Here is a 107,403-nt window from a genome sequence, read left to right on the forward strand (position 1 = left end):
TTAGAAATAAGGGTACTCCTTATTTTCCAACTGCAAAAACTAACTCAAAATGAATCAAGGACTTAAATGTAAGACCTAAACTTATAAAACTCTAAAAATAAAACCAAGGACAAATCTTCATGACATTGGGTTTAACAATGATTTCTTGGTTATAACAAAGGCATAGGTAACAAAAAAGAAGACAGACAAATTGGACTTCATAAAAATTAAAAAATTTTCTGTTTCAAAAGGCAATATCAACAGTAAAAGGCAACCTAAAGAATGGGAGAAAATGGGCAGCCTGGGTGGCTCAGCAGTTTAGCACCGCCTTCAGCTCTGGCTGTGATCCTGGAGTCCCAGGATCAAGTCCCGCATCAGGGTCCCTACGTGTAGCCTGCTTCTCCCTCTTCCTGTGTCTCTGCCTCTGTGTGTGTGTGTGTGTGTGTGTCTCATGAGTAAATAAATAAAATCTTTAAAAAAGATTATAAAAAAAAAAGAATGGGAGAAAATATTTTCAAATCATATATCTGATAAAGGATTAATATATAAAGAAACTCAGTAACAAAAACCAAACAACATGATTCAAAAATGAGTATAGGGGATCCCTGGGTGGCGCAGCGGTTTGGCGCCTGCCTTTGGCCCAGGGCGCGATCCTGGAGACCCGGGATCAAATCCCACGTCGGGCTCCCGGTGCGTGGAGCCTGCTTCTCCCTCTGCCTGTGTCTCTGCCTCATTCTCTCTCTCTGTGACTATCACAAATAAATAAAAATTAAAAATAAATAAATATTAAAAAAAAAAAAAAAAAAAAAAAAAAACAAAAATGAGTATAGGACTTAAATAGATATTTTTCCAAAGAAGACATACAGGTGGATGATAAGCACATGAAAAGATGCTCGGCCTCACTAATTTTTAGGGAAATGACTACAATGAGATACCAATTCATACTCATTACTACGGCTACTATCAAAAAGACAAATGTTGTTATTTGTTATAACAAATGTTGGTGAGGATGTGGAGAAATTGGAACCCTTCCTTGTGCACTGTTGGTGAAAATCTAAAATAGTATAGTTCCTATAGATAATAATATGGTGGTTCCTCAAAAAACTTAAAAAATAGAATTATATGATTTAGCAATTCTACTTCTGAGTATATACCTCCCAAAATTGAAAACAGTTTTGAAGAGACATCCGTTTACCTTGTTCATAGCAGCATTATTCATAATTGGTAAAACATGGAAGTAAATTGAGTGCTTATTGATAAGCTAAATGTGATATATACATACAATGGAATATTATTCAGCCTTGAAAAGGAAGAAAAATTTCACATATTCTACAACGTGAATGAACCTTGCAGACCCTATGCATGTGAGATAAGCCAGTCATGAAAAGACAAATGCTGTCGGGCAGCCGGGGTGGCTCAGCGGTTTAGCGCCGCCTTCTGCCCAGCGCCTGATCCTGGGGACCTGGGATCGAGTCCCGGGCGTGTGGGGCTCCCTGCGTGGAGCCTGCTTCTCCCTCTGCTTGTGTCTCTGCCTCTCTCTCTCTCTCTTTCTGTGTGTGTCTCTTGTGAATAAATAAATTAAAAAAAAAAAAGACAAATACTGTATGATTCCACTTATATGAGGTAGTTAGAGGAGTCAAAATCATGAGATAGAAAACAGGGTTGCCAATGGCTGGGAGGAGGAGAGAATGGAAAGTTATTTTTTAATGGGTAGAGTTTCAGTTTTACAAGACGGAAAGAGTTATGGAGATAGATGGTGATGATTCGTATAACATTATAAATGTATTTAAAATCACTAAGTTGTACACTTAAAATCATTAAGATGATACATTTATGTTATTTATATTTTCCACAATAAAAAAATTGGGAAAAAGAAGTTCACAGATATTCATGCCCTCTAAGGATTGAAACTATTAGATTTAGATCTTGTCATATAGAGTTACAAGGCTGCACATGAATGACTCAAGTAAGTTGAAATAAAGCAGAAACTGATGTGTGGCTTACAATGCACTGACAACATGTTAGAAGGATTGAGAGGAGGAAAATAGTACTTTCTGTTTGAGAAGTCAGGGCAAAGTCCATAGAGGAGTACAGGAGCATGAATCTGGAATTCGAACTCAAGAGACCTGGTTTCCTTGCACCTCCACCACTTATTATGACATGGAACACTGATTAAGCCTCATAATTGTTAAGGCCCATTTTTTCATACATAAATGAGAAGGACTCCCATCTATGCCACAGGATTATCATCAAGATCTTAAACAATGAAGAGATATAAAACATGCACATAGAGTACTGTTTTGGAAATTTCTTTTTATCCACAGAAAAGAGTGTTAATATCTTTCTATGTCAGTATGCGTAAGGCAATTTCATTCTTTGTAATAGCAGCGTGGTTTTCATTTTATGAATGTTCCATCATTTATTTAACTAGTTCCCTATTGATGGGCATTTGTATTATTTCCATCACAAATAATGCTGGAATGAGTATTCTTTTTTTTTTTTTTAATTTTTATTTATTTATGATAGTCACAGAGAGAGAGAGAGAGAGAGGCAGAGACACAGGCAGAGGGAGAAGCAGGCTCCATGCACCGGGAGCCTGACGTGGGATTCGATCCCGGGTCTCCAGGATCGCGCCCTGGGCCAAAGGCAGGCGCCAAACCGCTGCGCCACCCAGGGATCCCTCTTTTTTTTTTTTAAATAATACATTTATTTTTTATTTGTGTTCAATTTGCCAACATACAGAATAACACCCAGTGCTCATCCTGTCAAGTGCCCCCCTCAGTGCCTGTCACCCATTCACCCCCACCCCCCGCCCTCCTCCCCTTCCACCACCCCTAGTTCGTTTCCCAGAGTTAGCAGTCTTTACGTTCTGTCTCCCTTTCTGATATTTCCCACACATTTCTTCTCCCTTCCCTTATATTCCCTTTCACTATTATTTATATTCCCCAAATGAATGAGAACATATAATGTTTGTCCTTCTCCGATTGACTTACTTCACTCAGCATAATACCCTCCAGTTCCATCCACGTTGAAGCAAGTGGTGGGTATTTGTCATTTCTAATGGTTGATTAATATTCTTATACACATACCTGTGTGTCCTGTGTGAATATGTCTTATAAAATTCCTAGAACCAAACAAAAGGTTTTACATTTCAATAGATAATGTTAAACTGGTGTCTTAATAGAATGAATAGTTTATACTCCCAATAATAGAGTATGAAACTTCCTCTTTTCCTATGTGGTCATCAACCCCAGATATTATCAAGCAAATTTATTTAAGTCAAATCTAGATAAAAAATTGTTGATTCCATTTACATTAAATTTTTTTAAGACTTTATTTTGAGAGAGAGAAAGTGAGTGAGACAGAAGGAGCAGGGAGATGAATAGAAGAAGAGGGAAAAGCAAGCTCCCCTCTGAGCAGGGAGCTTGGCTCAGGGCTTGATTCCAGAACCCTGGGATCATAATCTGAGCCAAAGGCAGACACTTAAACTGACTGAACCACCCAAACACCCCCTACATAAAAATTATTAATAAAGTTAATATAAAATGTATAAATAATCTTATTATAAAGTAGGAATACAGTTCAGATCTTTCTTTTTTATATATAATTTTATTTATTTATTTGACAGAGAGGGAGCACAAGCAGGGGGAGCAGCAGGCAGAGGGAGAGGGAGAAGTAGGCTGCGGGGCTCATCCTAGGACTGTGGGATGATGACCTGAGCCAAAGACAGATGCTTAACCAACTGAGCCACTCAAGCACCTCAAAGTTCAGATCTTTCTATATGCTTATTTCCATTTACATATTTTAGGTAGGGGTGCCTGGGTGACTCAGTTGGTTAAGCATCTGCCTTTGGCTCAGGTCATGATCTTGGAGTCCTGAGATAGGGTACCCCAGTGGGCTCCCTGCTCAGCGAAGAGTCAACTTCTCCCTCTGACCCTCACTCCACTCGTGCTCTCTTTCCACTCGTGCTCTCTTTCAAATAAATAAATAAAATCTTTTAAAAAATTCATATGCTCTTGGGTAAATTAACTTTTCATATTCTTTACTTACATTAAGAAATTATCCTTTTAGGAGCAATGTAGCTGGCTCATTTGGAAGAGTTTTCAACTCTTGATCTCAGGGTTGTGAGTTTGAGCCATATGTTGGGTGTTGAGGTTACTTAAAAATAAAAAAAGAAACTTAAAAAAAAGAAATTATCCTTTTATTTTGCAAGACCTTTTCAGTTTGAAAAAAAAAGATCTTTTCAGTTTGGCTTTTTTTCTTTGATTATATGGTATTTTTCCTAATGTACACATTTTAAATTTTATGTAGCTAAATTTATTAATCTTTTAAGTCATTTGAGTTCCCTCACTCCAGGACTAAAAAAATTATTTGATATAAATTTTTAATTCCATTTTTAATTGCAAAATTCTTTTTAAGTAATATTTATGACATGCCAAAAAGAGGAAAACATTTATAAATCATCTTTTGATTATATCAGTTACTGTAAAAGTTAATAGGAATAGTTGTGATGAGACCTGAGTGTGTTATGTAAGTGATGAATCACAAAATTCTACTACTGAAATTAATATTACACTACATGTTAATTCACTGGAATTTAAATAAAAAACTAAAAAAAAAAGAGTTCATAGGAATATGTTTTGTTTATAATTCAGTTTTCCAAATCAGGAATTTGGACAAAAAAATAATTACTTAGTGTCTGAAATTCATTCCAGCATGACTGGCAATTGTTCCGATTTGAAGAAATGAGAGACAATATAATTTTAAAGAAAGCATCTTTTCAGAAATATTTTTTTAAAAGATTTTATGTATTATTCATGAGAGACACAGAGACAGAGGCAGAGGGAGAGCAGCCTCCATGCTGGGAGCCCGATGTGGGACTCGAACCCAGTACTCTAGGATCACACCCTGAGCCGAAGGCAGATGCTCAACCAGTGAGCCACCCAGGCGTCCCTATTTTTTTTTTTTTTTTTAAAGTGGGCTCCCTCAACACTGGGCTTGAACTTACAACCTTGAGGAATGCCTGGATGGCTCAGCGGTTGAGCGCCTGCCTTTGGCTCAGGGCATATCCAGTGGTCCCAGAATCGAGTTCCACATCAGGCTCCCTGAAGAGCCTGCTTCTCCCTCTGCTTATGTCTCTCCTTCTCTCTGTGTCTCTTATGAATAAAATAAATAACATCTTAAAAAAAACAAACTCTCAACCATGAGATCAAGACCTGGACTGGGATTAAGAGTAGTACACTTAGGGACACTGGGTGGCTCAGCGGTTTAGTGCCTGTCTTCAGCCTAGGGCATAGTCTTGGAGTCTGGGATTGAATTCCACATCAGGGTTCCCTGCCTGGAGCCTGCTTCTCCCTCTGCCTGTGTCTCTGCCTCTCTTTCTCTCTCTGTGTCTCTCATGAATAAATAAAATCTTACAAAAAAAAAAAAAAAAGAGTTGTACACTTAACTGACTGAGCCATCCAGATGCCCTATAAAGATTATGGAATCCTCTATATTCTTCCACAAAATCTTATTTTATAAATTATTGGTTAAAATTTTTTAAAAAATTAATTCATGGCAGACACAGAGACAGGCAGAAACATAGGCAGAGAGAGAAGCAGGCTCCCCTTGGGAAGCCTGATGCAGGACTCAACCCTAAAATTTCAGGATCAGGACCTGAGCCGAAGGCAGAAGCTCAACCACTGAGCCACCCAGGCATCCCAAATTATTAAGTTTAAATTTTATTATTGGCATTACATTAGCATTTTAGTTAACAAACCGAGTGGCAATATCCTTCCCTATTTGCAACAAATCCGAGGCTGTTTCCTAATTCTATTCCTGTAAAAAAATTTAAATTATATTCATATACTAAATTTTGCCTGCTAAGAAGATAGTATGCAATATGTTTTACCCTCTGATGATACCATCTTCTTTAATCACTGCCATAAATGCGGTATGGTACATTAATTACCTCTGTTTCATCTGCTTTATGTTGTATTTCCATTTCTGGAACACTGCAACATTGCTTAATTAACAATATATCTAGATAAACTATTTTTTAAGTTTTTTTTTTTTTTTTTTTTTTTTTTGTAGTTTCTATACCGGGGGATCCCTGGGTGGCTCAGTGGTTTTGTGCCCAGGACATGGTCCTGAAGTCCCGGGATCGAGTCCCACGTCGGGCTCCCTGCATGGAGCCTGCATCTCCCTCTGACTGTGTCTCTGCCTCTCTCTCTCTGTCTCTCATGAATAAATGAATAAAATCTTTAAAAAAATTAAAAAAAAAATCTATACCCAACATGGGGCTCAAACAACCCTGAGATCAAGAGTCACATGCTCTCCACACTAAGCTAACCAGGAGCTTCTAGATAAATTATTAATGTTTGTAACATCTGGGATGCCTGGGTGGCTCAGCGGTTGAGTGTCTGCCTTTGGCTCAGGCAGTGATCCTGGGGTTCTGGGATCGAGTCCCACTTCAGGCTCCTTGCATGGAGCTTGCTTCTCCCTCTGCCTGTGTTTCTGCCTCTCTTTCTGTGTCTCTCGTGAATAAATAAATAAAAATATTTTAAAAATTAATATATAAGAATTCAAATTCTTAAAAATATATATAAAAAAGTTTTATTTTATTTTTAAAGATTTTATTTATTTTTTCACGAGAGACACACACACACACACAGAGAGAGAGAGAGAGAGAGAGAGAGAGAGAGAGAGAGGCAGAGACACAGGCAGAGGGAGAAAAGCAGGCTCCACACAGGGAGCCCGATGTGGGAACCGATCCGAGTTTCCAGGATCACATCCCGGGCTGTAGGCAGCGCTAAACCGCTGCGCCACCGGGGCTGCCTTACTAAAAAGTTTTAAAATTGGGTATAGAAATATTAAATTCTCCTAGATTCCTAGATATTTTATTCCCAAAGCTATTAGAAATGGCAACCCAGAATGTTTGACTTTCTGCACCCGTGTCTGCTTGTTCACTTGTTTATCTGCTGATGATGTGGCATGCTTACATTCAGTAATGATTTGAATAATAGAGCAGGGGTTCTTCTGGGAAGTGGACTGATCAATTTCTTATTGACATTTAGAAAAATACGTTTTCATAGAAGAGAAACATATTGATGAAACTAATTGTAATCCAATCATATAGGTTTGTCTCTGGAATGCTTTTGACTCGTTAACTACTTCTGATTCAATGTAGGTACTTCTGAATGCATAGGGTTTAAATCCTGATTTCTCTTGGTCTCTAACACCTAAAACCTACTTTTCCCTCAAACAGAATTCATGTAATGACTTTTATTCAATCAAAAACACGAGTCTTCTCCTAGTCATGTATTTCCCACCACCCCAACTACCGTGTCTAAGAACTTGTTCTTGATGTTGCCACCCCAATTCACCATCTTAATCCTGATAGTAGTTCAACTTAACTTCCTCAAAGATACTTTTTCTTCCTTCTAGTTTAGGTCCGATTCCCTTGGCATACATGATTAGGCTCACAGTACTTTTTTTTCTTTAATTTCTCACAGTTCATCATTATATTTGGGTGGTTATCTGGAATGGCTGTGTCCCACATTCCATGAGAGACCATTTCTGCATTTATCATTTTATTGTCAGAGACTGGAAATTAGTAGAAACTCAGTATTTGTTGAATCTATGAATGAATGAATGAATGAATGAATGGAGTTCAAATCCCATCCTTTCCCAAAACACATTCCTTTTTTTTTTTTTTTTTTTTTTAAAGATTTTATTTACTTACTCATGAGACACACAGAAAGAGAGGGGCAGAGACATAGGCAGAGGGAGAGGGAGGAGCAGGCTCCATGCAGGGAGTCTGATGTGGGACTCAACCCTAGGACTCCAGAATCATGCCCTGAGCCGAAGACAGACACACCCAACCACTGAGCCACCCAGGCGTCCCCAAAAGACATTCCTAACTTCTTCAGCCCCAGTGATAAATCCCTCTCCTGAACGTGAGGCACTTATTGGTGGTACCACTCGTTTATCCCGTGGAATCGTAGATCCATATAATTCTATAGGAGTTTAGTGGCAGCAAGCTCTATATTGTACATAACGTATGTAATTCATTGAAATAAAATTTTTGCTTTTTTTTTTTTTTTTTGAATACCTTGTTGGTAATGAGTTGACCTATGAAGTATTTTGAACAATCTCTGGACTATTTGTGTGTATCAAGATTTTTCTGAAGTTTAGCACAAATCTATATTCTTGTGATTTTCAGAACAAATTTGGTTCTTAGGCATAAAAGAACGAACCCATTCGTTCTTCTAATGATGGTCCTTCAGATAGCCAGAGATTGCTCTCTTGCACAATCAAAACACAGCCCCTCCTTCAATTACTGCTTTTATGCTGTGGTTTTCAGCTCTTTCATCACCCTGATTTATTTTCCTGTGAACTCATTCTAGTTTGTCAATGTCCTTCTTAAAATAAAATTACTTTGTTACCAGTAATTATAGGATATATCGATATATATATCGATATATATTAGTGGAAACAAAACAATTTTATTTTTTTAAAGTATGCTATTCAAATGTCATTAAGATAGTAGTGTAAGACTTAAAATTTCTATAAATTTAGAAGTTCCCCTAAGACTAAATTTGTGACAAATCCGTAAGTCTTTAAGTGCAAAAATTTGAAAAGGTAACTTTAATTAAGTAACAGATATCTTTTTTTTTTCCGCAGCTGTCAAACCGTTGTTGGAGGATTGCTTAGATCACATAACCAATTCTATTCCTTATAGCTTAAAATTACCTGACTTGCTCTGACCACTTGCTAGCTGAACTTCAAAAGGATTTAAACAAATAAGTAACAAAATACTGTGCTTGTTTTGGTGTGAGGAAAAAGTTTAGTCCTATGGCTGTTACCAGCTAAGGAACCAAACCCAATGTTTAATAATAATAATCAGCTCTTTCCTGAGCTCAACAAAATGTTTTGATGTGGTTGGTACCAGCCTCTGATGAGGGTATTAGCCTTCATTTAAAAACGATCATTAGTTTGAGTTGGCATTACAAACATTACTAAATTGCTGATAATATCCTTCATTACCAGGCAAGAATTGTCCTTTTCAGTTCTCTACGTATAATTTATCATCCATGCCGAGAATATTATAAGAAATTGTAAAGTTAAAAAAAAAAAGAAATTGTAAAGTTGCTTAATAGTTAAGTCTCAAAAGAAGGCAATGAATGCTGCAGAAGAAAAAAATAGCAAATAAAACAGAATTATATAGAAATAAGTTAGAAGAGGTAAGGAGGACTTGAGCTCCCCTACTTCTGAAATGGTTTTATTATCTGGCACATAGTTATGATTATTAGATGTTTGCTAAATGAATAAAAATGTTCAAGCAGTAGAGATAATTCTACAGTGGAGACAACATATTAATCGAAATATATTGTACCTTATTTTCAATTTCAATTTTTACTGTATTTTTAATTTGACTATTTTTGAGAACTCAGTATAAGTTCAACATAGCACTATAGTCATTAAAAATACTCAAATATTTTTAACATTGTGTAATTCAATCTCCTAATATCCAAATTTATGTATTATAAACTACTTTTATTTTTTTCTCTTTCTTCCTTCCTCCCTTCTTTCCTTCCTGCCTTCCTTTTCTTCCTTCTTGGTAAAAAATTCACTTAGGATATTTAGGTAATAGTATTTTGAAGCAGCCCATAAATGAGCTATTGGCTCTGGATAGAGACAGCCATAACAACATGTTCAAGCAACAAAATGAACAAAAGAACCTTTGGAATGCATCTGGTTTTTCAAAAATAGCAGATTCTTTTTTTTTTTTTTTTAAAGACTCTAAGAAACTCGAATTCCTCTTTAAGGATTTTGTTGCTACCTTTCCTACAAAAATTACCCAGATTATTTTTTGAACTCTACTTTGAGAGCACAGGAAGACTTGCTGTACAATATTAGATAACTCAGTAGCTCTGAAGCTTACAGGTACTTTTTTAATTTGAACAGTATCTCCTAAATACTGTGTGTAATTCCTGCATTGCTTGCACATTTGAGCCTATTCCATCCCTGGAATACAGGATATATTCTTACATAAACTTTCAACAGAGAAGGCATTCAAATTTTTATATTTTATATACATAGATAATATATATCAATATATCCTGTAAGAAATAATGGACATTTGAAAAATATTCTCACACTTGCAACTTCATACTTGCAAAAGCATATACTAATTTGAAATTATTTTTGGAAGATCTGTTATCAACCAAATAAGTACGTGAGACACCCCAGGACAACTTATAAAAATTTTCTTCAAAAATAAGTTAGGTGTTTATGCTCAGGGTCCAATTTGTTGTCAGTGAAAGCCCAGAAAGAGTGGGTAAGCCTACTCCACTTTATTTATTATGATAAGAACAGTTCCAGCATCATAGGCATCATATTAATCAAGGTGAACTTCCAAGCTCATTTTATTTTTTAAAAGATTTTATTTCAAAAAAAAAAAGATTTTATTTATTTGAGAGAGAAAGAAGGACAGAAGGAGTACAAGCGTGAGGGGGAGGAGGCGCAGAGGGAGAGAGAGAAGCAGACTCCCCACTGAGCAAAGAGCCCGATGTGGGGCTCCATCCCAGGACCCCAAGATCATGACCTGAGCAGAAGGCAGATGCTTAACCTACTGAGCCACCCAGGAGCCCCTCCAAACTAATTTTAGATTGAATACAAAAAATTTTACACCAAAGTAAAACTGTTTTGACTTGAGATAAATCTAATAAACAACTTTGAAAATGTCCATTAATTTACTGTATTACAAGCAATTATTCAGAGTCCATTATCTGTTAGGCACTGTTTTAGGCACTGAAGTACAAAAATGAATACAATATAAAATTCTTCCCCTAAAGGAGTTTACAGTTTAGTGAGAGGTGTCTTTTTTTCTCTCTCTCTTTTCTGCAGGTATTTAATATGTGGTTTTCACATACAGTTACAGAAACAGGACCCAAAGAAAAAGGGAAGCATTAGTTTTAAAAGATGTTGAAAGTGGGTTTGTCTTGACTGTACTAGGAATTGGTTGTTGAATTAAATTAGCGTTTCAGAAGTATCTATTTAAATCCATATTGTTGACATTACAGTGAAAGCAGTGAAACTTGTCAGCAGATGATTAAGTTTTATGGTTGATGTCCACACTTTTGTAGCTTGGGAACAATATCAAGTTTCTGGGAAAAACATCCTTTCTCTCTCCCCACTCGCCCTCTATCATTTCATCAGGGGCTCAGCCTTGTTGGTGTTAGGTGTGTTCTCCAAATAAAGGTGTATCACGATTATTCTTTTGCATTTTTCACTTAACATGAGAAGAGTTACTTCGATTTTTCTTTCTCTTTTTTTTTCCCCCCTTTCCTTCTGAGACAGGAAGCTTTTAAGTTGTTGGTTTATTATATATTCCATGAGGGAAAGTTTGCACTTGACTGGCTACTTTTTCCATTCCCAGGACCACCAGTTAGTGGTATTATTTCTGGGTGAGTGGAACACTCTTTACAAGCAGCTGGAGGGGGTATGCATGTTCCTAGATTACTGGCTTTCCACCGACTGGTCTTTTAGGAAAGCTACACTGTTCCCACGGAAATTAACAACCATTCAACTCGGACAGGCTTGAAATCCTAAGGCCAAAGTGGGGGTTGGTGGTGGTGGTGGTAAAAATTGGATCGTTACGGGTTGGGTTACTGCATGAGGAGGGCGGGGGTGGGGGGGGGGGTCAGTGACTGGATAGAGTGTCAAAATGGGACTTTATTAAACGACTCATTAAAACTGCACGAAAAACGAACCTCTCCTTGTCCCGGAGGACAAAAAAAAAAAAAAAAAAAGAAAAAAAAAAAGCTTCAAAACCCCAACTTTAAAATTTTAGAAACCTAAGAGGCGTAACTTCAGTGTGGGTGCTTGGACGACCACCTCCCCTGTCGCCTCAAGCCTGAAACCGGGCACAGGTGTGCCGCTCCGGCAAACCCAGCTTCCGAAACTATCCCCCAACGGGAAATGGTGCGCCCCGAGAAGTCCAGGATGGAAAGCACGTCACGCAGCCCCACGTCGTCCCTCCGCCGCTAACCTTTCCGCCTCGCCCGCCCCGCCACGCCCCCTCCGCCGCAGCCTCCAGCCAGGGGGCGTTTGTTTACGTGACGTCAGCCGTAGTAAGCAGTCCCCGCCCCGTTTCCCTCCGGCCGCCTCGTTTCCCGCGCCGCGGCGCTTCTCCCCTTAAAAGGACAATAGAGGCCCCGGGAGCGCGCGCGGCCGCCGGGCCTCCTCCCCTCCCAGCCCTCGACGCGCGCGCGCCCGTATGCAAATAAGTTCGATTCAGGAGAATTTTGTACCGGGAGACGCGCGTGCGCAGAGGGAAAGCGGAATCTACACCTTCCCGGCCAGCGGTAGCAACTGCAGAACTGCAGGAGACAATCTTTCTAGACAAGGCAGTTGAGGAGGAGGGAGCGATTGGAGGGGGGGTTGGCTTGGCGTGCACCGCGCACCTCGGGAACGTTATTGCGCGTGGAGCGGCTGCCTTGGGGAGGTGAGTGACTCTAACCATTACTCTGGTGCAAAACTGTCTCACGAGGCTTTGATTTCAGAGTGGGGTTTTTTTTTTTTTTCTTCTTCCCCTTCTCTCTTCACCTCCCCCACCTCCCCCAGTCCTTCCACACACACACGCACACACACGCGCACGCACAGGAAGTTTTGTCTTGGAGATGGCATTGCTGGGAGCGGTGTTCTCGTGATCTTCGCAAACCCCCGGGTTCTTTTGTACACACATGTGTAGCGTGTCTTTTTTAATTGGGGAGGGACCTGGAGGCAAACCGAAAGTCTCGGGGTGGGGGAAGTGAGTGGAGGCTGCAGACGTGTGAGGAGTCGCCGGAGTTGAGGGATCCACGTTGAAGGTGACAATGACTTTTCTCAGCCGCAGTGTTCTCGGGCGGAGAGGAGCTGGGTGGTTGGAAGGCCCGAGAGAAAAACGACTTGCTGGCAATTGCGGAGGGGCCCCCGGGGGCTGGTGCATCCGCGTGGGCGCGCGCCCCGGAGTGGCCGGGCGCCGCGGCTGAACCGCGTGGTTTAGTTTCGTTGCGGGCCGCCCCCCCCCCCCGCGCGCGTGTCGGAGGAGGGTGGACAATAAACGCCATCCGCTCTCGGAAACTTAAGTGGCCGTCCGCCTTGCGGGCTGGCGGGCGTGAGGGGGTTTACATCGGCCTCTGGCTCGGCGCCGGGGTGGCCGGAGCGCACGCGGCGTGGCGTTGTCTGCCGAACTCCGGAGGGATGCGGAGGCGACAATGAGAGCAACACGCGGCCGCTCGGAAGCCGCCGGGCTCCCCGACGCCGCTCCCCCGCCCCCCCCCCCGGACCGCGCCCAGGCGGCGCGGGGGGCCGAGGCGTCTGCGGAGCCTCAAGTTCTGCTCGCAATTTAGTCACCTGTGGCGTAGACGGGGGCGCCCCGGCGAGGGCTTTCCGGGGCGACCGTGTGCGGCGGAAGATGGCCAGTCAGAGCCAAGTTGACTCGGGGATGGAGGCGGCGGCGGCGGCGGCGCCGGGGGAGTGAGGGAACTCCGCGGGGCACCGCTTTTTTTGTGCGGAACATGACAGACCACGTGCTTGGGGCTGCGACCCCGGGGATCGCCGGAGGTCGGCGCGGGGCGCGGGGCGCGGGGCCGGCCGTGGGCTGCGGGTGCTGTCGGGGCCGCCGGCCGGCAGGACAATGTGGTTCGCTGATGATGGCGTCCTGCCAGTTTAAAAAGCAGAGTGAAAGTCGCCAACTCTCCGCCGGTGCGGGGCGGGCCGGGCCGGCGGGCGTTTCTCCTCAAGGACACTGGAAAACTTTGATTAAATGGGTTGGCTGCTGAGGGAAGGACGGCGGCGGGCGGGGGGGGGGGGCAGGCTCCGGGCGGTCGGGGCGCGGGCCCGGACCCTCCCCTCGGGTGATCGTCCGGCGTCTCGCCCCGGAGGAACCGTCCCGCGTCCCCGATGCTGCACGTAGGCAGCGCCCGGCTGGACAGAAAACAAAGAGCTGCATGTGCCCGTGCGGGCCCCGCCGGCGCTCGGGGGCGGCCGCCGGGCCGGGGGCCGTGCGGGCCGCCCCCCCCCCCCCCGCCCCGAACTTCGGGCGACTTTCGAGAGGGGCTTTTGTCCCTCGGCCCCTCGCGGGGAAACTTCGGCGGCGCCGCTCGTGTGAGGTGCCATGCTGGTGCGCGGCGGGGCGGCGGGCTCCGGGCGGCCGGCGGGGCGGCGGGCTCCGGGCCCCGGCGCTGAGGCGCTGAGGCGCTGAGGCGCTGAGGCGCGGGCGCCGGCGGCCGAGGGGCCGGGAGGAGCGTGGCCCCGAGTTCTTGGCCCGTTACCCGCGGCCCGGAGCCTGCGTCTGGGAGGTCTGTGGATTCGCCTTTGAAGTCGAACTGTTGCCATGTTTGAATTACGTCAGGGCAAAGCCATGAGGAGGAACAAGCCCCGGCAGCGCGGCGTGCGGGAGGCGCGGCCTGCGGGAGGCGCCGGGCGGGGCGGGCGGCGGGCGCGGGGGCCCGTTGTTCCGGCGCAGGTGAGGGAGGCGGCGGCGAGGGACGCGGGCCACCTCCTGCCGCCGTCGCCCGGGCGAGCAGCTTCCACAGGAACTTTCTGCCCGACCCAAGTTGTATTTACCAACAAACCCACCGGGGAGCGTTTCTATTTGCTGCCGCCCTGCCCCTCTCCCTCTCCCTCTCTCTCCCTCTCTCCCTCTCTCTCTGTCTCGCTCCCGGCCGTCACCGCGTGCCTGAGGGGAAAGCGCGTTTGAGGGATGGGGGTGGGGGCAGGGGTGGGGGCGGGGGGGGCGAGGACCCGGGAGCGTCTTGGCTGCTTTCGGGGAAGCCGGTGCGTGCGGCGAGCGCCCCCGGCCCGTGGCCCGCGCGTCCGGGGGACGCAGCCCCGACGACACCCGAAAAAAAAAAAAAAAAAAACAACCCACCGTGGGGAAGTTTCGGGGCTCCCCGTTGTCCTACAAAGGGAAGTGAGACTGTGGCTGAATCGTCGTGCCGCTGTTTTCTTTGTGTTTACGTGTGGGAGGGGGATCCGGGAGGGGCGAGGTTTGTTTTGGCTGCGGGTGGGGTTGGTTTCTTGGGGTGCCAGGGCGGTGCAGTTGGTTCGGGCAACTAGACCCAGTAGGGCTTCTTTGTTTTTATTTTCTCCGTCTTACCTGGGGTGACTTACTGGCGCTGGACGGACTCCGGAACGACTGATGAGACCAATAGGGACCCTGCGCGAGACGGTTTCACCCCGGCAACAGCCCCCACCCCTCACGTCGTCCTGAGGAAGGTTAAAACAAAAAGCAAAAAACAAAAAAAAACTTTTTTTCTTTCATTAATTAAAATTCTGAATTTGACCTTGTCATTAAAAGTACACTGCAAGCACCTGTTTTTTGAACTGGAGTTGGCCAGACTCGAAAAGCCTCTTAATAATGTATGTCGCAAAACCTTACACGTTTATTTAAGTTGGTCGACCTAAATTAAATTAAAGCCTGGGAGTTTGTTTCTGGTGGAGTTGGGAGAAAAGCCTGATGGCATTTAAAGTATTTATATAATGATTTGGGGAGGGGGGAAAATCTCTCTTAACCCTAAAGGTATGCCTGGCTCAGTGTTTGGTGATTGCTCACAGCGTTATCTTAGGATGACCTTGAAGAAGCTAGCACGCCGGGAGTTGGGCCTTTCTTGGAGATTTTATATGGGGGGTTGGGGAGGAAGCTGCTCAGGGGGAAGACACGGTAAAAGGCTGGCTATCTCTGCTAGCTTCTTCCTAGTTCCTGTGAACTAGGATTGACCTTCTGGTTACCCCTCTTAGATTTTCTTTTCAAGCCAATCCTTTTTTTTTTTTTTTTTTTTTTGTTATGTGGCCCCAGGCATAGCTCAAAAATTATGCTGGTTTGACACATGGATGCTTCTTTGGTATTTGGGGTTTGCCTGCAGTCTAGACAACCGATAAGCAGCACCGTCTCTGCTGCTTCTTTCCTGATTTCTGATGCATTTGGATCATGTTTTAGAATCTAAAAGTGATCATTACCAAAAAATAATATCCATAGGTGCCACACCCAAACAAAAAAACCTGTACAAATTATGCTTTTCATTGTTCTGTTATTAAAGACCTATTTCTCTCAAGTTTTGGCTGACCAAAGTACAAATACTTAAGGCAGCCAATACTAGTGACAGTACATTTCTGAAGTAGATAGAAGGAACATGTTAAGAAAATGAAATGAAAAACTTTGTTTTTTGAAAAACTAACTTTATGACTTTCTTTGGGCCAGGTATTTCTCTGAGTTACTATTTAAAATGTGTAAGAGATGCTTTGTTAAGTAAGTTAATTCTTTGATTTGTTTTTCTTAATTAGTATTTTATATCTGGGATACAGCTAGAATTTCAGTGTTCTGGGAAATTTCAAATACAATAGAGTTTAGTAGTTTCTGTTTTAAATATCACATAATATGTGCAATGGAGATTTGATTTATCAAGATGAATGAATCCAGAGTGGGAAAGCCCCACAAAGTCTGCTGCCTGCCTTTTTGCATTACTTTTTGCTGGAGTTTGGAGATGAAGGGTTCAACAGTTAGTGTATTCTAGAACCTTGGTGGGCAGCAGGCCTCAAGACTGCTATTGCACAGTGTTCTTTACTCTGTAGGTCTGGAACCTGGATGGTCAGTTTATTTTCTCAGTTGTAATCAGGCCCTGGAAAAACCTGGCTCATGGGGCTCAGACTCTCAGCAGATTTATGTAAGAAAAGCAATTTGAGAATGGTTTTCCATGTAAAATGAGTTTTTCACTGGAGAAAGCTTAAGCTTATTTGAACCAATTTCATAAGCGGTTATGAGTACAAATTATTTACCATGCTAACACATAGTAGGTTGCTTTAAAAACAACTTTTTCCCCCCCATTAAGGGGAATTTAATTGGCTGAGAAAGAAGGGGAGTCATTTGTTGAGGTACTAGGTTAGTTGTTTGGAAATCTCAGGTTAAAATGCCTAGGTTCTAAAGCTGTGATCATGTTAAATAAGTCACTCTGTGGTCCAGTTTTCTCCTCTGCGGAACCGCTGTAATAATACCTACCTCATAAGGTTGTAAATAAGCAAGCAAGTAATGTGCTTAGTAAATACTGGCTGTTCTCACAACTTTGGGAAATAGACATTTTACAGGAGACAAAACTGAGGCCTGGGGCCGGTTACATTCAGTAAATATTGAGTGGAAAGAATGAGTGTCTTTAGCCCACTCTCCCACCTCCAGAAACTGGTTCTGGGAAGACATTGTCTTCTACACCAGGTTGCCTATCCAATTCTGATTGAACCATTTTACATCAGACTCTTGTGGAAATTGAGAAAATGCTGTTTTCTTTGTTCCTCGTTTCTCTTGTCCGCAAGAGTCCTGGATTTCCCACACTTAGTTTTGACTCTGGGAGGTTACAAATTGAAAACATTTCATTGTCTTTTGGCTTTTCAGTTTCTCTTTTAATTGAGTCTGCAACTAAGGTTTTCTGTATTATGGAAATGATCTGGAAATGCATTTAGTCCAAAAGAAGGCACTTTGTTTTCAAGGAAGGTTTTCTTTTTGCACCAGAAGTATGAAAGTTGCAATTGAACTAAAATCAAAAAATTCATTTCTAGCTTTGTATTGAGTTGTTTCCACCTATTATAAGTTTGATTTGTCTTAATGTAATTTTAATTTGGTTCGTGTTAATGTATGCTGAGTTTAAATAGCTCTCATTTTGAAATGCTTTTGCCCCACACTATTCTAATCTTCCCTTCCCCATATGCCTGCTTCAAATAAGCAAGAAATATTTTTCTGCCGATTGTTATGAAAGCATTGAATTATTTACTATTAATTTTCTGTAATTAAAGTAATTCACTTGGTTTACATTTCCTGGAAATCTTTGAACCTCACAAATTTTTTTCCTACGAAAGTCTGTGTACTTACTGACTCTTAAAAATGACTCCAAAATACTCGTTTTTTTTTTTAATGCACTTTATTGTGAACACCATTTCCCATTTGGTGCCCTTAAATATACCCTTCAGATCTGTTTTGCCCATCCCACTCTTCAGGTATTAGCAAATTCTGCCTGTATCTGTGTACCATGTACAGACAACACCTGGTTGTAATATAAGACTTAGTTCCTGCCCTGCAACACCTTACCATTGAGAGGAAGGAGATAATATATCAAACAAATATGTGAAAATCCTGTTAGGTATTATACAGGTATTGACAGCTTTTGTTTAAAAAAGAAAAATCCTAATTTCTGAGTTAAGGGGATAGAGGTAAAACCATCCCAAACAGAGATAACTTGAGTAGAGATGTGGCTAGTTGTTAAAGTTGGTTTGACACTCCTGGGATATCAGGATTCCAAGTTGGGAGCAGCTGGTAGGCAGGACCAGATCCTGAAAAGCTTTGCATTTCTTGCCAGGGAGTTGAGATATTATTCTAAAACACTTATTGACACCTTGGAAGAGATGATTGATGTTTGAGCTTTAGGAAGGTACCACCTGTTTGAAGGTTCTGAGAATGTCAGTTATGAGGCTTCAGCACCGTGATTAGGGGACCAGTAGGCAATAGGGACAGAAGGGACATGAACCAGAGAAGTGAAGGAAGAGCAGAATCTTTAAGAACTTTATAGTGCACATGTTGGGGGCCCTGCAGAGGATGAGAAGGGAGAGAGACCAGTTGAATTCCAGATTTTTTTGTGTGACTGTATAGGTGACAACTAAGATAGGTGAACACTAGAAGAACATGTTTTGGAGAGAAGATTACGTAATTAATTTAGAGTATTTAAAGGTTAGGACTTGGCCAGTCCTTGTGTTGATGCCTTATAGGTACTATTCAGAAATGGAAGAATCAGAGTGCTTAAATTTTTCTGAGGTTTGGGTCAGACCGGGTACATGCTACCATATCTCCTTTCTTAACATTTTCAAGTTCGGAAACAGAATGGCTCCATACCTTAAAAACTCCCTGAAAAAAAAAAAACAAGTTTCCCTTTTCTCACAAATCTGGGCTTAAAAGAAAACCTTCAGTAATCAGGATTCCCTGGGAAAGATAGAGATTTTATTTCTATGATGTACAAGTCTTATAATTCAAGGAAATAAGTGGGATACAGATTCTGGTATTTTCATACTCTTGCTTCACAGCGTCCCTGGAAAGTAGAAGTGAGATTTCACCCTAATATTGCAGAGAGGGCAAATAAAATTAGAAGTGACTTCCTATTGAATTGTAAAGACGAAAGCAGAAATAGACTTCAGCTTGACTCATTACAATGCCTTTTTCACCAGACTCAACAGTAGTTACATTTCTTAATAATCATCCATTCAAAGTAAATAAATACTATCTTCCCAACCTTTACAGTTTTCTCATGCACTGGAATCACTTTTAATCTAGAATTGAGATATACCCAGTGTTTTTTTTTTTTTTTTCATTCTATTAAAAATGGGAAGACCTAGTATTTTATTTTATTTTTACACTGTCTAAAACTCAGAGACCTGGATTTTTTTTTTTAATATTTTATTTATTATTTATTTATTTAAGTCACAGAGAGAGAGAGAGAGAGGCAGAGACACAGGCAGAGAGAGAAGCAGGCTCCATGCACCAGGAGCCCGATGTGGGATTCGATCCCGGGTCTCCAGGATCGCGCCCTGGGCCAAAGGCAGGCGCCAAACCGCTGCGCCACCCAGGGATCCCGAGACCTGGATTTTTTATTTTTATTTTTAACCTATGCTATTTCAGTTGAAGTCTTTATTTCTGAGTTTGACCTCTTTCCTGTAGGATGAATTCTAGGTTCTTCTGAGTGTGGATTCCATAGGCAGCCATAATTAATACTTTACCATGTAATTTCTCAGAGACTGGGTGCATGTGTGGAGAGTCTTTGGCAAACAAGTGGGGTTGGTGTCCACAACCCTTTCTTAGTTTTTCTCCAGGCAGGTTAAAATTTGTTCCTTAAAAGTGAGCAAGTAAAGTAAATTCAGAAGTTTTGATGTTGGGATGTGGACTGGTCTGAAGGATGTAAGAGGGAATAATCATGTTCAGTTGCTTTGGCTTTCCTTAAGCTCTGATGAAACCGGTCTCATTATTGGGAACATTGCAGCCAAGTGGCCTAGCAGCATGAGAACACAAAAACAGTCGTCTTTGACTCCTTGTGAAGTGTTGCTCCAGTTACACTGTTAGCGTTTACTGGATCCTGTGCTTACAGGTAATTAAAGATAGCATACCTCTGACTAAAAATGGTGTCAAGGGTGACTTTAACAATCACAGCAACTAAAAGTTGCTCATAACTTTTGATCATGGGTGTTTTTCGATGCTTCTATCTCTTTTCGCATCATTTTGTTCTTTAAAGTTCAGCTCTAAAGAAATGCCATCTCTTTCACTTCAGAGTTGTCTTTGGTTGCTTGGTTCCTTTTGTCTTTGTTCACTGCTTCCTTCCCACTTTACAAATCTTTTGCATGTCTCTTCTCTGCAGCTTCCTTCCCATCATGCTCGATGTCCACTCTACTCTCTGCCGTGGAGTATATTTCCTAATGTGTATCTCTCCATCTGTATGTCTTTGAGGAAGTTTGTTTAAGCTCTCTGGGCTCTTTCAGATCCTTCTTTAGTTAAGTCAAGGTGTGCGATGGTAACTAAGGTTTTGGGGGCGTGGTGCTAGAAAGGAGGAAAGTGAAAGTAAACTTCCTTCATTCTTGCTCCCCTCAGAGGCAACCACTAGTTACTAGTTTTTAAAAACCTATTTTTAAAAAGCCAGTTTATGTATTTAAGGTCCCATTTTAAAAACACTATGAGATTGTACTGTATAGCTATTACTCGGGAGTAGAACAAGATATCTTGGATAGTTCCCACACTGTATATATGTCACAGATCTCTGCAATTAGGGGCTGAAACTGTATTCTCTAGTATGGAGGCATCATAATTTAACCAGCCTAAGAATTCATGGACATTTAGGATGCTTCCAGTATCTTGTGGGTTTGTTTGTTGGTTTGTTTTAAAGGTCTGTGTCAGTTGGTTTTTAGAAAAAGTGAGGATAAAAAAAAAAAAAAAAAAGAAAAGAAAAGAAAAAAAAAGAAAAAGTGAGGATTAGAAGCTGTGGGATTTTGATATATTGAAAATGACCAAAAAAAAAAAAAAAAAAAAGACCCACTTTCAGAATACTTTTTTGGGAGGTTACACTCTTACTTGTTATCAGAATTTCATTTCCCAAAGTGGCATGGATAAGTTGCAATACTAACTAAAGTTGATTTATCATCCTTGGCGTACATACTTCTCTTTCAGTTTTTTTCTATCCAGTCCATCAAGTGGCATTTTGAGTTTTTTGAAAGGTATTTTTGAAAATAAAAAAACCCCTTTGCTTCCTGAATGGAATCTAGAAAGTGGAATTGGGGAAGTTATATTTAGAAGGAACTATTGGTGTTCTTCAAAGTGCACCCAAAAAGGCGATCCTATTAGATTTTGAATTTATCATAGTAAGATAAATCTCTATTTTCCTAAATGTTAAATTAATACCCCCGTAAGATTTAAAAGACAAGAATACCCTGGAATTAGGTTCTTCACCTCACTGTCTCCAATCCCATATTAAAAGGGTACTAAAAGCTTTAGAGTTTGCATTTCACTGTTCTTCATACTGTTTCCTGATTAAAGTCAAGCTTAAAATGAATTTAGTATTGTTAAAAGACCCTCTTTAAGCCTAGAATTATTTAACAAAACTTATCTTAAATAGCATCCCTTCATATTAGCTATTGTTATGAAGATTCCTTTTCTTTCCCATTTATATTTTATTGCACTCAGTAAACTTAACCTTCTGCAAGTTGAATTAAGTGTAAAATAGATATCATTTCTGCTGTTCGGCTTCATAATCTCATTAGGTTAGATTAGAATTGGTCCTTTTGATGGGGTTCCTGACTTGCTTAGACAATTGGTAGAGCATTGGACTCTTGATCTCGGGGTTGTGAGTTTGAGCCCCACATAGGGCACAGAGATTACTTGATGAATAAATAAAGGATAGAATTGGTCCTTTTGTATCTTTGATATACAGCATTGACCCCACTGTTTCCTTGTGTTAACACTAAGGTTGCAGTCCCCGTCTATTCATTAATTTGATCATGAGGTTTATATGAAGTGTGCAGCTTTAAAGTGGGGGGGGGGGACCAATAAATTAATCAAATGTTTAGAATTAATTGTTGCAGTTTTTTAAAAATCACTTTTTGTTGTCTGTGTATGATATTTTGCTCATATAATCAGTTATTTCTTTTATGGTTTTTGCTGACTTAACTATTAATTTTAATCTTTTTAACTTTGGGAGATTGGATTAAGTTGGACAGAACAGTAAAAATTTGTGGCTATTTGGCTAATAGTGCCCAAAGAAATAATGTTAATGAGAGTGGCTTAAAACATGAGATGCTATATAAACAACTTTTTAAAAGATTTTATTTGACAGAGCACAAGCAAGGGGAACATGAGCTGGAGAGGGAGAAGCAGGCAGGGAGCCCTACGTGGGGCTCAGTCCCAGGACCCTGGGATCATGACCTGAGCTGAAAGCAGATGCTTAACCGACTGAGCCACCCAGGTGCCCATATAAACATAACTTTAAAAAAAAAAACCCAACTTGTTTAAAAGAGTTTAATCAGCACATTTATTGAGTACTTACTAAGTGATAGGGATTATTCTAGCTGCTGATGTTACAAAGATATATAAAGACAGGAGAATTCCTAACCTAGTCTATTTTCATTTTTAAAAACAAGCTTTTTGAATTCACACACCATAAAATTCACTCTTTTAAAGCGTACAATTCAGTGGTTTTTAGTATTTTTACAGAGTTTTGCAACCATCACCACTGTTCTAATTTTGGAAGTCAAATGGCACTTTTTAATGAGCATTTTAAGTCTTTCTGATTTTTTGGCTTTATCTCAAAGCTTAATTTTCTTTTGCTTTCCCCCACACACTTAAGAGCAAGATTGTATGGTGTCCACTCTCTTCTGTAATTATTCATCAATTAGGAAGCAGATGATATTAGCTTCCGTCTGTGAAAACAGTGCCGAATGATGTGATTACCTGTGAGAATAGATGCAAAAGTCACAAATAGTTTAAGAGCTTACGGTGTTACTTGAACAAATAAAATAAATTGTTCTGGAGGAATTGTTTAATATTCCACAAATGTGGAACTAGGAAAGAAGTATTCTAAAGAACCACCAGGTTTGTTGAAATACCAGAAATTCCAGGTTTAAAATCTAGTTGTGTCAAACCTACCTACCACCTTATCAAGTATAAAAAGTAAGCTGATTTCAGAGCCATGCTGTGACCTTAGTTTTCCTCTGGACAGTGGGTAGGTTTTTTAGGGTTGTTTTTGTTTTGTTTTGTTTTGTTTTGTTTTATTTTATTTTATTTTATTTTATTTTATTTTATTTTATTTATTTTATTTTATTTATTTTGTTTTGTTTTGTTTTGTTTTGTTTTGTTTTGTTTAAACATTAGCGAGTCTGTAGATTCTGTGAAAATAATTTCATTAATTTCTGGGCTCCCCAAAGCTCAAAATGGTTAAACACCAACAACTGGGTTGCTGTAAACAAAGCCCAAAATGAAACCCCTGTGTATTTGCTGCAGATTCCCAGGTGCCTCTCAAGTGCAGGAATAAGCTCAGAAAAGGTTTAATAGGTTTAAGTAATCATCCATTAAAAGGTTCATACACTACTTGTGTGTTGCGACAGAGCAAGTGCCTTGCATCTTACTCCCTGTAGCACTGCCTACAAGAGTGTGGACCCTGGGTTTAGACCCCTCTCAGACATTGCAGCAAAATTTTATCAGTATGAACATAAAATCTCAGAGCTGCGTAAAGGGTTGTTAATTAGAAGATATCAGGCTATTTTATTTTCCCTGATACTTAAAAAAGAATATTAATCTGAAGAATGGGATGTCTTGTGGGGACTGTTGGGTAAGTTTTGTGGAGATCCCCACCAACAAAAAAATCCTATTGAACACTTGATTCACAATAGCTGCTTATAAAAAGGAAGGCCTCAGCATTTAGCTATAACCCTAGCATTCCTTAAAAACTTACCAGTGTAATAGCTGGCACAACCTGTGTTTCTTGGTCAAATCCAGCCTCAGTGAAGGTAGTTCTGTCTTGGGAGATGATCCAAATGCTGTATGGTTTTGATGGCATGTTTATTTGCGGAGAGGGAAGGGGATTGTGAGGGGAGAGATAGGAATCTATCTGTTGTAATAGGATTTGGTCTGTGTATTAATGGAATGAACTGGCCTTTCTTGCTGTACTTCCTTTGTCCTTGCTGAGAAGGGAGGCTGAAGTTTCCTAGAGCTATTGATGAAGTTGGTGACTGTAAGAGGAAGTGTGGACTTTTGACCTTCTTGATGGTAATGGAGAATGTTAGGGGAGTTTGGAGAGCCCACAGGTTAGTTTCGAGGATAGAAAGAGCTGTAACATTTTTGCTTCAATGGGAATACACAATCATTTTCTTCAGGACATTTTCTTTTCATTTATCATTTGGATTTGTTTGGGGGAAAAAATCGATATCTCATTTCACAGGCCTTATCACACCTTTGAGTATCTTCTTTTCTTTTCCTCTCAAAAAAATCAAATTCCTAAATACTCCCATTTAACAAGAATAATCAACTAAGCATTTTGTTTTCATGTTTTAACAACTTCTATTCTTTTTTTTTAGATTTTATTTTTTTAAATTTTTATTTATTTATGATAGTCACACACACAGAGAGAGAGAGAGAGAGGCAGAGACACAGGCAGAGGGAGAAGCAGGCTCCATGCACCGGGAGCCCGACGTGGGATTCGATCCCGGGTCTCCAGGATCGCGCCCTGGGCCAAAGGCAGGCGCTAAACCGCTGCGCCACCCAGGGATCCCAACAACTTCTATTCTTGAAGTGATTGTTTAGACTTAATTATTGAAATGGTCAGTGGCCTTCTGCCCTGCCCTACCTCCCTTCTTTGCCTGCCTTCCTCACCTACAAAAACATTAAAGAACACTTGATAAACAATAGCCCCTTTAAAAGGAAAGCTTCAGTGTTTAGCTAATTGCTTGCTAATAAAATATTTTCTTAGAAATAAATAATAAATCCTTTGTCCATATTTCAGAATTCCTCAATCTCAGACCTACCCACACAGCCTGGATATTTGATTATTTCTGTGAATTGCTTTTGTAAATACTTGCTCTGGTATACTAACCAGAATTGAGATGGAATGGGATCAGATAGGTCATCCAAAGACATAACCAAACTTTTTGTTTTACTCATATATTTCAGTGTATTTCTAAAATAATTTCATTTAAAGATTGTATTAAAAAAATAAATATTTTATTTATTCTTGAGAGACGGCGGCGGGGGGGGGGGGGGGGTAGGCAGAGACATAGGCAGAGAGAGAAGAGGCTCCCTGCGTGAAGTCTGATGTGGGACTTAACCCCAGGACCCTGGGATCACGACCTGACCTGAAGGCAGATGCTCAACCACTGAGCCACCCAGGCGCGCCCTCTGAAAGAACTTTATTTATTTATTTTTAAAGACTTTATTTATTTATTCATGAGAGACACAGAGAGGCAGAGACACAGGCAGAGAGAGAAGTAGGCTCCATGCAAGGAGCCCGGTGTGGGACTCGATCCCAGGACTCCAGGATCATGCCTTGGGCCAAAGGCAGGCACTCAACCGCTGAGCCACCCAGGCGTCCCTCTAAAAGAACTTTAAAAGAGATAATGTTCTTGGTTATAACTCCTAAAACTATAGGTACTAATCTAATTGGTATTAATGATTTTTTCTTATTGATGCTGTATATGATACTTTTGCGGATTTGGGGGAAAAAACACACAAGTGTCCATTGGGGTTTGTTTATTTATTTTTAAAACTTTTTTTTAAGGGATTTTATTTATTTATTCATGAGAGACCGAGAGAGAGGCAGAGACACACAGGCAGAGGGAGAAACAGGTTCCATGCAGAGAGCCCCATGCGGGACTCGATTCTGATAATGGTGGGATCAGGCCCTGAGCCAAAGGCAGACGCTCAACTGCTGAGCCACCCAGGCGACCCTCCTTTGGGGTTTAGTTTCTATATTCATTGCCTTTTTACTCCCTCTCTTAGTCCAGATGTTCTCGTGAAACTGGCTGTTAGTTTGGAAACTAAATTTCTTCTATGGTGGGTGTTTACTGCCAGCTACATTTTTGCTACATCTAGCTCTAGAGCTGCTTCTTCATTTCTTGCTTGATGTTAAGGGGTTTTTTTTTTGGTCATGAGACTCACAATTTATCATACCTTGTATTTCTTGGACATCTGCTTCTCACTATTTATTACTGCTCGCAGGCACAGGACTCCATAGAAGAAGAGCTCCAAAAACTTCTATAAAACTGAATCAGACCAATGGTTAGGAAATATGAACTTGTTTTTTCTTTTTTTAAAGATTTTGAGGAAAAAAAAATAAAGATTTTGAGAGATAGTAAGGGGAGGGAGAGGGAGAAGCAGACTCTCCATGGAGCAGGTAGGAGCAGGTAGTCCCATGTGGGGCTCAATCCCAGAACCTCCTTGGGGTCATGACCTAAGCCAGAGGCAGCCGCTTACCCTATTGAGCCACCTATGTGCCCCATGAACTGGTTTTTAATTCATCTTAATGATGCATAAAAATTTTTTTTTTTTAATTTTATTCACTTATTCACGAGAGACACAGAGAGGCAGAGACACAGGCAGAGAGAGAAGCAGTCTCCATGAAGGAAGCCTGATAGCGGACTTGGGGGACTCGATCCTGGATCCCAGGATCACGCCCTGAGCCGAAGGCAAACAACCACTAAACCACCCAGGCGTCCCTAATGATGTATAAAATTGTTAAATTCTGACCTTGGATTTTTGTGAATTTTACATCCTCCTTTCAGTAGTAGAGTCAACTTGCCAGCTTTGAACTTTACATTATCACAGAAGAAATCCCCTCTAACTTCCCATAGGGCGAAGTATTATGGGTTGATGTATATTGAGCTAGTTATGTTCTTAGTATCAAATAGTGGCCATGATAAATGCTCAGAACTTCCCCAGTGGGGAGTCACATCAATACAAAGGTGCAAAATAGAAGGGGGGTGCCTTTCCTTAAATTTTAGGATGCATCCTTCATTGTGTATGATTGAAACATTTTATAGTGGGGAGAGTTTGTTAGATTTTCTACTTAAGTTGATTTTTAAAATATGCCTGCCTCCCCTCATTTTTGGAATGAGCGTTGCCAGAAGGGTAGAAGAAGGTGTGGTAGAGGCCTTTTTAAGTAACTGAGCTATTCTATATGTTTTATATACTTGCCATGCTAGTGCCAAGAATGGAGGTAGATATGGGAGGTCTTCCCCGGAGCCCTCCTGTCTGGCATGGTCATGTAATATCAAGTTACTGGGGGTGGGGTGGAACAGAGAATTCTCTTTTAATGGTTCCTTGTTACAACCCTCAACAAAGCTGTGTCACTTCCCTTGGCTTTACAGACTATTGCCCAGAAGAAAAGATGTTTGGTTTTCACAAGCCAAAGATGTACCGAAGTATAGAGGGCTGCTGTATTTGCAGAGCGAAGTCCTCCAGTTCTCGATTCACTGACAGTAAACGCTATGAAAAGGACTTCCAGAGCTGTTTTGGGTAAGATCATCTGATGTTTTTACCATCCTTAGAGTGAAAAACATCACAGCTTACGGAAATATTTCCAAGCAAGGCAGGCAATTGGAGTAATGTGCTAATAAATTAAAATCATTTACAGTCTCATCTAGGCTATTTTAAGGCTCTCGCTTTGAAAACGAATCAAACAATACTGACAACCTGCACTTTTCCAGATTATAAGGAACTACCAAATTTGGAAGCCTCTTAATTATCCCAAACAAACTCTTTGGTTTTTAACTTAAAGATATATAGAAACTTTAAAAAAAAATTACTCTTATTCTCTCTTAATAGTAGTTGTCCTCTGATAGTTGTCTATTTGCATTGTTTTTCCATATTATGGAAGTTTAACTCCCATCTCCTGAGGACAATAGCAAGACTTAATGTTCTGCCTCAAAATCTATCAGGGTACATGCATTTCATTTTATAATTTTGTTAATTAATTAATTAAAGATTTCTTTATTAAGGTGAGGGAGACAGGGGGAGGAAGAGAGAATCTCTCAAGCAGACTCCCTCCTGAGTGCAGGCCTTATGCTGGGCTCCATCCCAGAACCTTGAGATCATGATCTAGGCTGGACGCTTAACTGACTGTGCCATCCAGGTGCCCCTCACTTTATCTTTTGACAGTGAACCTCTGCTTAATAAAATGGATTTTACTTTCCAACAAATACTTGGATAAATATTTACTGTTGAACCATTTCCCGTGGTAGAAGTTATTTTTTACCACTTTGTTCTTTTTTGATAAAAATATTTGTTGATTATTTATTTGTTAGTCTTGGATTTTATAGTTGTCTTGAAGGTTGTCAGAGAGTTTCTTTTGACCTTGCCATTTCAAATTACATTTTTCTCTTAATGTTTCCAATGTGTTATACATGATAAAAGTTACCAGTATTTTTCTGTATGTATTTATAATACAGGAAAAATGTATCAAATGAAAGTTCTTCAAAGATATAATTTAAAAAGAGCTTGGTAGAGATTTTCCCCCTATGCAGATCCAGTCATGTAAAAAAAAATTACAGTGCCTCTCCAGTTATGTGTCTTATAAAACTAGAATATTATGATAACATTTTTGTTTTAAAGATTTTATTAAAAAATAATAATAAAAATAAAGATTTTATTTATTCATGAGAGGCAGAGGGAGAAACAGGGAGCGCAATGTGGGACTCAATCCCTGGACTCGGGATCACATCCTGAGCGGAAGGCAGACACTCAACCAACCACTGAGCCACCCAGGTGCCCCATGATAACATTTTTTTACTTAAAGGGTGGTATTTTGTTGCCTATGGAAGTATCTACATACTTCTGAAAGATTAATTGAACAACATTGTTTGAAACCATGGTGACCAGGATCTCCTCTAGGTGTTATATTTTACTATTATTTAATTTTAAAAACATTATTTTAGAATGACCACATTGCAGTACATAGAATTGGTTCATTGGATCGAGGAGTTTATTATATGTACAAAATGTACTACAGAAACCATGGAACTGGATCACCTAGGACAATTAGAAATAGCATCTATAATCAGGTATATTTTTTCTAAAAGAAATGTGCTTGCATGAACTCCTTTTTTTTTTTTAAACCTTTTTTTGAAAGATTTTATTTATTTATTCATGAGAGACACAGAGAAAGAGAAAGAGAAAGAGGCAGAGACACAGGCAGAGGGAGAAGCAGGCTCCATCAGGAAGCCCAATGTGGGGTTTGATCCCGGGACTCCCGGATCACTTCTGAGCCAAAGGCAGATGGTCAACCACTGAGCCACCCAGGCGTCCCCTAACATTTTGTTTTTAAGTAATCTCTACACCCAATGTGAACGTTAAACTTAAAACCCTCAGATCAAAAGTTGCATGGTCTACCAACTGAGCCAGCCAGGTGCTCCTGCATGAATTCTTTAATGTAAATGAGACTAATAAAGGTTTGGTTGTTTTCTTATCAGGTTGCATGAAACTCGTTCAGGAGACATCTGTAATGCCTGTGTCCTGCTTGTGAAAAGATGGAAGAAGTTGCCAGCAGGATCAAAAAAAAACTGGAATCATGTTAGTTCACCTTTTGTCTTTCTCAGTTATACCTCTATTACATTTAAAGTAACATTAGTTTCCCCCTAATTTAGAAGTAGTTGTCTCTCAGATGGAAAAGTGAAAGAATAAAGTAAAACACTGGTTACTGTTCATATATAATTACTAAACATTTTGGCATGTTTAGAAGCAAAATAGCTTGGTGTAGCGTTTCCCTAAGGCTGTATCCAATATCCTCATTTTGGAGATCCACAGTGTACATTCACATATTTTTAGATTTTTTTTTTTTTAGGATTTTATTTATTTATTCATGAGAGACACAGAGAGTGGCAGAGACATAGACAGAGGGAGAGGCAGTCTCCGTGCTGGAAGCCCAATGCGGGATTTGATCCCGGGACTCCGGAATCACTTCCTGAGCCAAAGGTAGATGCTCAACTGCTGAGCCACCCAAGTGTCCCTATTTTTAGATTTAACACAGAAAATCCTTGAGTTATTTAGACGTGGATCCTTTTTTCATCTCTAGGATAACATTTATCTTAACTCACGGTAGTACTATCATGAGCATGTAGGGTTTTAAATTAACTGAATTTGAATCCTGTCGTTACCACTTACTGGTTGTGAACTTTGGGCAATTTACATTTACTTACAAAGCACAAGGATGATAGCTATCTCACAGCTCTTTTAAGAACCGAATGAGATTATATGTGTTCAAGTCTAACACAGTGATCAAGTATATGGAAGCCATGCTTATTCTCTATTTAAATCTAGTTGCGGTCATACTGGTGTATGTAAATGTATGTTCTGTTTGCCATTGTCACTGATTTTCAATGACCAGAATAACACTATTAAGCCTTATTTAATTCTTTTGTATGTTAGCTTTTAGAAAATTTTTTGGCATTTATACAAAATATTTGTATTTAAGCAGGGAGAGATTTATTCCTAACACTAGCCTTTCAGTGTCCTTTGGTGACTATGTTACTTACGACTTCTAAAAAAAAGTCACAAAAAAGTGAATTTTCTTTAATAACTTAGCTGGAGAAGATCCAAATTGTGAATTTGAAGGTGAGGGCAACCTTTTTTAAGGATAGAAATCTGCAGATAATGAATGTGAAAGAATCGTGAGAAATGATACCATGCAGGCCTGGACCAATGGCAAAGCTAGATGTGAGAGATCATACCATTGTCATCATGTAAATGATCTCAGGGATTAAAATGTGTAGTGTAGAGAAAAGAGCATAAAGCATAGGTGTGAAAACCTTGATTTGAGTCTTGTACTCTTTTCTACCCATTCTTGCCCATTTACTAGCTTAGTGAAATAAGGCAAAAGATAATTTCTCTTGTTTTCCTTCATCCTAAATTGGAGTAACAAAAATAGTCCCCTTACTTAGTGAAGGTAAAATCAAAGTGTATGAAAGCTTTTTGTAAACCATACTGTCTTTTAGAAATGTTAGTTGTTGTTAGGCTTGATTTTCTTTAACCTCTTGGGCCAGTCTAAATCTAATTTTTTTGTTCAGCACACTGTTACTATTGCCTGCTTCAAAGAAAAAAAATAGTAGATGAACTGTTTAATAGTACTGTGTGATGATTAAAAGTACACATGTGCTCTCAAACACTCCTGAGTCGAAAACTGGTTCTCAGTTTTGGCTTCTTCAGATAGGCATTTGTCTGAACCAAAGGAATACAAGAGGTGTCATTTTTTAAATGGTATTAAATATTCAGTATTTTCTTCCAGGTGGTAGATGCAAGGGCAGGACCCAGTCTGAAGACTACTTTGAAACCAAAGAAAGTGAAAACTCTATCTGGAAACAGGATAAAAAGCAACCAGATCAGTAAACTACAGAAGGAATTTAAACGTCACAGTAAGTTTGATAGTGAAATATGAGTACTCAAGAATAGTTGTTTGGTCTTTATTTTTGTCTGGGGCTGGCATATGGTATGTATAGATTTTTAAAATTTCTTTTAAAAAGTGTACAAAGGTATTGTCGAGTTAGTAGAGATAGTTCTTTGGCGTCTTGAAATTAATTTTGATGTCATCAAAGTACTCTGATTAGCCATTTCTTTTTTTTTTAAGATTTTATTTATTTATTCATGGGAGACACACACAGAGAGAGGCAGAGACACAGGCTATCATCATCTTAAATTTTCTAGAAGATGTATGTGTCAGGCTTGTTTACTTGATTTTTATGCATAAGGAAATTGATGTCTGAGATATGCAGAAAAGGTATATAAATAATTAGTGGACAATCTGAGACCAAAGCCCAGGTTTTCTCGAAAGTAACTTTAGAAATAATAATTCACATGTTGCTGTAAAGCTAACCTCAGGACTTTCAGGTTTCTGGGGCAGTGTGTGTTGTGTGGAGTGATGGAATGGAAGAAGGAATGACAAATTAATATCGGGTTCATATACTCTTTTTTTTTTTTTTTTTTTTAAGAATTTATTTATTCGTGAGAGACACACAGAGAGAGGCAGAGAGAAGCAGGCTCCATGCAGAAGCCCAATGTGGGATTCGATTCTGAGACTCTGGGATCACGCCCTGAGCTAAAGGCAGATGCTCAACTGCTGAGCCACCCAGGCAGTCCAAGAGGGGAGGATTTCTAAGGCAGCACTACTGAATCAAACACATTAGTATTTCTGTAGCAAAAATTTAAGAGTATTAACATAGGTGGATAAATAAAACTTGTATGGGTTAGTCAGGTTCATTTACTCTAATTTTATAGTTCACATCAGGCCAGATTTTGTGGCTGAATGGGTTAGGAATAACCTTTCTGTTTTCAGGGTTTTTTCAAAATTATAGATATGAATTGTGGACCGGTAATGGAGTTTTCAGAATTAAAAAAACAATAACCACAACTCTGAAGTCTTTGCATATCTCCTGCTAACTTTCTACTCTTTTAAGGTGTTCCTAGTCTATAGTTATTCTGATGATACACTTAATCTTTTGCTAAAATATCGTGATATTTTATAGTAAAATATTTAGGTAACAAATATGTGTGTATTTTGATTATACAGGTTCTTTTTTATTTAAAGAAATGTATTTTTTTCAAGTTTTTATTTAAATTCAGTTAACGTACAGTGTAACTTTAGTTTCAGGAGAAGAATTTAGTGTTTCATCAGTTACATAAAACACCTAGTGCTCCTCACAAGTGCCCACCTTAATACCTATCACCCATTTAGCCCATTCTCCCCCTACCTCTTAATCCTTAGATCTCCATAGGTGAGTCTTTTCTGGTTTGCCTTTCTCTACCCCCTTCTATGTTCTTTTTTTTTTTTTTTCTCAAGTTCCACATGTGAGTGAAATCATACGATATTTGTCTTGCTGTGACTGAGTTTATTTTACTTAGCATACTTTCTAGCTCCATCCACATCAGTGCAAACCTTCTTTTTAAAATCTTGTTCTTGGGATCCCTGGGTGGCGCAGTGGTTTAGCGCCTGCCTTTGGCCCAGGGCGCGATCCTGGAGACCTGGGATCGAATCCCACGTCGGGCTCCCAGTGCATGGAGCCTGCTTCTCCCTCTGCCTATGTCTCTGCCTCTCTCTCTCTCTCTCTGTGTGACTATCATAAATAAATAAAAATTTAAAAAAATAAAATAAAATCTTGTTCTTATGAGAGACTCCTAACTCTGGGAAACGAACTAGGGGTAGGGGAAGGGGAGGTGGGTGGGGGTGACTGGGTGACGGGCACTGAGGGGGGCACTTGAGGGGATGAGCACTGGGTGTTCTATATGTTGGCAAATTGAACACCAATAAAAAATAAATTTACAATAAAATAAAATAAAATCTTGTTCTTGGGCTGCCTGGGTGGCTCAGTTGGTTAAGTGTCTGCCTTTGGCTTGATTTCTAGGTGCCTGGATCAAGCTCCAAATCAAGCTTCCTGCTCAGCAGGGAGTCTGCTTCTTTCTCTGTCTCCCCCTCTCCTCTTTCTCCCTCCCTCTCACCCCCCTCCCTCCTGCCCCTCCCCACCATGAATTGTCTCTCTCTCTCAAACAAATCTTTTTTTTTTTGTTCCAAACAAATAAATGTTAAAAAAAAAAATCATTCTTCTTTATGGCTGTATAGAATTCTTGCATATGTGTGTATGAACACACATGCACACCCCTCACCCCCCATCTTTATTCATTTATCTATATAGATGGACACTTGGCTTGCTTCCATATCTTGGCTATTGTAAATAGTGCTTTAATAAACATAGGGGGTGGGATGCCTGGGTGGCTCAGCGGTTGAGTGTCAGCCTTTGGCTCAAAACGTGATCCTGGAGTCCCAGAATTGAGTCCCACATTGAGCTCTGCATGGAGCCTGCTTCTTCGTCTGCCTGTGTCTCTGCCTCTCTCTCTCTCTCTCTCTCTCTGTGTCTCTCATGAATAAATAAATGAAATCTTTTTTTTTTTTTTTTTAAGATTTACTTATTCATGACAGACACACAGAAGCAGAGACACATACAGAGGGAGAAGGAGGCTCCATGCAGGGAGCCCAATGTGGGACTTGATCCTGGGTCTCCAGGATCACACCCTAGGCCGAACGGCTGAGCCACCTGGGCTGCCCGAAATCTTTAAATAATAATAATAATAAACATAAGGGTGCACACATCTTTTCAAGTTAGTGTTTTCATTTTCTTTGGGTAAATACTCAGTAGTGGAATTACTGGATTACATGATATTTCCCTTTTTAATTTTTTAAGGGACCTCCATACTGTTTTTTTTTTCCCCATACTGTTTTCTACAGTGGTTTGCAGCACTTTGCATTCCCAACAGTGCACAAGGATTCCTTTTTCTCCACATCTTTGCCAACACTTGTTATTTCTTGTCCTTTTTTTTTCTTTTTTTTGTAAGAATGTCTATTAAGTTCCTCTGCCCATTTTGTAACTGGATTATCTGTTTATACATGTTCCCTTCCTGATTAGCTATTACCAGGGGAAGAGAAAAAGAGGGCCCTACCCTTCATTCTTACCAAGTGTTTTAATGAACATTTGGGAAATAGTAATTTTCTTCTACTACTTGAAGGTTATAGGAATTGATTATTCATATGTATCTTCTTAGCTCCTCCCTTTAATTATGGGGAATGTGATACCTGACTCAGTTTTGCCTTACCTAAGGGAATATGTCCGGTGTAATTTTAGATTTTTATTATAAAGCTGTGTTGTGGAGGGAGGGACTGGAGAGTGAAAATAAGTCCTTTTGAAAAAGGTGTGTGGGCTTTGTAGGCTTAGGCTGAAATCGGGTTTTCCCACGTGCATTGTGAATTGCTAACACCTATGTGCATTGCAACAGTTCTGAGATGACTTGAATTTTTGTACCTCACCCACTAAATGGTGTCCTCACGTCTGATTATATATTTGCTTCCATGGGTCCTGTGTGTACCTACTTTTATTTCTGAGATATTCTTTCTTTTGTGTGGGGTACTGAAAAGGCATTAGACCTACAGCCTGAAGAACTGGATTTGAGTTAAAGTTCTTGAAACTCAACAAAATGTGGCCTTAGTGCCACTTAACATTGAACCATACTTTTTTTTTTTTTTTTAAAGATTGTTTATTTGAGGGATGCCTCAGTGGCTCAGTGGTTGAGTGTCTGCCTTCCATTCAGGACGTGATCCTGGAGTTCCAGGATCAAGTCCCACATCAGGCTCCCCGCAAGGAGCCTGCTACTCCCTCTGCCTATGTCTCTACCTCTTTTTGTGTCTCTCATGAATAAATAAATAAAATATTTTTAAAAAAAGATTGTTTATTTGAGAGAGAAAGCAAGCACAAGCTGGGGGAGAGGCAGAGGGAGAAGGGGAGGGACAGATCTGAGAAATGGGAATAATCAAGTAAAAAGGGTTTTGTAAAACAAAACAAATTCCTATATATATGTTAGTTATTCTTTTTGTAATCCTTCTTAAAAATCTACAGTGAATTCTGGTTGCTATGGAATAAAGTTGTAAATCCCTAGAGCGTCTTTTGGAAGTCCTATTTTAGGTAAAGAATATTTGGGCTGAGTCAGTTCCTTTCCTATGCATAGTGTGTTCTGCTTCCACTACTTTGCTCCTCATCCCCTATCTACCATGTACTAGCTAATTACTCCTTCATGCCTTTTCAAATCCCACAATATTTAGGATTTTAAAAACTGTAGTTCTTTGAAGAATTTCCAGGCCCACATTTCTAGAAGAGAATCTTCTTCCTAACTGCATTTTTATATGGTTTGTATTTAGTGTCCCAAGTGTTAGATTAAACCAGATGAAATTGCCATTTTATAAGTAGAAAATGGTCTAGTAAACTGTAGCTTCAAATATTTCTTGGATATTAAGCACTCTCTAGGATAGTGAGTTTTCTTCACCAGCATAGAGCTGATTACTGCTGCTACTAATTGTTGGGCAAGCCTTTTAAACATTCCAGTAGATTTATTTCATAAAGTCTGCTATTCTTGAGGATTTTGTGGGTAAACTTTTGTTAATACAAAGCACTATAAGCTCTATTCATAGGTTTTCTTTAGTGTCATGTAGGATATGACATATATATGTCCTTAATAAATATCCAGGGGCACCTGGATGGTGCAGTGGGTTATATGTTGGATTCCTGTTTTCCCCTTGGGTTGTGAGCTCAGGGTCAGGAGATGGAGTCCCCAGTTGGGCTCCATGCTCATTATAGAGTCTGCTTGAGACCCTTTCTCCCCTCTCCTGTGCTCCCCTCCCCCTACTCGAGAACTCTCAAATGAATGAATAAACTTTTTTTTTTTTTTTTTTAAGATTGTATTTATTCATGAGAGACACACAGAGAGAGAGAGAGAGGCAGAGACACAACACAGGCAGAGGGAGAAGCAGGCTCCATGCAGGGAGCCAGTTATGGGACTTGACCTTGGATCTCCAGGGTCACACCCTGGACTGAAGGCGGCGCTAAACTTCTGAGCCACACGGGCTGCCCCCCCCCCCTTTTTTTTTAAATAAATCTTTTAAAAATATACTTAATTGGTTCTTTGAATTGGAGGATTGCTATATCTGCGTATCCTGGGAGGGAGGAGTGTGGTAAGCTCAACCTCTATTTGTGATGTTGTCACCATAGAATAGCAGTAGGAAAGCCTTAGAGCATGGTGATCATCAACCAAAAGATTAATTTTCTGGCTTGTAAATTTGACTTGTCTTTTAAGGGCAAAAATACTAAGTCACGTTTAACTTGTATCTGATGGGGCAGCCCCAGTGGCACAGCGGTTTGGCTCCGCCTGTAGCCTGGGCCGTGATCCTGGAGACCCGGGGTTGAGTCCCACGTCGGGCTCCCTGCATGGAGCCTACTTCTCCTCTGCCTGTGTCTCTGCCTTTCGCTCTCGCTCTGTGTCTCTCATGAATAAATAAAATAAAATCTTAAAAAAAAAAACAAAAAAACACTTGTATCTGATGAATTGCCTTTAATCCTTTTTAAGTCTGGATCTATTTTCCCTTTATAGGTAAAGTATTGTTTTTATTTGGTTGCTTTTAAGGCTTTTCCCCCCTGTCTTTAGTTTTAAGAATTTAATTAATGATAATGGTAATGATTTCTTTTGAGTATATCCTGTTTGGGGTTTGCTCAGCTTGTTGAGTCTATAGGTTTATGTCTCTTGCCAATTTTGACAAGTTTTCAGTCATTATATTTCTTTGAGTACATTTTCATCTCCACCCTCTCCCTCTTTCCAGGACTGCAGTGACACAAATGCAGATTTTTGTTACAGTCCCAGAGGTTTCTTAAGTCTCTATTCAATTGTTTTCTTTGTGTTGTTCAGGTTGGGCAATTTCTCTTATTCTTTCTTCCAGTTCATTGATTGTCTCCTCTGTCCCCTCCATTCTGCTTTTAAGCACATGCATGAGCTTTTTATTTCATTTTTTTTTTCCAGTTCAAATTTCAGTTACACTTGGTTGTTTTTGTTTTTTTTTTCCCACTTGGGTTTTTTTTTTTTTTTTAAGGTTTTATTTATTTATTCATGACAGACACAGAGGGAGAAGCAGGCCTCCTGCAGGGAGGCCAATGCAGGGACCCTATCCTAGGACCCTGGGACCACACTCCAAACCGAAGGCAGCTGCTCAGCTGCTGAGCCACCCATACATCCCTCACTTGGTTCTTCTTTATAGCTTTTAGTTATTTATTAAACTGAGATCTGGGGATCCCTGGGTGGCTCAGCAGTTGAGCGTCTGCCTTCGGCTCAGGATGTGATCCCAGAGTTCCAGGATCAAGTCCCACATTGGGCTCCTGCATGGAGCCTGCTTCTCTTCCCTCTGCCTGTGTCTCTGCCTCTCTGTGTATCTCTCATGAATAAATAAATAAAATCTTAACAAAAAATAAAAATAAGGGATCCCTGGGTGGCGCAGCGGTTTAGCGCCTGCCTTTGGCCCAGGGCGCGATCCTGGAGACCCGGGATCGAATCCCACGTCAGGCTCCCGGTGCATGGAGCCTGCTTCTCCCTCTGCCTGTGTCTCTGCCTCTTTCTCTGTGTGTGACTATCATAAATAAATAAAAAAAAATTAAAAAACAAACAAACAAAAAAATAAAAATAAATAAATGACCTGAGATCTATCCATGGAGATTCTTTTTATTTGTTTTAGTCATGTTCATGATGGGTCACCAAAGCATTTTTGTCATGCTTATGTTAAAGTCTTGGCCAGATTATTTTAACATCTGTCATCTTAATGTCTACTTACCATTTCATAAACTCTACCCTGGGTGTGGGACTCAAACTCATGACCTCAAGATCAAGAGTCAAACACTCTACCAACTGAGCTCTACCATAGGCAGCCCATGAGGGATTTTTTTAAAAAAGGATTTATTTATTTTAGAGAGAGCACAAGCAGGCAAAGGGTACAGGGAAGGGGAGGGGAGAAAAATCCTCAAGCAGACCCCCTGCTGAGCAAAGAGCCCCAACATGGGGCTGCGATCATGACCTGAGCTGACATCAAGAGTTAGATGCTTAACTGACTGAGCCACCCTGGTACCCCTCTTTTTTTTTTTTTAAATAAGTAGGCTCCATACCCACCGTGGAACTGAAATCAAGAGTTGGGAGCTTAACCAGCAGAGCCACCCAAGTGCCTATGAGGCATTTTTAAAAATTGGAACCTGTGGAATTTAAGAAATAACATACAATTTAGGGGAAGGGGAGGAAAAATAAAATAAGATGAATATAGAGAGGGAGGCAAACCATGAGACTTTTTTTTTTTTAAGATTTATTTATTTGGTGGGGATCCCTGGGTGGCTCAGCGGTTTAGTGCCTGCCTTTGGCCCAGGGTGTGATCCTGGAGGCCCCAGGATCAAGTCCCACGGCAGGCTCCCGGCATGGAGCCTGCTTCTCCCTCCTCCTGTGTCTCTGCTTCTCTCTCTCTCTCTCTCTCTGTCTAAAATAAATTAAATAAATAAATAATAAATCTTAAAAAAAAAAAGATTTATTTATTTGAGATAGAGAGAGGTGCGGACACATAGAGTCTGGAGAAGCAGGCTCCTTGCAAAGAGCCCGATGTGGGACTCCCTGGATGTGGGACTCCCTGAGCTGAAGGCAGCCACCCAACTGCTGAGCCACCCAGATGTCCCAAGAGACTCTTAACTATGGGAAACAAATCAAGGTTTATAGGAGGGGAGGTTGCTGGGGGGTGGGATAACTGGGTGATGGGCATTAAGGAGGATACTTGAAGTAATGAGCACTGGGTATTATGTGCAACTGATGAATCAGTTGGCTCTGAAATTAATAATACAATATATGTTAAGTGAAAAAAATATATGTTAAGTGGCTAAATTTATTTTTTTATTTTTATTTAAAAAAATTTTTTTTTATTTATTTATGATAGTCACACAGAGAGAGAGAGAGAGAGAGAGAGAGGCAGAGTCATAGGCAGAGGGAGAAGCAGGCTCCATGCACTGGGAGCCTGATGTGGGATTCGATCCCGGGTCTCCAGGATCGCACCCTGGGCCAAAGGCAGGCGCCAAACCGCTGTGCCACCCAGGGATCCCAAGTGGCTAAATTTAAATAAATAAATTGAAACCTGGATATTTAAAAATTGTGTTATGGATCTTATTTAAACCTTTGGGACAGCCCAGATGGCTGAGCGGTTTAGCGCCGCCTTCAGCCCAGGGTGTGATCAAGTCCCATGTTGGGCTCTCTGCATGGAGCCTGCTTCTCCCTCTGCCAGTGTCTCTGCCTCTCTTTCTCTCTCTCTGGTCTCTCATATATATATATATAAATGAATAAAATCTTTAAAAAAAATAAACCTTTGATTTTACTGTTTTAGTTACCTCTCTAGTAGAAATATTAAAAGTTAATGTCCAGTGGTGTTAAAAGTCAGGTGCCCTCCCCCATTCCCTAATATCCATTGCCTCTGATGGTGGGAGGAGCCTCCTCATTGCTGTGGGATGGGGATGGGTGTTAAAGCTCCCACAAGGTGGGACTATTCATTTCTAGTGGGCCATGGTGAAAGTCCCGACTCTTCAATAGCCTTTCTCTTGATACCCTGGTGGATTGTTGGGGGTTTCCTACCAATCTTAAGAGAATGGAAACCTTAGGCTCCCCATTTGACCTTTGCTGGAGTAGTGGTGTTGGGTCCTCTTTTTCCTCTGGTGTTTGAATAGAGTGATTATTGTCTAATAAAAAAAGTCTCCGGGCAGCCTGGGTGGCTCAGCAGTTTAGCACCGCCTTCAGCCCAGGGCAGGATCACGTGCCTGATCACGTGGGCTGAAGGCTTGATCCTGGAGACCTAGGACCGAGTCTTGCGTAGGGCGCTCCCTACATGGAGCCTGCTTTGCTTCTCTCTGCTTGTGTCTCTGCCTCTCTCTGTCTCTCATGAGTAAACAAATAAAAATCTTTTAAAAAAAAAGTTTCCTGTCTTGTTAGGCTGCCACTTTCCTCCTGGCCTTTTGTTTAGAGAGCAAGGTTCTTTTGGCTTGCCTTTTCTCTTCTTTTCTTTTTCTTTCTTTCGTTTATTTTTTGTCTATACCCATTGGCATTTCTGGGTTGCTGGCTTCTCTAGCTCCAAGACTAGGATTTATGAGAAAAAGAAAACCCATAAAAACTAGGGAACCCACTGTGTCTTTCTTTGGGTTGAGCTCTCTGGCTTTTGCCAACTTTCAGAGTCTTCAGATTTGTTTTATATGTGATAGCCAGGGTTTTTAGTTGTACTTATTTATTAGTAGGAGGAATGGGAAAAGGTATTTCCACTCTTACCTTCCTGAAAGCTTATGTCCTCATTTTCTTTTAGGAACAGTGGAGTACAAACGTCTTCAAATACTAGTAGTAAATAGAAAATACATTCTTTTTTCTTTTTACTAATTCATTCACAGTTTTTTTATGCTGAGCCTTAGTTGTATATAATGAAATTACACTTTTTTTTTTTCCTCTTTCTTGCAGATTCTGACGCTCATAGTACCACCTCAAGTGCCTCCCCAGCTCAATCTCCTTGTTATAGTAACCAGTCAGATGATGGCTCAGACACAGAGATGGCCTCTGGCTCTAACAGAACGCCGGTTTTTTCCTTTTTAGATCTCACATACTGGAAAAGGTAAAAGCAACAGAAAATCTCTCTCTAACCAGCAAACCTTCTTAATTACAGGCAATGGTTTCCCACTTCCTTAGCAACTAAATGGCATTTGGCAAACAGCTGGTAGCACACATGGTTGGAGGTGGATTAAGCAAGAATTGAGCTGAGAGTTGGGATTTTGTGTGCTTTTCCTATTAAAATTTGTTTAAAATAAAAATCATGTTAGGGAACCTAAATTTTCCTGTAACAGAATTATACTATTCTGACCAACTCTCGTGCTGAAAAAAAGTAAAAGCTAGAAATATGTATTTTTAAGTCTTAAAAAAATAGCATTGTTAAATCAGTGAGTAAATTAATAAGGAATAATCAGAGGCCAAAATGCTAAGTAAATATAGGATCCCAAAGTCAAAAAAGAGAATAGGCTAGCAAGGACAGTATTCAAAGAGAAAGTTGTTAAGGATCTTCTATTTGACAGACTTGGGAAGACTAACAAAAGCGAGATAATAAGCATTTATCTTATGGTAGAGAAAATTCACCCATAGATGACTCCTTATAGAATGAAACTGTGGAACATGAAAAACAACATAGATCTTTAAGCAGTGAGAAAATAAAGACAGTTTTTTCAAAGGAACAACAAACGTACAAAGCTGACTTCTCACCATGAACAAAGGAAGCCAAAGTACAATTGGTTAATATCTTCAGTGGGCCAAGAGATAATAACGTTCAACCTAGAATTATATATATGTAGCAGAAGTATCCTTTGTGTGGGGCCCCTGGCTGAATCAGTTGAAAGAGCATGTGACTCGATATTGAGGTTGTGAGTTTGAGCCCCATTTTGGGTGTAGAGATTATTTAAAATAAATAAACCTTTAAAAATTGTCTTTTATGAACAAGGGCATTTTGATGAGGAAAAATTTTGAGAATTTGTTGCCAACCTGACCCTAAATAACAAAGTTCTACAGGCAGAAAAAGAGATCCTACTTTAAAATTCTGAGAATAAAAAAAAAAAAAAAAAAAATTCTGAGAATAGATAAAGTAGCAAACATTTAGGTAAATTTAAACAAACACTGCTTGAGATAACAATAGTTGTGGGAGTAAAAGAATTAGAAGACAATAACATATAAGTCAAAGCAATAAAAGTGATAAGAGTTAAGATATCCTAGCATTCTTTGCATTAAGAATAAATAGACTGAGGGATCCCTGGGTGGCGCAGCGGTTTGGCGCCTGCCTTTGGCTCAGGGCGTGATCCTGGAGACCTGGGATTGAATCCCACATCGGGCTCCCAGTGCATGAAGCCTGCTTCTCCCTCTGCCTGTGTCTCTGCCTCTCTCTCTCTCTGTGTGACTATCATAAATTAAAAAAAAAAAAAAAAAGAATAAATAAATTGAATAACTTTTTTTTTTTTCTTTTTAAGATTTTATTTATTCATGAGAGACAGAGAGAGAAGCAGGCTCCATGCAGGGAGCCCGATGTGGAATTTGATCCTGGGACTCCAGGATCATGCCCTGGGCCCAAGGCAGGCACTCAACCACTGAGCCACCCAGGCATCCCTAGATAACTTTGGGTGGGACTTGATTAACTGTGTCACCACTAAAAGGATTAAAAAAGTGAAAAATCTCCAGAGTCAAGAAGAGGAGGGCAGAAAAAGTTTGAATATACCTAAATGTATCTAGCAAAACAAGATGAAAATAGAAAATCTCTATATATTTATAAATTAAGAAACCATGAGTCCAAGAAGAAAGTATACTATAAATGAGAAGATCTTTATAACTAACTGAAAAATACCACAAATCAAAACATACGGTCAAGGGGTGCCTGGATGGCTCAGTCATTTAAGCTTCTGCCTTTGGCCTGGGTCGTGATCTCAGAGTCCTGGGATCAAGCCCCATGTCAGGCTCCCAGCTCATGCTCTCTCTTGCTCGCTCACTCTCAAATAAATAAAAATAAAACCTTAGAAAAGAGAACATATGGTATGAAGTTTAAAAGAGTTGGAGGAAAGCCTTTAATGCTTAGAAAAGAAAGACTAAAAATAAATGAAGTGATATGTATCCAATTTAAAAATTAGTGAAGCTTAATACAAAGAAAAATAAAAGCAAGGAAATCTTAAGGATCTGAGTAGAAACAAATGGAGTAGAAAACCAGTATGCAAAAAAAAAAAAAAAAAAAGAAAACCAGTATGCAGTGAATAGGATCAGTAAAGATAAGAGTTGGATCTTGAAAAAGACCTGATCAAAAAGACTATTAGAGATGAAGCAGAAATCAAGAGATAGTACACATAAAATATCTCAGATAACAACAGAGAGATTTAGCTCTAAATAAATTTAAAAGACAGTAGTAGTACATTATAAACAACCATATACCAACAGATCTGAACCTATAGGTGGAATGGATACATTAGTAGAAAAAGATATTTTATCAAAACTGTCTCAAAAAAAAAAAAAACTGTCTCAAGAAAAAATAGAAAATCTGCATAGTCTTATAATAAGTTGATTCACTGGTCAGTCTTCCCTCTAAAAACCCATTTAGGCAAATTCTGCCAAACATTCCAGAAATAAATGATTCTGATCTTGCATTGGCTTTTTCAGATTTTGAGTAAAAGAGCAGAGGCCCCAAGCATTCTATGAGGCTAACATAACTTTGATACTAAAAGAGTATATCATGACCAGATTAGGTTTATTCTAGTGATGTAAGATTGGATTAAACTAATTAAAAATCAACTGATAATAAAGTTGCCATGTTGACAGTTTGTAAAGAAAGGGGGAAATACCTATTTTTTTTTTTTTTTTTAGGATTTAATTTTTATTTATTTGACACAGAAAGCACAAGCAGGAGGAGCAGCAGAGGGAGAGGGAGAAGTTAGGCTCCCCACTGAGCAGGGAACCCAATGTAGGACTTGATCCTAGGACCTTGGGATCCTGCCTATGAAGGCAGACACTTAACCTACTGAGCTACCCAGACGCCCCCAAATGCCTACTATCTTAGCAGTACTTTAAAGATGTTTGACAAATCTGAATGTTCATCAGGGTTTAAGATAAAACCCTTATTAGTTAATAGGAATAGAAAGGAACCACATTGATAAATAACTGGCATTTTTGGGTAAACACAAACATGTTTCCATTTTATATCCCAGCAACAGAACCTATAAAAAACCTTTAGGAAAAAAAAAAAAAAACCTTTAGGCATGCATTAACGTGTATGGCATGTTTATAATAGCAGTTGTCCCATCCAAAGGAGAGTGGATAAATAAATTATGGTATATTCACTTGATAGAATATGATACATAAAATGAAATAAAAGCCCTAACAATAGGTATGAACCTCAATTAATGTTGAGCAAAAAAAAATTGCAGGATAGAGTGTGACTCCATATATGTGTTGTTTTTTTAATTAATTGGACATAACCGAGCAATATATGTAGAGATGCAGACATGGTAAAACCATGAAGTGTAAAGAAAAAAGTAATGATAGGCTTAAAATTAAGAGGAGAGAATGAGATGGGGTGGGGTGGAATTGGAGAGGGGCATAGAGGGGAACTTCATAGGAAAAGGTTCTTTTTTTTCCCTTATATGTGGTCCATGGTGTTTTGTTGTACTCTCGTTTTTTTAAGCTGTGGTGTATATTTGATTATATATATTTGCCAGTTGTATCAGCCTGTTTATGATGGCTGGGTTTTTTTTCAAGAGTTACTGATTTTGGGCAGCCCCGGTGGCTCAGCGGTTTAGTGCCGCCTGCAGCTCAGGGCGTGATCCTGGGAACCCGGGATCGAGTCCCACGTCGGGCTCCCTGCATGGAGCCTGCTTCTCCCTCTGCCTGTGTCTCTGCCTGTCTCTCTCCTCTCTGTGTATTCTCATGAATAAATAAATAAAATCTTTAAAAAAAAAAAAAAAAAGAGTTACTGATTTTTAGAGGAAACAGTTTATAACTTTAGGAGCCGTTTCTGAAACTGTTATCTCAGAATGACCCCTGTCCCCTTTAATACTTGGTAAGATTCCAGTGTGGGATTTAAGGGACCTGGGTAATTCCTATAACTTAGCTAATTGGGGGCCTTTCTAGGAGCCTTCATTTGAAATGTGATGAGACCAGAGAAGTGAACCCTTTGATCATGTTGTATTGTTACAGTGTTATAGATTTCTCCCCCCTTTTTTTGTTTTCTTGTATTACTAGTTTTCTACCTTATTAATATATTTCTCCCCCACCCCCTTTTTTTTCTTTTAGACAGAAAATATGTTGTGGAATTATCTATAAAGGCCGTTTTGGGGAAGTCCTCATTGACACACATCTATTCAAGCCTTGCTGCAGCAACAAGAAAGCAGCTGCTGAGAAGCCGGAGGAGCAGGGGCCAGAGCCTCTGCCCATCTCCACTCAGGAGTGGTGACTGAGGTTTAGGTAGAAGGGGAACAAAAATGATTTAAATTTTGGAAAGAAAACAAAGCAACAAAACCCTCCTATTTTTAACTTGGATACATGCTATTCTGCCAAAAGACAATTTCTAGAATAGTTTTGAATGGGTTATTTCTTCTCCAGTTCCACAAACTCTGAAGCCAGTGTCTAGCTTACTGAAAGAAAAAAAGAAGTGTACATAATATTTAAGATGCTGAGTATTTCATAGGAAAGCTGAATGCTGCTGTAAAGTGCTCTTTAAGTCTTTTTTTTTTTTAATCCCCTTCTAATGAATGAAACTAGGGGAATTTCAGGGGACAGAGATGGGATTTGTTGTATGATAAACGTATGTAGTTTTAGTCTTTCTATATTGAGAAGCAGTGGTTGGGGCATTTTTTAAGACGGCTATCCTTGTTTTCCTTCACGATAATAAATTTGTCATAACTCAGTAACATGGACTTGCCCCTAGAGGTAGTTGTTAATAATTCTGAAAAAATAAGGTCTTGCCAAGGTTCTGATGATTCAAACCTGTACTACTGAATATGAAGCAGGACAGACTAAGCTCTGGCGCAAATACCTTGAAGGAGTAATCTCTAAATATACAGAGAGGTAACCTGACTGTATATGTTGCATCCTGTGTCACCTCCATATTGATATTTGATAAAAGATTTTTATCTATATTGAAACTTCTAAAGCAGAGTCAAATCTTTGGGGAAATGTCAAGTTTTAGGATGAGCAGTCCTAGATGAATAGTACCAAAGCATTACCACCTGGTAGAGATCACATTCTGTTAAAAAGGTTAAATTATCTTAAAAAAATGTGCAAGTCTTCAGGATGGCGCACACAAAAAAACAAAGGTTAATGCTTCTTGGGGCACATTTCTTAGAGGGCTTGCCTAGTGTGTAAATAATTGACTTTTGTTTGTGTTACATGACTGGTGACTTCATCGAAAATCTGCACAATTCAGTTTTAGCTCTGGATTACTTCAGTTGACCTTTGTGAAGGTTTTATCTGTGTAGAGTGGTTGTTTGACTTGTTTTAACCTATTAGGGTTTTGGGTGGTATTTTTTTTTTTTTTTTTCACATATTAAAGTAAAATTCTACTAAAAGAAAAGAGGTGTGTGTTAATGCTGAGTGGGTTGGCTTAGGTTTGGTTTCTTCTAGTCAGGCTTTGTGAACCTTGAGATATTAGACGATACATCCTGAACATGGAGCTCTTCAGTTCTAAAATCTTCATTTGAAAGCCTTTTACTTGAACCCAAACCAAAGTACTCTCATTGCCTCTTTTCTAAATGTTCAGAAAAAATGTATCACCAGATCATACTTTTCATAATAAGGGAGGATCATTTGCCTACCTTATATTAACATGACTCAGTGCTTATTTTTAAAACTGGATTTTTAAAATTGGATAGTATAAATAACAATAAGGAGTGAGCCACTTTTTATGGGCACCCTATAGTTTTATAGTTCTTAATCTAAACTTAAAATTTTATATTTCTTCCTTATGGCAAAAACTACAAGCCACCATATATGCACAGACTACACAGTGAGTTGGGTTGGCTCTCCCACAGCCGTTGAGGTGTGTTACAAGAGTCCCGGCCATGATCATCTTCCTCCTGTCATTTTGAAATGGTTTGTTTTTTTGTTTTTTTGCTTTTTGTTTTTGTACATTTTGGCTACAGTATTGGTGGTAGAATATACTATAATATGGATCATCTCTACTTCTGTATTTATTTATTTATTGCTAGACCTCAACCACAGTCTTCTTCATCCCCTTCCACCTCTTTGCCTGTAGGATGTACTGTATGTAGTCATGCACTTTGTATTAATATATTAGAAATCTACAAATCTGTTTTGTACTTTTTATACTGTTGGATACTTATAATCAAAACTTTTACTTAGGGTATTGAATAAATTTAGTCTTACTAGAAAATAAAAGAAGCTGTTCTGTGGCTTTGTTTAAAAGGTGTTCCTAGGTAAGAATGACTAATGTATTTGGCTTCACAGATACTCAGTTTAACGCCCTTAGTATTATAACAAGCCATGAAGGGAAAAAGTCCTCTTTATCAAGAGATGCTTTAAAATAAAGACATTTTGGGGATCCCTGGGTGGCTCAGCGGTTTAGTGTCTGCCTTCAGCTCCGGGTGTGATCCTGGAGTCCTGGGATTGAGTCCCACGTCAGGCTCCCTGCATGGAGCCTGCTTCTCCCTCTGCCGGTGTCTCCGCCTGTCTCTTTCTGTGTCTCTCATGAATGAAAAAAAAGATATTTTAACTGATAATACCCAGTAATTAACCTAGTAAATAACATGATTTTATTACTGAAGGACAAATTCTCGAGTAGTTGGTTGATTTCTTTTTTCTCTTCCTTTTTTCTTTTCTGTTCTGCTTTTTAAATTTTATTTTATTATTTAAAGTCTAGGGTTTTGGGCAGCCCTGGTGGCGCAGCGGTTTGGCACAGCTTGCAGCCTGGGGTGTGATCCTGGAGACCCAGGATCGAGTCCCACATCGGGCTCCTTGCATGGAGCCTGCTTCTCCCTCTGTCTGTGTCTCTGCCTCTCTCTCATTTTATTTATGAATAAATAAATAAAATCTTTAAAAAAAAATAAAGTCTAGGGTTTTAATGTCTCTGACACGGTTTTATTATTACTGTCTAGGCATAGTGGGAATCATAATTGAGACTCTAAAGAAATTATAAAAACTGGTTATAGGGACAGGTGGATTTCAGCATTGGAGTCACACATGGTCTCTGATATCTGGCTCTGATCCTTTATTAGCCATTTGAGTCACTTGGCCTTTGTGAGCCTCCAAACTTACGTAAAATGATATACTTTACCGAATTATTTACTTCTTAAAATTATGAGGAATCTATAAAGGGATGTAATCCGTATCAAAGTTTTTTTTTTTTTTTTTTTAATTAAGATTTTGAGAGAGGGATCCCTGGGTGGCTTAGCGGTTTAGCGCTGCCTTCAGCCCAGGGCGTGATCCTGGAGAACCGGGATCGAGGCCCACATCAGGCTCCCTGGATGGAGCCTGCTTGTGTCTCTGTCTCTCTGTGTCTCCCATGAATAAATAAATCTTAAAAAAAAAAAAGATTTTAATGGAGAAAAAAAGCAAGTAGGGGCAGAGGGAGAAGCAGAGATTCCCTATGAACAGGGATCCCACCATGGGACTGGATCCCAGGATCCTAAAGTCATGACCTGAGCTGAAGGCAGACATTTAACTGACTGAGCCACCCAGGTGCTCCTATATCAAAGTTTTTTGTTTGTTTTTAGGATTTTATTTAGTTGAGAGAGAGCGAGCAGGCGCAAGCAGGGAGGAGAGCGAGAAGGAGAAGCAAACTGAGGAGGGAGCCCAATGTGGGACACTGTCCCAGGACCCTGGGATCATGACCTGAGCCCAAGGCAGACTTAACAGAATAAACCACCCAGGTGCCCCCTCATATCAAAGTTTTAAAAACAGATGATTAGGTGGGAAAGGTGGATCCTGTAGGCCAAACTTTCTTTTTCTTCTTTTTTTTTCCATGGAGGCTTCATGCAGGGAGTCGACGTGAGACTTGATCCCAGGTCTCCAGGATCAGGCCCTGGACTGAAAGCGGTGCTAAACTGCTCAGTCACTGGGCTGCCCTAAGCCAGACTTTCTTAATGTTGGGTTTAAATTTGGTTTTGGTATAGTCCAGATGATTTGCAAACACCTAATCTAGTTACTGTGAAGTTATCAAGTTAATCTGAAGTTAAACTCAGGTTGTTGGCAGAACTCATTTCCTGTGGCTTTAGCACGGACACCCCAGATTCCTTAACTAGCTGTAGAGCCCCTGGGTTCCTTGCCACGTGGGTACTCCTGATGTGGCTGCCTCCTGCATCAAGCCAACAGGTCTCCAGAGCCAGTTTGTGAGGTAGGACTCTGAAGCTTCAAGTCCTGCCCACATTCAAATGGAGAGGATTATACAGTGAAAAAACCAAGAGGTGGGGTGTGGGGCTCATGAAGAACATCTTAGAGTGTTGTCTGCCATAGCATCTCATTTTTTCTGACTGAATCACTTGAAATTGGGCCTCTTTGCCCTACATTACAAGTGCTTTTGCTTTCTGTAGCAAGTAAAAAAAAAAAAAAAAAAAGTTACCCTACTGTGGGTCAGGCGCTTTTAAACATTGTTTAAACAACTTTGCAAAAAAAAGAAAAAAAAAATGTTCTCAGGTAAGTGGATGTGCAAGGAGGTCATTTGTAACTTTGAAATCAATTTTTCAAAAGTCTTTGCTCTTTGAATTGGCCCCTGTCCCTGCCATAGCAGTGGTGTTGTCTTCACCTGCATTTGGAGATGGTTACCTTGCTCTGTTTTGAAGGCTGAAAATGAGAGGCAAGTGTTAAAACCTTGCTGAGAGGTTGACTGTTACTTTGTCTAAATTAGTTATCAAGTTTTGTTTCTTAATTTAGATGTGCCTACTAATATACTGTCTTTTTTGTAGAAAACAGTCTTCAGGAGGGTTAGTGAAATAACTGGATATTCTAAAAATAGACAAAGGTAGCCAGACTCACTGAGCCAGACTCACTGCTCTGCAGTGAAGGATGGAAGATGCCCAGGGAGTCTCCTAATTCAGTGTCCCTGTAACAGTTTCCTAATGCTCCAGATTTAGCATTGTGGTACTCTGGCAACCATTCTTGTGTGATGTTCAGTGAACTGGGAAGCAGGGAAAAAGCCAAATTGGATCAAAGATAGTTTCACAGGCTTATGTTCTCAAAGAAAGGGATCTGAGGGTTCTAACAGTTTCTCGAGCTGTGGAGTTTGGTTACTCATTGTGATCATGAGAATGCTTTGGGTTTCAGATATCTTAACACCCTGGTTAGAAACTGCTCGTTATTGTATGTTGAGTTAGGGGGTCTTGGACATACTTAGTTTCAGGCTTCAGTGTAAAAGAGCTTAATCTTTCAGTTTAGAGAACTGAAAAGATTTTGGCAAAGCCTGTCCTTTCTGTGCTAGAAAGGGGGAAAAATAATTAGCTCTATTTTAAGACTTCAGTTCTCTATATTCAGCTTATATTAGCTTTAACATGGTCTGGGGTTTTTGGGTTTGGGTTTGTTTGTAATTATAGTAAAGAGTCATTGTTTTAAATCTCAACAATTAAGACTCCAAAATCTCAAGATTATTCAGTAAGTTATCAGGATTAAAATAGGAACTTGAATAATTATGTCCCCTCCCTCCCCCCAATACACACACATGTTTTTAAGATAACAAGTGTATTCTTTGCCTCCAGCCACCTTTACAGTCCATTCCAGTGTTGTTGATTTTGTCCCCACCACTCCAGGGATCACTGGTGGCTTTCTCATGGGGAATTCCAAAGCCCTCAGTTTTTTCATCCAGCCTTTCAACAGCACTTGATATAAATGGATAGTATCTTTCTTCAAGAATTTTTGTCTGATAACACTGCAGCTTCTAAGCTTCCTTCCTCAGATGCTCCCTGGCCAGAGTCATCTTCAGTCCTCTTTCTCAACCATCTCTGATTCCCACCAGCCCAGATACCACCTAAATTATGCTGGCATCTTTTGAGTCTACAGAGCTTTTTATCAAGGTGCTCAACTGTTTTCTACAAGGTGCTAGCAGGGAATAGATAACTGAAGATTATTTATTCATGAGAGAGAGAGAGGCAGAGACACAGAGGAAGAAGCAGGCTCCATGCAGGGAGCATGATGTGGGACTCGATACCGGGACTCCAGGATCACGCCCTGGGCCGAAGGCAGGCACTTAACCGCTGAGCCACCCGGGGATCCCCAGGGAAAGTTGATTAAAGGTATTTTACAAAGCTGTGCACAGGATGTAGGGAAACCCCAAAGAATGCACTTCTCAGGCCTGGTAACACTGGGACTAGTAACAGGATGCTGAGGGTTGATAGGGAGTGGTTAATGGAACCAGGAGACCAGCTCTGTAGAAAGGGTGGGAGACTGTGGGAAGCAGCAGGAAATACATACCTGTCACTTTCCAGATTGACCACCTCTATCATTAGTACCTTCACATGTACTCTTGGTCCCCTTTGACCCATTTCCCCACCATCTTCTAGCTAGACATCCCCTACTCACCCTTCAGGTTTCCTCTCAGGTACCACTTGGGGAAGCCTTCCAGAGCAGCCACCGTACCCCCCATTACACAATTACATGCTGAGTAGGTTCCATGAAAGCTGGAAATGTCTTTTCTCACCACTATGATGCCCAGAGTCTGGTACAGTGATTACTAATATGTGAATAGGAGCATAGTATATATTGATTATAATTTTGTATTTTCAGAAGTTCATAGAAGAGTTGAACTTATGCTAATGGTCTTGATGAATATCAAGAATTTAAAAGTTGAGGGATCCCTGGGTGGCGCAGCGGTTTGGTGCCTGCCTTTGGCCCGGGGCGCGATCCTGGAGACCTGGGATCGAATCCCACGTCGGGCTCCCTGCATGGAGTCTGCTTCTCCCTCTGCCTGTGTCTCTGCCTCTCTGTCTCTCTCTGTGTGACTATCATGAATAAATAAATAAAATCTTTAAAAAATAAATTAATTAATTAAAAAAAAAAGAATTTAAAAGTTGAAAAAAAAGTTGAAAGGAATATAAAAGTTTAAAGGGCAGTACAACAGTATAACTTCCTCTTAGATCCACCAACTGTTAACATTTTGCCACATGTACTGTATCTAATTGTTTTTGCTGAATCATTTGAAAGTAAGTTGTGACAAAATGGCACTTTGTCCCTGAAAAGCATTCATCTTGGAATAAGGATTTCCTACATAAAATCACAATGCCATTGCCATACCTGAGATAGTTAACAGCTAATATAATCTGTATGAAATAAATTGCCCCTATTATCCCAAAGGTCCTTTTAAAACCTTTTCCTTGTGGCTCAGTTGGTTAAGCGCTCTGGATTTCAGCTCAGGTCACAATCTCAGGGTTGGGCTCCGCTCACTGCAGAGTCTGCTTGAGATTTTCTCTCCTCCCTCTGCCTGCCACTGCCCATCTACTCAAATAAATAAGTAAAAATCTTTAAAACTTCCTCATTAGGGTTTTTGCATACATTTAGTCTGGAATAGCCCTCCCTGCCTTTCCCCCATGACATTGAACTTTTTGGTGTCTTAAGTCCATTGTACAATGTCCCATATCCTGGATTTTTTCTGGTTTTCTTAGTAGATTTTATACTTTTTGGTAAGAATGTAACAGGCTCTGTGGTTCATCTCTTACTGTATCACATCAAGCTGCACACCGTGTCAAGTTGTTCCACTGGAGATGCTAAGATTGATCATTTGGTTAAGATGGTGACTGCCAGACCTTTCCTTTTTTTTTTTTTTTTTTTTTTTTCATTTTAAAGTACACTTTTTTGTAAATGAACAACCTGTGGGATGGTAAGTACTGTGAGACTTCTTAAACTTTCAAGTATTCATTATCCAAGACCCTATTAAATGTCCTGAGTAGTCCTTTAGACTTGAGAAATCATGCCATCCCTAAGTCCTTTGAGGATCTTGGCTCACTTAGGGTGTTGTGCTTATTCTTGTTCTTATATTGCACTTGACTCCTACTTTTTTTATTTCTTTGTGGTTTTCATTCCGAAGTAAAGATGTGGTAGGGTGTAGGTATTATATTTAGCACACAAGCTTGTTAGTATCACCAGGGCATAGATGAATAAACAATGGATTTAGAATCAGAAGACATGAATTCAAATCTTGGTTTTGGTACTTTCTGGCTTTATGATCTCATTTCCTCCTCTGTAAATGGGAGGAAATATAGCAGAGCTATAGTAAGAATAAATTGAGAGACTGCATCATAAAGGGCCTGGCCTAAAAGGCACTGGAGTGCAGAATTTCAGGGGTGCTTTTGGCTCATGTGGCTTAAGACTCCGCTTCTTAAACTCTCCATTAGACAGATTTCAGATTTCTTTGTAATTTTTTTTTCTTTTCCAAATAAGCCAGTGATGAGGGGGGAGTGCAGTAGGCATATGTTTGTTTTTGAGCATCCTGGGGATGTCAGTCTATTAAAGAAATCTGTCAGTTAAAAATTACAATTTTAATTTTTTTTCTGAAGAATTAAAGCCATTTCATATATTCTCAGTAAACTAAATTATTGAGGAAGATGCCAGGAAGAATAAGGCCTTTACTGCTATTTTAACCATCAGCTTTTCTACCTTGGCCATGTAACTTACTTTATCATGTATTTCTAAATGAATGTCCACGAGGTGGTGCTAGTCCCACATGATACTCAGAAGATTTTAGGATCATCCAATTTAGCTCTGCTCCTTTTACAAATGAAGTTTACCTAGTGGTCACCTAGGTAGGTAGTTGTAGAACTAAAATTGGAGCTAATCCATTGCTTCATCCATAGCTAAGTAGTCATTTAGCTTAAATGTAAGCCTTAGAAATATTTAAAATGTTTGGGTGAATCTGTTTCTAGTTCCTTTTGAAAAAGACAATTTTACAGTGCACCTGAGTAGCTCAGTGGTTGAGCATCTGCCTTTAGCTCAGGTCATGATCCCAGAGCCCTGGGATCGAGTCCCGCATCAGGCTCCTCACAGGGAGCCTGATTCTCCCTCTGCCTTTCTCTGTGTCTCATGAACAATTAAATAAAAAGTTTTCAAAGATTTATTTATTTATTCATGAGAGAAAGAGAGAGAGAGAGAGAGAGAGAGAGGGAGAAGCAGGCTCCATGCAGGGAGCCTGACATGGGACTCGATCCCGAGACCCCAGGATCACACCCCAGACCGAAGGTGTCTAAACCGCTGAGCCACCAGGGCTGCCCTTAAATAAAATCTTTAAAAAAAAAAAAAAAAAAAAAAAGACAATTTTACTCTTTAATAAGAACTAAAAGCAGGGGCGCCTGAGTGGCTCAGTTAAGTGTCTGCCTTCAGCTCAGGTCATGATCCCAGGGTTTGGGGATCAAGCCACATCAGGCTCCCCACTCAGCATGAAGTCTGCTGCTCCCTCTGCCCCTCTCCCTGCTTATGCTTGTGCTCTCTCCCTCTTTCTCTGATATAAACAAAATCTTAAAAAAGAAAAACATCTGGGCAGCCTGGGTGGCTCAGCGGTTTAGCGCCGCCTTCAGCCCAGGGTGTGATCCTGGAGACCCCAGATCGAGTCCCGCGTGGGGTTGCCTGCATGGAGCCTGCTTCTGTCTCTGCCTCTCTGTCTCTCTCTCTCTCTCTCTGTTTCTCATGAATAAATAAATAAAATCTTTTTAAAGAAAGAAAGAAAGAAGAAAGAAGAAAGAAAGAAAGAAAGAAAGAAAGAAAGAAAGAAAGAAAGACAGCTAAAAGCTAGCCCTTAGTATTTTTTGCAATTAATTTGAAATTATTACAAAGGAGAAAGAAAATGTTCTTATCTAAATGTCCTTGTCCCACAAGACTGCTATTTCTATTTTTTTCATTCTTTTTTCTTTTTTTTCTTTTCTTTTTTTTTTTTTTAAATATTTAATTTATTTATTCGAGAGAGAGAGAGAGAGATCGGGTGCCCGATCAATACAGTGTCTTTTTTCTCTTTTTTTTTAATAGAGGTATAATTGACATGTGATGTATTAGTTTCAGGTGTACAACAAAGTGATTCGATACTTGTGTATATTGCAAAATGATCACCACAGTAACATCTCGGTAACATCTGTCACCATACATAGTTAAAAAAATTTTTTTTAAAGATTTCATTTATTTAGTCATGAGAGACAGAGAGAGGTAGAGTCATACGCAGAGGGAGAAGCAGGTTTCCTTCAGCGAGCTCGATGCAGGACTCCATCCCGGGACCCTGGGATCACAATCTGAGCTGAAGACAGACACTCAACCACTGAGCCACCCAATTGTCCTCCCCCCTATTTTTTCTTATGATAAATTTTAAGATCTATTTTTGTATCGTTTATGTTTTATATATAATAGCACAGTGCTATATGTGCATTAAGTATGTACTCGTTTTTTTACTAATGAAGAGATGAGAAAGGTTTGGAGAGTTGTGTACTTCTGTCTGTGTATTACATGCCAATAAGATGAAAAGCATTTGAAGGAAACTATAGAGCCATGGAAGGTTGGGGGTAAAGACTTTATTTTCAAGTCCAAGAGATAATTTTGATGGAAGCACCTAGAGTAGTGTGTTTTTCAGAATGGGATATCCTCCCTCAGGAATAAAGTTATTAAGCATACCATGTCATCAGTGGAAAGGAAACAAAAATCTGGCTTTACCTGGGGACTTCTAGTTTCTTTCTTTGCCTCTCATTTGATTGGATACCCACAATTAGTCCCAAATTATTTTTTCTTAATCATGTTAAAATGTAGAAATTAGTGCGAATGACCACACTGTTTTATTCATCAAAGATAGTCTCTACGGAAGCCTGAGTGGCTCAGTGGTTGAGCATCTGCCTTTGGCTCAGGGCATGATCCTGCAGTTCCGGGATCGAGTCCCACATCAGGCTCCCCACAGGCTCGTGAGCCTGCTTCTCCCTCTGCCTGTGTCTCTGCCTCTCTATATATTTGGGCCAGAGCAGAAGAAATTATTACTCGCAAGGCTTTTTAAAGAAATTTTGGAGGGTAGCAATGAAGTTATTTAGATTTAGCAGATCAAAATTCTGCTGCCCTAATATGACAGGTAATGAAGAATATGAGGGAATAGCAGGAAGAGGTTCTCTTGGAACAGAATCAAATCAGAATATTTTGGGATAAATTATTAGTGGAGGATAGAAACCAAGAAAACTTGTTTCAGAGAATATGAATGTGATTCCATGATTTAGCAATAAATAGATGTTGCAAAGTATCTGAAATGTATTTAATCATTTTATTTAATAAATACTGAATTCTATGCCAGATGCTAAACTAGGCTTTGGGAATATTGTATGCTACACACTATACCTGGCTCTCAAGGGCCTCACAGTCTTGGAAAATAGACACTAAGAAATGCTAAGACAGAGGTTAGTACAGGATGCTATATTAGCCACCCGGGAAGTCCCACTGGTTTAGAGAAAAGTATTAAGTTAACCATTGAACATTTTGTGCCAAGCACTGTGCTAAGCACTTTAAAAATCACACCGGCTTTTATTTACTTTTTAGAGTTTATCTTCTTTAATAATCTCTACATCCAACGTGCAGCTTGAATTCACAATCCTGAGATCAAGAATTGTATCCTCTTCTGAGTGAGCCAGCTAGGCACCCCTAAAAATCACCCTGGCTTTTAAATTCTACTATCCTCATTTTACAGGTAAGAAAACAGAGGTTCAGAAAGGCCAACTGGTAAGAAACAATTTTGATGCCAATACCAAAAATTCTGTAAGTAGAAATCCGAAAAACTAAAAAATAATTTGAAAAGTATTTGCAGATAAACATTTTAGCCACTAAAAATTTAGGTTTCCCTGGGTACATTTATTTTCAAACTTCATCAGAGTGAAATATGTATAAGGAAGGGCACTACTGGGGCACTTGGCTGGCTCAGTCTGTAGAGGATGTGACTCTTGATCTCAGAGTCATGAGTTCAAGCACCCCGTTGGGCATGGAGCCTACTTTAAAGAAAAGGGCACGGGCAGCCCCGATGGCCCAGCGGTTTGGTGCCGCCTTTGGCCCAGGGTATGATCCTGGAGACCCGGGATCAAGTTCCACATCAGGCTCCCTGCATGAGGCCTGTGTCTCCAGGATCAAGTTCCACATCAGGCTCCCTGCATGAGGCCTGCTTCTCCCTCTGCCTGTGTCTCTGCCTCTCTCTCTCTCTCTCTCTCTCTCTCTCTCTGTCGTGAATAAATAAATAAATCTTTAAAAAAAATAAAGGAAAAAAATAAAAATAAATAAAATAAATGAAAAAAAATAAAGGGCACTATCATAAATGTATATAGCTCAAGGACTTTTGCTAACCAAGCATACCCATGTAACTTGCATCCGGTTTAAGAAAGGAAACATGACCAGTTTCTTCAGAAACCCTCCCGCACCCTGCCCATGCTCCTTTCCAGTCACTACCTTCCCTTGACTTCTGACAATTAGATTAATTTTGCTTGTGTTTTTACTTTATAGAAATGGAATTGGATAGCACGTATTCTTTTCTATCTTAAACTTTAAGATTCATCTGTATTGTGTATAGTTTTAGATCACTCATTTTCCTTACAGTGTAATATTTCATCATTTGAATGAACCATAATTTTTTCATAGATACTTTGGTAACTTTGATGAACACTGTGGTACATGTCTTCTGGTGAACATATGGATGCATTTTTGTTGGGTATATAGTAGGAGTGGAATTATTGTACCCTAGGATATGCATATGTTCACTCTTCAGAGATATTGGCAAATGATTTTCCTAAGTGTTCGTACCATTTTGTACTCTACCAGCAGTGTATGAGAGTTCCATTTGTTCCATCTCCTTGCCAGCAATTGGTATTTAGCATCTTTTCATTTTAGTCATTCTGGTCACATTTTTGCTTTAATCCACATATCCTTGATGCTGATGTTGAGCACATTTTCAGATGTTTATTTGTCATTCATATATCCTTTTATGAAATATCTGCACTGCCTTTTGTCTTTTTCTATTTGACTTTTTCTTACTGATTTGTAAGAGTTTTTTTTTGTAAGAGTTTTAAACATTCTGGATATGAATCCTTTGAAGGATATATTTGTGTGTGTGTGTGTACATATATGTATTGCAAATACCTTCTCCCACACTGTAGGTTGCCTTTTAATTTTTTTTTTTATTTATTTATGATAGTCACAGAGAGAGAGAGAGAGAGAGAGAGGCAGAGACATAGGCAGAGGGAGAAGCAGGCTCCATGCACCGGGAGCCTGATGTGGGATTCGATCCCGGGTCTCCAGGATCGCGCCCTGGGCCAAAGGCAGGCGCCAAACCGCTGCGCCACCCAGGGATCCCTGTAGGTTGCCTTTTAGATCTCTTAATGGTTTCTTTCTAATGTTCTTAATTTAATTTAATTTGTGTAGGGAGGTGTGTCTGGTTTGGTCAATTCCAGGTTTGGAAGAACTAAGGCCGGAGAACTGTTTTTTATAGCAATTCCAAATACTTTCATTTTTTTAAATTTTTATTTATTTATGATAGTCATACAGAGAGAGAGAGAGAGGCAAAGACATAGGCAAAGGGAGAAGCAGGCTCCATGCACCGGGAGCCCTACGTGGGATTCGATCCCGGGTCTCCAGGATCGCGCCCTGGGCCAAAGGCAGGCGCCAAACCGCTGCTCCACCCAGGGATCCCTCCAAATACTTTCAAATAGATAACTAGAATGGGAATTATTGGGTTTTTTCCTCCAGCTTAATTGAGGTATAATTGACAAGTAACATTGTAATATCTTTAAAGTAAACAATGTTATTTTATATATGTATATACACACATATATATATAGTGAAAGTATTCCCTAATTGATTAACATGGATGCTCTTCATTTTATTATTTTTAAAATTATTTTTATTTTTAATGTATTTATTTGAGAGAGAGAGCACATGTGTGAGAGTAAGAGCAGGAGAGGGGCAGAGGGAGAGGGAGAAGCAGATTCCTGTTGAGTAAGGAGACTGATGCAGGGCTCCATCCCAGGACCCTGGGATTGTGACCTGAGCTGAAGGCAGATGCTCAACCCATTGAGCCAGCCGGGTGCCCCTGATGCTTTTTTTGTTTTGTTTTTTAAGATTTATTTATTCATGAGAGAGAGAGGCAGGCAGAGACATAAGCAAAAAGAGAAGTGGGCTCCTCTCAGGGAGCCTGATGTGGGACTTGATCCCCCGACCTGGGATCACACCCTGAGCCAAAGGCAGACACTCAACCAACGAGCGACCCAGGCATCCCTGATGTGGTCTTCATTTTACGGCAGACAAACTGATCACCTTTTTCTTTCATTGTTTTTTTTTTTTTTTTAAGATTTTATTTATTTATTTATGGGGGGGTGGGGAAGAGCAGAGGGAAAGGGACAAGCAGCAGAGCGCAGAGCCCAACATAGGGTTCAATCCCATGACTCAGAACATGAGACCAAATCAAGAGTTGGAAGCTTAACTGACTGAGCCACCCAGGTGCCCCCCTGGTTATGTTTTTATGTCTTCTTTAAGAAATCTTAGCTACAAGGTATCCTATGAAATGGATTTATATGTAATGGAAAAGGAGGCTTGCCATTGATAGGAAGTACAGGAAAAATATTATCATATGAAATGGTCTCTCCAATCAAAGGAGCTCAAAAAGCAGCATTACTTGGGATTTATAGGGTCTGAAGTGAAGCTGCAAAGTGTGCTCTCTACAGAAAATACTGCAAACTTGATCCCTATTGTGGTGCATATTCCCTGTATCAGCTGTGCCAGACAGCTTAGAGAACCAAGCTGCCTGATTTTTTACTCATATGAGGGAGAGAGCTTTTAGACCTTAAGTTTGTTTAAAGCCCACATTTTAGTTATTTATTTTTCCACACTGTGAGAGAACTCACTACTTGGTTGGGTATAGACTTTTTCTCTTATTGATTTAAAAATACATATGCAGGGGGCAGCCCCCGGTGGCTCAGTGGTTTAGCGCCGCCTTCAGCCCAGGGTGGGATCCTGGAGACCAGGGATCAAGTCCCACATCAGGCTCCCTGCATGGAGCCTGCTTCTGCCTGTGTCTGCCTCTCCCTATATATGTCTCTCATGCATAAATAAATAAAGTCTTAAAAATAAAAATACATATATAGGGACGCCTGAGTGGCTCAGTTGTTCAGCGTCTGCCTTCGGCTCAGAGCGTGATCCTAGGGTTTGAGATCGAGTCCTGCATCGGGCTCCTTGTAGGGAGCCTGCTTCTCCCTCTGCCTGTGTCTCTGCCTCTCTCTGTATCTCTCATGAATAAATAAATAAAATATTAAAAACTATATATATATATATATGTTTATATTAGGTGAATAAGTTCACATAGTTTTCCTTGGCTGCAGATGTTATCCTCATGTTATGTAGGGTGCAATGGGTACATTAAACATGACCTGCCTTGGACCAGAACAAATAACCATAGCCATGAAGCCAAGCTGTCTGGCTTTAAAAAAATGTATTCTCGTTGTTAAGATAATGGAATATTTTTAAGAACAAACTAAAAAAAAATCTCTTGTAAATCCAACTTTCCATTCCCAACCCTAGTGTACTAATAATAGCCTTGACTTTGTCCTTGGCTGTGGACCTCAGTGTCTTGTCCTACTCTTTTCCAGTGACTGTCCATGTGCCACTGCCACATAAGCACGTTTCCACTTTAGCATATGGCAGAAAAGTCATGGAGACTGTTCCCTAGTGGGTTTTTGTTTTTGTTTAAGATTTTATTTATTGGGGCAGCCCGGATGGCTCAGCAGTTTAGCGCCACCTTCAGCCCAGGATGTGATCCTGCAGACCCGGATCAAGTCCCACGTCCGGTTCCCTGCATGGAGCCTGCTTCTCACTCTGCCTGTGTCTCTGCCTCTCTGTGTCTCTCATGAATAAATAAATAAAATCTTTAAAAAAAAAAAGATTTTATCTATTTACTTGAGACAGAGAGTGATCAAGAGAGAGCAAAGCAGGGGAAGTGGGAAAAGCAGACTCCCCACTGAACAGGGAGCCCAATGAGGGGCTTAATCCCAGGACCCCTGGGATCATGACCCGAGGCAAAGGCAGATGCTTAACCAACTGGGCCACCCAGGCATCTCCGTTTCCCTAGTTTTATTGGCACAACCCAAATGTCAGCCAAATATTCAGCCATAAAAAGCAATGAAACACTGATTCCTATGGCACTAAAGGGCCACAACATGGATGAATCTTGAAACATGTTGCTAAGAAGCCAGACACAAAAGGCTACATGTAGTATAATCCTATTTATATGACATGTCCAGGATAGGTAAACCCATAGGACAGAAAATAGATTAGTGGTTGCCAGGGGATGGGGGAAGAGGGGTATTGAGAGTGTCATTGCTAAGAGTATAGGGATTCTTTTGGGGGTGATGGAAATGCTCTGGAACCAGATGGTTGGTGATGATTGCCCAATCTTGTGAACATACTAACAACCTCTGAATTGTACATTTTAACATTGTTAAATGTTAAATTTTGTTTGGAGAATTTTATCTCAAAAACTTTACCAAGAAATTTGGCTACAGGAATGTTCACTAATTTGTTTTTTGAAACATTTTTTTTTTTAATATTTTGTTTACTATTTATTTATTTTTTTTTAATTTTTTTTTTAAATTTTTATTTATTTATGATAGTCACAGAGAGAGAGAGAGGCGCAGAGACACAGGCAGAGGGAGAAGCAGGCTCCATGCACCGGGAGCCCGATGTGGGATTCGATCCCAGGTCTCCAGGATCGCGCCCTGGGCCAAAGGCAGGCGCCAAACCGCTGCGCCACCCAGGGATCCCCTTGAAACATTTTTTAAAAGATTTATTTACTTATTTTTAGAGAGAGAGAGTGCGTCCACATGCATGTGCAAGCATGCATGAGTGAAGGGAGGGGCAGGGAGAGAGGACCTTTCACATAGACTCCCTGCTGAATGAGGAGCCCAACGTGGAGCTGATTTCACAATCCTGAGATCATGACTGGAGCGGAAACCAAAAGTCAGACCCTTAATCCACTGAGCCACCCAGGTGCCCTTAAGTTGTCATTTTTAATATAAAAAAGGAATGAGGAAAAAAAATAAAAATAAAAAAGGAACGAGGGTTGCCTGGGTGGCTCAGCAGTTGAGCGTCTGCCTTTGGCTCAGGGCGTGATCCTGGGGTCCCAGGATCGAGTCCCACTTTGGGCTCCCTGCATGGAGCCTGCTTCTCCCTCTGTCTATGTCTCTGCTTCTCTCTGTCTCTCTCAGGAATAAATAAATAAAATCTTTAAAAAATAAAAATAAAAAAGGAACAAAAAAAATTTAAGTGTTCCCTAATGGGATATTCTTTGAATGTATTACAGATATATGTACAAATTTGTAGAAATTGATTTATTGACGTAAAAAGACATTCATGATACTGAATAAAGAAGAACTAGTTACAAAATAATAGTTAAGGAATAACAACAAATACACAGGAGTGAGAGACTGGAAAGGTATGCACTAACTGACATATCAGATAGCTCTGGGTGGTGGTTTCCTTTCCTCTCTGTCCCTCCCTTCTTCCTTCCTTCCTCCCTCCTTCCTCCTCCCTTCCTTCCCTTCTTTCCCTTCCTTCCCTCCTGTTTTCTGATTTTTCCACAATAAACTTAGACTGTGTTCTTTAAAAGTTATGTTAAAAGCAAAGCCAAAGAGCCAGAGGATTATTTTTCATACAAAGGCGATCCCAACTCCAGCTCCCCTTGGTTTCTTCTACCCTACTTCTTTCCCATGACAGATTATGATGAAAGAATTGGCAAGGATGGAGGAGTCTAGAATTCTGAAGGCCCCAGCCACCTGGGCTCTCCAGCTTGCCCAAAGCAGTGTTTTCCTCAGAGTCAGGAAAACATGACAATTAAAGGGGAAGGAGTAGGGTCTCTAGGTAATAAAGAAATCGATTTAGAAAATGTCATTAGGCAAATGATGCCTATAACCACTAGACTGCCTGCTGCTTGACTATTTCCTCTGGCCCTTCATACCTCCCTAGTGTAGGAGGTAAAAGAGACCAGTGTGTTGGCAATAAAATTGTTATAGCAGCACCTGGGAGTGCTACTGTAATTATGGGTCTCTGAGCACTTTCCTGCAATTCCAGTTTTCAGATGTTTAGAACTATGTTGTAAACTCTTCATCCACACTGAAACTTAGCACCTTTGACTGAGGCCCAGAGATTTAATTGTTAAAAACAACACCACCTTTTGGCTGGGGAGCAAAGAAAAATAGGACTAAACATCTTTAGAGCTTGGAATATATTATCTCACATCCTTTTTGCTTTTTTAAAATGAAAACTTTAACACAGTAGTCTTTTTTTTCTTTTTTGCATGATAGTCTTTTTGTATACTTAGCAATAAAACACTTAATATTTTTAAAAGGCATATTTAAATGACTTATTGATAAACATTGAACATTTCTAAAAACTCCAATAAATCATAAAATAGTTTTACTATCAACCACACAAGGAACAGAGGAGAGATTTATTAGCTCTTTGCTCGTTGTGTAACTTCAGGAAATTTACATAACCTCTATGCTTCATTTTACTTTCCGAAAATCGGATCATAATAAAACCTACCTCACTGTGGCAGCCCTGAGGTACACGGCTTAGATCTGCCTGCAGGAAGGAACTTGCTGTTCAGCTCTGAGGAGTGCTTTAGCTCTTAGAACCTTTTGGAGCTAACTCGGATTTTGAGGTAAGATCATGATCTTCCTGGGTAGCCACCCCCCAACACCCCGCACCAGTGACTGAGCTCTGTGGGGAAGGAGCATAGTCACTTCAGCCCAAGATGAGACTCTTCCAGTGGGCAAATGTTGCTCCAGAGTTCCTGATGGCCAAGGATTTCTCAGACTGCAGCGAGATCTCAGTGAGGCTCTCCCCATCCAGCCTGATGTTTAATAAATGTCAACTCTGCAGTGTGGTCTGAAGACTGCCTGCCCAGTTCTACTTTTTCCACCTTTTCTCTTTCACAGGCGTTCCCCCAGTAAAGCTCCATCTGCTTCCCAGAGGTTCCAGCTGACACAATTCGAATGGTTGTAAGCCTCAAGTGGGATTGTGCATGACAAATGGTAGATGATGCCTGGCACACAGTAAGCCATCTCAGTAAATGTTTGATATTTCTGGCACTATGTTACTGATTTTTAAAAAGTTTTTATTTTGGTCACCACTGTTTTCTCATTCCCAATTTGGTTTTCACCATCCTTTTCTACTGGCACATAAAAATGATTGCATTATACACTGATATTTTTCTAAGATTTTATTTATTTATTTATTCATGAGAGACACAGAGAGAAAGAGGCAGAGACATGGGCAGAGGGAGAACCAGGCTCCCCACGGGGAGCCCAATGTGGGACTCGATCCCAGGACCCCTGGATCATGACCTGAGCCGAAGGCAGATGCTCAACCACTGAGCCACCTAGGTGTCCTAGATTTTTTTTTTTAATATCAATTTTACTGTGGTTCCCTTCTGTGAAGGAAAAAATTTAAATAATGGCCAGCATTTGACAAAGAAGTTATAGACAATAGAACAAAAAGAGGAGAATAAATTGTGCATGAAGTGAACATATTAGATTCTGTGAGGGTAGAACATTTTATTTAATATTTTTAAAATGTTATATGTTATATTCTCTTAACCACTCACCTGGCTTCCTCTGCTCTCCATAAGAATTATTCTTTGTCAGCATTTAAAAGTTCTGCTTTTGGGGATCCCTGGGTGGCTCAGCGGTTTGGCGCCTGCCTTTGGCCCAGGGCACAATCCTGGAGTTCCGGGATCGAGTCCCACGTCGGGCTCCCAGCATGGAGCCTGCTTCTCCCTCCTCCTGTGTCTCTGCCTCTCTCTCTCTCTGTCTATCATAAATAAATAAATCTTTAAAAAAAAAAAATAAAAGTTCTGCTTTTAAAAAGATTCTTGGGTTTGAGCAAGGCTTTTGATAAGCTAGGCATTTTTATTTCCCAAGAGATTTTCCAGAACTATTGCCTTCATTAGTTTGTCCAATTCAAATTCAGGCTTCCTCAGCTTTTATTCTTTTCTAGTAGATTAGATTGGTTAGATTTTTCTATGTCATTCCCAACCTTATTGACCATTTATTTGAAATCATTTTTATTTTTTATTTTATTTTTTAAAAAGATTTTATTTATTTATTTATTCATGAGAGACACAGAGAGAGAGAGTCAGGAATACAGGCAGAGCAAGAAGCAGGCTCCATACAGGGAGCCCAATGTAGGACTCGATCCTGGACTCCAGGATCACGATCTGAGCTGAAGGCAGGTGCCCCACCGCTGAGCCACACAGGCGTCCCTGAAGTCAATTTGAGGATATCTTCTGTGACATAATTTCCATTATTTTCCATATTGGAAGCCGCTACTAGATACTGATGAATGGAGCTAGTCATCAGAAATTTTAGAAATATTGTGTACTTTTTGGTAAATCCAACATGCAAATCTAACATCTAAACAAGGCAAAATACCCACTGCTTGTTTGCCATGAATGTGTGCATCAGAGTAGTACATACTTTATGAATAAGATCTACCACAGAAGTTGGTAGAAGTTGGTTAGGCAGGTTTTTGCCCTGAACATCCTTGGTGATTAGTTGGAACGTCAGAAATGTACCTTTGTTAGAAATACTGCCTCCAAAAATATAACTGAAAAGACCATCAGATACAATTTTGGCTCCTTGAATCTTTGTGACCAATACTAGACATGGCTGGCATTCTCACATTATTGGTCAATCTAAACAGTGTTGACTGTTTTATTCTTGGCTCTTTTTTGTTTGTTTTTTCTATAAGATGCTGTTTCTTCCTCACCATGTTTACTGGTCAGAAAGGCAATGTCAGTTTTCTTCTTAGTCGAACAGGGCAGAGTGAAAGTTACTATGAGTCTATAGGAAAGGCCCAGCACTCTGAGTTTAAATGTAAGCGAGTTGGCGAGCCTGGGTGGCTCAGTGATTGAGCCTCTGCCTTGCACGCAGAGCGTGATACTGGAGTCCGGGGATCAAGTCCCACATTGGGCTCCCAGCGGGGAGTCTACTTCTCCCTCTGCCTGTGTCTCTGCCTATCTCTCTCTCTGTGTCTCTCATGAATAAATAAAATCTTTAAAAAAAATAAAAGTAAGGTAATTGTTGTATGTCTAATTGTATTTCCCGTGATTCTTAGCATTAGTGACATATACATTAGATTCCTATTTTATTTTATTTGTTTCTTCATCAGACCCAGAGAAAGGCAGAGACATAGAGGGAGAAAGAAGCAGGCTCCCTGCGAGGAGCCTAATGTGGGACTCGATCCCAGGATCGCAAGATCATGACCTGAGCTGAAGGCAGATGGTCAACCGCTGAGCCACACAGGTGCCCTGCACAATAGATTTCTGAAAACAAATTTAGGGAGTGTGTTAAGATATATGTGCGTTTGTAAATTGTGGAGTGAGCCATAGTAGCTTATTAACTTGTATGTGTTTATTATAAGGTTAAACAAAATGTATACACCCACAAAATGTGAATTTGTTGAAGATTTATTTATTTGAGAGTGTGTACATGCGAGCATGAGGGAGAAAGAAAGAATCTCAAGGAGATTCCCCACGGAGCACGGAGCACGGAGCTTGGTGCAAGGCTCGATCCCATGACCCTGAGATTACCACCTGAGCCAAAATCAAGAGTTGGGCGCTCAGCTGACTTGAGCAACCCAGGCACCCCTCCATGATCTTAGACATGGTAAACTCTTGGCTCTTTTGGTATTATGTGGTTCATAATTTTCATGAAATCTCCAGCCTTGTTAACCAAGTGTTTTCCAAGCTATTAGAACGTTGCCTTTGGCAACTAGCATCATTAAAGATGGCACCATTTATTTTGCAGAGAAGTGAGCACCTGGTCCCTGGGGATACTAAGAGGCTGGTCAGGGGTATGACAGTAGGAATAGATGATCGCTCAGTAAACTGTATTATAGGGAACACATTTGCTATCCTCGCAGCATTTAAGCCAAAACCAATCGACCATTTAACAGAATCCTGAAGAGTTAATTTGTATATGAGAATAGGACCAGAGGAAAAGACTGCTAAGATCCCTTCTGTATTCAAAAGAACTGTACTTGGGGATCCCTGGGTAGCGCAGCGGTATGGCGCCTGCCTTTGGCCCAGGGCGCGATCCTGGAGACCCGGGATCGAATCCCATGTCGGGCTTCCGGTGCATGGAGCCTGCTTCTCCCTCTGCCTGTGTCTCTGCCTCTCTCTCTCTCTGTGACTATCATAAATAAATTAAAAAAAAAAAAAAAAGAGAGAGACAAAAGAACTGTACTTGAGAATTGGATTCATAAAATTAATAATGTATAATGCTTCATCAAGGGCATTCTTTTTTTTAATTTTTTAAAAAGATTTTATTTATTCATAGAGAGAGAGAGAGGCAGAGGGAGAAGCAGGCTCCATGCAGGGAGCCCGACGTGGGACTCTATCCCATGTCTCCAAGATCACACCCCAGGCTGCAGGCGGCGCTAAACTGCTGCACCACGGGGGCTGCCCATCAAGGGCATTCTTAAGTGAGATGGACTTTTTGTTCTGGCGAGTGCCTGGCAGTGAAGAGCACAACGGCTATTAGTAAATACAGTTTGGTGTTACTGCCTTGACTTGGGCTAAGGTGCCAGCCGTTTTTCCACCACTGTGTTTCCACCAACAGCGCAAGTGTCAACAGAGTGAAAAAGGCAGTTAATGTCTTACTTTTATTATAAAAACAGAATCATTTTTTAATCCAGTCTGACAACCATTCTTAGTCTGTTTACAATTTATGTAATTACTAATATAGTTAGACTTAAAAATATCTTACAGTTTGTTTTCTATTTTATTCAATGTGTTCTGTGTTCCTCTTTCCCTCACATCTTGCTTTCTTTTGCAGTCATTATCTTTTATTATTCTATTCTCTCATTCCTTTCCCATTAATTTGTTATTTTTTTTACTTTGTTTTGGTGGTTACCTAAGACATTATAACATGAAATCCTTGATTGATTAAATCTTAACTAATTATTTTTTAAAATTTATTTAGTTATTTTAGAGAGAAAGAGAGAGAGAACACAGAGGGAGAGGGAGAAGCAGACTCCCCACTGAGCAGAGCCCGACATAGGGCTCAATCTCAGAACCCTGAGATCATGACCTGAGTCATAGGCAGACACTGAACCAACTGACCCACACGGGCACCGCTAATTATTTATTTTTTTAAAAGATTTTATTTATTTATTTGAGAGGGACAGAGAAAGAGCATACGTGTGCGTGTGAGTAAGGGGAAGAGCAGAGAGGGAGGGAGAAATCTCTAGTAGACTCTGTACTGAGCACAGAGCCCAATGCAGAGCTTGATCTCATGACCCTGAGATTATGACCTGAGCTGAAACCAAGAGTTGGACACTTAACTGACTGAGCCACCCAGGTGCCCCTAAAACTTTAAGGTAAATATGTGCTTTTACCACTTCTAGTGCAGTGTGAGGATTTTGAATACTTTTACTTTACTCACCTTCCTCCTGCCTTTACAAAAATTTTTGATGCTGAAAAAATTTTACACCTTCAAAAAGTTCCAGTAACAGTGCAATTAACTTCACATAGATTCAACAAATGTTGCCATTTCTCTCCCTCTCTTATCTGTCTTTCTCTTTGCTCTTAAGGCCTTTCACCTAATTGTATGAAGCCCACCCAGATTCTCAGGATAATCTCTTTAACTTAAAATCAACTAACTGGGGACACCTGGGTGACTCAGTGGTTGGGCATCTGCCTTTGGCTCAGGGCATGATCCTGGGGTGCCGGGATGGAGTCCCTTAGTGGGCAGCCCTGGTGGCTCAGAGGTTTAGCACTGCCTTCAGCCCAGGGTATGATCCTGGAGTCCTGGGATCAAGTCCCAAGCAGGCTCCCTGCTTGGAGCCTGCTTCTCCCTCTGCCTATGTCTCTGCCTCTCTCTCTCTCTCTCTCTGTCTCTCATGAATAGATAAATAAAATCTTAAAAAAATAAAAATAAATTCTAGTTAGTTAACATACAGTGCAACATTGGCTTCAGGAGTATAGTTCAGTGATTCAGCACTCACAATACCCATTGCTCATTAATACAAGTGCCTCCTTAATACCCATCACCCATTTAGCTCATCCCCTACCCACCTCCCTCCATCAACTCTCAGTTTGTCAAGAACTATATCTTGAGCACCAGCCATTTACCAGACACTGTGATGATGCATGGATATATATTCTAAGGTTCAGATAACTGATTTATAAATGACTCTTAGAATACAACCTATTTTTTAGTTAGGACCCTATTGTATATTTTTAGGGCTATTGCCTTATAAAACCAACATTTAGGTTAAATCAATGGTTTCACCAAAATGATTGAACTCAATGGTTATTGAAGAAGAGGAGCACCTGGATGGCACAATTGAGGGGCTGAGTGTTGGACTCTTGGTCAGCTCAGACTGTGACCTCAAGGTCCTGGGATCAAGCCCTGCCTAGGGCTTCAGTGCTCAGTGCAGAGTCTGCTTAAGACTCTCTCTCCTCCCTCTGCCTCTCCCCTATGTGTGCGCACATGCTCATACTTTCTGTCTCTCTCAAGTGAATAAATCTTAAAAGAGAGAGAGAGAGAGAAAGAGACAGAAAGAGAAATTTTGGCCCAATTTAGCAGCTTACTTCCAAAACCAGAAAGGACCAGCCTCATTGCATAAATGCTATTCAAGCCACTTCTTGCATCAGAGTTGCTAATGTCTCATCATTGCCCAACTCTAAGGCCAGTCCAATTTCAAGAGGTGGGGAAATGGAATCAACATATTTTTAGAAGTTGCTGCAGAGAATTTGTAGTTATTTTTGTTTTTTTCTCATATACTACAAAGTTTTGAACATAATGTGCAGCATATAACAGTTTGCAGCCAGTCAGCAGATCACACCAGTGGAAACCAACTGGACATATTCCGGTTATATGGGCTTTCCTTGACATTCTATGATACCTGGTCATTTTTTAACATAAAGGGAGGGGGAGCCCTGGTGGCGCAGTGGTTTAGTGCCACCTGCAGCCCAGGGCGTGATCTTGGAGACCCTGGATCGAGTCCCACGTCAGGCTCTCTGCATGGTGCCTGCTTCTGTCTCTGCCTCTCTGTCTCTCTCTGCATCTCTATAATAAAATCTTTTAAAAAGACATAAAGGGAAAAGCTGGTGATTATGTAGTTAAATCAGACAAACCGACTAATTCAAGTAAAAAAAAATCTTTGAAACCGGAATTATTGGTTTTCCCATTACATTAACCAGACACCTTGTCAACTGTGCCCTTGTTTTGAGATCTTAGATCTACAATTTAAATACTGCCTCTTCCTTTATCCCTATGCATGTAACTATTCCATTAACTGTTGGAAAAATACCCAAATTTCCTTCTTTTCTTTGATTATACACCCTCAAAAAAATTGCTTTATCATTTAGATTCAGAGTAAACATTCTACTCACCTGGCACTACCTTTTTATGTTTTCTTATATAAGTAAACTGAAAGATATATAATATGTGCTACAGTAGTCCCCCCCCCCACACACACACACACACACTGCCCCATGGAGAATTACTTAGTTTCTGCAATAAAACATGCCATGCGGGGCAGCCCCAGTGGTGCAGTGGTTTAGCGCCGCCTGCAGCCTAGGGCGGGATCCTGGAGACCCAGGATCGAGTCCCACGTCAGACTCCCTTCATGGAGCCTACTTCTCCCTCTGCCTGTGTCTCTGCCTCTCTCTCTCTCTCTCTCTGTCTCTATGAATAAATAAATAAAAAATCTTAAAAAAACAAAACATGCCATGCTTTAAAATTTGGCATGAAATAATGAAAATATACCTTTCAACAAAGTTCCGCTGGGGACACCTGAGTAGTAGTAGTTGGGGACACCTGAGTAGTAGTAGTTAAGATTCTTAGCTAGGCAAATTCAGCCATAAACTTTCTGATTCAACTGTGCACTAATGATCAGGATCTTGCAATGTGACCCTATTGACCTGAAAGAATGAATGCATCTTTTTTTTTTTTCAAGATTTTATTTATTTATGAGAGACACACAGAGAGAGAGAGAGAGAGAGGAAGAGACACAGCCAGAGAGAGGGAGAAGCAGGCTTCACGCAGGAAGCCCGACATGGGACTCGATCCCAGGTCTCCAGGATCAGGCCTTGGGCTGAAGGCAGTCCTAAACCGCTGAGCCACCCAGGCTGCCCTGTGACTTCAAATTGTTACTATTATCAATATTATTTTGATGAATATCTTGATGTCTAAAGTCTTTTCTGCATTTTAGATTATTTGACTAAAGTCGATTAAGTAGATTTCTATAAGTAGACTAGCCTCCAGTATGGTCCCCAACAATCCCCTTCTGGTATTCTTGCCCTTGTCTAAATCTTCCCCACCTCCAACCCCATACTAAATAGAGGTGTTTTTTTTTTATTTGTTTGTTTAAGCAATAGGATACTGTAAACACAGTGAAAGATAACTTCTGAGGCTTAGTCACAAAAATCACTGTGGATTCTTTTTTCTTTCTCTATGGGATCACTCACTGGAAGCAGAAAGCTGACATGTGAAAATGCTTTAGCATCTCCATGGAGAGGTCCATGTGGTAAGGAATTGAGGCACTTGCCAACTGCTATGTGAATGAAGCGTCCTGGGGGCAGATTTTTCGGCCTCAGTCAAGCCTTCAGGTAACTGAAGCCTTGACCAACAGCTTGGAAAATCCTCAGCCAGAACCATCTAGCCCAAGTTACTCCCAGATTCCTGACCTGCAGAAACTATGTAAGATAAACGTTATTGTCTATAGTGAATATAGATAGCAATACTATGTTAGAATCCTCAAACCTGCTAAGAGACTAGAATTTAGTTATCACAACCACTAAAAAGAAATGATAATTATGGAACGTGATACAGGTGCTAATTATTACTACAATGGTAATCACATTACAATGTATAAATGTATCAAATTTACATGTTGTACATCTTAAATTTATGCAATATTATATGTCAAATATATCTCAATAAAAATGTGCTATAAGATGCTAAATTTGGGGGTACTTTGTTATTCAGCAGTGATATAATGACATATATCATTCAGCAGTGATATATAGACATATATATATTCAGCAGTAATATATAGACAAACTGGATTAAAAGGTAGAACATTAAAAAAAAAAAGGTAGAACATTTAAACATGCTTAATAGTGTTAAATGGCTTTCCAGAAATGTTATATTGATTAATTCCCATCAGGACTATGAGAGGAAAAAAAAAAAAAAGAACTATGTAAGGGTGCTTGTATTATTATACCTTCATCACCATTGACTGTTCAATTTTGTAATCTTTGTAATTTCAGAGGAAAAAGTGGGCATTTTGCCACTTAAAGTTTTTGCTTTTATTTGATCTCTAGTGAGGTTAATATTTTTTTCTTATAGTCTTTCTTTGGCCTATTTTTTGCAGCAGTTTTAGGTTCACAGCAAAACAGAGGGAGATAGAGATCCCCACAAATACACAGCTTCCCCCACTATCAGCATCTCTCAACAGAGTGGTACATTTTTTACAACTGGTGAATCTACATTGATAAATCATGATCACTCAAAGTCTATAGTTTACATTAGAATTCACTCTTGGTGGTGTGCTATGTTAATTTTTCATATTTCTTTTCCACTTGTATTTTCTGGGAATCCTCTTTAATATATAATTTGTTTAATCTCTTATTGGGATCTTAATGTTTTTCTTAGTAATTTGTATGAACTCTTTATATATAAAGGGTATTAATCATTTTTTAAAAGATTTTATTTATTTATTCACAAGAGACAGAGAGAGAGAGAGAGAGAGAGGCAGAGAGACACAGGCAGAGGGAGAAGCAGGCTCCATCCAAGGAACCTGATACAGGACTTGATCCCAGGACTCTGGGATCACATCCTGAGTCGAAGGCAGATACTTAACTGCTGAGCCACTCAAGCATCCCAGGACATTAATCATTTAAATTGTTACATTTTTCAACTGTTGCTCTTTGGTTTTATTTTTATTTAAAAATATTTTATTTATTTGTTCATGAGAGACACAGAGAGAAAGGCAGAGACACAGGCAGAGGGAGAAGCAGGCTCCATGCAGGGAGCCTGAAATGGGACTCGATCCCGGGTCTCCAGGATCACACCCTGGGCTAAAGTTGGCACTAAACCGCTGAGCCACCCAGGCTGCCCTGCTCTTTGGTTTTATATTAAATGATCCACAGATGTTTAAAATTATTATGCAGTCAAACGGAATGTGATATTTTTTTTGTGTGTTTAAGTTTAGAAAGTCCTTTCCTATTCAAAGTAAAGAGTAAAAGAGTTCATGTTATAGTTTTGGTTTTTTTTTAAGATTTAATTTATTTATTCATGAGAGACACACAGAGAGAGAGAGAGAGAGAGAGGCAGAGACACAGGCAGAGGGAGAAGGAGGCCTTATGGGGGACTCAATCCCGGATCCCGGGATCTAGACCTGAGCCAAGGGCAGACGATCAACCGCTGAGCCATCCAGGCATCCCGAGTTTTTGTTTTTTTTATACTTGGATCTTCAATTCGTTGAAGTTTATAATTTTGTATCAAAGTCTAGTGCCTGTTTCTGTACTATTTTGTTTAAGTGAAAAACTCTTCTGGGATCCCTGGGTGGCGCAGCGGTTTAGCGCCTGCCTTTGACCCAGAATCGAGTCCCACATCGGGCTCCCGGTGCATGGAGCCTGCTTCTCCCTCTGCCTGTGTCTCTGCCTCTCTCTCTCTCTCTCTCTCTCTCTCTCTCTCTCTCTCTCTCTCTGTGTGACTATCATAAATAAATAAAAATTTTAAAAAATGTTTAAAAAAAAAAAAAAAAACTCTTCTTGTCTTGAGGATATCTGGGTGGCTCACCGGTTGAGCACCTCCCTTCAGCCCGGGCGTGAAACTGGAGTCCCTGCATGGAGCCTGCTTCTCTCTGCCTGTGTCTCTGCCTCTCTTTCTCATGAATAAATAAATAAAATCTTAAAAAAAAAAAATGTTGAAGAGTTGGGTGGCCCCTCACCTGAGAGAATGAAAGAAGGCAAAATTTCATAAAGATCAGAAGTCTGTGGAGCTGGCCAGAAAAAACATTTTAACGTTCTAAGAGTAACAGAAATGAAAAGTGCAATCAAGTGTTTTAGCAGCCTGGTTAAGCGTCCCAGACTTCCATGAGTAAATGGAAGAAAGGGGTCATGATATGATTCAAACCTAGGGATGTAAATGACTTCTGCTGCATAAACAAAGTTTGGCCAGTAAATTAGCTTTCATATTTTTGTGCCAGTTTGTCAAACTATGGAAAGTAAAATACCACTGCAAAACTAACTGAGCTTGGAAAGCTCCTATTGCCATTCCTCGGATAACTTAAATAATATCTCAGTTATGTTTCAGGTTGTCAACTTTTGAGTCAATTCTGGCTGTTGCAATTTTTCTATTAATCATTCCATCAGTATTCAATCAATACTGAGATTGATGTTTATCTGCATATACTGATGTTCATTATTTCGTAATTAAATATTTCTAGTATATTGCTCATTTATTAATTTATTTATGTTTTTCTCTCCTTTGTGTGTGCATATTGAATTTGGCAGGAAATGTTTATTTTGTTTGTTTTCTTTCTCCCCCAAAACCTATTGGATATGTCAATTTTACTGGTTTTATTTTCTTTATTTTTTTAAAGATTTATTTATTCATTTATGATAGAGAGAGAGAGAGAGAGAGAGAGAGGGAGAGAGAGGCAGAGACACAGGAGGAGGGAGAAGGAGGCTCCACGCCGGGAGCCCGACCTGCGACTCGATCCCGGGACTCCAGGATCGCCCCCTGGGCCAAAGGCAGGCGCTAAACTGCTGAGCCATCCCAGAATTAGGGATCCCCTAATTCTGTTTTCTTTACATTAACTACTCTAATTTTAGGAGTTGAATACATTTTTTTTAAAGAAAGAAAGCATTTCAAGTTTAAGGTCATTTACCACTGAGGATAGCTCAGTTACAACTCCTAAACTAAGTTTTCTAGGTATTATTCTCACTTTTATTATTTTGCAAATAGCTTAATATTATATTTATCCTTTTCTTTGACTCAATATTATTTTACTTAAAAAAAATGAAGTCCCGCTGAGTGCAGTAAGTCAATCGGAGAAGGACAAACATTATATGTTCTCATTCATTTGGGGAATATAAATAATAGTGAAAGGGAATATAAGGGAAGGGAGAAGAAATGTGTGGGAAATATCAGAAAGGGAGACAGAACGTAAAGACTGCTAACTCTGGGAAACGAACTAGGGGTGGTAGAAGGGGAGGAGGGCGGGGGGTGGGAGTGAATGGGTGACGGGCACTGGGGGTTATTCTGTATGTTAGTAAATTGAACACCAATAAAAATAAATTAAAAAAAAAATGAAGTCCCAACTAAGCAAATCACTTCTCTTTTCACTTTTAAAAAGTGGCACAGCTCTTTTTGTTCTATTCCTCTCTAAAAGATAGTTTCAAAATTATGCCAGAGAAGAATTTTGGGAAAACCAATAGAAGGCATTGTTTTTGAGTCATTTAGTTCACATATTTGATGCTACTTCCGTATGTCCCAGACTAAACCAAATGATTTTGAGGTATCTGTTTTATGTTATTTAACACTGGGCAGGGCAGCCCAGGTGGCTAAGCCGTTTAGCGCCACCTTTGGTCCGGGGTATGGTCCTGGGAATCCGGGATAGAGTCCCGCGTCGGGCTCTCTGGCATGGAGCCAGCCTGCTTCTCCGTCTGCCTGTGTCTCTGCCTCTCTCTGTGTGTGTCTCTCATGAATAAATAAATAAAATTAAAAAAAAAATAACATTGCGGAAAAGTGTAAAGTGAAAGATTCAGGAAAGGGTATCTTTGACATCAGCTAATTTGTGCCACAGCTAATATCTTGGATCTGTGACTCAAAGGCAGAAATGTAACTGAAACAGCAGTTTCATTTATCCAGGGCACACAAATGATAGAAAGATACAGGTGGGAAGGAGGAGCCAGATGATTATCATCATCTGGGAGAAAAGCAGCTGTGACCCCAGTTGCTGAGCCCTCAGGCCTTCACAGTGGCCATCCTGGATGATGAACATCCAGGGCTTATTGCTGCTCTGGGCTTTTCTTCTTGATCCACTGCAGCCAGTTACTGTAGCAACCTGTGAAGTGGGGGGTGGGGGGACGAGGGAGGAATCACAGGAACTGTGGGCTCCTTGAGATTAAGGCCACAGCCTAGGGCATTAATCTGTGCTCTGCTTCTTTTTCTATAAGGCTGAATCATGGTTTTAGGACTGGGAAAGATTACTGTTCTACTGAGGGAAAAGCTAGCAAAATCGACAAAATAGCTCAACCTTTACATGCTTAGTTCCTGTATCCTGTCCCCTGAGTCCTATCCTGACCCCACTGAGTCTTTCATGTAAATCCAAAGGGGGATGAGCCCCAAAGAAATCACCATGGAAAAAAGAGTGATGGGCTAGCCTCATTCACAAGCGGGAGAGTGTGTCTAACTTCTTTGCAGTCTCGAGGGAAAAGTCCCACCTCTTCTGGTGGTCCGTGTATTCCTGAGCCCCAGCCTACCCCCTCTTAGTAGAGGTTTGGGTCACGGACTTGGAGCCCCCGACAGAGCAATGAAACCAGGAGTGAGGACCTTGGATCTATCACTGGCTGTCTCGTGGACAGATGATTGTGAGAACTTTTTTTTTTTTTTTTTTAAACAAGCTCTGGTCAATTTATTAAAAAGTTTTGTGAGATTTACTTTTCACCGGTCTGTTCTGGCATGCTTCTAATGAGATCAGAATCACCTGGATCCTTAATAGTCAGTGTGCATCCTCTGTAGTGCTTCCCACATGCTGTGCCCAATTCAATATTATTGCCACTGTAGTGTGGACACCAGTCTTGGCCAACATGGGCAATTGTTGGTAAGGAGGACCTGTTTCACTTTGCCATGTCTGGTCATTTTCAGAGTCTACTTGTACCCCAGCAAGTACTTTCCACTTCTCATAATGAGTTAGAGGCTAGGGTCAATTGGCTTTTTCTACAAAGCAAACATTTAACATGGACCTGAAGGCCTTGTTGTTAACCATCTCAAAACAGGATCCAGGGGATCCCAATGTGCTCAATGTGAGCATGTTTTTAAAATTCAAAGATTAGGGAATCCCCAGGTGGCTCAGCAGTTTAGTGCCTGCCTTTGGCCCAGGGTGTTATCCTGGAGTACTGGGATCGAGTCCCATGTCGGGCTCCCTGCATGGAGCCTGCTTCTCCCTCTGTCTGTGTCTCTGCTTCTCTCACTCTCTCTCTCTCTCTCTCTCTCTCTATCATGGATAAAGAAATAAAAATTAAAATACACACACACACACACACACACACACAAAACCAGGATCCAGCTTTCTGGAAGCCAAACACTCTAATAAAACGTCAGAAGTCTAGGGTCCCAGGTCATTGAGAGGACCTCTTGGTTTCCTCTAGGGCTTCTCCATACCAGTGGACATGCTGTCTCTTCTATTGTGAGAGCTTTTGAAAGCCACCTGGCCTGTCTGGTCCTGGTTTTCATACCCTCCACCTCCCAAAAAAGAGAGAGCATTGAGTTTGATGATCTCTGAGGTACTTTTCTTCATCCCAAATCCCTGGCTTGATTTTGGATGAGTTTGATGGAAGAACAAAATTCAGAGTTTGGTGGAGGAACACAGCCTAGAATCCTGTCATGCCTACCCCTCTGTAATTCTCACTCTCACAATAGCCAAAATGTACCAAAGGCTTTTCACTTGTGAGGCGCTATGTTGACTGCTGAACACATTCACATGCACTGAAGGCTTGCAAGAATCTAATGCTGTCTCCATTTTACAGAGGAGAACCAGGAAGCTTCCAGAGGTTAGGGAATTTACTCAGCTCATCCAGCTAACAACCAGCGTAACTGAGTTCAGATTCTGGTTGACCTGACTTTAGAGCCAAAATCTTCTTCTTTGCAACATATTGCAATGGACTCTATTTCCTGCTTGCTTCTGGGTTATTTTGTCCTAGTCTTTACATGTCAAAAACTAAAGTGAGAAAGAGTAGCAAGTGGTCAGATTTTAGAAGTCAATGAAGTTCTTAAAAAGGAGGAGGAGGAGAAGGAGGACAAGAAAAGCAACAGATATAACTCTGAGATAGTTCAGAAAAACAGCAATAATTGAGAGTTCCACATGGCAAATTTTGGGAATTAGTTGTCTCCACCCCATGCACTCATTCCCAGTTCCTTTTTTGAAAGCAAGGGCTTTCTGTAACTAATGATACTTTAGAGGGCACTAAATCAATGGGATTAATCCTGTTTAAACATGGTGTTGAGGGCAGCCCCGGTGGCACAGCGGTTTAGCGCCGCCTGCAGCCCAGGGTGTGATCCTGGAGACCTGGGATCGAGTCCCGCATCGGGCTCCTTGTATGGAGCCTGCTTCTCCCTCTGCCTGTGTCTCTGCCCGCCTCCCCCCCCCCTCTGTGTTTCTCATGAATAAATAAATAATTCTTAACAAAAAAAAGTTAAAAAAAAAAACATGGTGTTGAGAAAGTGTCTCCTATCCTCAAGTTGTTGCCTTGTTTTTTATATTATTATTATTACTTATTTATTCACGAGAGACAGACAGAGAGAGAGAGAGAGAGAGAGGGAGAGAGAGGCAGAAACAAAGGCTGAGGCAGAAGCAGGCTCTTTGTGGGGAACCTGATGTGGGACTTGATCCCAGGACCCTGGGATCACGACCTGAGCTGAAGGCAGATGCCCAACCACTGAGCCACCCAGGTGCCCGTTGCCTTGCTTTAATAAATGAAATCAAATCAAGACATGATAAATTTCTTATAGTGCATTGTGCTGTGTAGCTCCATTCATTACAAAAGCATTTAAAAGTAACTCTAAACTAGTATACTTGTAAATATTGCCTATATAAATCATGCTTCTATACTTCATATACCAAACTTGACCACTTTACAGGTCACAGAAAGTTAAAGTTGGAGGGAAAAAAAAAAGTTGGAGGGAAACTTATAGATCATAGAGCTAATTTTCTCTTCCTAAATACTAATGTGACATCATATCTGTGAATACTCAAGAGCTACTGCACACATATTTCAATTGTTCTAAAATGTGTGAGCATACCTGGCTGGCTTAGTTGGAAGAGTGTACGGTTCTTGATCTTGGGGTTGTGAGTTCTAGTTCCATGTTGGGTGTGGAGATTACTTAAATAAATGTTTTTTAAAAAATAAAATGTTAGGGGGATCAGAGTTGGGCACCTGCCTTCAGCCCAGGGTGTGATCCTGGAGTACTGGGATCCAGTCCCACATCAGGCTCCCTGCATGGAGCCTGCATCTCCCTCTGCCTGTGTCTCTGCCTCTGTCTTTCACAAATAAATAAAAGTTTTAAAAAATAATAATAAATAAAATAAAATATTAAGAAAGAAGTAAAAAGTAAAAGATCTGTTAAGTTCAGTTGAGAATTTTGTGTAGGTCTAATCTATCTTCAATTGAAATAATCTTTGAATTTTAAAAACATGCTCACATTGAGCAAATTTAGTGTATGCATGTCTAAAATTAGGATACACATGTCCTAAATATGTTTAAGGTCAGAAATTGAGGCGATGTGTGAAAGTATTTATTTGTAACTAGCTCCCTCTAGTGAGAATTATTTAAAATTGAATGGTTCGTTTCTGAATCTTCTTCGAAATGTTTGTTTATTTATTTATAAGATTTTATCTATTTATTCATGAGAGACAGAGAGAGAGAGAGAGAGAGAGGCAGAGACACAGGCAGAGGGAGAGGCAGGCTCCATGCAGGGAGCTCAATGTGGGATTCGATCCTGGGACTCCAGGATCACTCCCTGAGCCAAAGGCAGAGGGTAAGTTAAAAACTGGTAAGTTTTTAAAGAGTAGTTTTCAATTTTTAAGAACTACAAATTCTTGAATTTTATTCTTTACAGAGACGCAGATAGTAGACTAATAAATTTTTTCTTATTATAGGACCTATTTTGGAAGTAATTTACAGTGAAAAACAATCTAAAGACACATGTAATAAATTAGCTATATGTCAACACCATAACTGCACCTTTTTAGAGAATAAAATTGACTTGAGGGATCCCTGGGTGGCGCAGCAGTTTAGTGCCTGCCTTTGGCCCAGGGCGCGATCCTGGAGACCCGGGATCGAATCCCACGTCGGGCTCCCGGTACATGGAGCCTGCTTCTCTCTCTGCCTATGTCTCTGCCTCTCCTCTCTCTCTCTCTCTCTCTCTGTGACTATCATAAATAAATAATAAAAAAATTTTTTTTAAATTGACTTGAAAGATAAATCTTGGCACAAAAGTAAAATTCCAACTGGTCTTGTGATGAGAATTGAGTGTGGGGTGTAACAGCAAGATGCTGATGAGATTGCCACACAATCCAGGCTGAGGACCATAACCTTATTAACAGTTTACAAATTGCTTGCACTTGTTTTTTTCAATTGCTCTTTTGGATATCTTTATTTTTTTATTTTTTTATTTTTTTATTCATGAGAGACAGAGAGAGAGAGAGGCAGAGACACAGGCAGAGGGACAAGCAGACGCCATGCAGGGAGCCTGACATGGGATTCGATCCCATGTCTCCAGGATCACACCCTAGGCTGAAGGCGGCGCTAAACCACCGAGCCCCCGGGCTGCCCTCTTTTGGTTATCTTGTGAGGTTGGTATTATTCTCTTATTGTGCAGGCCAGGGAGCAGTCTCAGCAAAGTCCAGTGTTGCAGAGCATTGTGGATGCTGATTCCCTTTAGGACTGAGGTACTCACTCCTCCAGTTCCAGGGTTTGGCGGGGTGCGGTCATTGGTCATTGGCTGATGATTGATCAGCTGGATTGCTTTCTGGAATTGTCCTCAGCCAAAGAAAGACACTTCACCCAAGGTTATGCGATACCTGCCCAATGCCCCCCAACCCCACCCTGGGACCATGCAGATCTGATGATTGGTTCATGGGCAGACAAGTCTTTGTGTGGCAGGGCGGACAACGTCTTGTCCACCCTGCCTCAGTGTGGGTATCTTGTTAGAGCTATGCCAGCTTCACAGCTTCGCATGGGATCCGCTGAGACCTCCCCTGAGCCTTACTATAGTTTAACTCTTTTGTCTGCTGGGTTTTTCTTCCTTTACTGCTCATAGGTGCTATTTCTGCAAGATCTCCCTGATAACCTCTGCATGGAAACCTCAATGTCTTAGAGTCTGTTTCCCGGAGAAAAATCTAGCCTGTGACAGCTGATCCTAAGGACCTGTCTCTAAAATGGGATTTTGTTTCAGGACCCAGCTGAATGTAATAGTTTCCCTTACTGGTAGTAGGGATGACACAGACATGCAGTTCCAGGGCAGGTGTTAAAACTTGTATGGGTGAGAACTGGGATAGGCTTTTGATGGGACACAAAAGGTGCAATGTCCCAGGGATTTGAGGGGTTCAGAGGAAAATTAAGAATTTTGGAATTAGATGATGGTTACTTGGAGCCATCGATGTGTTGGAGAGGGACAATGAAAGGCTAGGATGATTACTCGCCAATATAATGAGAGATGTGAAGCCAGAGTGCTGCTTTGATTGTATACAAATAGATTCCAGCTCCTGCAGCCTGGGAGCAGTAAAGCTGGAGACTTAGACATAAAAGTAGCAAAGTTCTACAGAATGTTGAATTCTCAGCATTCTACAGAATGCTGTTTCCAGGCCAAGGCCCTGATTTGGAAGAAGGGAGAATTTGGATGGCAACATCTGGGTCGATGCACTACAAAATCTTGAATCCTAAGATTCCCTGGGACCCTCTGGGCCTGCAGACAGGACCCATTCCTTCTTTTTTTTTTCCTTCTATTTTTTAAACATTTATTTATTTGAGAGAAAGAGAACTTGTGAGTGGGGGTGGGGTGCTGGGGGGAGGGGCAAAGAGAGAATCTCAAGCAGACTCCCTGCTGAGCACAGAGCCCAACAAGGTTGCTGGATCCCATGACCCTAGATCATGATCTGAGCTGAAACCAAGAGTCCCACACTTAACCAACTGAGCCACCCAGATGCCTCGCACTCCTTCTTTAAAGACTAGTACCAGGGGCCTCCTGGTGGCTCAGTTGGTTGGGCATCTGCCTTCAGCTTACATGATGATCCCAGAGTCCTGGGATTGAGCCCCACATCAGGCTCCCTGGGAGGCTGCTTCTCCCTCTCCTGCTCCCCCTGCTTGTGCTTTCTCTGTCAAATAAATAAATAAAATCTTAAAAAAAAAAAAAAAAGACTAGTATCGGGATGTCTGGGTAGCTCAGTAAATTAAGGGTCTGACTCTTGATCCTGGGGTGGCTCAGCGGTTTAGCGCCGCCTCCTGCTCAGGCCGTGATCCTGGAGTCCTGGGGTTGAGTCCCACATCCGGCTCCCTGCATGGAACCTGCTTCTCCCTCTGCCTGTGTCTGTGCCTCTCTTTCTCTCCATGTCTCTCTCATGAATAAATAAATAAATAAATAAATAAATAAATAAATAAATAAATAAATAAATAAATAAAATCTTTAAAAAAAAAAGTGGGAGTATATGTATGGGACTGGATCCTGAGGGTGCAGAGAATATAACTTTGGAAGAGGGAGAGTTGGTTTATAGGAGAGCATGCTCTCCTGGTACAGGATTTACACTTTGACAAGGACTCCAGGAGATGGCGCTAATATACTGTAAGTTTGCCTCAGAAACGGGCGCAGCGGGGTGGGGGGGGGGGGAGTATTAGCCCACATTCAGTGAGGTAGAACTAGAACTGCCATGACAGATGGTGATAGATGGAACCATAATGTTCTAGCACCCCCAGAGAAGTGGGGGTGCTAGATTGCATATACTATATAGACTAGAAAACCCACGAGTCACTGTGTTCTGTGGGGTCCAGAGGATGCTCCATTTACCCTGGGATAAAGCATGGCCTGGTAAGAAGGTAACAGCATCACTGAGAAACTCCTTTTTAAAATTTTTAAATTTTGTTTATTTACTCATGAGACAGAGAGAGGCAGAGACACAGGCAGAGGGAGAAGCAGGAGCCCGACGTGGGATTCCATCCTGGGTCTCCAGGATCACGCCCTAAGCCAAAGGCAGGCCCTAAACCGCTGAGCCACCCGGGCTGCTTGAGAAACTCCTTTACAACAAAACAAAGGAGTATCCCTGGGTGGCTCAGCGGTTTAGTGCCTGCCTTCAACCCAGGGTGTGATCCTGGAATCCCAGGATCAAATCCTGCATTGGGCTCCCTGCATGGAGCCTGCTTCTCCTTCTGACTCTCTTATGAGTAAATAAGATTGTTTTAAAAAATTATTTATTTACTTAGTTTTGAAAATTTTATTTTTTATTGAATAAATTTGACATGTAACTTGTGTAAGTTTAAGGTGTACAGCATGTTACTCTGATGCACTTATATGTTGTTATATGATTGCTGTTGTAGCAGTATTTGTCGTATTGATGTAATTTTAGTTCGGTCCTATTACCTATATTCATATACTGTGCTTTAGATCCCTATGGCCTCTTCACTACTCCTTACACATTTGTACCCTTAAATACCAGCAATCTCATCCTTCCCCTCACCAAATATCTCTTGCAGCTCCTCTCTAGAGCTCTGAGGGCCAGGGTTGATGGTAGGAGATGCTGTTCCAGAACTGGGCTCACTGATAGTAACGGGGTGGTGGGATCCTGAAGTAATGGCAGCCAGGTGCCGCAGCTCAGGTGAGTGAGTGTGTTACTGTAATGAACCGCTGAGAGCACACTGGCCCTGAACACAGGATCACAGGATATCAGAGTCCAGAACGGCTTCCTCCCACCTCCAGAATCATACCACTTTGGCTCAGTGAGGCTTGAACCTCCACTAGGTGAGATTTCCATTTGTAAGTGTTAGGCTCTAACGTTTGTTTTCCGTTACTCTGACTAGCTTTTGAGCCTTTCTCAACAATTAAGCCCCAGTGCCCTATGGATCTGCTGGATCAGATTCTTCAACTTCAGCTTCTTCCTGTGGTGTCAGGAGAGGGCCACCTGTCTCAGATTCTAGACTTACCACTCTTGTGAGAATCAGGAAAAGTCACTCCAATTGTGTTAGGGGTTCAGATGAGGAATTTCCACTGAGAAAATCTGCAGTCTACTTATTTTTTAATTTTTTTTTTCATTTATTTATGATAGTCACAGAGAGAGAGAGAGAGAGAGAGAGAGAGGCAGAGACATAGGCAGAGGGAGAAGCAGGCTCCATGCACCGGGAGCCTGACGTGGGATTCGATCCCGGGTCTCCAGGATCGCGCCCTGGGCCAAAGGCAGGCGCTAAACCGCTGCGCCACCCAGGGATCCCTCTGCAGTCTACTTATATCCTTAACTTTCTCTTAACCTTTTCCAACAGTGAGTTATTGACTTTTTTACTCTAAAAGACTCATCTGCGTGCACACACACACGCACACCCAGGCCTTTGCAGAAATTCTTTTTGGGGCATTCTCAACATACCTGTGTTTCTCAAGCTTTGAATTGGGCTGTTAAGCTTTGCGCAGTGGCAGTATGGTAGCCAATGAGGCTTATCCAAGGTGCAATTATTGCTAATTGAATTGGGCTGCCAAACTTTGAAGAGCTTTCACGTCTGTTCTCCCACCCTTCAGCCCCAAATTCCTCATCCCTTTGGGATCGTTAGAACTCACGCTTTTGAATTGCTTTCTCTTAGTGAAGGCGCTATCTCAAGTGAGTTCCTCTCCTTCTCTTTCCTAGACCTTCCTTTGCCTTCGGGACACTAAGTATTTTGTAACATTTATATAGACACATATAAATAATTAATTAATTAATTATGTAAATATAAAATTGCATGTAATCAGTTTATTAGTAGTGAGTGGGAATCTCACTCCCTAAACTCAGATATGCAAAAAGTATAGCTTAAAAATTTCTCTGTAACAGGGATCCTTGGGTGGCGCAGCGGTTTGGTGCCTGCCTTTGGCCCAGGGCGTGATCCTGGAGACCCGGGATCGAATCCCACATCGGGCTCCCGGTGCATGGAGCCTGCTTCTCCCTCTGCCTGTGTCTCTGCCCCTCTCTCTCTGTATCTGTCATAAATAAATAAAATATTAAAAAAAAAATTTCTCTGTAACAGGAAAATTTCTGACTCGAAGCTCTCCTTCGGCCCAGGTATGAAGCCTAATCTGTCCTTTCTAGGGTTCTCTACTGGCCCCAACCCCTAGGGTTTATTCAAATTGAGATAGTTTTGCAGAGTTCCCTGGTTGACCATCGCTCCTCTGGTTTCTCTGGTCCCACTTCTCAGCCTCCTTTGCCTGTCCTCCCCTTCTGCTAGATCCCTATGTTTTGGGGTAGCCCAGGGCTTAGGATGGCTCTGAGCTCAACAACACTCTCTGTAGATAATTTGAGCCTCTGTAGATAATATCAGCTTTGATACCTGACCTGGAGGTATCAAGTAAGAGCTGAAGTCTGGAGTCTTGGGAGAGGTCTGGGTTAGGAAAAGGGATATGAAAGATGGAATTAATTAATTCTAGGATAAGAGTCAGAGTTGATTCCCAGATTGTTTCTCTCTAGCACCCAGACTTCTCTGGTGCCCAGGAGATAAGAGAAAAGAGATTTAAAGCTTTTTCCCTGGTATTTATTTCTTCTCTCCCCACTTTCTCCCCTCCCTTCCTCCCTTCCTTTCTTCCTTCCACAAATACTTACAGACTGCCAACTACATGCCAGGGAAAGGACTAGATCCTGGGGAATGTATTTTTTAGCTCTCTGGATACAAAAGATGTATCATTTAGAGAACTTTTTGAACAACTTGTAGTCTTTCCTAAAATCTACTTAACTGTCTTCTGCTATTTCAACTCAAACAGTCTTCCTATTAAATGGACCACTATTATTAAGTGTTATGATGGTTCTAGAAAATAAGTAATTTGTAAAGCACTTGCACAAATTAACCAGGCTTACTACTTTAGTTTTCTTTATTATCTACTTAGCAATCAAAGCAGCTCCTTACTTTTAACATATGATGTTGAAAATAATTTTACAATATTTCCAATTAAGTTAATTTTCACATTGCTTTTGTGCTCTTTGTCATCACAAGTAGAATGATAAAATTCCGTTTTTGCATATTATTAATGAATATGGGGTGTGTCTTTCCATTTGGGTCAATAATAGCTCATTATTATCTCATTTCAGAAATGAGTTCAATACTCAATCTATAAATTACACAGTGACCAACTTCTTTGAATTAACCACAATTCAGAGTTAAGCTCATAAGCCACTTTTCCTATATTTGTGCCAGTCTGTAAGAAAACAAACCTTAATGATCTACTTCAGCTAAATAGGTTGGACAGAATTTAAATGTTCATTAGCAAGAAGTCTGACCCAGAACCAAGATAGGTCATCACAGAAATGAAGAAAATAGACAATTACACAATTTGGACCTTCGATGATCTCTGATTTATGGTTGGAGAAGATCATTGAAATGACAACATTACTTCTTATTTAATGAAAGACTTAAAACAGTGGGAACAATATTTTTTCTGTTTTCAAGTTCTGCTAAATATTTAAACTATTGCCAAGAAAAATACGTGGTTAAAACCAATCTATGAAGGATATCGGGAAACTGGTGCTGCATGGGAATGTCTAATCTACTGAATTTTGATCGGTGTATGAGCTACCAATTTGGTTACACTGTTAGGATATTCCGATAAAAGATAAACTAGTTTTCTTTCTCTCTCTATTTTTTTTTAATTAAATATTTGTTTATTTGAGAGAGAGTGCATGCGTGCCAGATGAGGGGGGTGGTGGTAGGTAAGGGAGGCAGAAGGAGAAAGAGAATCCCAAGCAGACTCCCCCTGAGCCCTATGTGGGGCTTGATCCCATGACCCTGAGATCACAACCTGAGCCAAAATCAACAGTTGGATGCTTAAACAACTGAGCCACTCAAGCACCCCAAAAGACAACTATTTTTAATTGATAAATCTGAGAGAGTCTCACAATAGCTTCATTTGGGCATTAAAAAAAGTCATGTTGCCATGGAAATATTCTGGTGATTTGCATGGCTGGGCCAGAGGTTGTCTATTCAAGTAGACAGATTTGTCTATTCGAATAGACTTCCTTTACAAGAGTGTTCATTTTTATGTGGCCAATAGGCCAGTACTGATATTTTTCAAAGAATATCATCATCACGAATCAAATAAAATTAGCATACTAAAGGATTCATATTTAACTGCTTGAAAGCATTGGGTCTAAATCAGTCCATCAGTAAGCCTTTATTAAACACTGACTAAGTGCTTAGCCTGCTTCTGGGTACTCAGGGGCTATGAAACACCACACCGACTGAACACCAAGATCTAATGGAGAGCTTTATGAAATAAGCAAACACATGCCCATAGTCCCAATTTGGAAGATTCTAATTGGTAGATTCTGGCCTGAAGCTCTGAGAATCTGTTTTTATTTTTGTTTTTTTTAAACCTCCTGGGTGATTCTGATGCTTAGTCAGGACCAGGGCCCATGTCTGCTGTAGTTCTGGTCCCTGAACCCGCATCATCAGCATCACCTGGGAACTTGTTAGAAATGCAAATTCTCAAGTCCCAGCCTACTAAATCATGGACTCTGGAGAGAACAATCTGTGTTTTTAACAAGCTCACCAGGCAATTTAGTGCTTGATAAAGTAAGAGAATCATGGCCTTTTCTCTGGATTGAGATGGATGTCCCAGGTTCTCTCTTCACTGCAGAACTGAGGAAATAGGACTTTCTTTTTCTTCTAGGGTGTGAAGCTAGCCGCTCTACCCTCCTCTTCATGCTTAGCATACCTGAGGAAGTGGGGATGGGAAATATGCTCCTCAACTTCCTGCTTCCTTGCTGCTTGGGAAGATGAAATACAGAGAGTCACTTTTGACTTCAAAGAAAACAGGAAGAGAATAGAAATAATAACCACTCTGGAGAATTGGCAAAAATTCTGGGATTTAGAAGAAAAGCCTTTCTGTCCTGGTCTCTGGTCTTTCATTCTCTGTTTTTTTTATTCCTGGGGTGGGGGTGGGGGGGAGCTCACATCCTCCTAGTTTCCACACTCTACCTTCAGCAAAGCCATAGGACTCTTTACAACAACTCAAGGCCTAAAAATAAAATAAAGCTGTGAAATTGACGTCCCCTTTCAGCATAAGCTTTCTTTTTTACTTTTTAATGGGAATCATTCTAAAACATATTTTATTTAGTACATTCTGGATTTTTCCTAATCATCTAAAGTTATTATAATCAAAATGAACTGTCCTATCCTACAACAATAATATCATGGACTATTGAAGATTGAAGACATATTTGTTAAATAATTCTAGATATTGAGGATTTTTTTTTCTGTGTTTCTCTATTTTTGTCTTTCCTCTCACCCTCAAGCCATCAGCAAACATGCCCAAGTATCTTTTTCAATATTCTTCACCCTCTAATTTTTTGCTTTCAGTTTGAGGGCTGGAAAACTGGAAAACAAGCTTGTCAGAACTATGATTTTTTTTCAAAGTTTTGTTTATTTGAGTGAGTGAGTGAGAGCACAAGCTAGGGGAGTGGCAGAAGCAGACTCCCTGCAGGGCAAGGACCAACCCCCCGCCCCCCCCACCCCCCCATTCAGGGCTCAATCTCAGGACCCTGGGATCACAACCTGAGGTGAAGGTAGGCGCTTAAATGACTGAGGTGCCCCACCACTGAGGCTTTAAATAGCAACACCCAGTTTTGTTTGCTTGTTTTTACATGAGAGACACAGAGAGAGTGGCAGAGGGGAGAAGCAGGCTCCGTGCTACACGTGAGACTCGATCCCGATCCCGGGTCTCCAGGATCACTCCCTGGGCTGAAGGCGGAGCTAAACCGCTGAGCCACCCGGGCTGCCCCAGCCACACCCAGTTTATGCTTGCTGTCCTAGCTTAATTATTCATGATGCTCCATTTCATCCTCACAAGGCCCCATTTAGATGATAAATCCTATGTTATGATGAAGTTTTGGAATATAGGTGAGGTCTGGAGCCAATGACCAAGAAAGAATTCTTGGTATGTCTTTGGTGCAAAATGTGGTTTTATTAAACACAGGAACAGGACTGATGGGCAGGAAGAGTGGCTGCCCAGGGCCTGTGAGGGGTGGCTGATTATATACCCAGGGGTTGGGGGAAGTAAGCAAATGGGGAGATTTCAAAAGGATCTTCATATGCTAAGGAGGACCTACAAGATACTGGAGGCCTTGCCATTGTCATGTTAAAGATTGCTTTTCCCTCCAGGAGGTATTAACTTTAAGACAATTGGAAACTTCCTGAAGAATGTCACACATATCCCACCCTGGGTGGGGTCCTCTGTGGGATGCAGCTGTGCTTTGTCCTCAGCTAGCCCTGCTGCTTCATCTGTTACACTAAGTCTAGGGGACCAAGGCCATGCTTAAAAATAAGAAAGAAATTCTCTGAGGTTCAGAAACTGAGAAGGTGTTCTGGACCTGAATATACATGGAATCAGATAAAAGAGAAACCAATGATCCATGATTGAGGTGAGAAAGAGTATGATCACAAAGGATCAGTGACCAAGTGGGCCTCATGCCTGGTGGCTGTCAGGCCTAGAAGAGGTCTAGGGGAAACTGGTATGGGGAATAATGGGTTACTGGAGCAAAAATAGTGACTTCAGGTGGAAGATTGCAAAAATGGTCACAATATACCTCCCACCAAGACATGGTATCTTTCTCCACCCCTTAATCCTGGGCTGGTCTTTTGACTTTCTTTGAGCAAAAACATGTGATGAGAGTGACACTATGTGATTGTAAACACTGCTACTAAGTGAATAAGCCTTAGCTAGCCTGAGGGAAGATAAGAGATCACACAGAGAAGGACCAAGGTGCCCCAGCTGTTAGCTAGCCACCTGTCAGACATGTAAGTGAGGCTACTTAGGACCAGCCAAACTCCAGCAGACCAGCCAACTGACTGCATGTGTAGCAGCTGACTACAAATGCATGAACAGGACCATAGAACTCTCCACTGAGCCCAGTCCAAATTGCTGACCCACAGAATTGTGAACTGAATAACCGGGTGTTATTTTAAGCCGCTGGGCTTTGGGATGATTTGGGACGCAACAAAGCTAACTAGTATACCACGGACCCCTGGCAAATATCTCCAACTTCCACCGTTCGAAGGTCTAGGCAGCATGTCTTTGGGGCTATCTGTGCCAGGCAGGAACAATGCTTGGGACAGAAGGGCAGTGACCATATATCTAAAATCCCTACCTCTGAAAAATTGAAGATCACTGAACCCAGAAAAATCAGCCATGAAATATCTTACCCAAGAAGATGTGTGTTGTCCCTTCTTCCAGAAGATAAATCGTGTATATTGCAAAATGAGATAAGAACAGAGTAAATTCTGCCAGAAAAATCTAATTTAATAAATATCTTTATTCAGAAGCTATTCATTTTTGTTATTTAATGTTGCTGTTGAAGAAGAGCCTGCCCATTAGGCCTGTTCTTCTATGAAACTCAAGTACTAGAGTTACAAGTGAATTGTTACCACAGCCTATAATTGTTGCCCCGGGAGAGGTTATAAAACGAGAACATTTCCCCCCTTTGAAGCAGACACTTGGACATGCCACAGATTTGGCTGTAAATCGCAGACAAACCCCCTGTTTCATTGCCAAGGTAAGTAAATGAGATCAGAACTGCTTACATGTTCCCAAAAAGTAATTCATCTCATCAGCACAAGGCAACATCTGCTGCTGGTCTATGTATTCACTTTTTTGTGGAGGTGAAATTCACAGATTACAGAATTAACCATTAGAAACTGTACAATCCCCTGGCATTTAGTGCATGCATAATGTTGCGTCACTACCACTTCTCTCTAATTTTTTTTTTTAAGATTTTATTTATTTATTCATGAGAGACACAAAGAGAGAGGCAGAGACACAGGCAGAGGGAGAAGCAGGCTCCATGCAGAGAGCCCGACATGGGACTCGATCCTGGGTCTCCAGGATAAGGCTCTGGACTGAAGGCAGATGCTCAATGGCTGAGCCACTCTCAGGCATCCCTCTCTCTAGTTTTTTTTTTTTTTTTTTTTTAAGTTCATTTTTTTTTCATTTATTTTGTTAAAATTTTAAAAAAGATTTTATGTATTCATGAGAGACAGACACAGAGAGAGAGAGAGAGAGAGAGGCAAAGGGAGAAGCAGGCTCCATGTAGGGAGCCTGACATGGGACTCGATCTTGGGACTCCATCCCGGGACTCAGGATCAGGCCCTGGTCTGAAGGCGGCACTAAACCGCTGAGCCACCTGGGCTGCTCCCTCTCTCTAGTTTTAATACTTTTTCATCACAGAGGTGCTGGGTGGCTCAGTCTGTTGAGTGCCTGCCTTTGACTCAGGGCATGACCCTGGGGTCCTGGGATGGAGCCCACATTGCGTTGAGCTCCCTGCTCAGGGGGGAGTCTGCTTCTCTCTTTCTCTCTCTCCCCCTCTCCCCCCTCCCCCTGTTCCTGAGTTCTCTCTCTCTCTCTCAAATAAATAAATTAAATCTTAAAAAAAAAAGGAAATTAAAAAAATACTTTATCATCATAAACATCCATACATTTAAGTGATCACTGCCCACTTCCCTAACCTCCTGGTAACCATTAATATGCTTTCTGTCTTCTGTGGATTTGCCTTTTCTGGATATATCATATAAAGGAATCATTCAGTTATGTGACCTATTGTGTCTGGCTTCGTTCTTAACATAATGTTTTCCAGGTTCACCCAAGTTGTAGCATATACCAGTACTTCCCTACTTTTATGATTAAGTTATATTCCATTGTATGTATGTATGACAATTTCTGCATATATTCATTGATGGGCATTTGAGTTGGTTTTATTTTTTGGCTATTATGAATAATGCTGCCATAAACATTTGTGTACAAGTTTCTGTGTGGATATATTTCATTTCTCTTGGGAATATACCTAGGAGTGGAATTGCTGGGTCATGTGGTAATTCTAAATAAAACTTAAAAAAAAAAAGATTTATTTGAAAGAGCGAGAGCGAGAGAAAGAGAGTGGACAGGTGAGGGAGAGAGAAATGCAAGAGGACTCCCTGAAAATGCAGAGCCCAATGCAGGCCTCTATCCCAAGACCCTGAGATGAGACCCAAGCTGAACCCAAGAATCAGGTACACATCCGACTGCACCACCCAGGCGCCCCTATATATAACTTTTTAAGGAATTTTCAGCATTGTTTAAGATAGAGAGTAAAGGGAAAAATAAATTCTCTTTAACAGTCTTCTGTGTCTCAGTATTCTGAAATGTTGGTGCCCTGAAACTTTCTCATTATCTATTACAAAGAATTAAAAACAGGCCTAAGGGGATGCCTGGGTGGCTCAGTGGTTGGGTGTCTGCCTCCGGCCCAGGGCGTGGTCCTGGAGTCCTGGGATCAAGTCCCACCTCGGGCTCCCTGTGAGGAGCCTGCTTCTCCTCCCCCTGCCTATGTCTCTCTGCCTCTTTCTGTGTCTCTCATGATTAAATAAAAAAAATCTTTTTTTTTTAAATTTTATTTATTTATGATAGTCACAGAGAGAGAGAGGCAGAGACACAGGCAGAGGGAGAAGCAGGCTCCATGCACCGGGAGCCCGACGTGGGATTCGATCCCGGGTCTCCAGGATCATGCCCTGGGCCAAAGGCAGGCGCTAAACCGCTGCGCCACCCAGGGATCCCTAAATAAATAAAATCTTAAAAAAAAAAACGGCCTAAGAAGAAAAAGATTGCTGTTATCTACAAACAATGCTCAAAGATTAGAAAAAGACATCTAAAAATTTGTTAGGCAAATAATAAAATAGTATTAGAGGTGAACAATCTTAAAAGAGATCAACCAAAACATTTCATAGTGATAAAAGGAACCTCAATCCAAGAGGATATAATAGTTATGACATTATGTGCAACCAGCCACAGGTCTATGATACACACAAATCAAAGGTAGATAGAGGGCAGCCCTGGTGGTCCAGCAGTTTGGCACCGCCTTCAGCCCGGGGTGTGATCCTGGAGGCCCAGGATTGAGTCCCACGTCGGGCTCCCTGCATGGAGCCTGCTTCTCTCCCCCTCCCTCTGCCTGTGTCTCTGCCTCTCTCTCTCTCTCTGTCATGAATAAATAAAATAAAAAAAATCTTTTTAAAAAAGGTAGATAGAACTATAAGGAAAAACAGACAAATTTATAATTTGAGATTTTATTATTTTTAATTAAAAAAAGATTTATTTGACAGATGGAGACAGCACAAGCAGGGGGAGAGGGAGAAGCAGACTCCCCACTGAGCAAGGAGCCCCATGAGGGGCTCTGTCCCAGGACCCTGAGGTCATGACCTGAGCTAAAGGCAGACCCTTAACTGACTGAGCCACCCAGGCATCCCTAGAATGAGATTTTATTTTATTTTATTTTATTTTATTTTTTTAATGTTTTTTTTGTTTTTTTTTTTAATTTTTATTTATTTATGATAGAAGAGAGAGAGAGAGAGAGGCGCAGAGACACAGGCAGAGGGAGAAGCAGGCTCCATGCACCGGGAGCCCGACGTGGGATTCGATCCCGGGTCTCCAGGATCGCGCCCTGGGCCAAAGGCAGGCGCCAAACCGCTGCGCCACCCAGGGATCCCTAGAATGAGATTTTAAATATACTTTTTTTGGAGACTGACAGAGGATATTTGTGAAAAATCAGTGTTTTGAGAATTCAACTGACACAATTAACAGGCTTCATCTAGCAGGTATATATGCAAATCTGAGCCAAATGCACTGCTTCCTAACCAGTAGTTTCTAAGCAGTTGTTTGGCACATGCATGGAGCTGAAGCCAAGATGCTTGGCTAGTGTTGCAGAAGGAATGCTGGCTGATGGTGCCAGGGAGTTGTGCTTTATTCTATCTCTATCAGCTTACTCAATGGCTTGGATCACTCAAGCCCTTGACCTCAAATTTCTCATCAGTAAAATTCATAGTTTTACTAAATTCAGTTAATCAGGCAAGTATATATACTGAGTGTCTAAGTTGACTCAGACACTAAGCCAACCGGGGGAATAAAATGTTAACCCAGACACAGTCTTTACCTTCAAGGAGCTCAGCTTACTGGTGAAAAGTTTTTTCTCATGCAGTGTACTTTTCCAAAGAAAAATGTGAAGTCGGGGTTCTTTAGAACCCTTCTTGCAGAGTAAGTGATGCCTCAGTGGAGACTTAAGCTTGCCTGTGAATGAGGTAGACAAATGGGGGGGGGGGGTGGAGGGGAAGCCTTCAGGCCAGGGGTCTGAGGTGTGCAAAGGCCCCAGATGAGGGAGAGCTTGGCCAGTCCAGGGAGTCAGTTCGCATGGTTGGAGGGCTTCATTCTAGCGGGAGGATAAGTAGCAGGTGGGTTGCAGAGAGGGCCCCCTCTGAAGAGGCCCTGTGAGTTTTCTCATGAATCTGGGCATTATGCTATAAGCAATGGGGAGCCATCGAAAGATTTCAGATGAAAGATATGGCAAGAACAGGTCCATTTCTGTATCGGTTAGGAAGGATGCTGTGTGTAAGTTTGGTTTTGAGGAGAATAACTACCATGACTCATTCTTCAGGTTACATATTGTTAATTATATTGAATCAAAGGCGGCAGGGAAACATACTTGTTTCTCATACCTATAACTTTGGATTGATGAATCAATGTTGAATGAATTTTATTTAAACCTACATTTATAAATATGTATATATAAACAGGCATACCTCATTTTATTGTGCTTCTATTGCACTTCATAGTTGTTGTTTTCTTTTAACAGACTGAAGGTTTGTGGCAATCCTGCATTGAGCAAGCCTATCCGTACCATTTTTTCCGAACAGCATCTATTCACTTTGTGTTTCTGTGTCACATTGTGGTAATTCTCACAATACTTCAAACTTTTTCGTTGTTACTATGTTTATTTGGGCGACCTGAGATCAGTGATTACAATGCACTGAAAGCTCAGGTGATGGTTAGCCTTTTATTTTATTTTATTTTATTTTATTTTTTATTTTTTATTTTTTTAAATTTTTATTTATTTATTTATTTATTTATGATAGTCACAGAGAGAGAGAGAGGCAGAGACACAGGCAGAGGGAGAAGCAGGCTCCATGCACCAGGAGCCCGACGCGGGACTCGATCCCGGGCCCCCAGGATCACGCCCTGGGCCAAAGGCAGGCGCCAAACCACCGCGCCACCCAGGGATCCCCGATGGTTAGCCTCTTAAAAGATACTTTTAATCTTAATAAACTATTTTATTAAAAGATTTTACTTATTTATTTGACAGAAAGAGAGAGAGAGAGAACACAAGTAGGCAGAGCAGCAGGCAGAGGGGGAGGGAGAAACAGTTTCCCCACTGAGCAGGGGCCTGCAGTGGGCCTCCATCCCAGGAGGAGACCTGAGCCGAAGGCAGATGCTTAACCAAGTGAGCCACCCAGATGCCCCCCCTTTTAAAAAATATTTTATTTATTTATTCATGAGAGACACAGACAGAGAGAGGCAGAGACATAGGCAGAGGGAGAAGCAGGCTCCATGCAGGGAGCCCGACGTGGGACTCATCCTGGGTCTCCGGGATCACACCCTGGGCCTAAGGTGGCACTAAACTGCTGAGCCACCCAGGCTGCCCAAGTGCCCCTTAACAAAACATTCTAAAATTAAGGTATGTACGTTGTTTTTTAGACATAATGCTATTATACACTTAGCAGACTACAGTTTCGTGTAAGCATAGCTTTTATACTGCCCTGGGAAACCAAAACATTCATTGGACTCATTTTATTGTGACATTTGCTTTATTGCGGTAATCTGCAACCGAACCCACAATATCTGCAAGGCATGCCTATATATAGCTATTACCACTTTAGCCTTGCCACTGGGCTCACTAGGGTAGACAGCCCAGGCCCTTTTATTTCAGACAGAGTTGCCCTTGGCTTTCCTTATCTGCCCACGAATACTTCCCATGTGCCTGACAGGTGGTAGTTGCTAAGGTCTGTCAGAGGAAAAGACTACCCCTCAGGGCCTAAAAGAAAGGCCAGATTGAATCCTTACTGAAGAACAGCCTTCTCCAGCGAAGCAAGGAGCTGATCTAGCTAGTGTTTGGGAAGTGTGGAGTCAGGGATTAGTGGAGTTTCAGAGGCGGGAGGGGGTTGATGCCCGCTGTGGAAACCTGCTTGTTGTTTAGACGAGAACAGTGTGAGCTGGCTGGCTTTCAAAAACTCGGGGCCATTTCTGGCTGACTTTCAGAAGTGTGCTCACTTAGGGAAGTTGCCATTGATTCATTAAACTGAGGCAAGCTGTTCAGAACTGGTTCTGGTGGTTCCTTGTCTCTCTAACTACAGGACATTTCATCTTTTCCTAGGAGTGTGGGAACTTCTTTATTTTCAGGTCTCAGCCTTGAAGAAAATTGTCATCTCTGTGGAGGATAGACATGCAAGTCACACAGAGATTCGGCCTACCAGAGAGGTTAAAAGCACAGGTTTCTTGTTAAACCTGAAAGATTGTATACGTATACTCGCATTCACCTCTGCTCCTTCCTGAATCTCCACCGAGATGACATTTAAGGGATTAAAATAGAGTTAAACCTCTGAGGAAGAAGAGAGCTGGAGGGGGGACAGCAGAAGAACAGTTGAGAGATGTCAATCAAAGTTTGAAAGCCAAAAAGCAGCTGGGCAATTACTAACTAATCTAGCCGACCAGAGAAAGCTGAAACCATGCTGCCTGCAGAGGGGAAACCAAGAAGCAAAACCTTGCTTTAGGAACCTAGAAAATCTCAGGAATCATGCAGCCAATTATCTCTGAAGGTAGGTTGAGAACAGGGCTGAAAAAAGAAAGATAGGTTGAAATTCTAAATGGAGCAGTTAGGTCCCAAATCCCTTCTCACACCACAGGCAACTGATCAATCTCCCTCTGCCCCAGGCAGAAAAGGGAAGGGTACTGGATGGAAGGACTCTGAGCAGTTAGGTCCCAAATCCCTTCTCACACCACAGGCAACTGATCACTCTCCCTCTGCCCAGGGGAAGAAAAGGGAAGGGTACTGAATGGAAGGACTCAGAGTTCAGGCAGGGGGGAATGGCAGGGAGCTCTGCAGAAAGCAGGGGGACTAAGTAGAAATCAGTATCTTGCAAAGTAAGATTCCCAAGCTTGTTCCCCTAACTTGATTCCCAGAATGCTGGCAGCCAGGCTGACTCTTGACAAGGTCAGGAACTGGAGGGAGAACTTAACCCTGGGGAAAAGGAGCACTCCAGGAAAAAGTACCTGGATGTGCAGACGCTTTTGAGAGGAAGTGTACTGTACCCCCCCATGAATGTCCCCAGGGAATACTTTTGCAAATAAAGTCTACTGCTCTGACCTCCCCCATCATCGGATTTTCTTGTTAGGTTTATTTATTTATTTATTTATTTATTTATTTATTTATTTATATTATTTATTTATTTATTTATTTATTTTCTTGTTAGGTTTAATGCCTCACCTTTTTTTTTTATATTATATTTATTTATTTGAGAGAGAGAGAAAGAGCATGAGCAGGGGGGAGGAGCAAGAGGAGAGGGAGAAGCAGACTCCCTGCTGGGGCTTGATCCTACAACAGTGAGATCATGCATGACCTGAGTAGAAATTAAGAGTGTGATGCTCAACTGGCTGAGCCACCCAGGTGCCCCAGGAAATATTCTTATTTTTAAATTTAATTTATTTTTTATTTAAATTCAAGTTAGTTAACATATAGTACAGTATTGGTTTCAGGAATAGAAATTTAGTGATTCATCACTTACATATAACTCCTAGTACTCATCCCAACAAAATATTCTTATTTTTAAAGAGGTAATTCACTGAATTTGTTCTGGCACAGACATCTGCTTTAAAGCTTTAATTAAAGCAGCATGGTTTTAAAAAGATTAGTTTCCAATAGGCTGAAAAATATCAACATTGTGGTGAGCGTGAGACATATTGGGGAACATTTAGATCAAGAAGTAGCTCAATTACTTTTGGGGAGGTAGAGCTTGCCCACCCTACTTTTGCCTGATTTTAATTTCAAACAAAGAGAAACCAAGGAAGGCATTTCAAATTGGACATCTGGAAAGGGACACTGGAAAGGGAAGTAGGGGAGTGATACAGAAAAAGTAAAACAGCTAATGAAAGGTCCATTATTAAGCTAGCGACTTTGTGGGAGAATTCTGGGAGATAATGCAACATATAAACTTCAGAACTACCCCACCTGAGGGATGAAGGACCTGAAAAGTCAGGGGTGAGGGCTGCTGTGTATGGGGGTGGGGAGCGGTAATTATCTGTGCACCTGACCTCACCCACAATCCCACAGAGCACCTTCTGCATTTGGGGATGGGAAGGGTAGGTCCTGAGGCACAAGGATGCAGATTCTCACAGTTGTAAATCACAGGAGCACACTGACAGGTCTTAGGAATGTGAGCAGGGCACATGGCAAATGGTACACAAGTTAATGAGGCTTAGGAAAACAGACCTCATTGTATGTTGCTGATGGGAATCTAAATGGTACTGCTTTTACTGGGGGTGGAGGGATTTGGAAACATTTATCAAAGTACGACAGATTCAGTAATTCTGTTTTTGTTTTGTTTTGTTTGGTTTTGTTTTGTTTTAGTAATTCTGCTTTTAAGGATTTTTCTTCTCCAGACACTCTCACAAATGTGCAAAATGGCACATGAGTAAGACTATTCATTGCGGCATTGTTTGTAAGAGCAAAAGGTTAGAAATACCCTTAAAATTCTTAACTAAAGAATGGGTTAGATGGGGCAGCCCCGGGGGCTCAGCGGTTTGGTTTAGTGCCGCCTGCAGCTCAGGGTGTGATCCTGGAGACCCGGAATCAAGTCCCACATCAGGCTCCTTGCATGGAGCCTGCTTCTCCCTCTGCCTGTTTCTCTGCCTCTGCGTGTGTGTGTGTGTCTCTCATGGCTCCTTTGACAGTGATATGGGATGATTGCAAAGATATTGCATTAGGTGGGAAAAAAAAAAAAAAAAAGCCAAGCTGAAGTGGTCTTTGTATGCAAACATTTGGCTAAAAGAGATGGTCATGGGAAAATATATGTGTGCATTCACCATATATGCACAAAAATCTATAGAAAGATACATAGAAAAAAAGAAAAGAAAGAAAGATACATAGAAAATGCTGGTGGCTTTGGAGGAAGGGAAGTGAGGATAAGCCGGAAGGGAGACATTTCCTTCTGCAGAGTGGCTGTGCTGCATTAGCTATTCAAAAGTAAAATTTAAATAATTTACAATGAACATTTTATCTTGAGGGCAGTAGGGAACTACTCAAATTTTGTTTTGATCTTTCACTGATGATAGAGAAGTGATGTGATCAGACCTGTTAGGACAGACTGGCAGTTAGGAGGGATGCAGGGGGCATCCCTGGGTGGCACAGCGGTTTGGCACCTGCCTTTGGCCCAGGGAGCAATCCTGGAGACCTGGCATCGAATCCCACGTCAGGCTCCCGGTGCATGGAGCCAGCTTCTCCCTCTGTCTGTGTCTCTGCCTCTCTCTCTCTCTCTCTCTGTGTGTGTGACTATCATGAATAAATAAATAAAATCTTTAAAAAAAAAAAAAAGGAGGGATGCAGGGCTTCAGGGAGCCAATGACCGAAGAAAGTAAAGGTAGGAAGAAAAGTTTCATTCCCAAACAATTCCAAACAACAGGGAAGATGATGTAGCTGTTCACCTCTCAGACAATGTACCTGGGTCCATGGGAGACTCGGTCTGAAGGTAATAAGCGATGGGATATGTATTGTGTTTTTAGATTCTGGATGTCCATATGGCATCCATGCATCACAGCAGCCTTTATCTTCTGCAAGTCAACTTGTCTGGAACTCACACATCTTCTTATACTAACTCTCACACACCAGGCCAATATTTCTCTTGCCCTAAATCATCCCCTGCCATGGGCAGCCACGATGGCCCAGCGGTTTGACGCCGCCTTCGGCCCAGGATGTGATCCTGGAGACACGGGATTGAGCCCCATCCCACGTCGGGCTCCCTGCATGGAGCCTGCTTCTCCCTCTGCCTGTGTCTCTGCCTCTCTCTCTGTGTCTCTCATGAATAAATAAATGAAATCTTAAAAAAAAAAAAAATCATCCCCCGCCAACTAGAAATCACTCTCTATAGTGTGAAGCCGCTCAAATTATTCAGACTAACCAATCCTAACCTGATTACTTTGCTCTGCTTTGTCTTTTCTGCAGAAACCCCAATTACAGCCCTGGCCTGTGCCTTCCCTTCACTCCTGTTTCTGCCTCTTCACCAAAACCTGATGCTTCCCACGTGGCCCTGTGTGGTGTGGCAGGCGCCCTGCTCATGGGAAATGTAAGTACCACGGATCTTCTTTCAAAGGCATTGACCTTTCTGTGCTGTCATTCAGTCACCTCCACAAATTAAAACCCCAAAGGTACAAATGAGACAATATCTCATTTTGCATAACAAACATCACTTGGTGCAAATTTTGGGGTCTAGAAGAGTGCAAAGAACCTCACACTGTTTTCTATCCAGGCTCCTCCTAGGAAATCTGAGACTCTGAACTCAACTGAGAAAGTAAGTGATGTAAGAAAATGAGAGAGCAAGATTGTTTTGTTTGTGGCCCAGTTACAGAATTAAACCCAGGTGAGACAAGGATTTCTGAGATAAGAAAGAATAAAAGACCCAGGAACCAATGAATTAAACCACCTGGCAGCTGCAACAGTTCCAATGCATGAAACATGAATTCTGGTCCCCCCAGGGGAAATTTTCATGGTTAGGGCTTTCCTTTGCTTTCTATGCTTCAATGCTCTCTGACATAAGAGTATATAAATTTCCACTTATGACAAAACTAAAACCAGAGTCCTTTAAAAAAAAAAAAAAAAAAGGATCCCTGGGTGGCGCAGCGGTTTAGCACCTGCCTTTGGCCCAGGACACGATCCTGGAGACCGGGGATCGAATCCCACGTCGGGCTCCCTGCATGGAGCCTGCTTCTCCCTCTGCCTATGTCTCTGCCTCTCTCTCTCTCTCTCTCTCTGTGACTATCATGAATAAATAAATAAAATCTTTAAAAAAAAAAAAAACAAACAAACCAAGAAACCCCAAACTTTATTAGGATAAAACCCACACACCATATGTGTTAGTTTCCTAAGACTGCTATATAACAAATTACTACCAACTAAGTGGCTTAAAACAACAGAAATTTATTCTCTCACAGTTCTAGAGACTAGAAGTCCAAAAATCAAGGTGTCAGCCTGGCCATGAGCCCTCCAAAGATTCAGGTTAAGAATCCCTCCTTGCCTGTTCCTCTAGTTTCTGGTGGTTGTCAGCAATCTGGTTAGCTCTAAGGTTTTATTTTTATTTTTTTAAAGATTTTATTTATTTATTCACAAGAGACACACACAGAGGCAGAGACACAGGCAGAGGGAGAAGCAGGCTCCATGCAGGGAGCCTGACTTGGGACTCGATCCCAGGATTCTAGGATCACGCCCCAAGCCAAAGGCAGATGCTCAACTGCTGAGCCACCCAGGCATCCCACTATCTCTGTCTTTGAATGGCTTTCTTTTCCATTTCTCCTCAGTGTCTTCAAGTTTCTCTCTTCTAATGAGGACACCATTCGATTTGGGGCTCACCCTCATCCAGTATGATCTTACCTTAACTTGATTATATCTGCAAAGACCTTATCTCTAAGTAAAGTAAGGTTCTCAGGTACTGGAGGTTAGCACTTCAACATATCTTTTTTTTTTTTTTTCCAACATATCTTTTTGGTGGACACAAATCAATCTGCAACACTGTACAATTCACTCACTGAAAGTTTACAATTGAGTGGTTTTTAGTATATTCACAAAAGTATGCAACCATGACCACTCTCAACCTTAGAACATTTTCATCACCCCACCAGGAGACCCTGTACAGTTAGCGGTCCCTCTTCATTTCCCCTCTAAAACTACCTACAAGGGAATCCCTGGGTGGCACAGTGGTTTGGCGCCTGCCTTTGGCCCAGGGCGCAATCCTGGAGACCCGGGATTGAGTCCCATGTCGGGCTCCCTGCATGGAGCCTGCTTCTCCCTCTGCCTGTGTCTCTGCCTCTCTCTCTCTCTCTCTCTGTGACTATCATAAATAAATAAAATCTTAAAAAAAAAAAAAAAACTACCTACAAGCCCTAGACAATCACTAATTCTTTTTTACTGTTGAATAATATTCCTTGGTATGAATATACCACATTTTATTTCTCCACTCATCAGCTGATGGGCATTTGAGTTGTTTCTCCCTTTTGGTTATTTGAATAATGCTGCTATGGAAATGTGTGTTTAGAGTTTTGTGTGGAGATAGGTTTTCATTTCTGGTGGTATAGATAGCTAGGAGTATATACTTGGCATTGCTGGGTCATATGGAAACTATGTTTAACTGAGGAACTCCCACACTGTTGTCCAAAGTGGCTACACCATTTTACATTCTCACCAGTAGTGTATGAGAGTTCCAACCAATTTATCCACATCCTTGTCAACATTTGTTATTATCTATCATTTTAATGGAGCCATCCTTGCAGTTGTGAAGTGGCATCTCACTGTGTTTTGATTAGAATTTCTTTGAAGAACAGTGATGTTAAGCATCTATTCATGTACTTATTGGCTATTTGTACATCTTTGGAGAAATTCCTAAATCAGATTTTTTACCCATTTTTAAATTGGTTTGTCTTTTTATTATTTATTTATTTAAAAAAGATTTTATTTATTTATTCATAAGAGACACACAGAGAGAGAGAGGCAGAGATGTAGGCAGAGGGAGAAGCAGGCTCCATGTAGGGAGCCCAATGTGGGACGCAATCCTGGGACTGTGGGATCACACCCTGAACCCAAGGCAGGCACTCAACCGCCGAGCCATCCAGGGATCCCTGTCTTTTTATTATTTAGCCTAAGAATTCTTCATGTATTCTTAGATAAAAATATATAAGGGGTACAAGGGTGGCTCGGTTAAGCTTCCAGGTCTTGATCTCAGGATCGTGAGTCACTGGATGTGGAGCCTACTTAACAAAAAATAGTAAAAAAAAATGAAAAAATATATATTGTATATAACACAACAATATATAATGCAATATATGTTACTGGTGATACAAGTGCTTTTTAAAAAAAAAAATTATTTATTTATTTATTCATGAGAGACAGAGAGGCAGAGACACAGGCAGAGGGAGAAGCAGGCTCCATGCAGGGAGCCTGATGTGGGACTGAATCCTGGGACTCAGGGATGACGCCCTGCGCCAAAGGCAGGCGCTCTACTGCTGAGCCACCCAGATGTCCCGGAGATACAAGTACCTTATCAGGTATGCGATTTGCAAATATTTTTCCAATTCTGTGGATTGTCTTAATTTTCTTTTTTAATACAATATTATATTCACATTTATGTAATATAACGGAAATACAAAGGAAAAAGCTAAGGTTGTCTCAATAATAAGGGATAGAGCTTGCTTTTTTTTCAACTTTTTAAAAAGATGTTATTTATTCATGAAAGACATAGAGAGAGGCATAAGGAAAAGTAGGCTCCATGCAGGAAGCCCCATGTGGGACTGGATCCCAGGATGCAGGGATCACGCCCTGAGCCAAAGGCAGACACTCAACCTTAACCACTGAGCCACCCAGGCATCCTGGAACTTAAATCCTTTTAACATTATCTATTGACATCACCACTGAGTAAGGATTATTGATAACATCTTTAAGGATTTACTTCTTCTTTGGGATCTGGTTATTCTTTGTTGGTCACAAGTAGCTGTTGATAACTAGACACCCTCCCCACCCACGCCTCAGGGTAGGGTGGCCTAGTTTGTTCCTTTATCATCTCTGGTTTCCTTACACCTCGGCATTTTTGGGATTTTTGTGAGCCGGCTTCCCAGGCCCCCTACCTAGCCCTGCCTAGCCCTGGTTGTCCCTAACTCATTATTATCCAGACATTTTTAAAAACTTCACATAATATCATGTTAATTAATATTCTGTAAAAAGATTATTTTATATCTGGTTTTCCTCAGGCTATCAGTAGAAATGCTGGTCTCTGTTCTGCCAGAAAAGCATCAAATGAAGATACCTCCGTGAAGGATATGTTTACATGGCCCCTTACCAAGAGATATGCTTTTAACTTTTTTCTAAAAAGATTTTATTTTTAAGTGATCTCTATACCCAAAGTGAGGGTCAAACCCACAGCCCCAAGATCGAGAGTTGCATACTGCACTGAGCCAGCCAGCTCCCTCAAAATATGCTTTTTCATAAATGAAGTCCTTAAAAACACTGTTAAGCAGGTATTATTATCTCTGCCTTAGAACTCGAGGACCCGAGGCCTCGAGGGAATTTGGGTAACTTATTCAAAAGATCACCCAATTAAGTAAGGGGCAGAAGTCAGAATGAGATCTAGTTTTGTGTGGCTCCAAAGTCTGTGTTGTTGACACTTTACAATATTTGGAAGTTGTACAGAAACTGTATATTTATGGGGTTGATATTATTGACCACACACACATTCACAAGTCCTATACTGATTATTTCTCTACCGAGAATTTTTATTTCATATATATATATATTTTTTTCATATCTCTATACCCAATATGGGGTTCAAACTCATGACCCCAACTGAGCCAGCTAGGTGCCCCAAGCATTTTTATTTCAAAGGGATTCAAACGTGAAGCACTATTAGTGCATTTAATTTCAATAGTAGAAAAGCAGTATAAACCAAACCACTGGGAATGTGGTACTATGATTTTTTTGTGTGGTACTATAATTTTATGAAAAAATATGCCCACACGAATATTAACTTTAGAAGCTAGAGGAATTCTCTCAAAAATGCCTGAAACTATTGTGGCAACTATTTTTCTGCCTGAAGTCAATATTGGCTAGTCCTTTATTTTCATAAGTTTCTCTCCTCAGATATTTGAAAAGACCCCTTATGAATCTTGAAATCATGTGAAAGTTCAGTATTTTAAACAATTTTACTTTGTTAAATGTTCCCTAAGAATTCCTTTCTTTCAGACAGCCCGGGTGGCTCAGTGGTTTAGTGTCGCCTTCAGCCCAGGGCATGATCCTGGAGTCCTGGGATCGAGTCTCATGTTGGATTCCCTGCGTGGAGCCTGCTTCTCCCTCTGCCTGTGTCTCTGCCTCTCTCTCTGTCTCTCGTGAATAAATAAATAAAATGTTAAAAAAAATAAAAAAAGAATTTTTCTCAGTCTTCTTATTTTTCTTGATCCTTTTTCTTTTTCCATGTTAATACTTTGCAAAACCTTGTAGAGGTTTTGAAACAGATTTCTTTCTCCTCCCTTCTTTTCTTTTCTTTTCTTTTCTTTTCTTTCTTTTCTTTCTTTAAAATTTATTCATTAGAGAGAGACAGAGGGGCAGAGACCTAGGCAGAGGGAAAAGCAGGGCTCCATGCAGGGAGCCCAATGTGGGACTCTATCCTGGGACTGGATCCTGGAATTAGGATCACGCCCTGAGCTGAAGGCAGAGGCTCAACCGCTGAACCTGAACCACCCAGGCGTCCCTTGAAGCAGATTTCTTGTTGAGAAGCAGAATTCTATCATCTGTAACTAAACCTCTAAGATCATTTCTTGAATCTCCACTCATATGCTACCAGCTTCAGCATCCTTTGGTGAATTAATCTCTCCAGTTTCAACAATATGAAGCTACATTAATTTTAAGTGACTGCCCAGTATAACCTTCCCTGCAGGAACCATACATTTGCCAGACAATGCATATTTAAAACCTTCATTTTCAAAGGTTGTAAAGTTTGGCTGTTTTTATAGATATCAAACAAACCATCCATTATAAGTCTTTAGCATTTTTGTTTTTCTATTTTACTGAGTTGGTTGTTTTTGCTACTTATTACTGACAGCTTTCACTGAATTCCCACTCAGCTCCAAGAGAGCAGGTGTACATTTTTCTCACTCACCATTATATACCTATCACCCAACACATAGCAGATGCCTAATATTTGTCTCCCTTCAGGTTTATTGAGATATAACTGACATGTAATGATAAATATTTGTTGAATGAATGAATGTATGTATTCTTTCCCTATGGATTGGAAAGGACATTTAAAAAAATCACATTTTAAATATATTATTATTTTTATTTTATTTTATTTTATTTTTTTATTATTTCTTTGCTAAGCTTGGAGGTGACTTTCCGCAAATACTGTCTCATAGGTGGTAAGACAAATCAAGGTACTGTAGAAAATAGGGAGTCGGGGAGGGGAAAACCGACAATAAATTTGTGCTTTGGGCATGTTGTTCCAAAATAAGCCAGATTCACTGGCTTAAGAGATCTTCTCTAGCAGGAAAGCTTTCTGAATCACTTTTTTTTCTCTTTTTCGGAAGACATTACTTCAACATTATCTACTGAGGTACAATCTCCTGCAAATGTTATGTTATGCTTTATACAGACTGTACCTTACTGGACTTGAAATTTAATTATTTTTGTTTTTGTATTCTTTCTTGATTAATTTTCTGAATCCATTTTAGGAAATAAATCCATACAGAATTACTCCAAATTATGCCATTTAATGGAATATTTAGGACCTACGGCCAGATCTATATGACTCAAGGGATAGTTTTTTTTTTCTGGTCAATTAGAAGGCAATTATTTCATGATTAATATGCCTGAAATACCATTCTCAGGTATTGGTTCAGGCTACAGCAGTCATAACCTGTGCTGTAACTTTGTGGCTTCCTATTATTTTATTTTAAAGATTTTATTATTCATTCATGAGAGAGACACAGAGAGAGAGAGAGAGAGGCAGAGACACAGGCAGAGGGAGAAGCAGGCTGCATGCAGGGAGCCTGATGTCAGACTGGATCCCAGGTCTCCAGGATCACGCCCTGGGCTAAAGGCGGCGCTAAACCGCTGAGCCACCCGGGCTGCCCTTGTGGCTTCCTATTAATCCAAAAGCGTGTCCTTCACATTAAAAAAAAACTATATCCAGTTTGTTGGTTTCTCTTCATGTTCAGAAGTTCCTGTTCTCTCTAGTTACAAACAATGAAACAAACGTACAGTCGAATATTTGTCTGACCCTCAAGGTCACATATGGGATTCAGAGATTCAAAGCTAAAATGCAACATTAAAGGTACAATTTCTTCAGGAGGGATAATAAGCTGCAAACACTGTATCAAGGAATGTTAAAAATCGTGCTAGTTTTTGTGTGGGCTTGACTAACACTTTTAAAACTAGACCTTTGTTTCTTTGTATTTTGGAATCTCCTCTATTCTTTTCTTGCTAGTCTAAATACATTTAATCAGAGCCTCAGGGACGGGACCTAAATAGGGCCTAATAGCTGGACACATGTTGGGGCCCAGATGTGGCTGGGTGGTTTTTCTGCCCCCCACCCCCCTTACTCGTTTGGTATGAGAAACACCATGCCTTCCTTCAGAAATACTGATGTTTCCAGTCTTTTCATTTTATGCAACCTGATCAAGATTGTTGTCTTTTCTCTGACCGCAAACAGATCCACCTGCTTCGAAGCAGCAAATGACACAGCCTTAACAGACATAAATCTTACACTGAGGGTTGCGCGGAGTCACTCACTCTGTTTTTTTATTTTTTATTTTATTTTATTTTTATTTTATTTTATGGCAATGGTGACTGGGGGCATCCTGCTCCCACAGGCGGAGTCCTTTCTGAAGAAACAGTGCTCTCCCCCCCATCCTGCCGGGAAGGATGGAATCCGGGAGGACGTTCCAAGAAGGAGC

At 40.8% G+C, this 107,403-nt stretch overlaps 1 protein-coding gene, 1 long non-coding RNA gene and 1 pseudogene across 9 annotated transcripts; all 3 read left to right on the plus strand.

Annotated features, from left to right (window-relative positions):
* The first annotated feature begins 12,264 nt into the window (after window positions 1–12,264).
* Window positions 12,265–47,323, plus strand: SINHCAF (SIN3-HDAC complex associated factor). Of its 8 annotated transcripts, none has more exons than XM_035707376.2 (7): window positions 13,555–13,572; window positions 19,981–20,123; window positions 27,376–27,523; window positions 29,476–29,575; window positions 31,287–31,413; window positions 40,874–41,024; window positions 45,218–47,323. In XM_035707376.2, exons 3-7 carry the CDS (start codon window positions 27,396–27,398, stop codon window positions 45,375–45,377), a joined length of 666 nt encoding a protein of 221 aa, XP_035563269.1. In that variant the 5' UTR covers window positions 13,555–13,572; window positions 19,981–20,123; window positions 27,376–27,395; the 3' UTR covers window positions 45,378–47,323. The 8 variants fall into 8 exon arrangements, with proteins under 8 accessions (XP_025311307.1, XP_025311310.1, XP_025311306.1 ...); XM_035707378.2 differs by lacking the exon at window positions 13,555–13,572 and adding an exon at window positions 15,101–15,372; XM_035707377.2 differs by lacking the exon at window positions 13,555–13,572 and adding an exon at window positions 15,889–16,258.
* A 15,897-nt stretch (window positions 47,324–63,220) lies between these two features.
* On the plus strand, window positions 63,221–71,875 carry LOC125753847 (uncharacterized). Its single transcript, XR_007406516.1, has 4 exons — window positions 63,221–63,560; window positions 63,838–63,954; window positions 66,071–66,204; window positions 71,388–71,875. It is a non-coding gene; the product is annotated as an uncharacterized LOC125753847 (long non-coding RNA).
* Window positions 71,876–84,300: 12,425 nt separating this feature from the next.
* On the plus strand, window positions 84,301–84,464 carry LOC112665684 (U4 spliceosomal RNA; annotated as a pseudogene).
* The last annotated feature ends 22,939 nt before the right edge of the window (window positions 84,465–107,403 follow it).

Source organism: Canis lupus, chromosome 27 (genome assembly GCF_003254725.2).
Source record: "Canis lupus dingo isolate Sandy chromosome 27, ASM325472v2, whole genome shotgun sequence".
NCBI lineage: Eukaryota > Metazoa > Chordata > Mammalia > Carnivora > Canidae > Canis > Canis lupus.

What these genes read in the sequence shown, in the direction of transcription:
- SINHCAF (XM_025455521.3), top strand. Translation starts at nt 13,527, where the DNA reads ATGACAGACCACGTGCTTGGGGCTGCGACCCCGGGGATCGCCGGAG. An exon ending in GACTTCCAGAGCTGTTTTGG is followed by an intron (nt 27,524 to 29,475) that starts GTAAGATCATCT and finishes TTTTCTTATCAG; the next exon opens with GTTGCATGAAACTCGTTCAG. An exon ending in GAAGGAATTTAAACGTCACA is followed by an intron (nt 31,414 to 40,873) that starts GTAAGTTTGATA and finishes TCTTTCTTGCAG; the next exon opens with ATTCTGACGCTCATAGTACC.